Source organism: Ceratotherium simum, chromosome 11 (assembly GCF_057802395.1).
Source record: "Ceratotherium simum simum isolate JZ-2026a chromosome 11, ASM5780239v1, whole genome shotgun sequence".
NCBI lineage: Eukaryota > Metazoa > Chordata > Mammalia > Perissodactyla > Rhinocerotidae > Ceratotherium > Ceratotherium simum.
In genome coordinates, this window is record NC_141910.1 from 1,691,785 (window position 1) to 1,835,009 (window position 143,225).

The 143,225-nt window shown below is 45.1% G+C and overlaps 2 protein-coding genes and 1 non-coding gene across 7 annotated transcripts; 1 reads left to right on the forward strand and 2 right to left on the reverse strand.

The window, feature by feature from the left end:
- Window positions 1-3,973: 3,973 nt before the first annotated feature.
- Window positions 3,974-39,863, reverse strand: PTCD3 (pentatricopeptide repeat domain 3). 4 transcript variants are annotated; one of them, XM_087436473.1, is made up of 24 exons: window positions 39,728-39,863; window positions 37,762-37,814; window positions 37,615-37,651; window positions 33,570-33,615; window positions 29,491-29,559; window positions 28,902-29,006; window positions 27,174-27,297; window positions 25,175-25,290; window positions 23,589-23,659; window positions 22,330-22,417; window positions 15,019-15,079; window positions 14,649-14,734; window positions 13,785-13,929; window positions 13,059-13,109; window positions 11,026-11,115; window positions 10,705-10,733; window positions 9,721-9,827; window positions 8,874-8,952; window positions 8,683-8,773; window positions 7,694-7,779; window positions 7,036-7,214; window positions 5,514-5,555; window positions 4,922-5,080; window positions 3,974-4,626 (listed from the first exon to the last, which is right to left on the reverse strand). In XM_087436473.1, the coding sequence occupies exons 1-24, from the start codon at window positions 39,829-39,831 to the stop codon at window positions 4,560-4,562; spliced, it is 2,085 nt and encodes a 694-aa protein (XP_087292599.1). In that variant the 5' UTR covers window positions 39,832-39,863; the 3' UTR covers window positions 3,974-4,559. The 4 variants fall into 4 exon arrangements, with proteins under 4 accessions (XP_087292599.1, XP_004437307.2, XP_087292600.1 ...); XM_004437250.3 differs by having other exon boundaries at window positions 7,036-7,184; window positions 39,728-39,862; XM_087436474.1 differs by lacking the exon at window positions 13,059-13,109.
- LOC147915898 (small nucleolar RNA SNORD94) lies at window positions 5,986-6,121 on the reverse strand. The gene has a single exon (XR_015553721.1). It is a non-coding gene; the product is annotated as a small nucleolar RNA SNORD94 (small nucleolar RNA).
- Window positions 39,864-40,003: 140 nt separating the features above from the next.
- Window positions 40,004-118,257, forward strand: POLR1A (RNA polymerase I subunit A). 2 transcript variants are annotated; one of them, XM_004437224.2, is made up of 34 exons: window positions 40,004-40,389; window positions 47,521-47,725; window positions 48,722-48,871; window positions 53,637-53,744; window positions 54,721-54,806; window positions 54,930-55,033; window positions 59,644-59,730; window positions 60,936-61,041; window positions 61,334-61,496; window positions 64,189-64,359; window positions 64,491-64,613; window positions 66,942-67,172; window positions 71,198-71,452; window positions 76,057-76,248; window positions 88,074-88,223; window positions 89,325-89,508; window positions 92,183-92,265; window positions 92,384-92,542; window positions 94,203-94,301; window positions 95,314-95,466; window positions 96,868-96,950; window positions 99,416-99,581; window positions 100,474-100,695; window positions 101,596-101,810; window positions 103,806-103,973; window positions 104,866-105,001; window positions 105,483-105,640; window positions 110,803-110,929; window positions 112,339-112,449; window positions 113,088-113,393; window positions 114,526-114,726; window positions 115,787-115,904; window positions 116,398-116,562; window positions 117,174-118,257. In XM_004437224.2, the coding sequence occupies exons 1-34, from the start codon at window positions 40,313-40,315 to the stop codon at window positions 117,272-117,274; spliced, it is 5,163 nt and encodes a 1,720-aa protein (XP_004437281.2). In that variant the 5' UTR covers window positions 40,004-40,312; the 3' UTR covers window positions 117,275-118,257. The 2 variants fall into 2 exon arrangements, with proteins under 2 accessions (XP_004437281.2, XP_087292594.1); XM_087436468.1 differs by lacking the exons at window positions 40,004-40,389; window positions 47,521-47,725 and adding an exon at window positions 49,007-49,140 and having other exon boundaries at window positions 48,739-48,871.
- The last annotated feature ends 24,968 nt before the right edge of the window (window positions 118,258-143,225 follow it).

Below are 143,225 nucleotides of genomic sequence, written 5' to 3' on the forward strand. Positions count from 1 at the left end.
CATGAAATATGTAAAATATTAGTTTATAAGGAAATCTAAATTTCTCTAGGAGTCTGGAAATAATTTCCTTCAGATGTGATTATCTGAGCTCACAAGAAGCAAGCAATCCTGAGTGGTTTATTTTAGCTCTGTAAGTCGCTGGCTTTCAAATTGTAGTAGTTTCTTTAGCAAACCTCCCCACCCCCACTGCATATTGGAAAACAGGATGATGTTGAAAAGGGGACTCTGCTTGGCCAGGTCTTGATTTTCCTTCCTCGTGCCTAGTAAATGCAATCTTCCTGAGACGTCACTCAGCAACCCTTCAAGTGAAAAAGGCCTTTACTTGGGCCTAAAGAGCTTTCCCGTGGTTCTCAGTTCTCCTTCCAGGAGGTGGAATCCAACGGGGCAAGGTTGGGGAAAGGTGGGTATAGCCATGGGCAGTCAGGGCGGGGCAGCTTCACCAGCACATTTTCATGTAAACTGCAAGTGATAAGGTCCAGTTCTGTCACTTCCAACTTCATTGGTGAAGCCAAGTCATCATTTCTGTCTTGCTTTGTCTTAGCTGTTTCAGCCTTTTAATTGGGTTACCTTATTGCCTCCCTCCTGAGTGCTGTAGCACAGTATTCCTCAACATTTTAAACTCATACCTCCAGATTTATTCAAATTCTGACCTTTGCAAAATGTCGTTTCAAAATTAGTAATCTAACAAACTAAAACATAACTTTAGTCTTTTTTAAGGCATACTACTCTTATATTCCTTAGTATTAACTTAAATCCCCCGCTCTCTCTTAACAGGTTCTGGATAAAAGCAGTCTCCAAGTCCCAAATAAGTTGTCCCACCAGTTTTAAAGTAACTTGGCTGGTACTCAGTGCAGAACAGATAATTTGAGTTCAAAGGGAAATAAAAAGGATTAAATATCAGGCAAATCACTCTTCATCAGGTCCAGTGGTCACCATTTTCTCAAAACAAGGCTAAGCTTCCCTGGTTTCCTTCCCGTTGATGCATTTAGGGGCCTTAGGGGCCCTGAGGTTGGCAGGGGAGCATGAGAAAGGAAAGGAGGCAGGTGAGGAGGAGGAGGAAGGTTATCCAGGCACTCTGCCCTTTTCCATATGAAAAGGTGACATGGTTCCACTGGCTTGTTAGTTTGAGTTAGCTGTATGGACACTGCCCTGGGGATTTCAGGAAGAGGAAAGGGTTCTGGAAGGATGGAGGCAAGAACCAGAGAAGGTGCCCTTGTAGTGGGAACAGATTCGATTGGTACTGGTGGCAAAGTTTAGGTTCCTCTGGGAATAAATTCTATCATGACCTTGACTTCTCTTGGACATTCTTCATTTTCAAGTCTAAAATCTTGCTGAACTCTGTAAACTGTTCTTGGGCTTGATCTAAGCAGTCCTTCTGAGTCCTCTATAAAGTCCAGGGCTGTGCAGGTTGGCGGACAGCATCCTTTTATAGGATAGGCTCCTTCCTGAGCCAGGCTGGAGACTCCTTCACTGCCCAGACTTTGTGTACCTTACATTTGATCATCCCTTATCCTAGCACATTGCCTTCTATCAACCAGACCAAACAGACTCTCTTCTCTGGTAAATGCCACTCCACCTGTGACTCTATAAAACTTGCCCTGCCCGTCCATGCTCCTAGTGACTGCTATCTCATAGCATAGCCTATTTCAATGTTTCTCAAACTTTTTTGACCATGACTAGCAGTAAAATAGTTTACATCATGATCTGGTACTCTTATTTGTGTGTATCTATATACATTTATCTATGGCACCGTAAAAAAAATATATTACAAAACAACTTTACTGCATGTGATGTAGATTTTCTAATCCATTTCATTAAAATATTCTAGTAATCAATCACCCATAAAATTTGATTTCAAACCCTGCAGTTTGAAAGACATAACAGTCCATTTTATTGTTTGAGTCCTCATGCTGTTGAACCAAAAATGTGCTAGTTTCCAATTTCCACACATTGGTAATCTAACTCGGAGGCAACACTGAACAAGTTCATCCACATACATTAAGACTCCTCCGTTTACCCTTCCCATTCCATAAGGCCTGAGTCCCATTTGCTCTTCTGATGCTCCGGTCTCTTTTTTTTAATTTTTCTTTTCTTAAAATTTATTTTTTTCCCCCAAAGCCCCAGTAGATAGCTGTATGTCATAGTTGCACATCCTTCTAGCTGCTGCATGTGGGACGCGGCCTCAGCATGGCCGGAGAAGCAGTGCGTCAGTGCGCGCCCAGGATCCGAACCCAGGCCACCAGCAGCAGAGCGCTCGCACTTAACCGCTAAGCCGCAGGCCGGCCCTCTCCTGGTCCTTTTTGATAAGTTACTCAAATAGTTTCAGTACCCTCAGTCCCCAATTTCCAAAAAGCTGTTTTTGGATTTTTATTTTAACATATGGTTGCTTTACACAGTATTAATGCTGATGCCTCTCAGCTCTGGCATTAAAGCAGCACATCCCCTTTTAATGCGCCAAAGCTTTTCAAAAAAAAAAAAACTTGATTCTGCTCCTAATTGTATCTGAGTTATAACTCAAACCTTTTTCCTCATATCATTTTGTTTAAAATGTTAAATTGAGTTTTAGGTTGTAAATACAAATTTTTTCCTATATAAACATCAGCTGAGAAATGTTGAGACTGTTCCATAGCACAGCAGTGGTCTTAAAACTGAAACATTCTACTACATCACCAAGAAGCCACTCATTTAGTACATGCCTTTTAGGAATGCAATACCTGAGTTGTATTCAAGTGTAGAGACAGTAATAGAGGAAGTAGAGATAGCAAACTGAGGAAAGAGCCAGGACCAGAGGCAAAAATTGGGAGCTTATTAACTTTGGCATAGAAAAATAGAACATCTTTTATTATTAGAGGCTGATATTTCATTAGTCAGTGAAATAAACATTTAAAAATAAGAATGGAGACCAATCTGATAGCCCTTAATTTTTTTCCTCAAAAGTTCAAAGCACTGACTTGCCCCCAGTGGGGGTTTGGAATATCTGTAACAGAGTTAAAACCACTGAGCTACACGTTACCCGCTTTGCAAGTCCACTACAGACTCACATGACATCAGTCCGGGTGGACTTGCCCTGTCAACTCCATAGCAGCAAAGCATGATGAGGATTCAGCTAACACCTGGCAAGGGGAGAAGTTTCCACAATTATCAGGACTGCACTGAGTATTCGACAAAGAGATTCAGGCATCTGCAAATATTGATGAACCGGGGGAAGGAAGGGGCTGATTTAACAAGCTCCCAGGCAGCCACTGTTCTCCTTGGAAGTTGTAAACCAAGATCAAAGGCTAATCCACCGTTATCTAACCTTTTGCTCATTTGCTTCAATATGTCAAGAGGCTAATGGTGCAATGGACGTTGAGTGCTTAAGTAGCTGATTACTGTCATTTTCCCTTGTCTTTGGTCCCTCAGTTAGATGTCTTAAACTCTGACATTCTAGGAGAAAACATGAATACTTAGGTTTCTGAAGATGTATGACTGGGTCCTGGCCCAGAGAGGATGGTAAATGGAGATGGGAACAGACATCAATACAAGATACTAGCAGCCCATAAATGTCAATCCTGGCAGCGATGAAGTTGCTCCTCTGCAGAGAACTCACGAGGTGCCTCAGTAAATCTGGGAATCAGATATGAGCAAAGCAGCCTGTGGGAGAAGCCCTTGTGAAGACAATGCTTCTGCAAACCTCCCAAGTTCCTGTTAGCTTCCAATACTATTTGAACCTCATAGTGGTTAAGAGAGAAATGCTAGAAGCACAGGTTCTTGACCAACTTCATTACCAGCAACACAACACAATCATATCAAGAAGACATCCCAATCCTCACATCACCACTTGCCCTCATTTAGTACAGCACAACTACAGAAGGTGCCAGCACACACAAAATAGCGGGACAGAAAGGAGATGAAACACTCTTGTGCAAGCCCCAAGTCTAGTGGGAAGACTCTGGCGAACGCTATGTAAAAATAATGGAAATGCATACACATGTACATTAATTACATATTTATTTACAGTCTTCATTTTCCCAGCTTTGCAGCCTGAACTCCTGCCATTGTCATTTAATCAATTCTAAGATGCACAATTTTTCATATCTAAATATCCCTGAAATTGGGATACTACTGACCCAATATCAATTGTGATGTAATGGAAACTTCTTTTAGACACCTTCTCTAAGATCAAGGAAGTACCAGTATCACAGCATCAGCCAACGAAGGCTTAAGTCCACAACAGGGAAGGGCAAACCACACTGATGACAAGTGTGAAGGCAGCTGACAAACACTGCAGGTGTGCAGAGCTTATGCTGAAATCAGGAGCTCTGTACCGCAAAACGTGTGTCTAAAGAAATGAAAATGGTAATGCTGCTTCTGTTTAAACAGTAAACCCTGAATGGATGGTTTAGTCTCAAATTAAGAATTGAACCTAAATAAGTCAGTGTTGTATTCAACTCTACTTCAAAGTTCACCAAATGTGTATTACTGCCATGTTTTCTTCATATCATGGTTAGTAACATCTCAGTTCTCAGTGTCATTATAGCAGCTATGCTAGGCCACAGCTGCTCCTGATTCACCCTCTTCTATTTGCCTTCACTGATGTCACTGTCACTGTCACTGGTCAATGCGGTCAGGTTTCCCAGGGCTTCCCTGCAAGGAAAATGAACAGGAGTGTTACTCTGCAACTCATCTGGGGGATGGGGGACTCTGCAGCTGCACTGACCTATATTTACCAAGGGAAAGGTTCCAATAAGCCAAATCTACAGACCTCCTTGATTTGTATGACAAATGAAATAATTGTTAAATCAACACATCCTGACGTTTTGCAAAGAAAGAAGAAAATTCAGGGGGTAGAAAGCTATGCACATTTGAATGGGCAGATGAACAAAAGGTCTGCTCCATTTTTACAACTTTCCTTCATGGTGATGATACAGGACCCACTTACCTTTGCTCCTGGCTGACTGCGAAGTCAGCCATTACTCTCTGGGTGAGGCCCTCACAAATAGGTAAGCTGAAGGCACTCGCCAACTTCACTATCTCAATGGCCTGGGCAGGGCTACTGGATGCTTTTGCACTGTCCATAAACTCATTCAGCAACTCATTTCTGTAAAAGAAAGGCAAAATGTCAATATTCCCCAGCTAAACCCGCCAACCCCTTCAGTCCAAGATTTACATGCAAAATCTAGCATTTTATAAAGTTCAGTCATCAAATCCTCAATGGTAGCTTTGGAGGCGGTTACATGAAATCTGACTTTGAAGGGCCAAAGAGATAAGGAACATTGGTTCAATATGCCTTCATTGAGGATCTATTCAACATATCCCCAGTGTGCCGCAAACACTGAGCACAGATTAAAAAACAGTGCGTGCCTCAGGATGCCCTAGATGGCGGGAGCAATTGTCCATTTGCTTGCCTATCAGAAAAATGCCCAACCACTGTGGCTGAGGTATGTGAAGAAATTCCAATCACCCCACTAAGAGTTAAGCCCATGCGGCTAATTCTAGGATGTATGCAGGCAGGCCTGTTAACTGCCACTTACCTAGGGATCTTATTATGTTTCCTGAAAAGCCCCAACATTTTCCTGTTCAAGATGAGATAGGAGACAGATTATGAATACCAACAGAGCAGAAGGCAATCAGATGACTGTAGCTGTTCTCCTGGACTCAGAGACTAAGCCTCCTTCCTAACTCCAGTGGAAGCTCCTGGAGACACACATCTGTTAGCCCCACTGGCGCCCAGTCCTGTCCTTACAACACAATCACCCCAGGTGCCTCCACTCCCTCTTCCCAGACTTCATATACGGACACTACAAGTGTCACAGGCAAATCTGGTTTGCTGCTAGTGTGGAGAACTGGTGGGGTACATCCCCTTGTAGAGCACCACCTCAGTCCTCCCAGAGAGGGAATATATCCTGTGGGCAGTTGGAAAAGAGGGATGCAATCGAGTATGATCTCTTCCTCTCTTACCATCCACTATGAGCTCAGTGTGTCCTGAAGTTACGTTATGAGGGGCAGGCTCAGATTGAGGCATCAGTCTCATGTAAGTGCTTGCCATCATCCTGCCACATGCAGGACAAGGAGAAACACATACACTCAGCTCCCATGACTCAGCTGAGGTCCGTACCCCTGCGCCAATCATCACAGCCTGATTCATAACAAGTGTGTGGCAACCTGCCTGAGTTAAATTCAAGCATCAGATGGTTAGCAGGTCATGTGTGTGATTCACACTCCTAAGACCAGCAGAGGCAGCAAAGCCTTCACCCACTTTTCCTGGAGACGGTGACCAGCCATATTTTGGACTGACAATCGCATGTTCATATTAAGTTACTTTCTTGGGTTGAAGAAACCATGCACAAGTATCCCTCACTTACCAACTTTTACAACTAATACACATTTATATCCAACACAAAATATAGCAGAACCACTTAACTGTGACTACCCCTACAAAGTATTCTTCTGTCGGCTTCTCTGCTTTTGGAAAAATGAATACACATAAGGTTTCCATTCACAAAATTAGTATGCGAATGAAACGCTGACGAAAACATAACTAGAATACAGTGGCACAAACCAAAGATGGATTCTACTCAAGGTCATGTTTAGTAAATATTGGTGAATGCCAGTTTCCTTAAGTCCAAGTATACAATCCACCTTTTAAGCTGAGAAGTGAAAGGAGCACCCACAAATGAAATACTTGAAAACCAAATGCCCAAAACATTTTCAAAAATAAGATTCTTTGATCACTTTGTCTATTTAAGCGGACAGATAAGGGACTTACTTGCCCATGGATACAGAAAACAGAAAGGTCAGAAACGGAAAGAGAACTAGCCCACAGAATCATATCCTCTCTTAAATATATCACGTATACTGGTCTTGTTCTAAAAGTTTGCTTTTCAGTTAGTATTTGGAAGTTCCACAGAAAACTCATTATGCAGAAGACTCATTTGTCTCCCGATCAACTGTACATCATACAGCCAAATTAGAGAACCTCTACCGACCAGGGTAAATGTTCTCTGAGATCCAAGGACAAATGCTTCTAATTCACACATGGGGTACTGTACTCACCAGGCTTCCTGGGTTCTCCCAGCCCTTAAAAAGAGGACAGCTATACAGTTCAGAGAGTTGGCTGGCCAATCAGGAGCAGTCTGTCTAGCATCTTGGTTTTCGTAAGTAGATTTGATATCTGCAGCACAGTCAGCAAACGCCACCTGAAGCTGAGAGGCTCTAAGAGTCAGCAGAACTGCCTAAATGGTTTTGTAAGAATTTAAGTTCAGGAGACTCCATAAGACCGTTAAAATTTTTGAGCAAATGAATACATCACATGTATAGCACACAAGTAATTAATACAAAACAACACCCTTCTCTGGGGAAAATAATTTGATTAGCCACATCTCTCAAATCCAACTATAGGTTTATTTTTAGGTGGCAATTAAACAAAGAAAAAGAGAAAGAAACCAAGCTGCTATTGTCAGGAGAGAGAGAAGCTATTTTCATGTTGTTTGCTTTGGACTAGAGGAATGAGCGTGACTTTATAAATGGTATTCTGCTAATGGCTAGATCTGTTTAGTTGTATAATTCAAGTCTGGGCTTAGATGGCAGAATTCTCCACAATGATAGATGAAACCGGGGAAATTACCCTTACAGGGCCCTCAGTACTAGAGGATATACCGGTTAGCGTACATCTAACAACGGTAACAGAACCTGAGGGGCAATACAACCCTACCTCTGGTGGGTGCTGATCCCTTGCCATGAGCATCAGAATCTCTTCTTTCAGGTCATTGCGGTAAGTGTGACCATATTCTTTACTATCTTGAAACAAAAACGATCACAGTGAGAAGTGATGACCATCATGTAAAACCAACTCTCTTTGGCTGACCTTTGTCCATCGTCAGCTGTCACCCATATTTTTTGATGAGTCACAGTAAGTTGCTGACATTATCTATTCTAGGTTTATTCCAAGAATTCCAGAAAACCAGCTGGATGATTCACTGTAAGAATGGACAAAAGCAGTGAAAGCCAATGCAAGCAACCTGCTCTCGGTCCAGTGTTAAACACAGCACATGCGCTACATCTGAGCAGCCACCAGCTCCACGTAGTAGGACACTGTTGCTTGGGTATCATCAATGGTCTTTTAGACACACTCATTAGAACAGTCTTGTGAAATAGTAGGGCACAGCTATAGTCTCAGAGTCTGAGACATGGAAACCTGAGGCAGACAGAAACTGACTTGATCATAGTCACCTAGTGGAAGAGACAGCATCTTCTACAGCCAATTTATACACATAAGACACACATACACACAAACCAACAGTCAGGGCTATTTCTTAGAAACATCAAGTATCACTGACTGGTCAGCAACTGAACCACAGTGATGCAACATGGTACAGAGGAAAAACAGAGGCCTTGGAGTGAGGGACCTGCATTTAGATTTACAGTGTACCACGTAATTAGCACTGATCTTCCCTTTGTCATGTCACACAACAGGTGCACAAAACCCAGCCTTTTCTTGTCATGAAGGAACTAATTTCAGATCATTTTCACTCATGCAATCCAATAGGCAACATGAGCAAGTGACCTAGAAGTAGACCTCAACTAACGTATTCAATTTAGTCAAATATGAAAGTTTTCATCCCTAACAACGTTAACAGGTTTGTTAATCAAAATGGAGGACAATGAAGTGAGACAGACCTGAACACATAAGCTGAAACTAACCTTTCCAAATTTGAGGAATCACTTCTAGCCGGCTGGCCACATCCAATGCTTGGAGAAGATGAATCAATGTTTGAGAATGGGGAAAGAAGACCTGATTAAGAGAAATACAAATATATTTTTAAAGTATTAATCAGAAAAGACACCCACAAACACGTCTGCAATGATAAATGATTAGTAATGAGTCATCTTACTGAAGGTATCAGGTCCTTATACCACTTCAAAGTGACATCAATTTGTTCCATTAGACAAAGCAAACTGAAAAACTTGGAACTGCAACGGAGAGAAAAAGTATGTTTAGTATAAAATCCCTATTTAATAATAGGGGAATGATTAAATTACAGCATAGTTATATAATGACATGTTATATAGAATTTAAAAACAATTTACAAGTTATAAACAATTTGAAGTTACGCGGGCCAACGTTTGACCCAGAAGGTGCTAACTGTGCTTTCTGGATTTCCCAATACCTTTTTATCCTCAACTGATCATTCATGACTGCCTCCTCAGCATACTTGCAGTTTATGGGGAGCAGACAGTGAACATCATATTCATTTTAAAAGCATTCGATGTGAAGCAAGGATTTGGACATATAGAAGACAATCATCACACACCTATTAACAGGCTGCCTCCTTAAGTTGTTGTTTTTATCTGCCTAAAAGCAAACTCACTTAAGGAGTTTCTTTAGGCTCCAGTATATTCATCTTGAAAAACAAAAGAGGCTGTGACGAAATCTTTAGGGATGCACCCTACTATAAATTCAAAAATATAAAACAGAAGGGCGTAGAGGAAAAAGATACATGCATTTAAAGTGTTACAAACAAAACAGCTTAAAAGATATATGCTAGACATCTCAGTCTGGGAGATCAGTTTTACCACTGCTTGAATTTCCAAGCGCTCAATTAACATGTACTATTAAGTCAGAGGCATGCTGTCTGAGTCATCAGGGGTGAGACAGGAGGGCCACTAACAGCCTCCCACTTGCAAAATCAACTAATGGTTGCTTAAAGGTGCAAAAGGATACATTTCCAACACACTTACTAATAGAAATTACGCCGCTGCTCAGGTCCAATGAATTTCCAGTTGTCTCCGGTGCTTAAAAGCCCATGTACTTGGTAAGCAAGTTCTAGATCTCTGAGAGATGAGCACTGAAAATTTACAAGTAGTAAGCATCACTGTGAGATCCTTATCAGCCAAACAGTGGCTCATTACATAAAGAAAAAAAGTACAGTTTCTTGTGGAAATATTTATATGATGATTCAATGTATTACTGGTTGACAGCAAATGAGTTACAAGCAACAGGAGGGGGGATCACAACAAACCCCCAAGTTCTGTGAAATGTGAAACAACATGATTTTGATCTAGTAATTATACCTTTAGAAGTCAATCCTATAAAAATACTTGATCACATGCACAAAAGACAGAGTGCTTACTCCAGCATCACTGTACCAGCAAAAAACCCGATCAACTCCAAAACCAACCCATAAGAGAAGAGTTATAAGTTAAATTGTAGTCCTTCCCTCCTATGAAATACTTCATTGCTGTCAACAAACCAAACACCACAGAAATGCAGCTGGGTGTGCACGTCTGAATACCTAGAAGAAAAGCCCTGGAAGGATACACACTAAACTATAAAGCAATTATCCTTAGGCAAAAGGATACGCTAATTCATTCTGAAACTGCTTGAAATTTTTCCTATAATTAGCATGATAAAATGAAAAACCAAAATTAAAAACAACCATCTTCAATTTAAGAAGTTACCAATAGGCAAATACGAAATACTCTGAAACCTTATTTGAACAAAGGTATGAAAAAAGACAATGTATACAATAAACACAGGGAAGGGACGTTATGTGATTTAGTATGCATTTTAGAGGAAAAAAAAGTGAGAACCAAAGACATGAAAAAAAGTAAGAGTTAGGAAGTCAAAAAATCAAGAAGATATTCCCACAACCAGTTACAGATAAATTTAGGAAATGGATGAGGAAAAAGGAAAACAAAAGTTAAGCAAGAACCGGTACTTACAACTCTCATGGCTGACTGAAAAAATGCATCTGAAAAGCAAAGTTCACAAGAGCCTTGGTTACTACGGATAAAACATATTTTCAAGTCAGTAACATTAATTAAAATCCTGGCAACAAAAGCTGTAATGCGCAAGATAAACCTAAAGGAATGAAAACTCAAGAGGAGAGGAAGCATACAGCAAAGTGCCACAGACATTTTGGCTTTCTCGGAATAATGACCCAAAAGAAGACTAAGCTAAATTAAACCCTGTCCTCATACCAGGCCTCTGCTAACTGGCACTCGGAAAACAGGCTGTCTTACACAAGCCATTTTTGTACATACCGTCATCTGGGTCCTTTGGAGAGAATTTCTTTCCCATTACTTCATTCATGATATCATAGATGATGAGGGGTGCTTCTTTTGAAGAGCCTTCTACAGAATAAAGAAGCAAATGGTTTTTATCATGAGTCCACTTCCTGTACCACCAGCAAGCACACAGGACCTAGTACAAAAGGCCACATTTCTCCTCCCTCCACCTCCAGTGTAAGGCCCAGCACGGAGCTGGCCAGGGCACATGCTTGCTAAAGGAACAAATGCACCGACAGAGTGCGACTCTCCGTAAGATATGGGACAGTCACCGATCTTTGTCTATGTGCTCCCAACAGAGATTTTTCTCTTCCTTCTTAGTCTCTTCATACACCTGACTTTCACTGAAGTGGGAGACACACACACACACAAAAACGCACCCTCACCAAGCCTGCATACTTAGGAAAACAAACAGGTTTTTTTGCTAGTAATCATTTCCATTCCTCTTAAGTACAATGAAGATGAGGCCAAGAAAAAGAAAACTGTAGAATTAATGGACGTGGGCAGTCCTTTAAAACCACATGAACTGAGTTATCAACAGGTCAGAAAATGTACCTACTATATTCCCAAACATATCACATTATTGATCCACATTCCCTTCCCTACCTTATCTACACACAAGTGATAATATTTTATGATAGCACAGATGTATTTTGATAATTTCCTCAAGCCTGTTTCCATTTGCTGGCATTCCTAATTTTTTTATTAGTGACATAATCTATTTTATATGTAGCAATTCTTCATTATTTTAGGCTTTCTCCTTTGGGTAAATTCCTAGAAATTATTATTGCAGGCAGATAATTTATATACATAAGACAAACTGACACTTCTCCTCCCACTCTGCCCCCACGATCATGGGTGTTACTTAGGAAGCTTAAGTACCACTGACATTGGTTAGCAACTGAATCAAAGTGATCTGTGATAGTATCAAGGAATGGAATAAGCTTTGGGGCCTTCAACACTAGTTTCACTACAATCTCACCAAGGTTGAGCAAAATTTTAGGCGATACAATTATCATGGAAACTGCTTACCTGTTTCCAAGATAAAGTCAGTTACCTGCCCCCCCCACAAAAGATAAAATACCTCCCTAAACACGAAAATATGGATTTTGTAAAATTAGCCCTTCAAAACAGAGATAATCAAGTTCTTCTCTATAGTTTTTATATATAAAGTTTATCACGGGAGAGAAGGACTAGAGTTGTCATTTCTGAACCCAGGGGTTCTTGCTCAGGTTGGGGCAAATGGACAAGAACCCTAACAGACTATGAGTGTCTACTGTGCACCTTCCAAGCACAGGACGAGACACTGCGAAATTCATTCAATCATTACACTTTATGGCATTACTCCTCAGGTAAGGTTTCCAGTCCCTTTTGACACAGCTGATAAACGGTAGAGGTGACATTTCAACTCAGGTGTGACTCTCCAAAGTCCATTCAACAGAGCACAGCTCCAACAGGGACTGGCTGACCTAAAAGCAGGCGACAAATGGAGCCTCAAGTTCTCCCACAAGGCTTCAAAATAAGGTTAAGGTTACTGTGGAGCAGCACTCCTCAACAACTTCCTGCAAAGATGGAAATGTTTTATATCTGCATCACTGAATAGAGTAGCCAGCAGCCACATGTGGCTATTAAGCACTAATGCAATGAAGGAATTCAAAATTTTACTTCATTTTAACTAAATGTAGCCAGTGGCTGTCGTATTGGACAGCACAACACTGGAGAGCATAAGGAAGCCCAAACCAAAGCAACTTCTGACCATTTCTAACTGTACACCAACACTGCTAGTACACTTAATGGCCTCTCTCCCTTCCAGCTCAAGTTTCCCATCACAAACAAGGTTACTATCCACAAGAACAACTTTTTGCTCAGGCTATAGATAATGTTAATTTGTGAATTCTCTATTCTTAATTTATAGGCAGAGAAGGTAACATACAACAACTAATCACTTATAAGTAAGGGAGTTGAATCAACTTTGTACTGAAATTAATATAACACAATGTCATACATACCATGTTGATAAAACAGCTGAATAATATAGTGATATGTTGCAAGCGAGGGTTCTCAAATTACCAGGTGGACAGAAAAAATAAGAAATAAAATAAGTCAAATACAGCTATCCAAAATACAGCTTACTAAGACACGCCAAACTAAAAACATATTGATGCTGGTATTTAAGATGATGCACTTCTACTCCTTTGAACGAAGACATTTCCCAGCTCATCTGATTAATGTAAAGGTGAAAAGGTGTCATAAAGATTGAATCACTTACTACTAAAATGTTATAGCTAACGTACTGTACTATGATTCTTCACTTAAGAACACTAAAGCATACTGAACTGATTCCCAAAACAACTTTCAATAAAGTACTGAAAATATACAGTACACTAGCAAACACTTGGGTTCAAATACTAATTATGCTAGAAAATGTAATGGGATTTAAAACTGGCTAACTCTAAGTGAACAATTTTCCCCAGAAGCAAGAGATCCACAAAAAAGTACCTAAAATACTAGAACAAGGTTGTAATTTGCTATAAAGAACATGAAGATGAGACAGGAGCTCCCACCATAGTAAATACATGTAATTAAGTGTGCCAAACAGTGGAAAGGAAATTCCCAACACATTATGTAAATAGTAAAAAAAAGAGTTTACAGTCTCTTTTTTGCTTGTTTACACCTGAAACCTCTGGTCAGCACTGTCTGGGTCTTCAGTGAGGGGCTCTAGGACACATCCTCACCTATTCCGATGGCTTTCATTTCACGTAAGGTCTGTAAAGCTGGCAATCTTCCAAATGCATAAAATCTTCGGAGACATTTCAGAATGGTATTAAAAGTCTGTAGATTTGGTTTCACCTTCTGTGCAACCATTTGTTTCAGTAGCTCCTAGTTGAATCAAAAGCAGGAAGTACTTTTTATGCCTGGTAGATAATTTGTCCAATAAACTAATACTACATACTAAAAAAGAATTTGGCTCTGTGGCTATGTCTAAAGCAGTAATTTAAGAATTACTAATTCAAGAATTTAAGCATTATCCCTAATTTAAGAATTATCTATTAATTAGCAGCACCAGTGACTGCCTTTTAGAGAAGTTCCTCCATTCAGTCACTCCCTACTTGATAAAGGTATATAAACTGTCTTCAGCCCTCTGCCTAGGGAGTCTTCTGAGACTCAAACAAAAGAATGGACTAGAATGGATGATGTTTTTCCTTTATAAATAAGCAGTATGGTACAAAAACATGTTCCTACTCCTAAATTACTTCAATCCACTGATTTCAATTTTTTTAAACTTACCTGATAAAAATTTTGAATAAATATGCATATTTTTATAATGAACTATTATGAGAAATGAATGAATAAGGCAACTCAGGTCTTCCTGAATTCTAGCTGTATGCTCTGGGTCAAGTCATTTTTTCTTCTCACGTATCAGACATAGCTATTTAAACTAGAGGGCTGCTAGAAGGGCGGTAAACAGGTAACTGTATCTGAGTGCCCAGCATGGTGACTGCTGCATAGATGCTCAATGAATGCTGTCTCCATCCCATGTATTTCTAGCAAAAGATATTTTCGGCCTATTAGAAGGCAAAATGAGGGTTCCTCCTTACCAGTATGTTATTCCATTTTTCCTCAAATTTCTCATTTACCATCAATGCTTTTGCTTCAATCACTGCATTGAAGGTGTATACATCAGCTGTAAAAGGAGAAAATTAACAAAATTTGGAGTTGAAGATTTAACTCCTAAATTGCTCAGTTTAAGGCAAAGTGGTGATGCACGTGTGGCTCCTGGCTCATTACCACGTGTCCACAAAACTAGAAAACCACTCTCTTCTCTGGATCTACTTCTGCTTCAATCACCAATACCACACGAAAAGATTAACAAGTGAGCCAATGAGTGAGGCAAGATCCAAAGATTTCAGATTCTTGAGAGAAGGAAAGAAAAAGGAGAAGAGAGGGGAATTCTCCAAAGACACTTACCAGGAAGTCTGTTGTTTAATAATTCTGTATACAAATTTAATGCCTGCACAGGAGCTCGGTGCTGGAAGAGAGAAAGGATAAAAATTAAGTATCAGCCGATCTGTTCATTTATGAAATATTTGCACATCTACTGTACTAGGGTTCAGGAGGACAGTAGTAAACGAAACAGACAAGGTCCCAGTTCTCACGAAGCATATGCTCTAGTGTATACGAGGTTCTCTACTGCGGCAACTGTGCTTCCCAGGTGACATCTGGTAATGCCTGGAGACACGTTCAGTTGTCACAACTGGGGGTGGTGAGGATGTACTACCGGCGTGTAGGGGGTACAGGCCAGGGAGCTATTAAACATCCTAGAACGCACTGGGCAGCGCCTGCCACAACAAATTATCTGGCCCAAAATGTCAATAGTTTTGAGGTTGAGAAAACCTGAGTTACGGGAAATTATGGATAAAAATACAGATGGAGGAAGTTAAGATGGCGGTGTAGGCAGACTCTGAACTCACCTCCTCCCGCGAACACAGCCAATTTACAACTACTCGTGGAAAAATTACCCCTGAGACAGAACTAAAAACTGGATAAGAGGAACGCCTGCAACAACGGACAATCCTAACTGAGGTAGAAGAGGCAGAAACTCCCTACTGGAGAGGAAAAACGCCGCCTTCACAAGCCGCCAGCGTCATAGCCACCCGGGAGCAGCCCACAGGTACGCAGCCCTCCCTGGAGGCGCGGGGCGCTGAGCCGGGAGCGCCCCCGCTGTGGGCATTTTGTGGACCCAGCACAATCGAGACAAGGGCATAATATCTGACTTTGCCTGCTACTAAAACATCGGGGAGTACCCCCAGAAAAGCTGATTCACAAAGAAATTAAAACCGGTTCTTAAAGGGCCCACGCGCAAACTCACCTGTTTCAGAAAGCAACCTAAAATCACCTGAAAGAAAGGCGCACAGTGCTTTGGTGAAAAGAGACTCACCTAATAGGCCCTGAGCACATCTTGGTGAGAGGTGAGACCACTCCAGGGACTGGGACAATGGAGGCGGCCATTGCTGTGGCCTGGTGTGGGCGTGCTGACACAGACGCCATTGGAATTCTCCCTGAGGCCTGCTAGCCCAGGGTCTGCCCCACCCGCTAGAGCACCGATTTAATCCAGCTCAGCAAGGGGGGGCAGCCCACCCTAGAGACTGGCCCCCCACCAGCAACAAGCCCTCGGGCAACTTGTGGGGCTGCACAGATTGGTGACTGGATTCTTTGCAGCCTGGCAACTGAGCTGACTTCAGTGGGGCAGGGTGTGCACAAGGAGCGGGTGGAGAGCGTGGGGCAGTGGTGGAGTGTGTGGGGCTCCCGCCGTGGAGAGACTGGGTCCGCTTCGGGAGGTCGGGTCACAGAGAACTGAGGGAAGCACACGGCAGGCCTCCTAAGCCATCACTTACATAAGGTCACCTATCCAAGAGCAGGAGACGTAGCTGACCTACCTAATACGTAGTCACAAGCACAAGGAAAGAGGCAAAATGAGGAGGCAAAGGAATATATTCCAAGTAAGGGAACAGGACAAAACCCCAGAAAAGGAACTAAGTGAAACAGAAATGAGCAACCTACCCGACAGAGAGTTCAAACTAAGAGTGTTAAGGATGATCACTGATGTGGGGAGAAGAATAGATGAACTCAGTGAGAATGTCAACAAAGAAATGGAAGATATAAAAAAGAACCAATCAGAAATGAAGAATACAATACTGGAAATGAAAAATTCACTAGAGGGACTCAAAAGCAGAGTAGAGGATACAGAAGAACAGATCTGTGAGCTGGAAGAAAGACTAGAAGAAATTACCCAAGCTGAACACATAAAAGAGAAAAGAATTAAAAAGAGTGAGGACAGGGCCGGCCCTGTGGCTTGGTGGTTAAGTGCGCGCGCTGCAATGCTGGTGGCCCGGGTTCGGATCCCGGGTGCGCATCGAGGCACCACTTCTCCATCCATCCTGAGGCCGAGTCCCACATACAGCAACTAGAAGGATGTGGAGCTATGACATACAACTATCTACTAGGGCTTTGGGGGGAAAAAATAAAATAAATAAAATCTTTAAAAAAAAAAAAAAAAGAGTGAGGACAGTTTAAGGGACCTCTGGGACAACATCAAGCGAACTAACATCCGCGTTATAGGTGTCCCGGAAGGAGAAGAGCGAGACAAAGGGGCCGAGAATCTATTTCAAGAAATAATAGATGAAAACTTCCCTACCCTAAGGAAGGAAACAGACACCCAGGTACAGGAAGCACAGAGAGCCCCAAACAAGATAAACCCAAAGAGGCCCACACCAAGACACATCATAATCAAAATGTCCAGAATTAAAGATGAAGAGAGAATCCTAAAAGCCGCAAGAGAAAGTCAAGTTATATACAAAGGAAACCCCATAAGGCTATCAGCTGACTTCTCAGCAGAAACCTTACAGGCTAGAAGAGAATGGCATGATATATTTAAAGTGCTAAAAGGAAAAAACTTACAGCCAAGAATACTGTACCCAGCAAGGTTATCATTCAAAATGGAAGGAGAGATCAAAAATTTCCCAGACAAGCAAAAATTAAAGGAGTTTGTCACCAAGAAACCAGTGCTACAAGAAATGTTAAGGGGACTGATTTAAGGGGAAATGAGAAGACCACAAATAGACCATCAATTCTGTATAGAAGAAGAAAGGAACACAGAAGGACTACTAAAACACTGAGAAAAACAAAAGTTAAAAAATGGCAGTAAGCACATACTTATCAATAGCTACTTTAAATGTCAATGGACTAAATGCTCCAATTAAAAGGCATAGGGTGGCTGATTGGATTAAAAAACAAGACCCATATATATGCTACATACAAGAGACACACTTCAGACCTAAAGACACTCACAAACTGAAAGTGAAGGGATGGAAAAAGATACTCCACGCAAATGGCAATGAAAAGAAAGCTGGGGTAGCAGTACTCATATCAGACAAAATAGACTTTAACACAAAAACTGTAAAAAGAGACAAAGAAGGGCATTACATAATGATCAAGGGAACAATCCAACAAGAGGATATAACACTTGTAAATACCTACGCACCCAATATAGGTGCACCTAAATATATAAAGCAATTATTAACAGACATAAAAAGAGAAATAGACAGTAACACAATAATAGTAGGGGACTTTAACACTCCACTTACACCAACGGATAGATCATCCAAACAGAAGATTAATAAGGAAACAGTGGCCTTAAATGATACACTAGAACAGATGGACCTAGGATATATACAGAGCATTCCATCCAAAAACCGAAGAACACACATTCTTTTCAAATGCCCATGGAACATTCTCCAGGATTGATCACATATTAGGCCACAAAACAAGTCTCCATAAATTTAAGAAGACTGAAATAATACCAAGCATCTTTTCTGACCACAACGGTATGAAACTAGAAATCAACTATAGGAAGAAAATCGGAAAAGCCACAAATATGTGGAGATTAAACAAAATGCTACTGAACAACGACTGGGTCAACAAAGAAATCAAAGAAGAAATCAAAAAATACCTGGAGACAAATGAAAATACGACACGCCAGAATTTATGGGATACAGCAAAAGCGGTTCTAAGAGGGAAGTTTATAGCAATACAGGCCTATCTCAACAAACAAGAAAAATCTCAAATCAACAATCTAACAATGCACCTAAAGGAACTGAAAAAAGAAGAACAAACCAAGCCCCAAATCAGTAGAAGAAGGGAAATAATAAAAATCAGAGCAGAAATAAATGAAATAGAGACTAAAAAAACAATAGAAAAAATTAATAAAACCAAGAGCTGGTTCTTTGAAAAGATAAACAAAATTGACAAACCTTTAGCTAGACTCACCAAGAAAAAAAGAGAGAAGGCACAAATAAGTAAAATCAGAAATGAAAGAGGAGAAATTACAACAGACACCTCAGAAATACAAAAGATTCTAAGAGAATACTATGAAAAGCTATATGCCAACCAATTTGACAATCTGGAAGAAATGGATAAATTCTTAGAATCACACAACCTTCCAAAAGTGGATCAAGAAGAAGTAGAGAATTTGAATAGACCAATCACCAGTAAGGAGATCGAAACAGTAATCACAAACCTCCCCAAAAATAAAAGTCCAGGACCAGACGGCTTCCCTGGTGAATTCTACCAAACATTCAAAGAATACTTAATACCTATCCTTCTCAAACTCTTCCAAAAAATTGAGGAGGGGGGGGAAGCTCCCTAACTCATTCTATGAAGCCGACATTACCCTGATACCAAAACCAGACAAGGACAACACAAAAAAAGAAAACTACAGGCCAATATCACTGATGAACATCGATGCAAAAATCCTCAACAAAATACTAGCAAATCGCATACAACAATACGTTAAAAAGATTATACACCATGATCAAGTGGGATTTATTCCAGGGATGCAGGGATGGTTTAACATTCGCAAATCAATCAACGTGATACATCACGTTAATAAAATGAAGAATAAAAATCACATGATCATCTCAACAGAGGCAGAGAAAGCATTTGACAAGATACAGCATCCATTTATGATAAAAACTCTGAATAAAATGGGTATAGAAGGAAAGTACCTCAACATAATAAAGACTATATATGAGAAACCTACAACTAATATCATCCTCAATGGTGAAAAACTGAAAGCTATCCCTCTAAGAACAGGAACCAGACAAGGATGCCCACTGTCACCACTCCTATCTAACATAGTACTGGAAGTCCTAGCCAGAGCAATCAGGCAAGAGAAAGAAATAAAAGGGATCCAAATTGGAAGGGAAGAAGTGAAACTCTCACTATTTGCAGATGACATGATTTTATATATAGAAAACCCTAAAGAATCCGCCAGGAAACTTTTATTTTTTTTTATTTTTTTAATTTTTTTTAAGATTTTATTTATTTTTATTTTTTACCCCCAAAGCCCCATTGGATAGTTGTGTGTTGTAGCTGCACATCCTTCTAGTTGCTGTATGTGGGACTCAGCCTCAGGATGAACGGAGAAGTGGTGCCTCGATGTGCACCCGGGATCCGAACCCGGGCCACCAGCATCGCAGCGCGCGCACTTAACCACCAAGCCACAGGGCCGGCCCCCAGAAAACTTTTAGAAGTAATAAACGAATATGGTAAAGTTGCAGGATACAAAATCAACATACAAAAATCAGTTGCATTTCTATACACTAACAACGAAGCAGCAGAAAGAGAAATTAAGAATACCATCCCATTTACAATTGCAACAAAAAGAATAAAATACCTACAAATAAACTTAAAGAGGTGAAAGAGCTGTACACAGAAAACTATAAAACATTGCTGAAAGAAATTGAAGAAGACACAAAGAAATGGAAAGATATTCCGTGCTCTTGGATTGGAAGAATTAACATAGTTAAGATGTCCATACTTCCTACAGCCATCTATAGATTCAATGCAATCCCTATCAAAGTTCCAACAACATTTTTCACAGAAATAGAACAAAGAATCCTCAAATTTATTTGGAACAACAAAAGACCCCGAATAAGTAAAGGAATCCTGAGAAAAAAGAACAAAGCTGGAGGTATCACACTCCCTGATTTCAAAATATACTACAAAGCTATAGTAACCAAAACAGCATGGTACTGGCACAAAAACAGACACACAGATCAATGGAATAGAATCGAAAGCCCAGAAATAAACCCACACATCTATGGACAGCTAATCTTTGACAAAGGAGCCAAGAACATACAATGGAGAAAAGAAAGTCTCTTCAACAAATGGTGTTGGGAAAACTGGACGGCCACATGCAAAAAAATGAAAGTAGACCCTTACCTTACACCATATACAAAAATTAACTCCAAAGGGATTAAAGACTTGAATGTAAGACATGAAACTATGAAACTTCTAGAAGAAAACATAGGCAGTACACTCTTGGACATCGGTCTTAGCAACATATTTTCAAGCACCATGTCTGACCGGGCAAGAGAAACAATAGAAAAAATAAACAAATGGGACTACATCAAACTAAAAAGCTTCTGCACAGCAAAGGAAACCATCAACAAAACGAAAAGACAACCTAACAATTGGGAGAAGATATTTGCAAACCATACATCTGATAAGGGCTTAATCTCCAAAATATACAAAGATGGGCCGGCCCCGTGGCTTAGCGGTTAGGTGCGCGCGCTCCGCTGCTGGCGGCCCGGGTTCGGATCCCGGGCGTGCACCGACGTACCGCTTGTCTGGCCATGCTGAGGCCGCGTCCCACATACAGCAACTAGAAGGATGTGCAGCTATGACATACAACTATCTACTGGGGCTTTGGGGGAAAAAATAAATAAATAAAATTATAAAAAAAAAAAAACAAAAACAAAAACAAAATATACAAAGAACTGATGCATCTCAACAACAAAAAAACTAACAACCCAATTAAAAAATGGGCAAAAGACCTGAACAGACATGTCTCCAAAGAAGATATACAGATGGCCAACAGACACATGAAAAGATGTTCAAAATCATTAACTACGAGGGAAATGCAAATCAAAACTACAATGAGATATCACCTCACGCCCATCAGAATGGCTATAATTAACAAGACAGGAAACAACATGTGTTGGAGAGGATGTGGAGAGAAGGGAACTCTCATACACTGCTGGTGGGAGTGCAAACTGGTGCAGCCACTATGGAAAACAGTACGGAGATTCCTCAAAAAATCAAGCATAGAACTACCATATGATCCAGCTGTTCCACTGCTGGGTATTTATCCAAAGAACTTGAAAACATCAATGCATAAAGATACATGCACCCCTGTGTTCATGGCAGCGTTATTCACAATAGCCAAGACTTGGAAGCAACCTAAGTGCCCATCAAGGGACGAATGGATAAAGAAGATGTGGTATATATACACAATGGAATACTACTCAGCCATAAGAAACGATGAAATCCAGTCATTTGTGACAACACGGATGGGCACTGAGGGTATAATGCGAAGTGAAATAAGTCAGAGGGAGAAGGTCAAATACTGTATGATTTCCTTCATTAAGTAGTAGATAATAACAACAACAAACACATAGAGACAGAGATTGGATTGGTGGTTACCAGAGGGGAAGGGGGGAGGGGGGAGGGAGGAGGGCGAAATGGATAACTCGGCACATGTGTGTGGTGATGGGTTGTAATTAGTATTTTGGTGGTGAACATGATGTAATCTATGCAGAAATAGAAGTATAATGATGTACACCTGAAATTTTTACAATGTTATAAACCAATGTTACTGCAATAAAAAAAAAAATTAAAAAAAAAAAAAAGGATAAAAATACATAAAACAAATGTTACCTTTACCATTCCCCGGATCATTGTGCAGTAGGAATGTGCATTTTTCTCGGGCATTAGAGCAAAGATTCTCTCAGCATTGTTTTTTGCTCTGCACAAAAAGAGTAAATGTGAACCAGGGGAAACAGAAAAAAAACAGTAATAGCTACCAGAATTTACTGAGGGTTTACAATGTTCTAGGCACTATGCTAAACACTTTATGCACATAATTTCAAATAATTCTTGCCACCCAGAGAGAGATATGGTTATCACCACTTTGAAAATGGGAAAAACGGAGGCTCGAAGACCTTAAGTTGTCCAAGGCTTTGCAGCTAAGTGGCAGAACCAGGACTGAAAAGGAAAGTTTCATGAAAAAGTAATATATACTCAAGGCATTAAACAAAAAGCAAACGGTACAACAGGGTGAAATTTCCCCATCCTCCTTCAATCAGATACTATTCCCCAGAGGGAACTACAGACAAGTGGCGTCTCCTGAATCCCTTCTGTCATATTCTAACGTATCTATTTTCCCTCTTTCTTAAAAACAAAAACAACAAAGGTACCATGTTACATAAACTATGCTGCACACCTTGATTCTCTCTCTTACCAATAGGTCTCAAAAATCAGACAAAACCAGGATTTGAACCAGGATGATACCCCAAAGTCCACGCTCTTAACTACTTCGTGAAATTATTAAATCTATTGAAGAAATTTAATTTTTGATTCTATTCATTTTATCACTTTGAAAAAGACTTTAGATATCAGTGGTAGTTTCCTTCTCCAGACATCCATGTTAAATACCTTTCTTTTATTTAGACGCTTCTACTCAGTTAATTTAAATTCTCAAATGTTAGTTAAATATTATTCACCTTTTGTTCAGAAATGCTGACTACTTCTGCTCGCTGGCCAGCAGTCATAATTTAGAGCTACATTCTAGTATATGTGTATTCTTATGTAATTTAGAATATCGAATCTTTCAGAATTAAGAGATATACACTCCAAGGACTACCTGATGAAACTACCAAAGGAACCACAGCATGTGAAGGTTACACGGAGTTAAATGGAAAAAAAATCAAGAGTCAACCTTGTGCTGCTGGTTGGAGGCAAAGATCTTATGAAAAAAGGTCCAAACACATATGAATACCAACTGTGACATTTATATGGCATAATGAAAACAAACTGTATTTTAGAAAATTACAGGATCATATCTTTAGGGGGTTACGGGGAACATTACATGTACTGTAAGAAACCATAATACAAGGTTCTAATTACATATAACATACCTCCAAGTAACACCAAACTGAGGACCAGCCTTCTTCTTAGATTTCTCATTGTTTTCCTCTGTGGCCTCTTCCTGAAATGAACCATCAACAGAAATAAAGTAAAATATGACAAAGGAATGCATTCTCCTACTTAGATCCCTCAAAATCAGAATATCAAAGGAAACAGAATCCAGAAGAAGGTAAAGAGGAAACCCAGTAAATATTTATTAAGAAATGCTAATTTCTTAAGCATAAATCAGTTCATTTACTGATGAAAAGTAAAGTTGGCCCTTAAAGCAACAACTGACAGCCTGGAGACAGATAAAGCCAGGGCTCTCTATGGCCCGGCCCAGAGAAACTGGAAATCCAACCCATACAGCCTGTTTCCTCAGAGGCTATGTCTGCCTTGATCCATACAGAGATACCGTTTATTATCAGGGTGAAAGCAAGAGAAAACAAAATATCTGGGTACAGAATACACAGTTAATGTCTAACACTGACCCAACACAAGCTAAGATTTTGTTTTAAAGACTACATCTTGTCCTTTATTTATAAAGCAAGCTCTGGGGTGACGGTGATGTAGAGTGAGATTGGCTTGGGTGGCATCCCACAGGACAGTGCTGGCTCTATAGCTGGGGCTGCAGGGGCAGACGGCCAGCCAGGCCAGGGAATCTAGGAGAGGATAATCTGGAAGACAGGTGTGACCGCCACCCAGTGCCTTTGCACTATAAAAGACTTAGTTACTCTGTGTATAAATAATCCATGTTTAACGGAAAAAAATTAGAAAAGACATAAACTGGAAGAAAAACACCCACAATTTCATCACTCAGAGAGAAACACTTAATTTTTAATATAGCTTTTTCCTTATGCATATGAAAATTTTTTTTTACAAAAATGGAAGATGTATTGTCTAGCCTATTTTCCCACTTATCAAGAATGAGAATCTTTCCACACCCAAACAGAGCTACACTAGTACTCCTAGCCACCACACAACACTATCACCATAATCTAATCACCCCACTATTAGACATCTAATTTGTTTTCAACATTTTGCAATTGTAGGTATGAATATCATTTTACGAAAAACGTCATACATACATCTTTGTTCACTTGATCCAAAAGTTTCCTTGGGATCTATTTCTAGAAATAAAACTCTTGGGTTGAGAGATAGGCTACAACTCAGTATCAACAGGCCAGCCCTTGGCACAATACTGTTCTACAGCTCCAGTAGCGTGTGCTCACTCCTCTCTGCCTACCTATGTATGAAGTTTTGAGGGAGCTGGGGGCAGAAGGTCTTTCCGTGTCTATTACACATCATACTGTGACTGTAAGTAACAACAACAGAGGAGCCTGCCCAAACATTTCTGGTCAAAGCTTTGCCTGTATGTGGCAGGCAAGGCCAAAATATTTTTAAGAAGGGAACTAATGTTAAAATAATTGTTTAAATTCTTCTCTTGCTCTGCACCACTTTTTATCAAAGCTACTGTACGACATCACATCTCAGAACAAATCTCTACTATCCTTACTCATGGCACATGAACTTGCCTTACTTTGAGAAGGTATTACTATCAAAAGAAACTTTAAAAATCACTGCCAAAAGCCATTACCAACTCTTCTGATCGTTCACGTTGTTGAAAATGATAATCAGCTGAGGGCTCTTGGTCACCATAGTAACACAATAAATCTAAGAGACTATTAGTTGTTTCCAGAGATACAGTGGTTCCTGTGGGCAGGAGGGGAAAAAAGGGAAAGCAACCTTGAAACATCAAAGAATAAAACCCCATTAGATTAAACATTAGATTAAAATTTTTCACCTTTTCTATGAGCTGTGGCTTTCTTGGTTACATATTTATTGTCACCCATCACTTTAGCAATGGATGAGTATGCACGCCACCAACTTAAACACCTGCAGTTATGCAGACGTGGACACAATCCCTACCAACTATATTGTCTGACATAAAAGATTAAACTACAAGACAAAGTTTGACCTTGTGCTCGCAATAATATTTTATGTACTCGTATCCCCAGAGAAAACTATCTCATGGTGTTAACTAACATCTCCAAACTGAACATTCCGCAAATTATTGCCACTTAGTTCCCCTGGCCCAGTTCCATTTTTAAAAATGCAAGCAAAACCATTCCACTTGGATCCAGGCCCTCACTGAAATACTTGCCTAGAAACACCAGCATAACATCTAATTATAGTAGCCTTTTAAAAACTGTTGCTTAAAACATTATGCTCCCATCTTGACACTTATTTAGAGGGAGAAACGGGAACAGGAAGAAGTATGAGACACAATTCAGTGTTCTAAGGTAACTGCATTTTTCTAAAGAAAATATACTGATAATAAAAATGCCCAGCAGGAAATTTAAAAGCCCATTAAAGAAGGTATGGCAGAGAGGAGAGGACACAGGCGATGGAGTGTAATCTGATTGGGTCCCAGAGCTGTGTGACCCCTGAAAAATTACTTAATAGTTTTCCTTTATAAAATGACTAAAATACACCAACTCAAAAAGTGTTGTGGAATTAAATGTCTAGCAAAGTGTTTGGCACTTATTAGGGGCTTGATAATAAAATTTGCTATGATCCCTCCCCTGGAGTGTTGGCTCATTTGTTACTCTGAGCTATGGGTCTGACACACTGTCTTTAGAAAGGTTTACTCAATGTCTGCATGCGCCTACACCACACAGTGTGTAAAACAGAGGCAGACAAGTCTTAGCACCAAGAACTTTAATGAAAACTTATACAAGACATTTATCATATTGAAACAGCAGAGGGAAAAGCCTCCCTAAATTACAATCTGTGCTAGCAATTCATTTGTACATCCAATGCTGTAGTAGGCTACGTACCAAAATTCTCTCATCAAAACCAGCTTTCTGCAAATGTTTCTGGTGTTTAAGACTGTACTGAGTGATTCAGTTCAGTTTTGATCTCTTGTATGTTTGGTTGATTTTTATCCTAAATCACTGAACAGCACTCCAGATTCCATAAACTTAAATAATGCCACTGTCTTCCATGTTACTATAGGTACATTCTCATGGTAGCTTAAAGGCCATGCAATCTAGAGCTATACCCTGGAGGTTCACCCAGGGCAAACCCAGAGAGCCACAGGATTCTAGAGACAGAAGCTCTGAGGAATTAAGTGCCTTTTTCAAGGCCATAGAGCTAATTAGTGCCAGAACTAGAACCAGTATCCAAGCCTCTGATCCCACAGTTTAGTGCTCTTTCCATTTTAAATATTTCTTCTTGTCTGTTTTATGCCTTCCAAACATACTTCAGAGTATAGGAAATCTGAATACAGTATGTACACACCTAACGTTAAAAATGGAAGCTAAGGAAGAATGGTATAGTTCTCTACCTGTGACAGCACAAGAAGACAATACACTAACAAAGTTGCAACTCTATCACACCTATAATTTTAAAATGAAGCTAAAGTAGAACTTGAAATATTATTTATTAAGCTCTTAAAAATATAAACACAGCCATCAAGCAGAGTAAGTGCAGTAATGCCTGTAACTTTTACTCACAACTGTCGGGATCATCTAACTGGGGCCCACTTGCAAGTCCCCGTTCCTAAGGGTGCTTTAAATGATGATCTTAGTCACCTGCTTGCAAGAGTTGATCAAACATGTCCACCGAAGCTTTGACTTTTCTGAGCTTAATTCGTTCCTTCAGGGCGGCTTCGCTTATATCTTCAATCTGAGCTTCAAAGTACTCAGGCATTAAACACTAGGGAAATCAAGATGGCTCAAGTTACCACAAACAGGTAAAGGCGAAATGATAACCGAGCAGGACAAAACTTTTATCACCAACAAACCAAAAAAAACCTGCACTGTTCCAACTCACGTTTCATGCACCAGATACTTTTTACCATTTTAACAAGAATGTTTTTGTAGGGAATGTAACTTAAAAAATATATATCAAAAAACCTCTCAAGTCTCCAAAACAAGATTATTTAGCTAGCTCCTAGCTTGGAGAGAATTTAAAAGCACCCAAACACAGAATCCTATTTCCAACTAACTTTCCCAACTTCTAGTTGAAGTTACTATATTTTCCCCTGATAAGACCATCCTTTCTCCTTTCCTCCCAATCTTGGTTATAAGTGTCCGAGTACACTGGTTTCCAAAGGCAGAAACCTTTCATCTTTGATGCTTCTTTCTCTAAACATTTAGTATCACCAAGGTGTGCTGATTTTACCTCACTCACTCCTTAATTCATATACTTATTGAACACCTACTACTTGACACCAGGCACGAAGCTAGGCACTGGGGATGTAGAGATGAAAGTCATTCTCTACCTTCAAGGTGCTCAAAATCTAATAAGGAAAATAAGGAGATAATAATTACGATACAGTGTGAACGGTAAATGACAAGAGATCTCAGGGATGTGAGAGTGCTGCTGCCATGGAGGCAGGGGACTCACGGAAGGCTTCAAGCAAAAGTGAGCTAAGCACAGAAGAGTCATTGTTAGTCAAAGATATAAAGGGGAAAGGGTGGGCCAACAAATGATCATTCCATTGCTGCCACTGGTTTAGTTCAGGATATCAATATTTTCACCTAAACAACTGCACTGGCTTCCTAATTTGTCACTAGAAGTTGCTGCTTGAGAAGCAGGAGGGTGGGGTTTGGGTGTGTATGTTTTGGGAAGGAGGGTGATGTGAGAGGAAGTAATTTTGGACATGGCAAGTCTGAGGTTACCATTTCAATTAATGAACTCAGGAGGGCAGAGGCACATCTATTTTGTTCACCACAGTATTGACAGCACTAAGCACAATGCCCCACCATACAGCAGGCACTGCACAAACCCTCCTCATGACTATGAAACAGAGAGGCAGTTGGAAATACAACTTGGAGTTCAAAGGAAAAGGTGAAAGATTTATACAATCCGAAGAGAACCAGAGCACGAGAGTTCAAAGTAGAGGGATCTAGGCCAGATATACAAGAATGCCAAACGGAGTGTAACGGTTGTTGAAGCAGGAGTGTAGACAGGAAAAAAGAGAAAACAACTGAGCATGGAAACCCAAGAAAGACATCAACACTCGAGGAATTGAGAGAAAAGCTACTGAAAAGCAACAGTCTGAGGTAAAGATCTAAGAGTTTGCTTTCACAGAAGCCAAATGGGGGGGAAATAAGATGAGGAGCAAATACATTTAGGGGTTAAAAAAAAAAAACAGAAGGTTAGTATTGTGAGCAAAGATAACTATGTACATTAAACGACTTTTCACCCAAATACTGAGGGCATTCAAATGACTACTCAAATATTAGCCATGAAAGCTTGGTATAGTTTGTATTTATACATAGTACTATCTAAAAATCACAATTACCTCTCCTTACCGGTATATGTGGTTCAGCTATGTCCTTCTGAAAATATTTGGGATGTGAATTAATAATAAACTTTGCTGCATTCTCCCCAGACTTCTTTGCCAATAAAAATGAACGCTATATAAAGAAGATTTATACATAAATTAGTATTTACATGTAATTTAGACTCCAGAGATAAGTTATACCCTCAGCAAGAATTATCATTCTCCCTAAAAGAAAAAAAAAGAATGCAACAACACGTAGAAATCCAATTAGAAGTTAAATTCATAGTATTATACATCCACCTCTGCTACTAAGTGTGACATAACTTCAGGTCACATCTTATATACAGCTTGAGGTACATAAAAGCGATGCATTTAAACTGAGTGGACTGCTCCAGTGTGCAAGTGCCCTAAGTATTAAAAACCAAAACCTTTTCATAGCCTATCTCTAAAACGTTTTAATAAAAGTAATAAAGGATTCACAAAGTCTACCAATGTATCTATCAGCATCTGTAAACTTTTCAAAGGTTTTTACAACTAAGCTAAATTATATATGCATTCTTGTACCCAAACCAGCCAGAAAAAACACAATACTAGTATTGTTACATGAAAATACTCACTGATTCCACAGAAGATGTTGGTATGAGGTAAGGATCATCTTGAAATGCATACGGAGCAGCTGTGGTATCCTGTAAATACACAGAAGTCTCTTCAGCTAGATTCTTATTAAGAGGACCTTGTGAGTTTTGGTGATGACCAAAAACTCTGTAAAATAAGTTTTAATTATCTATGTAACACATATGCAGAAATATGTACGTATGTTTGTGTGTATGTGTGTGCATATGTGTGTGTGCCGAGACAGACAGACACTAATACCTACACTGTACTCTCGGCTCTATAAGACTTGGTTTTAATGATAGTGCTGATCTTCTGCACCACCCTTACTACATACCTGTTTAGGGCTCTAGCTTGGTGACATGCTGGACTTCTTTTAACTTAATAGACCTATTCTTCCTCTGTCTCCCGATTTTCCTCCCTCAATGACTTCCAAGTCCTTTATGGTCTCTGAGAAACAACTCTACTCTGGTCCTGTAGCTCAGATGCCTCAAACCAAATTTATCCCCAAACCGAAGTTCCCTGATAGCTACCCTGTCTCCTATCTTCCCTATCACAGTGAATGGTACTGACCACTCTGCAGTCCAACCCAAAGATCCTCCCCATTACTTCCATTTAACTAATCTGTCATCAGGTCCAGCCAACACTAGCTCCTTAGCATCCCCTACCTACTCCACTGTCCCTTATCCCAGTTGACACTGCCTTAGTTAGTGCTCTCCTTATTCATTCATGCAATATTGAATGAGCACCTCATATGCACCAAGCATTATTCTAGCTACCAGGGAGACAACAAAATCCCACCCCTAGCTTACGATCTGGTAGGAAAAAAAAAACTCCAGAAAACAAACAAAATAATGAAATATAAAGTAAATTAGGGGCCAGCCCCGAGGCTTGGTGGTTAAGTGCTTGCGCTCTGCTGCTGGCGGCCCGGGTTCGGATCCTGGGCGCACACCGACGCACCACTTCTCCAGCCATGCTGAGGCCGCATCCCACATACAGCAACTAGAAGAATGTGCAGCTATGACATACAACTAACTACCGTGGCTTTGGGGGAAAAAATAAAATAAATAAAATCTTAAAAAAAAAAAAAATAAATAAAGTAAATTAAAAGGAGATAACTGCTATGCAGAAAAATGAAATAGAGACAGGATAAGGGAATAAAATATCAGAAAAAGATATATACAATTCTAAATGGCGCAGTCAGGGAAGCCCTCAATGAAAAGCTGATGTATAATTAAAGACTTAAAGAGCTGAGGGAGCAAGTTATATGGATATCTCATAGAAAACTATTCCAGACAGAAGGAAGAGCAAACATCAAAGCCCTGAGACAGATGCAAGCCTGCTGAGAAACTGAGAATCAGCTTGGAGGCCAGTGCGGCTAGAGCAGAGTGAGCAAGGAAGACAGGAGGAGGTGTGGTCAGAGAAGTAATAGGGGGGATCACACAGGGCCTTAGAGGCCCAAGGATGGACTTCAGTTTTTATTTCAATTATGACAAATGAGAAGCAGTCTTGAATTCTGAGCAGAAGAGCGATGTGATCCAACATTTTAGCAGGGTCACTACAGTTGCTTACTTGAGAACAGTCTGTAGGGGGCTGAAGAAGTAGAGGGGACAAAGACTACTGTGATTAATCGAGGACAGTAAGAGACGATGGTGGTTTAGGTGACCAAGGTGATCATGGTGACGATGACAAGTGTTCAGACTCTGGATATTGCGAAGAAAAGAGTTACCAGGACTGAAACTGCTATCCTTACAAAGGTCTGTTTGCAAGTTTGGCCCTTGGCTGGCATCTGGGAACTTGGATTTCGGGAGGGTTCCCACCATTCCCAGTACTGATAAGAATGGTTCATTGTGCCTAAACTGTTTGTACAATGTGGTTTACCCTGAATATCTGCTTTCCTGCTGGGAGTCTGGAATTTTGGTATGTCCCAGGCAGAGGGGGCCTACGTAACCAGACTCCAAGAAAAACTCGGGGCACTGAGTCTCTAATGAGCTTTCCCTGCAGACATTTCACACTTGTTGTCACAACTCTGCTGGCGGAATTAAGTGTGTCCTGTGTGACTGCACTGGGAAAAGACTCCTGGAAGCTGTCTCCTGGGTTCCTCCGGACTCTGCCCCATGTGCCTCTTCCCTTTGCTGATATTGCTTTGTGTCCTTCCGCTGTAATAAACCATAGCTGTAGGACTATATGCTGAGTCCTATGAGTCCTCCTAGTGAATCACTGAACCTGGGAGTGGTCCTGGAGACCCCATGCACATGTATATCAAGGGAAGAAAACAAAGAATTTATTAATGTGCAGCATGAGAGAAAGAGGAGTCAAAGAAGACTCCCAGGATTTTGGCCTGAGGAACTAGAAGGATAGCAAAGAAAGATGTGAGGAGGCCTGGAGAGAACAGGGTTTGGTTTTAGATGTGTTAAGATCTTCATCATACATTCAAGCAGAGAGGTTTCCCATTTCCACATTGCTGTCTTTTCTAAAATGTCTTATTATGTCACACTACTGCTTAAAATTCTTTATGGATAAGAATCAGAAGTCCCTAGCATAGCATTCATGATCTTGCCCCATTTCTTATTACTCTACCCCTCAATTCCTTGATTCCCACCATACAAAATACTCATTCTATACCTGTGCGCCTCTGCTAGGAATGCTCCTTCCCCCGAGAATTTCCTTGTTTCTCACCTTCCACGCATCAATCCAACTATAAGCTCTTCTGGAAGTCCCTTCTCAGTTTAGGGTATGTACCCTCTTCTCAGTGCTCCTTCAGTCTCCCTCTCTAGGAACTATGAAAAAACTGCATCTTTATTCTACATCCAGCACAGTGACTGCTAAGCATCCTAAGTGTAGAATATGTGGTTACTGAAGGAATAAATGACACTCCCTTGGATGTTAAGGGCCCAAACCCAGACAAGTCAGACAACTGTACACACAATTCTACAACTTCTCTGACTTGAAGGCAGCCCTGGGCCATTCTCACTGAAAAACTGAGAACAATCACAGAGGCCCATTTCTCTAGTTCACATTTCAGGTGACTATTTATGGATAAGAGAGCTGCCAAAAATCTCAACATCTTGCTGGTGCAGAGATGCATTATTTTAAAACTTTTCCCCAGAAACTGCTAGGATATGTAAGTAATATTTGGCCCAACATCCCTGAAGTTTAACAGCTACAATAGAAAAATAATTCTGGAAATCCATGGTAACGGCCTCCAAGAAGATCAGTATTCACATAGATACTGTGGCAAAAGAAAACACTTAATTATTTTAGACATTTTCCCCACAGCTGAAAATAAAGGTATAGTATAGTTTCCAGCTAATGAAAAATACAATCAATCAGAAAGTTCCATTTCTGAGGCATTAATCAAGGTTTCAGTTTATCTATCAGGCTACAAATTCTATTCTTGAACTGTCAACAGAACAGATTCTTGACAAATAAATCACTAAAACAGTTGTAGTAATAAAATAGCTACTAGCATTTACTGAGCATTTCCTTTGTGCTAGGCACTGTCCTAAACTCTTTCATATGTACGAACATTTAATTCTCACCAAAACCTTGAGGTTTGGTGCTATAATTAATCCCCATTTTATACACAAGGGAACAGAAGCATCAAGAGAAAAAGCAACTTTGTGATAAAAGTCACAAAGCTAGTTGCTCAGCTATGAAACAAAACATTTGGCTCAAGGACCCACATTCTTAATCACTGCTTTATTTCCAGCAAGGTAGGTACACTACTTCTCAAAGCTAGTCTATGGATCACTTGCATTATAGTATCACACCCAACCCATTCCCCAGGAACACACATTTCAACAAGATCTTCAGGGATTAAGGTTAAAGATCACTGGTATAGTCTAAAAACACTGAATTTGGAGACAAAAGATATGGAACTACACTTTAACATCCTAACCAGCCCCAAGCCAGTTACTTTAAAAGCTTTAGTTTCTTCATTTGTCACATGCAGGGACTAGATTAGATAATTTCCAAGAAACCTTCTAGACCCACAACAGTTTAATCATGAATGATGAAGAGGTATGAACATTAAACGTATTATTAGCTGAGTTAGATATAAAAGTCTAAAATTCCTACTTACCCTGTTTACTGTGGATGCGAGTGCCTGAAGAACGGCCACTTTATCCCTAAGAAGGAGAATCACAAGTTAACCCTCATGAGGGCTTTTCACATCCACAAAGCGAACTCTCTGAAGGGACTGGCCAATAAATAAGTCCAAGTCTCAACTAAAGCCAGTTCTTCTCTCTCAAGATCACCAGAATAATAACAAATTAGAAAAGGAGAAACCTGTCTAGTTCTTTCGCCTAAAGGTGGTTAGCATGTGTTGCCTACCCTCTCTGGCCTGGTCTCTAACACTATCACCCAGAGCTAGCAATTTCCACCCTCATCTCATAAAACTGTATCTATCCTGAATCTTACGTCCTGCTGTCCATTTTCCTATCCATTCTTACCGCAGCTTTCTGGACCACTCTTGCCTTTATTATCTAAATTGATAGCTTTTAATTCAGCTATATATGAAGAATAAACCACTGCACTCTGGACTTATTGAATCAGAACCTCCAAGTTCTAGGCAGGACTGTTACATGCATTCTTACTAAATTCCCAGATGATTCTGACACCTTCCTGGTTTAGAATCTCTCAACTATATAACCTTCCTAAGAATTTCAGGCCAGCTGTCCACTGTGCCTATAGATAGAGACCTTCACTGAACTACTGGAAAAAGGGGGTTTCCTTGGAATAACTGACAAACAGGATAATTTGGTTTCAAATATATTTTTTACTCCTGTGCGGATTTTATGTTTTCACCAAAAGGGAAATAAGTAAATTTAATAAACCAAAAGTATTTTTCTAAACAAAGTTTAACATAATATTCATCAGAATATAAATCATCTGAAAAAGACAAAAGAACATACAGGAAATTCTGTATTATATCAAGACTGAGTAATTCCCTGATGTATATAATATCCACTGGATTTTCTATCATTTTTTAAAGTCACATTTATGTAATTTCAGGAAGAGACACAAAGAAATTCATCTCAGCATTCCCTAACTAAACCTTATATTAACATATTTAAGTCTTATCAAGTGAGCACATCTTCATAACAAACTGAACAAATGCCAGTGAAAAAACTATGACAGACTACTCACTAGTTCTCTTTTCTTAAAGGGTTATTTTTAAAAGCAATCTCAACAAATACATTATTTTTTAAGGATAAATTAGAACATTATAGGTTATGCTAAAGTGTCTGGTGTCATCTTGTGACCCTCTCCTACTTCACTGTGAGTCTGGTGTTTATATTTCCACAACTTTTTTTTTTGTGTGTGTGAAGAAGAACAGCCCTGAGCTAAGATCCGTGCCCATCTTCCTCCACTTTATATGGGGACGCCACCACAGCATGGCTTGACAAGGGGTGCGTCGGTGCGTGCCCGGGATCCGAACCTGTGAACCCTGGGCCACTGCAGTGGAGCGCAAGCACTTGAACTGCTGCGCCACCGGGCTGGCCCCTCCACAACTTTTTAAGGTACTTTCACATACGCATACCGCCATAAAAAACATATACTGTCATTCTGTATATGTGCTTATGTAACATATACTGTCATTCTGTATATGTGCTTATGTAAGTTTGTATTATCCATGTTACTACATATAAATCTAATTAATTCCTTTAAATGTTTTCTTGCATCATAACCATTTTTTACTATCCACTCATTTATCTATGGGCATTTAGGCTGTTTCAACTTGTTATTATTCCCAAGTTATAAAGAACGTTCTTATCCACGTCTCTTTAGGTATATATGCAAACGTTACTCCAGAACGGCTAACCAGTAAGGTATGCATGTTTTAAACCGTGATTCTACCAAATCTCCCTCCAAACTGTTGTTCCAATTGACTGCCCTATCAACAAATTTATTTGGGCACCCATTTCTCCACATCCTCTCCTTCCCAATCTGGTAAGTTTTAATATCCATTTCTTTTATGAGCCCAGTTATCTATGTGTTGATTATAATTGAGTTCCCTGCCCTCCCTGAAGTAACCACACAATTCAGATTAACCTGTTCAGAACACTGCCTTTATCACATTACATGCATATATGAAAACTCACAATGAATCTCTACCATTTGTTCAAGTCTTCTATGGCACCTGAATGATCTGGGAAATCACAGCCTTAAAAGATGCTTCATTTCTAACATAAGGCAACAGGAACTTGTAGTCCTTATGGCTTCTTCCAGGTCTAAAAACATAAATTCCTGAGCCTGGAAATCGTCACTTTTTCTGTAAAGAGACATAAATATTTTAGGCTTTACGGGCCATAGGGACTCTGTTGCAACTACTCAGTTCTGTCAGTGTAGTATAAAAGCAGCCACAGACAATTTGTTAACAAATGAGTGAGGCTGTGTTTCAAAAAAATTTTAGTTGACACTGAAATTTGAATTTCATATAACTTTCATGTGTCATAAAATAAGTCTTCTTTTGGCTTTTTTCAGCTATAAAAAATTTAAAAACCATTCCTTGCTCATGGGCTATAAATAAACAGGTCTCAGTATGCTGACCAACGTCCTTTATCAACTACTTTATTTCTCTTATTCTCACAGAGCATTTTCCATAGGCCAGCCTGCTTGGTCTCCCCCTACCACCAGATATATCATGACCACGTCCCACTCTACCTTACTGTTCTCTGTATCTGTGGGTCTCATACTTTAGGGTTCACAAGAATTTCCTACAGGAATATGCATTTTAAACAAAACTCCCATGTGATTCTGATGCCAATAAAATCACCTTACGCATTTAAGGTACCAGTAAATTCCCAAGTTTTCAATAAAACTCAACTTAATCAGTGTAATACAACAGCTCTTGATTACATCACATCCTGTGTTACCTCTAGTCAAGTGTATAAGATTACGTACACACACGGTATAAGGTATAAAGTATAAAATATGCACACGACTCAACTAGATCTTAAGTCATCTAAGCACACCCTCCAAATGCTCCCTCTTCTGTATTCCCTCTAGTACCTTCCTTGAAGACAGAGGCACAATGGGTTGGTAAACTGCTTTGGACTTGAATGCCATTCAGAAAAATGCCTCATTCATGGATATGTATATTCTTACTCTTATCTTGGTTCTGATTCTCTGTTAGGCCAGGGAAGACAGAAATAAACCTGAATATATCCATATAATAAAATACTATGCAGTCACTGAAAATTAAAAGTAGAGTGTAGAGCTATACATCTAACAAATCAATTCTATTAAACTAAATGTGTATGTATAATTTATATAAAAAATGTTATTCCCCAGAACTTTAAGATAATAACTATCACCTGTTGAGATCTGACTATGCAGCAGGCACCGTTCAAATGCTCATTTAACTTTTAGAGGTAGGTACCATCACTATCCACGTTTTACTACAGCACAGACAAAGTAACTTCCCTGAGTAGTGTTAGTGCTGGTAATTTTGTTTCCTTTTTGCATGTTCAATTTAGCTCACCCTGCTTTTGGCAATAACCATTAATTACTTTTGTAATTTAAGAAAATTTTTCTCTTTTTTAAATCAACCTGAGTCTTCAGGTTACACTCAGAAAAGACCTGGCTGTTTGAGGGGCCTTTAAATGCATTCAATAATATCATCACTGAAAGAACTTTGGTGAAGAAGTTTTAGTTCTTACATATTCAACAAATGTTGAATACATAAAGCAATTTATTCAAGGACCTATCTAGTGAGTTAAAAAACTAAATTTTGCAGTCCACACTATTTATTTTATTTTACCTCATTAAGACCATCAAGATAATACATTTATCTGGTCTCCCGACCATGTAAAAACTTCAAAAAAAAAAAGAAATTATTCTAATGATGATACTCATTATTAACCATTATTATGTAACTATTAACCCAAACTTATTTCAGAAGATCTTTTAACTCTCCAGTAAATCTCACTCCCCATTCACTCATTCTCTCCATCTTCACCTTTTATGTTCTTTTAAATTCCCAAACTTTTCTCCTCTCAGCTGTTCCCTCCCCCAAGAATGCTCTCCCACTGCTCTTCATATCACTGGCTCCTTACCTAACACTATTTCACTCGTAATAAGCGCTCAACTACTTACTGAATGAACATTGATTAAATACTCACCAAGTTTTCCTTTTTGGAATGACCACTTCTTCACTCCCTTAATGTGACAAATGAAACAAAATGAATCAGTTTCCCAATACCACTACTACAAAGAAATACAGTGTGTTAATATAAAAAATGGAATTATTTCAATGTATTTTTACATACCTGTTACATCAGCTCCTTCAACCTTTGGGAGGGCTGCACTTCCAGAATAAAATCTGCAAAAAATGAAAGCCCTAAAGCTAATACTCTTTTTTTTGTGAGAAAGATCGGCCCTGAGCTAACATCTGCCAATCCTCCTCTTTTTTTCACTGAGGAAGACTGGCCCTGGGCTAACATCCATGCCTATCTTCCTCCATAAAGCTAATACTCTTAATGAAGCTCCCACCTCACCTCCACCTATGTACATTTTGAGCCCAAATTTTCCAATTATCATGGATCAAACTACTGGATAATTCATGTCAATGTCCACTGAGAAGTCATGGCCTCAACAGCAAGTTCATAATAGATACTACAAAATAGATACATGATATGGACACATTATGGTCAAAAATCTTTTAATCAGGCAATTTCATTAAATAAGATCAAGGTAAAACAGGAAAATTTTAAGAGCATTTGAACAATTGGAGCAGCTGATTTGAAATATAAGGGACTTTCAACTTTGGGAACCTAAAACACTGAGGTTAAGAAGGACAATTTAACGAGTTCTTGATGTTATGTGGATAGTGCCCTAATGACAATAAAAGACTATCCCACTTAATGCAATTATGACGAATTATGAAGCTAAGATCACCATGGCCTCTTATTCCACTACCTTCAACAATCAGGAATGTACCAAATACATCCATCCTAATTTAAACTTGGAACTACTGATATTACTTTTGTTCCAAAATATAAAATCACTGACCCATGACTGAGTTTTTAAATGTTCTGATCACACTAAAAGATACAGTCCACATACCACAGATAATATGCACCATTACCTTGCGTATTTCTTTCCTAAATGGCATTAGTACCATTCATAAAATTATCAAGATATGATTATAAAAAAAATTACTTTCTCTACTGGTATTCTGGTCTCAGGCATCATTTTAAAACAATATTTCTATCAGGCGCCAACGCCAGAAAGGGATCAATTCTTTCAAATCATGCTGTTTCTTTTTCATGACATCAGAACACACAGACCACTTTTGTCTTGTGGGTGAATGGTGAGGGAAATGCTGCTGACAGGCAAAGGAAATGGGCAGAAAAATGTCAACACTGGGTACTACAGGGAAAAGAACTGGGATTGAACAGCAGTATTAAGGCTTCCAGAGTACCAGGCAGAGCATTTTTCTTTTTTGAGGCGAGGTGAGAGAAAATATTACATATAAAATGTACACTGTAAGTTACACATCTTACTTACTCCTCACAATTTTCCGGATAGTTATTACTAGGTCCAGTCTACAAATGAAGAAATTTGTCTACTATCAACAAGTAAGGAAATGGCAAACATCGAATCTAAAATGAGGTTTTTCTCAACTTTTTACTACAAATTACTGTCTCTCATATTGCCACAACATCAGTTTGTACATAGTGAGAAAAATTAGATAAATGATACGTTTCCAAGCTGTAACAATCACAGCAATCCAAAGGTGTGTTCAGATCTTTTAGACTTTGTTGTTTTATGAACACCTAAATAATCTCTCAGGCCTAACATCCCTACAACATCCAACACACAGTGGCGCTCATAAAACGCCTTTAATTTGGGAAAATGTTATGAGTTCTCTCCGTTTTTCCCGGTTGGGTGAAAATGAGTAACGGCAAATAATTTTCTTCTCTAAAAATCTGGGATGGAATTGCTAGTAGTCACATTAACTAGAATGCTGGCTCCACGAGAGCAGGTTTCTAGTCTCGCTGCCAGTTCTAAACTCCTGGGTACTCGAGCCAACCAATAACTCTCTCTCCAATAAACGCGTTTCGGTCCCTTTTTCAAGGACGCGGGTTCCTGGTGCCCGCATTCCTGAGCACGCGGCCGCGACAGCGCGCATGCGCATTCCACTCAACTAGTTCCGCAGCTCTCGAGAAAAGGGGATGCACAGAACTAAGTTGACCCTGTGTTTTCTTCATGGATTCCTCAACCTTCTCTTACCTGCAACTAGGGGCCCGTTCACATGGATCTGCCCGCCAACCCATCATCGGCAAGCAAAACCTGCAGCGAACCCTCAGCCAGCACACAGACGCTGCCGCCGCCATCTTTGGCTTTTTCGCATAGCATGTTGGGAAAGCACGCCCTCGACCTTCCGGGTCACCAAGGAAGGGAGGGGGTAAGTGGGCGGCGAATAGCTCGGCTATTGGCTGAGACGGAACAAGACGAAAGCAATCATAAAGTAGGAAGTAACAAGCTTATGGTTTGAAAGACTTTATTACGGAAGTTAAAGGCTCCCTACGCCTCGTTTGCCTCGAAGAAATTTTCTAAAACGATTATTATAATGTCTTACATATCTTCGGTTGTTTTAAATATAGAAGGGCGAATAAGAGTCGTGAAATTATTTTCCTTCCCCCCTCTATAGCAGAGGTGATCTCGTCCACGTAAATCGCATTCCAGCGAGCGTTTCTCTCGCGCAAGCGCAGCTGGAAATCACATGGAGGCTGCGGGGATGAAGCTGTGATAAGAATTTACTGGTGGTGACTGGAACTTTTTTCTGGGTATCGGAGCTCAAAACTGACGTGGAGGATGTTGGCCTCAAAGAACATGCCCTGGCGGCGGCTGCAGGGCATTTCATTTGGGATGTATTCGGCCGAAGAGCTCAAGTAAGGAGTTGGTGGGGAGCCATGCAGTTTGTCTCTTGAGGTCTGCGCCATAAACTGCTGTTCCCGAAAGGTTTTGCGCCCAGTTTATCCTCTGAGTCCGTGGTTGTCCGGTGCGTGGCCTGCTGGGACCCGTAGTTCCGGGAACGTCTTGTGTTAGTGTGCATTACCTAGAACCCGATGGGGCTGCGAAGGAGTTTGCGCCAGGGAGGCGGGGGTTGCCAAATTGCCACGTTGTCATTCTCCAATCTCCTCGTTAATTAGTGTTTGTAAAGTTACTGTAATGTCTCTGACGCTGTTAGTTAAGCACAAAATTAGTCTCTTATTGTCTGTAAAATGATTATCCTTGAAGACTCAGTTCGGGCGACAGCTTCTGTTTGCTAGGACTCTCTGTATTCTCTTCCTACTTACTAAAGCAAGGGGACTCTCTTAAGTCCCCATTTTGATTACCGTGGCGTTTGACACTCTACCATACTCTCGAAACTTGGCTGTCTTCCAGGTCCTTGTTGTCTTCAGGGTCTTCTATTTCTGTGACAAGGACTTCTTCCTTCCTCCTTACTCGATCATTTTATCAAGCCACAAGTATTTATTGATCATGTGGTTTTGTCTGGCACTAGGCTAGGCGTGAGTGACACGTTGGTGAAAAAGGTCTTTGCATTCATGGCTTCTATTCGAATTCACCTTAGGCTCCTCAACTGATTTCCTCTTATCCTTAAATCTTGGTGTTCCTCGAGGTTCTGGTTTGGTCATATTGCTTTTCTTGTCCTAAATGTCGTCCCTGGACAGTTTCACCACTTTCGTGATTGATATTCTCAAATTTAAATCTCCAGACCAAATTTCTTTGCCCAATTTTCAGACTCATTTATTCAGCTGTTTTCTGGACATCTCTACTTGATTTTCACGCAGAGGTCTTAAACTAGTATACCAAAAACTCTGCGTGCTCCCTCCGCCCCCCAAAGGGAGGGAGAACTTGCCCCTCCAAAATGGTGTACCTAGTCTAGTGCAAAATGGTCACTATTTTGTGATTGGGAAATAATTCTAGGCCTTTCTCTCCTTACATCTGATTTACTTATTGGGCTCCTACTGTGTGTCACTTACATATCTTTGTTCTGTAGTCTCCTTTTCATCACTACTGCTACTACCTTAGATCAGACCCTTGGATCTCTTGTTTGAATTGTCTATTCCTTCCACCTACCCCCCCCCTTACACTTGTCCAGTCCATCCTCCACATTGCTGTCAAAATTATTCTTCCAAAGTGCAAATGTAATCACGCTACCATCACCCTTAAAATCCTCCAGAGTCTCTTTATTTCCCTCAGGTAAGGGATACTTTCTTAGCTTAGCCTACAAGTTCTCCCATGATCAGGTCGTTGCTGATTTCAGCTATAACATCATCCCTTCCTCAACCCTGCTAAACCACTTTCACATTCCAGAAACTGCCATCAAGTTTCAATGTCTGGGCCTTTCTTCAAGCTGTTTCCTCTGCATGCAATGTCCTCTCTACTGAAACTGCCATCAAGTTTCAACGTCTGGGCCTTTCTTCAAGCTGTTTCCTCTGCATGCAATGTCCTCTCTACTGGAGGCACCTACTTCGCTCTGTCTCTCCCCCCACCTCCAACAGACACCAGGAAAGCATCTCTTCCACTCCTAAGGCTTAGGCCAACCTTTCTTATTTTCGGAGGTCTTTCCACACCTAGTACAGTCACCTGTCATGGTGCCTCAGTCACTTTTTATGCTTGTTTTATTTCTGTCTCCCCCCACTAGCCTTGAGCTTCTTGTATGTCTCATTCCTTTCTTTTATCTCAACTCTGGATGAAGGGATACATGAGTAAACTCATGAGGTACAACTCTGGTAACATTGGGAACAGTGTGCTAGCCCAGAAACTCCAATTATATTATCACCAGTCATAAATAGATACAATTTCATCCAAAAGCAAAAGTGTTTTAGGTTACTTGAGTTTTTTAAAAGATAATTGTGGAGTTTTCAAACAGGGAACAGCGTGAGCAAATTCATGCTCATTACGAACATTGTAGACCTGGTTGGGTCTAGGGTTGAGAAATTTCAATAATTATACTACCTTTTATTGTGCTAGGTTCTCATAGCTTTCCATCTCACTTGGAATAGAAGCCAGGTCCTTAAAATGGCCTGGAAGGGCTATTCTGGCCCCTGCTACTTCTCTGAACTCCCTTCTATTCCTGCAACCCTGGACTCCTTGCTGTTCCCAGAGCACCATGGGTGCACATCCACCTCAGGACCTTTGCACTCCCTGCTTCTTCCTCTTGTAGAGCTCTCTGCCCTGGTGACTGCGTGGCTTGGTCCCTCATCTCCTTCAGGCCTTTGCTCAAGTATATCCTTCTTAGTGTGGGCTTCCCTGACCACTGGCCCACCCTATCATCCTTCCCCTCTCCTGTTTTGTTCTTCTCCATAGCACTTTCTGCCATCTAACAGAGTATGTACTTTATATATTTTGGTATTTATCTGCCTTCCTTCCTCCAATAGAATGTAAAGCCCATGAGAATAGATTCTTGTCTATTTCCCAAGCATCTAAAACTATGTTTGGCACACAGTAAGCACTCAATAAATATTTCTTGAATGCTTGCATGAGTGGATGGGGGAGCTATCTGTTCAGCACCTGGCACTGTCAGTCCTTCTTACAGCCATTGGTAATGGTGTCTCTAGTTACAGGAGAGGAAATTCAGGGCCAGAGAATAAAGTGACTGTCTAGGAAGCAGCAAAGGTCGTCCTCAAACCCAAGCCTATAAGTCTCAAACTCTGTTCTCTCCAGTGGAATCCTTGCTGGTTGCCTCTCTTCTCCATCCCATTCCTGCAGTGGTTAGAGGGACTTTCTCAAACTCTTCCCCAACAAGAGAGAGGAACTTTGTTCCAAGCACTGTATTTTGTATACGTTATCTTCTGATCATAAAGGAGCTGCTGCAATACCCAATTTTTAGGTGAGAAAAAAAGCTAAATAGTTCGTCCAAGTTATGCAGTTCAAGGTTGCGGGTAGGCTCCAGGTTTGTGGGAGGAGACCCCACAGACAAGATGGAGTTAGATTAAATTTCTCATGTAATTTGCTCAGTGGTAGCAAAGTGACCATGTAGACAAGAACGACAGCAACAGGTGTCCATGTAGCCTCCCCTGGCTTTCATGAGTGACTCTGGCTATGCAAGAGAGGGTCTTCCACATCTGAGCACTTAGTTCTTGATGTGCCAGCATCCTTTTATACACAGTTCGCAAGTCACCATTCAGGAAGAACTTACCTGTTTTTAGGCTTCATGAAAAGGAATGTTTATGTTTACATCAGTAGGGGGCTCTTCTCCCCATTGGGGCCTACCCGCTGATGGATTAGAGAAGGAGATTGGAGTCAGGGCCCAGGTGTCCCTGAATGGTGACTCTCCTGCTGGCTTTCCAGTGTTCTGGAAAACCCATTTCCCTGTACTCTCTCCTACTTGGGAGCAGATTTAGAACTCAGATCTTTCTCACCCCAAAGCCATGTTCTTTCTAAGAGCTTCTTCTGGCCTGCCAGGCCCTCAGTTTTGGGAGGAGTGCTATATTGTAGCAGTGAGGGCAGCAAGAAGACGTAACAACAGCCTTTCTTACATCAGGGAGGTTGTTAGCTTGGGTGTTTATATCTTGGAGACTGCGCATATGAATCCTACACCGAGGTTATCTAGTGAGAGTCAAGATCTGCCTCATCCATAGAGAGACTGAGGATGAGGAAAAAAAAAATACATTCAATTTTGGATATGAGCTATTTGTGTTGCCTTTATAAGCACAGGACATAATTCTTCTGCCAGTTAGCACAGGTCTGTGCCGGCCCCACCTGTCTACTCTTTTTCCATCGTTGTAGCTCCAGGCAAGGGAAGTGAAGTACCAACTTACAGAAGGTGATAGGGAGCAGGTCTAGTGGCGAGAGACTTTGCACTGAGACTTACTTAGTGTTTGCCTTACACAGTAAATGTATTCCTTATTTATAGTTCCAGTTAAGTTTTGGAGCTCAGTGTAAAATCAACGAGAAGGATGGATGAATATATATCCACCCCTGAAGGAGAAGGACTTAGCCTAAAGGTAGTAGAAGGAAAGCACCTTGGGAAAGACCTGTGAATTTAACTCATTAAAAATTTTTATACTTTATGCAAATAATACCATTAAGAAAGTGAAAAGACATAATGGGAGAAAGTATTTGCAAATCATATGATTTTATACTCTGATAAAGGACTTGTATACAGTATATAAAGCATTCTTTGAACTCAATGATGAAAAGGCAAATAACCCAATTAAAAAATGGGTAAAGGATTTGAATAGACATTTCTCCAAAGAGCATATATAAATGGCCAATAGACACATGAAGAGATGCTCAGCATCATTAGTCATCAGGGAAATGCAAATCAAAACCACAGTGAGATACTTTGTCATACCCACTAGGATGGCTAGAATCAAGATGTCAGATAGCAAAAAGTGTTGCAAGAATGTGGAGAAGTTAGAGCCCTTGTGTATTGCTAGTAGGAATGTAAAATGGTGCCGCTACTTTGGAAAACAGTTTGGCACTTCCTCACAATGTTAAATATAGTGTTAACATATGACCCAGCACTTCCACTCCTGGGTATATATCCAAGAGAAATGAAAAAACACATCCACACAAAAACTTGTACGCGAATGTTACTATCAGCATTATTCATAATAGCCAAAAGTGTCCAAATGTCTGTCAACTCTTAAATGGATAAATATGGTATATCCATACAGTGGAATGTTATTTGGCAGTAAAAAGAAACGAAATACAGATACATGCTGCATCATAGATGAACCTTAAAAACATGCAAAGTAAAAGAAGCCAGTTATAAGAGACCACGTATTGTATGATTCTGTTTAGGTAAAATGTCCAGGACAGGCAAATCTCTAGAGACAAAAAGTAGATTAGTCATTGCCTAGGACTGATGAGGGAGGTGGAGAGCGATAAAGAGTGACTGCTAATGGGTACAAGATTTCTTTTACTGGGGATGAAAGTGTTCTAAAATTAGATTGTGGTGATGGTTACACAACTCTGTGATATACTAAAAAGCACTGAGTGTACACTTGAAATGGATGAATTTATCTAGTATGTGAGTTATAGCTCAACGAAGCTCTTAAAGAATTTATCAACTTTCACATATGAAAAATGACAACACACAAGTTATAAACTAGGAAAAATATTTGCCACCGTTATAGTAAAAGGTTGATGTCCTCATGTGTAAGGAGCTCAGGCAGAACAGGAATGAAAACATTAAGATTTTAATTAAAAAAATAAGGACCAAAATAGCTTTAAAAAAGAAAAAGAAACACATAATAAAAATTAACATGCCAGTGGGGTAGCATTTTTTTTTTTCACCTTAAATTTGGAAAGTTTTTTTTTTATAATGTGAGGAAGATCAGCCCTGAGCTAACATCCATGCCAATCCTCCTCTTTTTGCTGAGGACCAGCCCTGGGCTAACATCCGTGCCCACCTTCCTCCACTTTGTATGGGATGCCACCACAACATGGCCTGACAAGCGGTGTGTTGGCGCGTGCCTGGGATCCAAACCCGGGCCACCAGCAGCAGAGCGCGCACTTAACTGATACACCACGGGGCCGGCCCCCTGGAGAGATTTTTAAGTGCTAAGTCTCAGTGCTGGTTAGGACAGGGGGCAGGCTACTGTTGGCCCACCTTTTCTGGAATGCAAGGTGCAAGAATATATCAAGAGCTTCAAAACAGTTTGCACTCTTTGATTCAGGGATTCCACTCCGCTAAGGAAATAATATTTTTGGGAAATAGTTAGAAGTTTGAATTATTCTGTGTAAAAATCCTTACCCTGATAGGTATCATAAGCTTACTTGTAATAGAGTTTGGTTAAATGAATTATATTAATTGCCATATAATGAAAAATTTTGGAACTCTTAAGAATTATGTTTCCAGGGACTGGCCCGGTGGTGTAGCGGTTAAGTTCATGCATTCTGCTTCAGCGGCCCGGGGTTCACCGGTTTGAATCCTAGGCTCGGACCTACTCACCACTCATCAAGCCATGCTGAGGTGGTGTCCCGTATAGAAGAGCTACAACTCTACAACTATGATGCACAACTATGTACTTGGGCTTTGAGGAGAAAAAAGGAAAAGAGGAAGATTGGCAACAGATGTTAGCGCAGGGCCAATCTTCCTCAAAAAAAAAAAATTATGTTTCCAAAGAATTTTTAGTGACATAAAAACACTCATTTAATGCTAAATGAAAATGGACAAATGCAGTGCTAGAAATACCAAATGATCCCAGTTACGTTTTAAAAAAATGTATCCATAGAAAAAAGTCCATGAATGTTAACAGTGGTTTTCTCTAGGTTGTGAGGTTAGGATGATTTCTTTGTCTTTGTTTTTATTTTCTAAACCAGAAAAAAAAAGGTTTGAAAATCAAATGGCATGAATGTGATTTTGGTAAAAGTAGTTAGTTATGTGTCCTATGGGAGCCCATAAAATATAAAATAAAAATAAAACGTAAAATACTGTGATGAAACCTTTAGTAAAGCAGGTGATATTTCTCAAAAGTTTGCATATTTGTGTTTAATTTTCCTCAATTTACTATTCCTGCATCAGGGGTTATTGGGTCACCTTCCCGTTATTGAACTATGTGGGCTTTGGAGTCAGGTCTGGTCCATACTGTTCCCCCCGCCAGCCCCCCTTCTGGCAATGTGACCTGGATTAATTTACCTAACTACTCTGAGCCTCAGTTTCTTCCTCTGAAAAATGCATATAGTGATGCCCATGAGGGTTAAAGTCAGACTAAATGCTGCTTGTAAAGCATTTGGTGTGTAGTAGGTACCTCACTTTTTTTAGTAAACGGTCTTCCCATGTTCTCAGCACAAGATTTGCACTAAATCTGTTTTTTAAAGATTTTACCACTCTTATTCATTCAGCATACATTTATTGAGCAACTACTATGTGCAGGCTCTGTGCTAAGTGCTGAGCTGCATTGGTGAGCAAGGCAGACGCCGACTTTGCCCCCTGGAGCTGTTGGTTTGTCTGAGGAAACTGGATGTATTTTTTCACTTGAGCAGTTTTGTAAATGCCAAAGCAGAAACGTCTGAGAAGTCGGGTGACCTTCGTTTTCCCTTGGTCTTTTATATCTCCTTAGGAAATTAAGTGTTAAGTCCATTACGAACCCTCGGTACCTGGACAGCCTGGGGAACCCGTCGATGAACGGCCTGTACGATTTAGCTTTGGGCCCCGCGGATTCCAAAGAGGTGTGCTCCACCTGCGTGCAGGACTTCAACAACTGCGCCGGCCACCTGGGTCACATTGAGCTCCCACTCACGGTCTACAACCCTCTCCTCTTTGATGTACGTGCCGCCCTGGGCCGCCCTGGATGCGTGGGTCTCAGGGCTGCTGGTGGGATTTGTGAGTGCCTCCCCTCTCCCCGCAGGGGGTGTCTGAGGAGGTTAGTTCCAGATGCCATGGGTTAAAGTGCTCTTTACCATGAGATTTAAATCCTGAGGAGCCGAAGCCAGTAAGTTCAACTTGGCCTATAGCCCTAACAAACGAATTCCAGTTTGATTCCAGTTGGGAAGAGCCACAGGTTGGTTCTGTTCACATAGGAGGAGAAAAGCTTTCCGATTCGTCACCTCCACCTTATGTTTCAGGGGCTTCACGCCCTTCAGGAATCTAGGCAGAGCCTCCCTGGCAATAGAGGGACCTTTGGAGTTTTCCAAGCCTCTCTGAGTCCTTCAGGTGGATTTATAGGCTCTTGCTTGGTGGCAGGAGGAGCAGAACCCCAGAAGGCCTCACAGTGAGCTAAGAATGAAGCTCAACAAAGCTCTTAAAGAATTTATAAACTGGAGTCCTACTGTGCATTCCAGCACTTTTATATCAGTTAACCTAGCCTCCAGGATTTGTTTTAAACTACAGATGATAGTGTACATGATTTCTGTCTGTTAATCATATTAAGGAAAGAGAATGTATTTAAGTATTTAGAAAAGTATTTAGTTAAATACTAAATGTTTAAATTGTGCTTATTTTAATACAAAATATTTTAAATTAAGTATTTAAATAAATACTAAATTTAGTATTTAGTACTTAGTAAAATAAAGGTAGTCACTACCTCAGATCCAAAGTAAATTTAAAATTTTAATGGATTAAAATGAAACCATCAGAGAAAATATAGAGGGATATTTATCTAGTTCTAAGGGTCAGGAAGGCCTTTCTAGGTATAGAGGTGAAGGGGAATTTTGAAAGGGGTAAACTGACCACATAAAAACAAAAATCATAATTACATTGAAAATCACCTGACTACTACGTCTCTTTCTAACATCCTGCTTCTTTTTATTCCCTCTCTTCAGAAACTCTACCTGCTGCTCCGGGGCTCCTGTTTGAACTGCCACATGCTGACTTGCCCCCGGGCTGTCATTCACCTCTTAGTCTGCCAGCTGAGAGTTCTGGAAGTCGGGGCCCTACAGGCAGTGTACGAACTGGAGAGAATTCTGAACAGGGTAGGTGGTGGGTCATGGCTGTCGTGGAAATCAGGCAAGCCAAAGTGGTGGGAACAAAAGCTGTTTGCATGTTAGCCCTAAGAATTGCCATCCTAATAGTCACCAGAAAGTTTAATCTTTATGTCTTACCATTAGATACCAATAGCTAAGTGTGAGAACATGAAGCCATAAAAAATAATTGAAGAAATGTTAATGAAAACGACATTGAAAAACCATTTACCCATCAGTGAGCTTGTTTTTCCCCCGCCCGGACCCAAGATCTAATCAAGGTGCATGCATTGTTTTCAATTGTTACATCTCTTTTGTTTGTTTTAATGTAGAATATTCTTTTTCATGATATTGACTGTTTTGAAGACTCAAGGGCAGTTGTCCTGTAGGATTTCTCACATTCTGGATTTGTCTGATTGTTTCCTCATAAGATTCACATTTTGGTAAGAATAGAACCTATGCTACAGGATGCTTCGTATTGCAACATTTTAGGAGGCACGTGCTGTCAGGTTGTCCTCCTGTTGGTAACACTGAGCTTGACAACTTGGGTAAGATGGTCACTGCCAGATCTCTGTTGTGAAGAGACAGTTTTCTCTTTGTGATTAATAATTGCTTCAGATTTTCTGGTGGTATTATAAGTATCTTACTTAAAATTCATTTTCTGTCTGTAGATCAAAATATTACTCATTTTTGTGTATTGAGTTTTGTACGAAGCAACCTGGCAGCAGTGTCACACAATTCTAATACTTTATCTGTAGGTTCTTTTAGATTTTCAACACAATCATATCACCTGTGAATGATAGCAGTTTTATGTCTTTCTAATCTTTATATGTTTTATTTCTTTTTCTTACCTTATTTTGGTGGCTAGGATCTACATTACTATGTTGAAGGGGTAGCGTGCATCTTTGTCTTATTTCTTGTCACAAAGGGAAACCTTTCACCTTTCCTCTTTCTCTTTCCTGAATAATGCCATCTTAAAGACATTAGGTGGGCAGAGCAGATAAGATTCTACACAGAGGTGTGGCCTGGTGTGGGTTGTCAGAACCCAAGCAAGGTGAGTAAAGCATTGAAGGGGAAGGCGTCCCAGCCTGAGCAGAGTAAGGAGGGTATCCCTGTGTGTGCGGGCAGCCCAGTGTGGAATGTCAGAGCTGCGATAGGGTGAGGAGGCTGTTCATTTGGGGATAAAGGCTCAGCATGGGATGTGGGCACCTGAGTCAGGTGAGAAGGTGCCCATGCTGGGTGGCCCAGTGTGGGATGCCAGAGCCCAAATAGGGTGAGGGGGGGATTCACAAGGAGGGTGGCCTGGAGTGCAGTGTGAACCCAAGTCAGGTGAGAGGGATCCATGCCTGGGAGGTTGTGGCAGCAGTGATGGGAGAGTGATTACATACAGGGAGGGGGATTGATTGAATAAGTACATATATTAAGGATAATGTGGGCTAGATTTCACACTATCAGACAAGGGAGTTAGAATTAAAGAAAGAAGACCCAGAATTAATCCTGTAGTGTCAGAATGGAATTAGAAGTATCAATGTGAAGTGTGTGTGCACATGTGGGTGTACTCCACGTGCACGTATATTCCCTAGTTCGCCCCTGAGAAGGTCTTGGAGCAGTGGTAGCATGAGCACACCTAGTGCCTACATCTGGGCTTCTAAATACCATTCTCCACTAAAAGGTCGTCTTGGGTAAATGGCTGATTCTAGGGCCGAGACAGAAGAGTACAAGATGAACCTGGAACATCACGCCAGAGAGCAAGGAGGTGCTCAAAGAATGATGGGGACATGTCAGGAGGAGACAGGAGCTAGCTTGAAGGGCTCATACCGGCCAAATCTGGGACAATTTGAGCATCAAAATAAATGATGGTAGTGAACTATTACAACCCATTGAATAAAGTAGGAATCCATGAAATCCGTGAGTTCATACTGATATAAGTGAATGAATGAACTGAAAGTTTAAGTAATAGGCTACACAGTTTCAAAATAACCTGCCCCCGCCCTGCCCCCCCCACATAATCTTTGTTAATTACAAAGTCGGGGGAAAAAGAGTAACCTTACAGTGAAGAAGTCTGGCAGTCAACCCTTTACTTAAGTGGTCAAAATGAACATCACTTAATGCAACAGATTGAATCCTGCACCACCTGATAGGATGCAGTGAGAAGAGCAGAGCATCACCTCTGGATTTTCCTGCCAAAGATTCACTAGCTGAATCTGATCATGAGGAAACATCAGACACAGTCAGATGGAGGGCTATTCTATTTAACGCGCCTTTAATCTTCAAAGTGTTAGTGTTCTTCAAAGTTAAAGACTAAGGAACTTTTCTAGACTGAAGGAGACTAAAGAGACATGACAAGTAAATGCAACAGATGGCTCTGAACTAGATACTTTTGCTATAAAGGACGTTATTGGAGAATTGGCAAAACTTGAATGCTATTTGAGGATTAGATGGTAGTAAGTTATTAATGTTAATTTACTGTTTTTGATTATTGCATTGTGGTCATATTAGAAAATGTTCACCAAAGTGTCTGGGGACAATGAGACATCACCTTAGCAACTTACTCTCAAATGATTCAAGAAAAAGCTTTTTTGTTTTTACTTGCAACTTTTCCATGAGTCTGAGATTGTGTCAATATAAAAATAAATTATACCAAAAAAACCCGAAAACAAAAACCCCAGGGAAACATTTCAACATTTTACCGGTAAGTATGATATGTGCTGAACTTTCTTTATAGAGTCTTTTTATCAGATTAAGAAAACACTATTTTGCTAAGAAGGCTGAATGTTGAATTTTATTGAACACTTTTTCTGAACCTATTGAAAGTTTCAGATGTTTTCTCCCTTAACCAGGCCACATGGTGAATGACACAGTTCCTTTTCTAATGTTACACTCACCTTGGCTTCCTGAGATCCCTTGTTCTTGATAGTTTACCTTTTTAATATGTTGCTAGATTTGATTTCCTAATATTTTTCTTAGGATTTTGATCATGAGTGACATTGGTTTGTAAATTTCCTTTCTCATATTGTCCTTTTTGGGTTTGGTTATCTAGATTATGTTGGCCTCATGAAATGAGTTAGAGAATTCTCTCATTCTCTTTCTCTCTCTTTAAAATGCTCTGAAGGAATCCGTGTAAGATTGGAGACACAGTACATCAGCAGAGCAATGCCAGATGGTTCTCTTCAGTGAGTGTCCCTCACAGCTGGCCAGAGGCTAGTGTTCTTTGGCTCTGTAAGTGACTGTTCGAGAGCAAAAGAACAAGATCACAGCTGGATATGGGAGCCACCCTGGCCTCAAAGCCCCGTGCCCCAAATAGGAATCAGTATCTTTTGTGACAGTTCTGTGGGCCTGGCTTCCAGAGACCCTCAAGGATGTGCCTAATTAGCACCAGGGAAGCTTAGAGCTGTAGTTTCCCAGTAGGTGTTTATAATTCATTCATAGTCTTCCTAGTTCAGATGGAGTCTAACCAGTCGAGGTCATTTTTACCATCAGCAGTGCTGCCTAATAACACAGTTGACATTTCCACTTTTATCACGTTTCCAGGGAACAGAGCTAAAAAGTTAACCCAAGGTCAAATTTGTCCAAAAGAGAGATTGAGAAAAAGAGAAGGGGAGAGAGAGCGGATATTCTTAAACTTTTACTCAGAGTAGATTACGTTTTTCTCAGAATTTGTCTGTTTCATCTAAAGTTTCAAATTTATTGGCATAAAATTATTTGTGATGCCTACTACCTTAAATTTTGGTTTTTTTTGTAAAATATACGCACAGAAGTGCATTAATCGTACATACAACCTAACAAATAGTTACAATGTAACCATCACCCATAAGGTTACCATCAGTGTCAGGATATTGTCCACATCCTCAGAAACTCTCTCTCTTTCCCCTCCTTGCGTGCTTATTTTTGACAATTTGTTATTGTACTTAAAAAATTCTTTTTAGGAATAATTTGAGGCCTAGGATGCTGCTGGCTTACTCCAGAGAGGATTCTTACTGCTGCCGCCATGTGCTTAGTGACTTGGAACCATCGTAGTCCAGGTTCAAAGCTTAAGGCTCCCTGGACTGCCCGGGGGATTAGAATCCAGGCTGCAGTTCTGTACGAGGGTTGGTCTAGTTCCCCAGGGAGTAGCCCTTTGGGGTCCCAGCTTCTGTGTTTGTGTGTTGGGATGGGAGGGAAGGTATGCCATTTGATTCCTGTCCTTGCACTAACTCTGGGCTTTGATTTCTGTCCCTGTCATCGTTTGAGGCCTTCAAAGTAAAAAGTTCAAAATCCCTGAATTGGAAAATGCACCCAAGGCCAGGGCTGCCATGTTGCGCAGCTCCAGGGAGCATCACGGCAGTCTGTGGAGCATCTTCCCTGGAGGGACATAACTACACGGAGGGTTGGCCTGGGCCGTGCAGTGCGGAGCCCTGCATCAGAGCAGACGTGGCCCCTGCCCTCTCTCACCTCTTAGATTCCCATTTCTTTTCACGTTGGCCGACTTATTGCTCACTGTCCTGTCAGCTCTTCAGTGCTTTAATATTTTAAACATATTTTATCCTGTCTTTTCAGTTCTTTTCAGTTTTAGCTTTGGTCTGAATAACTAGCCCACCATTTTTGAAAGCAGGATATTCTCTTGTTCGTTTTTTTTTTTTTTAGCAGCCTCACTGTTTTGAAAATGCAACACAGCATGAGGTTTCTTTCTGTCCCCTCAAACTAAATTCTCCCTCCCTTGGAGAGACTCTTCCCTGTGGTGCTGTTCATCATACACTTGCTTAACTGCAACAGTACGATTTTCTTCTTTGTTTGTCAGTTTTTGGAAGAAAACTCTGATCCTACTGCGTTTGAAATTCAGGAAGAGTTAGAACAGTATACAACCAAAATTGTACAGAACAACCTCCTGGGATCCCATGGTGCACATGTGAGTTATCTTGTCTCTCTTTTCCTGGAACACTTGGTTTTTGGCATAATTATCACAGTTCCCTTTGCGCTGTCACTTGCATATACTTTTGGCTTCCTGATATAGACTGGGGTTCGAGTCCCAGCTCTGCCTCTTTTGAGGCAGACCTTGAAATTATGTAATTATGAGCCTCCGTTTCCTCGTCTTTGATCCCTGCCTGCAGGACTAAGGAGAGGATTAGATGAAATTGGGTGGTTTGGGTCCGGCATCCAGCAAGGTTGTGGCATACAGTCTCACTCTGAGAATGGTGTCCATGCCCTTTGATTCTCTCTCCCCAACGCTGTAAACCATTGCTACCTCCCCGTGCCCCCACATTGCACCTGTGTATCAGTTTGTTCAGTGGATAAATGAATGGCATAGGAAATCAACCTGTAGTACTAAACTTGAAGTCCAGTTTACCTCATGCCCATGTTTCACACCAGAGATTCTGATGTAATTGGTCTGGGGTAGGGCCCAAATAGATGTTACAGAAGCTCCCTGGTGGGTCTCATTTGCAGCCAGGCTCAGAACCACTCATGTAGCTTAACTGTGGATGTGCCTTTCTCAGACCCTGAGGTCCATCTGAGGGAGGCAGCAGGGAGGGTACACCAGCTCCATCCAGGGAGGTTTGTTTTAAATTAAAGTAACTAGCATTTATTGAGTATTTACTGTATTCCAAGCCCCCCACTGTGTTCATGATCTCTTTATCTTAGTAACAACTTTGTGTGGTGGTTACTGTTCTTATTCCTATATCCTGAGTGAGGAAACTTACGGTGTAAGGAAGTCAATAATTGGCAGAGCTTGGCTGTATTAGGGTTCTGTGGAAAACTGTGTTTAAGAAACGGGGTAGGGTGGCTTCCCCTGGTTTTAAAAAAAAAAGATGAAAACCACATAATGAATACACACTAGATTCTTTTCAAAATGGCACTCTGAGGTTCTTTGACTTTTTTCTAAACAGGTGAAAAATGTCTGTGAGAGCAGGAGCAAACTCATCGCTTATTTCTGGAAGGCACATATGACTGCTAAGCGGTGTCCCCACTGCAAGTGAGTGTCAGGCTGTTGCCTTTCCCTCTTCCCGGTGAGAAGCCTCTGGCCAGTCACTCAGCTGTTACTAAATGTCTTGTTCGTTTTTTTTCTCTCCTTAATCACAACCGTCCTCGCGTGTAGGACTGGGCGGTCAGTCGTCCGAAAGGAGCACAACAGCAAACTGACAATCACGTATCCAGCCATGGTGCACAGGAAAGCTGACCAGAAGGACACAGAGCCCCTAGGTAAGCAGGCCGGGCCCTGGGAGGTGCTCAGCCATGTTTCTCATGCGTGGCCATCACATGTGTCCTGAGCCTTGGGAATACCTGGTCCTCTCCACCACATGTTTCTCAGTGGCGTGTTTGTGGAGGGACAGTGTCTGGGCCTCTTAGGACTGGAGGGGATCCTGGTGAGTGCCCAGCCCCAGCCTCTCACACAGAATTGATGGGCTGGGCTCCATTATGAGGCATTGCCCCGTGGGCTGAATGAGGCGCCTCTTGCCTCAGGTAGTCATTTTTCTGAGAGATTTTTGAGGAAGAACTTAAGAAATTTACTTGGCAAATATTTAGAACCACATTATTGTTGAACGAGTGTGGATTTATTTTGAAGTAAAACATAGGTGAATTTTAAAGAAAAACTGTAAGTGTTCAAAGAACATTAGCACCTCCTGCAGGCTGCTCCTGGCTGTCCACTCAGATCTCTGGAGTGGAGTGTCTCATCCTCAGCTCTGCTCTGCCCTTTGGGGTACATGGGAAAATATTTGAGAGACTGACTTAGTACTCCTACTTTTTTATTTTTGTGGTAGGTTCGTCTAAACATGTTTTTTTTAAATTTTGAAGTGAAGTTTAAATAAATAAGGTATTCCATTTGAAGTACTGAGACCAGTACATGCTATGTAGTGTGTGCTCTGTAGATGTTAACTGTTTCTTTTTTGTTATACAGTCAGTGTGCGGGTGGAAAAAGCATAGTCTGGCATTGACACCTCACTCTGCTACTTATTCTGAGTGTCTTAGAGAAGATTACTTCTTGGACCTTCAGTTTTCAGCTCTATGTAGTGGCAACAACAGAGCTTCTTGCCCAGAGTTGAGGAAATTTCATGCTTGAAAGTCTATAGCGTAATGTTACTAAACCTTATACCAGAGCTCAAGAATGTGGAATAGACTGGGAAATAAGTTCTCTTCCTAGGGTTGTATATTCTGTTACATTGAGGACTCTGGCAAGGCCTGGAGTAAATAACTGTCTTAGTCTATTTGGTCTGCTGCAACAAAAATACCATAAATTGGATGGCTTATAAACGACAAGCATTTATTTCTCACAGTTCTGGAGGCTGGGAGGTCCAAGGTTGTGGTGCCGGCACGTTCAGTGTGTGGTGAGGGCCTGCTTCCTCACTGATGGCAACTTCTCCCTGCAACCTCACATGACTGATGGCCAACTTCTCCCTGCAACCTCACATGGCGGAAAGGGGCAAAGGAGCTCTCTGGGGTCTTTTTATGAGAGCCCCAGTCCCAATCGTGAGAGTTCTGCCCACACCTAATGACCTCCCAAAGGCCCCACCTCCCAGCACCATTGCCTTAGGGGTTAGCATTTCAACACATGAAACTTGAGGGGACACATTCAGACCATAGCATTCACAAACCTGTTTATTATTTCTTTTTTAATAAACCTTTTATTTTAGACTAATTTTAGACTTACAGAAGGGTTGCAAAAATAGTACAGAGAGTTCCTGTATGCTCTTTACTTAGCCTGCCGTAATGTAACATCAGATCACCATGGTGCATTTGTCAAAACTAAGAAATTAACGTTGGTACACTACTCAGACTTCATTTGAATTTCTTCAGTTTTTCCAGTAATACCCTTTTTATGTTCCAGGATCCAATCCAGGATGCCACACTACATTTAGAAAGCCTGTTTAATTTTGTTTAATGGTTAACAGTTAACAACCACAAGGGTAGGTTTTCCTACACTTACGATAGCCCTTAAACAATTTTTGAGGTTGGGAATTGCTGCTCTAGCCCTTAGGGCACCTTAGAAAATGTTCACAGATTGAGAACAAAGATGGTCAGGATTCTAGAAGATAACTGTTTCTTTGGGGGCAAATGTCTGGCAGTTAAGGAGCCTTTCAGTGCCTTTGCCAAGTCCATTCTTTGAAGTAGTCTTTCACTGCAGCTATGAGAGTAGTTACTGATGGTTCCAGGATTTGATATTTAGTATTTAGCAACATGTACTTGTTGGGCACTCAGCCTTGTGCCAAGGACCATGCCTGTGGCTGAGCCCAGTGCCAAGGTAGAGACCAGGGCACATGGCCTCTGCTCTCAGAAGAGGCTACAGGGGACATGAGTCAGTAACTCTAGGGAGCAGGTGGTGTGGAGGCAGGTGAGCATTCTGAGCAAGGATCTAGCCACGTTCCTGGTACCAAAGGGAGCCAAGCAATGAGGCCTGTGCCTCTGTGTTCCCCACATCCTGGTGATCCCACAAGGAGCGCCATAAGCTTGTGAAATGCTACATATGCTCCAGGGTGCTCCTTGAGCCCCACAGTACACATTAGCATTTTAAAATGAGAATTCTCTTGGGGCCAGCCCAGTGGTTAAGTTCAGCATGCTCCGCTTCGGCAGGCTGGGATTCGAAGGTTTGAATCCCAGGCATGGACCTACACCACTCATCAAGCTATGCTGTGGCAGGTGTCCCACATATAAGATGGAGGAAGATGGGCACAAATGTTAGCTCAGGGCCAATCTTCCTCACCAAAAAATAAAGAGAATTTTTACAGCCAAGACACTCCACCTCGTGTGATCCAGTCTTCCCCAAGTTATTTGACCTCCGGAGCCCTTTTTCACATGGGAGCTCTTACAGCTGTATGAAACTCATGTTAGAGATGTTCTGAAGTCCCATCTAGGCAGATTTCATTTTTACAGGCTGCAGCCTGTAAAAAGGAGGGGTGCAGCCCATATGAGGAGGTAGCATCCCACAGGTTTCTTCTGACTATAAGTCCTGTGATTAAACAACTCCAGTCTGCCCCTTCATGGTGATTAGACTGTGTTGGGGGCACTTCATGTACTGGCAGCTCTGGGACAGGAGCTGGGGAGCACTGCCAGATCCAGCTGATCTTCCTCAGCCCTTCCAGCCTTTTTAGTAGGAGTGAAAGTTCAGTTAGTTGTTTCCAGCAATGCCCATAAAATTGTTCTTTAGGTTAATGGGTTTTTTTCCTACTGAACATACATAGCTTCCTAATGCTGTGGTTTCCCTGAAGGTCGAAGCCTCTCTTCATTGCATACCCACACTTCCTTCAATTGCATTAACTAGTTGAGATATTCTGCTTTTATAGGAATCAAAATTTTAAGTGTGTGGACTCCTTGACCTAGCAATTCCACTTTTATGACTTTACCCTAAGAATTAGGCATGCCCACAGTATTGTTCAATTAGTTTAAAATTGGAAATATCTTAATTGCCTATTAATAGAGACTAGTTAAGTAAGTTATGGTACATCAATTAATTGTTATCCAAGTTACAGATTTCTCTTAAAAACTTGTCATGACATAGCCTCTGCAGATGATAAAGAAACTAATTGGACACTTGGAGGTGGAATGAAACTGGATTTTACAAGTATAGAAAAAGGCAAGAGTGGGGTTTTTAAGTATAGATTATCTTCGTAGACAGCATCAGGTGCCAGGAACACACACAAGACAGAGTTCCTGCCCTGATAAGTCCATAAAAGGGGAATATTGAGCGACATTTCATTTCAGTGAATGTATCCTAGAAGAGGTTGATAAGTTTGAACCTAGAGGATCACATTACTTGATTATCTTTATCAATCACTGAGTGCCTTAGAGTCCCACCTCCTGAATGGCAGCCCTGAGTCTGATTTTCTGACTTACTCTGGGCATAGCTGATAGATAGTATCCCAGAATCTTGCTTAATCTGAGAAACCAAAATCAGTCTACTCCACACACACCAGCATAATACTTTTAAGAAGAACTCAAATATACGTTTACCCATAAAAAATGTTCATTATCCTTTATCCATGATTCTACTTCTGTGCACCTTTCTGGTAAAAGCCATGTGCATAAAGTTATTAATCATAGTGTAACTTATTTTTTTTTATTTTTATTTTTTATAATTTTATTTATTTATTTTTCCCCCAAAGCCCCAGCAGATAGTTGTATGTCATAGTTGCACAGACTTCTAGTTGCTGTACGTGGGACGCGGCCTCAGCATGTCCGGAGAAGCGGTACGTCGGTGCGCACCCGGGATCCGAACCCCGGGCCGCCAGCAGCGGAGCGCGCGCACTTAACCGCTAAGCCACCAGGCCGGCCCCATAGTGTAACTTAGAATAGTAAAAAATTGGGATCAACCCAGATGTCCAACTATGAGAGTGTTGTTAAGTCACTTAGGAAACATCCTCTCAGCGGAATATCGTCCTAGCTATTAAAAATGATGATCAGTCAAAAGCTATGTGGCAACATGCTGAAATGCTCACAAGATGACATGAAATGAGCAAAGTAGTGTGCAAAATAAATCCACACTTAAGATGACAATTATCTAAAACACTCTGTAAACCAAAGGACTGGAAAAGAATATATAAAAAAAGTGATGATAGTGGTAATGTGATGGCATGGTGGGTGATTTTTTTTCCTTTTGCTCTCTTGATTTTATACAATAGTTATATGTTGTTTTCGTTACCTTAGAAATTAGATTAAGGGGGAAAAAATCCAGAGCTGAGAATACACTGTGCTGGAGATCGATTTTTGTGGTTAAATTGCAGGCTTGGCAGGGTTTGGAGAAAGAGTTGATAAATCCCATTACAGAACGAGTGCCTGTAATTGACTTACTGTGCTTTGATTTCCCTCTTTGGCTCCAGGAATTGAGGAAGCTCAGATGGGGAAACGAGGGTACTTGACACCCACCAGTGCCCGAGAACATCTTATCGCCCTTTGGAAGAATGAAGGTGCTGTACCATCCTGAAAAAATAGCCCTTTATCTTCTCCTGGCTTTAATTTCCTGGACTCATTTACACTGCCTTATTATTTTTATGTTTTCTAAGTTGCAATTATTGTAGATCTCTCCTGAAATGGATCCATAGGTTTGGGGCAGGCTTCTGGTCACATAGTCAGTGATGTGTTAATCCAGTGGGGAAGGTCATTGTACCTCAAACCGTGAACTTGACAGTGATTGTAAGTGAGTCTGGTCATTAAATGACAGCTGCAGGTGGGCGTCACTTAATATAATTTGACATGTTTCTGGAAGGTTCATTGTAACTCGCCTTATTTTAAATGCCCATAAATAAAAGGCTTTTTTAAAGGTTCTATGGGAATTCCTTCTGTGAATCAAAAAATGAACTCTAATGTGTCTTTTTTTTAAATTAGGATTTTTACACATTTTAATTCCCTACAAAAAGGAAAATTCTCCATTCCCTTTTGAGTGTATAACAAAAGCTATGCAGTATATTTAAGCCCTCATGTCACCCAGCCTCTGAGGGTGTGTTCTGGATCACTAAATATAACTGCTATGTAATGATAAACCCTTAAAAATGAAAATTTTGCTAAAGGGGTAAATGATGTCAGGGAAAAAAGAGCACTCAAATTCGTATGATTGTTTCTGTGGCAGGCCCTAACACATTTTATTCGTTCTCTCTGTACCTTTTATTTTAAGGTTGCCAGAAACTTAAAATATACCTTTGATCCACAGAAGATCCCCTCTTGGTAGCATCTATGTGGAGGGTTTTTTGTTTTGTTGTTAAGAAGGCTAATTTTTTTTTAGTTTGATGTTTCTTTATTTCAAATACATTTTTTATAAATACCAAAGTAATAAGTGTGTGTGTCTGTGTGTGAGTGTAAGTCTAAGAGACCAGGAGGGTAACAAGAAACAAGTGAAAGAAAGTTTTTATTCCCCATCTTTGCCCATCTCAGCCCCTGGGCTGATAAGCTCTGTTGTCCCTGTGGTACCATCCTTAAACCATCAGCTCACCTGTGTGTAGGCTCTCAACACCCAGAGGCCATCTTTTGCTCATTAGTTTTTATAAAGAAAAATGTGATCCCGCTCTATATATTGTCCTATATTCTGTTTTTTTTTTCCACTCAGAATTTTTGTCGTCCTCCATCTCTTCCCTTACATAGAGATTTAAATGTTCTTTTCGGTTTATTGCAAACACAGGATTCTTTCTGAATTACCTTTTTTTGGGACTGGAAGATGTTGGCATGGAGTCCAGATTCAATCCCAGTATGTTCTTTCTGGATTTCTTGGTGGTGCCACCCTCAAGGTAATGCCCTTTAATTGTCTTTATTTCACCTGAAAGGGATTTATGGAGTAACTGAATAATGACCTCTGGGAGGCAATGGAATGGTCAAGGGCACTGAGAAATAAATAGTAATTCTGCTCCCAGCTTGCGGGTAGTAGGAGTATTTTCCTCTCTGTTTGTCCTGGATGTGATAGGAATGTTGGTTTTGTGAGTGTGGTGGGCTGTGAGTTGCTTATGGTAGGGATGGGTGAGAGGCTGAAGAACATGACCCTTCCTCCATGCTAAACATTCCCTGATTCCCTGTGTCCTGCAGGTATCGCCCTGTCAGTCGCCTGGGGGACCAGATGTTTACCAATGGCCAGACGGTGAACTTGCAGGCTGTCATGAAGGACATGGTTCTAATCCGAAAGCTTCTGGCGTTGATGGCCCAAGAACAGGAGCTGCCATGTAATGTGGCAGCAGCTGCTACAGATGAGGTCAGGGCTGCCTTGGAGCTGAAGTCATAAGCGCACACACTTTGTTCTAACTCCATACAGTGTGGGTGCAGAATGCTGTGGGAGTCGGGGGATGGTGGTTGGGAGTTCTGTACAGCTGTGTGTGAGCTGTGCGTTGGGGGAACCTAGATAATGTCGGGAAGCATGAATATGGCCCCAGTAGCCATGCCAGCTGACCTCAATTGAGTCACTTTAATTTCTTTGTCTCATCTCTTCTATAAAATGTGTAGTTTGTGGTGAGATTTTACACGTAGTTATGTTCTGGGCCACCTGCCCTCACTGGCAGTTATTGCAGTTCTCTCGGGCTCTAAGAATGTTCCTCGTGGGTTACGGTTCTAGAGCCCATGGCACCCAGCTCTGTTTTTGGCTCATTACGGTCTCCAGCGTTGGAGTCAGAAGGCAGCGTTGTAGATTCTAGGAGATTCCCAGAATAGGACTGTCAGATGTGGGGCCTCAGCTTTCATCCTCAGTGAACGGGGGAGCTGAATTCAGTTTTTTCATTTCAGCAAACATTTCCTGAGCCCCTTCACGTGCCAGGTCTTCAGTGGGTGTACAGATGAATCGGATGCTCAGAAAGCTTCCTGAGATCACAGACTCTTCTCAGTTCTCAGACGCTCTCTGGATGCGAGTAGGAAGGGCTGTCTCAGCCTTGAGTGTACAGTCAGGCTCTCAGGGTCCCTTCCAGCTGCTGGGAGGGTCCTGTTATGAACCAGGCCCATCACCAGGTGGCACCACTGTCTGTTCTGGATACTCGTGCCCTGTGTTACCCAGCCTTTCTGCTGGGGCTTTCTTTGGTTTTGCTTTCCTGATCTGCCAGGGTAGATATGCTTTCAAAAATCCTCAGTATAAGAGAAATCTGCCATCTTCAGGCCCTTGTCCAGTTTGAGGGAGAAGGGCATAACTAGGTCCAATGACCAGGGCCAAGAATTTTATTTTGATGTCCCTTGAAAATAAGCCAGCCCTTGCCAGAAAAAAAGCTGAGTCTCTGCAGAAATAAGCAGTATTCTCTCTGATTCCTGAGGTCCCTGCTACCTGAAGTTGCAGTGCCCTCCTTCCATCTGATTAACAGGACATGTTCTTATTTCTTCCCCTGCTTGTTCCCCACGTTCCATTCCCATGGCAGCCCTCTCACGAATTGTGAATGCCTGACGTGGGCCAGGTGCTATTCTAGGCCCTGAGGATACCCCAATGAGACAGGGTCTCACTTATTTCACAAGTAATCACGTGGCCCTGAGCCTGGTAATGCCATAAGCAGTGAATTAGACTGACAGGGCTCCTATCATCATTCAGTGACCGTCTCTCCCTGTGAGGCTCCTTCAGCCAGAGCAGAAAATACGTCTGTCCTCCCTATAACTAAGAAGACCCCTCTGTTCCTCAGGGTTGAGAACAAGACACTTCATCACTAATGGGTTCCATGACATTCTCATTTACTGGATCTTCACCTACCCTCCCTCTACCCTCCCTCACCACACTGACAGGTTTCTTCTCTCATCTGACTCACACTGGGGGACATGGGACCATCTATCTCCTGTGTCATACCCAGCCCGACGGGGCTAGTATGTGGTGCTCTTAAGGCCTCAGGGCCTGTCTCCTGGGCAAGTAGGGGGAGAAGAAGAGGCAGAGCCAGGGACAGAAATATTAAAAAGGATTGGTTAAATATTTCATTGAGGCTTTGAGATCACCCAGTGACTTAACATATCCCAGTTGAGGATGCACATTTTAATTGAAGACATAGAAAATCACATGACAAACATTTTTTCCTTTTAAGAAATTGTTCTACGTGCATTTTTGTCAGTGCTTTGGATCGGATTTTTCCAAAACCATAAATAAAGCTGAAACTCCATATGAGAATCAGTTATTTGGCAGGATACCAGAGCTTCATAAAAAGAGTATTGATGTGGGAGGAATTTCTAGGGTTGCCTTAAGAATTAGATGTTACGGGACTTCAGCAACTGCTGCTAGCAGACTCTTCCATTACCTTCTTGGCTTGCACACTTTGATGAAACAAGCTACCATGTTGGAGAAGCCCACATGGCAAATAATTGAAAGTGGTCTCTGGCCAGCAGCCAACTAGGAATGAGGCCCTCAGTCCAGCAGCCCTCAAGGAACTGAGTCCTGTAAACAATCATGTCAGCTTAGAAGTAGATCCTGCCCCAGTGAGACCTTCAGATGAGACCCTAGCTAGCTCTGGCTGGCTCCTTTATTGTAGCCTGGGAGAGACTCTGAAGCAGAGAACCCAGTTAAGCTGTGCTCAGATTCCAGACTCACCGAAACTGCAAGATAATAAATGTGTGTTGGTTTAAAAGAAAAGAAAGCAGCCTGCTAATAAATTTGAGTTCTTTTTACTACCAGAAAGATAATTTTATTTATTTATTTATTTATTTTTCCCCCAAAGCCCCAGTAGATGGTTGTACGTCACAGTTGCACATCCTTCTAGTTGCATACTACCAGAAAGAGATGGCTAGTAAATATGTCATGGGGCTGATGTTTTGTTGATGGTACTGACAAGATTGATTTTTTAGCACTTGTGCCACTGATCTGTCGGGTTCAGAGGACTTAAAGACAAACTCCAGAGCTCATCATTTATCAGAACTAGGGTAGGAAAGAAAAATAAAACCAAGTCTGGCCTCTGAGCGTTTCCCATCATGCCTGTTTTTTGGTTGTGTCTTGCCAGGAAAAAGACTCTTCAGTGGCTATGGACCGATCCTTTTTGAGTATGCTTCCAGGCCAGTCCCTCACAGACAAACTTTACAACATTTGGATTCGCCTTCAGAGCCATGTCAATATTGTGTTTGATAGCGAGATGGATAAATTAATGATGGAAAAGTACCCTGGCATTAGACAGGTGAGCACTAAGTTGGATCCCCATTGCTAGCTGAAGGGGTTAAATAATAAACATGTTGGAGTTGAAATAAGAAAATAATAAACATACTTGATTTTTTTTAATGGTTTCTGTGGACTTTTTTCCCCATAAAGATCCTGGAGAAGAAGGATGGCTTATTCCGAAAGCACATGATGGGAAAGCGAGTAGACTACGCGGCCCGCTCAGTCATCTGCCCTGACATGTACATCAACACTAACGAAATTGGAATTCCCATGGTGAGTGAGTGGAGGGCCTCATTTGCTGCTGTCACATGGTAGATGGGAGTGTCGAAGGGGGCTAGGGAGAAGCTGTGCAGCAGGTTGTGGTGGCTTGGGTGGGGACAGCTTTTGCCTCTTCCTGGACAAGCTATCTGGAGGGGATATGAGGCTCTGTGACAGTGTTGTTTTCACCCCTTGTCAGGTCTCTACACACCTCTACCCACAAGGAAGACCCACTTCCTGGGCCACCAGGGAGCCTGCTGCAGGGCGTTCCACATCTCACTTGCATATCTTTCTCCTGCCTGCCTTGGCCTAGACTTTAAACCCTCCTAGTCAAATTGAACACATGAAAGAGATGAGGAAGAAGGACAGGGGGATTTCCATTCCATGTACTTGCCTGGCAGCAGGAGTTAGGAAAGTGTACCCTTGGTTGTCTGGAGGAGGAAGGAGAGAGAGCCCCCAGAGAGGCAGCGTGTGCTTATCGCCCATCCTCCCAGCTTCTTGGGCAAGCGGTTTGCCCCATCTGCCCATTAGTGTTTCCTCGGGGAGCCAGCCTCCTCTTCTCACTTCCCCACAGTTCAAGCTGTGGTGCTCATTAGCAGCAGCGCTTTAATTGGCTTCCTCCTTAATGGGCCTTGAGGTCAGTAATAGGAAGATGGTTTAATTCCCTCTGTGGAGAGTTTCATTTCCTTGCACAGTGCCCCCTCTGCTGCTCTCGGGGGAGTGCTGGTAAGGAGCAGAGCTCCAGTGTTCTGATGGCCTCCTGTGTGCTTCCTGCCTCATCTCTCTTGGGCACACTTAGCCTTCCTGGGCAAGGGCATGAGATGCAAGAGGACGAGTCAGAGAACGCTCAGTCCTATGCCCACTGCCTCCCAGGAGCCATGGGTCTTTGCATCCAACACCTGGATCGAGTGGCAAGGAAAGGCATTGTGAAGCCCAGTGGTGTCCTTCCTGAGTCTGAGGCCCTGAGAGGAGAGGCCCATGGCCTATTCATTGCTTTCTCCGGACAGGGGGCAGGGGCTGCCCCTGTTGACCTCACAGTGCCTAGAGTGTCCCCGGCTTTGGCAGAGACCTTTCGTGCTGCCTCCTTGATCTGTTTTCAGAGGTGCCAGGCCTCTCTTTCTTGGATCTGGGTTCATTTGGTAATGGCTTGTCTGCTAAGAAGGGGATCTGAAGTTACCCATCTGCCCACCTCCAACCTGCCCCAGGTCTCAGGGTTTTGGTAGCCTGGAGGTGTTACTCGAAGGAGGGCCTTGAAGAGCAGGGTGTGTAACTGCCTCTTGGTCTCTTGTGGCACACCCTTCCCATAGAACACTGAGAAGTATTATGGGAGCAAAGGAGGGGAAGTAGTTTGGGGAATAAGCTAGAGACGCAGCGGTAAACTAGAAAGACTAGCATGTCCTCTTGAAGCTTACGTTCCAGTGGTGGAGACGCATAAATAGATACACAGAAACATAAACACTCTGTCAGGCCGTGGTCAGTGCATGGGCAAAAGGGAACAGGCTACGAGGTAGGGAGTGCAGGGTGTGGTGGCAGGGAAGGCCTCCCAAAGTACTGTTCCAGCAGAGGCCCGGGCAGAGTTCAACAAGGTCCTTCACCTAGGACTTCTCAGAGTCTCTGAGGTAGTTGTGTGCACTTAGAAGCATCAAAGTGTTTATAATATTCAGTAGCTCAGAAACTCCCTTAACCAGGGAACTCATTTTTCTTGGAGTGCATTTTAGGTCTGGCATTAAGTGGAGCACTGCGTTTTCTAGTGTATCAGGAGACTGAGTCGGTTTCATCTCAGGCTGCACCCTGATTGTAGTGTTTGCCAGAACTGCCAAGTAGAGAGATCTGATGCCATCTCTCGGCTCAGGGCAAGGGCCACAATCAGTGAGTGATGTCTGCTGGGGTGGAGGTGCGTGTGGGGGTACTTGAGGCTAGATATTTGTCACCTCTCTCAAGCTAGTGTTCCATTTTGTGTTCCCTTTGGGGACTGTGAATTTAATGACAGATGAGGAAATGATGAAGTTTTAGAATGGGTAAAAAAATTCTAATTTGTAAGCTGCAACACTTAGATTATCTCTTCAGACAGACTCTGCTAGGAAAGGAAGCCCAATCTCTATTCCTTTAAGGCCTGAGTCTGGAAAAATGGCTCTGTGGAGAAGACAGGCAGGACATTGCTTTACTCCCTGAAGGACCTTGGTTAAGGCAGTGCCTCCATGTCTTGGGGAAGAAGTCACGTAGCCTGTTGAGTCAGATTTTGGGTCTGTGTAACTTTCTTCTTCTCACCCTGAATTTTCACATCCACTCTGTGTAACTTTCTTCTTCTCACCCTGAATTTTCACATCCACTCCTTGTTTCCAGGTGTTTGCCACAAAACTGACCTACCCGCAGCCAGTTACCCCCTGGAATGTTCAGGAACTGAGGCAAGCAGTCATCAACGGCCCCAATGTGCACCCGGGAGCCTCCATGGTCATCAACGAGGATGGCAGTCGCACAGCCCTAAGCGCCGTGGACCTAACCCAGCGGGAAGCCGTGGCCAAACAGCTTCTTACACCAGCCACAGGGGCGCCTAAGCCCCAGGGGACAAAAATTGTGAGTAGTTGCCAGATTTGACTGGAGGCTTGGCCAGCTCCTATCTGGCTCCCCCGGGACTGCCGGCTGTCATGGGTAGGGGAGGACCAAGGCAGCTAAGCCTTGAGAAGCTGAGAGGGAAGAGAGCGAGGGGCTGGGCTTGCTCATTTGGTGTCTGTATCTATCTCCCACCTGTGATCGTGGGGTTCTTCAAGGTCAAGAACAGCCCCTGGGTATCTTCATATCTCCCAGGGGCACTTAATAGATTTTTGTAGAGTTAAGTATGAAGTTTAAGAAGAGTGAGGAAGCCGAGGGAAGATGTGTCAGATTTGTCCAAATGAAGGTCACCTGTGGCCCAGGAGAGCCGTTTGAGCCAAGTGGAAGGAGCCAGGTATCAGAGCCTTTGTGAGGCAGCAAAAGCCATAGCTAAGGGCATTTGGAAGAAAAAGCAGAAGGACGTGGGGGTTTCTGACATTGAGGTGTGAGGATGAGGCAGATGCACAAGGGAACTTCTTCACATGGCCTCAGTTACATCTGTAGAGTCGGAGGTGAGCGGGATTGGGAGCTTAGGAGAGGGAAGGTTGGCCTCGCTGCCACGTGCTGGTCGGTTCATGGGAAGTGGCTGGAATGAGTTCTGAGCAGCCATCAGGTTGAATGAAGTTGGCCCAGTCGCTTGTCTTCCAGCTCAAGTTCAAATCCCGAGCACATTGTCCCTGTTTTCTCTTCCAGCTTCAGCTCGCACTTCACTCTTCAGCCGGTCCCCGTTGATGCAGGGCCCTTTCTCCCCTTCAGGCCTTGTGCTGCTATCCCCTGCCTGAACACTTTGCCTCCCCCCAACTCCCCAGCTAACTCCTGCTGATCCTTCAGGTCTCAGCAAAGCCCTCATTCCTCTAGGGCAGGGGTCCACAAACTTTCTCACCTAAGGGCCAGAGAGTAAATATTATAGGATTTGTGGATCATATGGTCTCTGTTGCACCTACTCAAGCCTGCCGCTATAGTGTGAAAGCAGCCACAGGCAGTCCATTAAGCTAATGGGCATGGCTGTGTTCCCAAAAGACTATTTACAAAAACAGGTGACCAGCCTGTGGACTGCAGGTTGCCACTCTCGAAACTTACATGAGGTCCCCCCATTGTGTTCCCACCACACCCTCATCTCCCACCCTCACCCCTTGTGGCTCTCATTGCGTTGTGTGTTACTGTGTGTGCACCCATCTGTCCACCCTTGCATTCCTAAATCCCATGAGGACAAGGGCGGGGTGTTCTGTTCCCCACTGTCCCCAGCACCCAGTGTGTAGGAGGCATTCGGGAAGCCCTTGTGGAGTGGACGAATCCAGGTTAAGGTGTGGGAGCCCCTGAGGCATAGGGCCATTTTGGATCCAGGGGGAAAGACAGGAACTTGAAAGAACAGTGGTTCTTACATCAGGACCTGGGGACCAAGGATGATTATCTTTATTTTCCAAAATCGCACTAATGTTATATATCACACTTATACATATGATCAAATACATGTGCGCTTATAATTTATTTATAATTTTTAAAGACTCTGGTTAATGCATTGCATATAGATCAAGACAGAGCTAAAGGGCTGGGTGACGTGACTGGGAAGGAGAGATCCAGGTCCAGGTAAGGACAAACCACAGGTTGGGTGTAAAGAGGAAAGGGTGACTGAAAGGACCCATTTCTCTTGGGAGGTGTGAAATCTCTGCCCCTTCCCCTGGGCCTTGTAAATCGAAGGGGAAGTGCCCAGCACATCCGAGTCTCATTTCCTGGCCCAGCACTCTGCCAGAAGCTGATCTTTGGCTCCAGGTCTGCCTCTGAAAACTCTGACCCGGGCACTGGAGCACGCTAATTTTCCCTGGATATTTATTTAGAGACGAGAAAAAGGAAGGGCCTCAGGTCTGGGTTGGCGAGGGGAGCGCCCCGTGCTCCAGGGCTTCTGTTGGATTGGCTGGTGCCTGCCAGACTGGCCTGCGTGCCTCCCCAGCTGTTGCGTATGCTGGAGGGTGTCTCGAATTTGCCAGACTCAGATCTGAGGCCCATCCTGGGGTTTTGGGTCTGAGCCACAGGGCCCAGCAGTTTCTCCCTTGAGAGGCTAAAGAAATAAGACCTTGAAAGTCAGCTCAGGCTCCATCACGTGCCGTGGATAGACGCTCATGGGAATCCTCAGAGTTCAGGTCTCCTTGGAAACATGAATGTGGGGGTGGAGAGGGGAAGGTTTAAATTCCTCGGGGAGCAGAAAGACTGACTCCATGCTAGGTGCTTTTGGGACTGCCTTTTAGAATGTAAGGGTTTGTTCCCTTCTTCCCTGAGCTGGAGGAAGCTTTCAGCCCAGCTGAATGGGGGAGGGAGGTGGGAGCATCTCTGTTCACCTCTAGCCTCGCTCTGTAACCACCTTTCTGATGCAGTGTCATAAGGGTAGACAACATAGAAGGAACTAGACTTGGAGTAATTTGTTGCTCCCAGACTGTTGTTTGCTGTGATTAGAGGAGATGGGGTGGGAGAAGGTTTGACCGAGTCTCCATAATCCCTCTGGGCCACTGGGGGCGCTGCAGGATTGTTGGGGTAGCAGTTGCCTTCGTGCATTTGCTTTGTAAAGTAGCATTTCCGTTCGCCATTTAGGAAGCTCGGTAGTTAATATAGTGTAAGATAAAGGGCAGTAAAAGGCTTAACAAGCCTTTTACTAAAGTCGGCTTTGCAGGAGGAGGTGTTCTGTCAGGAGGACACGACCAAGGGCGTGTTGGTGAGGAACAAAAGTGTGACCAAGGGCATGTTGGTGAGGAACAAAAGTGTGAATGGTGGTTATCTTCAAGGAGTAAGATTACTTGCGGTTTTCATTCTCTTCTTTAAGTTTGTCTGTGTTTTCTGTTTTTTCCCCCACAGTGAGCATATCACTTGTGCAGTAGTTCTTGCTTTCTTTAAAAATAGTTGAAGATCTTTTTTTAGAATTGTACGAAGTAGTACACACTCGTTGAAACATGAACAGTACTAAGATGGATAAAGGTAAAGGTGACAGTCTGTGCCTTATTCTCTTTCCCCATGTGCCCCTGACCCTGAGGAGACCATAGTGACAGCTTGGTGAGGATCCGAGCACCTTTTCCCTTTGTATGTATAAACACGTACAGCGTTGGGTTGAGTTTTAAATTGCCTCATCCTATCACCTTAAATGGCACCTGTTTTTTTTTTTTTTTACTGGAATACGTTAGTGCCATCACTTCAGGGCTAGTATAGATTTAACTCATCCTTTTTCATCATTGCATAATATTCCACAGTGTAACCATGATCATTCATCCATGCCCCTTCCCTGGGGCAGCCAGGTGATTTCCGGTTTTTGCCACTGTAAACACTGCTGCATAAACATACAAGTTCATATAACCTTGCACTGGCACTCTTTTCTTCTGAAAAGCCAAAGGAAATGAGTTTTAAATGTTCAAAAATTTGTTGACAAATTGCTTTCCCAAAAGACTATGGCAATTTAAACTTCTTCTAAATTTTTTAAGTGCAATAAAATGTTTTCAGAGGACATTGAACTGGGAATCAAGAAACTTGTGTTCCAGTCCTGGCTCTGCTGTATAAGGTTGGGCAAGGACTTTCTAAAATGCGGAATTCTTACTTAGAATAATGTACTCATGTGTGACTATGGGGGGGTTCTAGAGGTCCATCAAGTCCTTTCAAGCCCAGGGGTTTTACGGTTCCATGAAGATATGCTGTCTTCATTTGTGTGCATTTCTGTGTTCAGATTAGTTCTCAGAGGAATTCAAGACCCTGGAAAAGCCAGGCCTCTCTGAAAAAGAGATTACTGGACAGGGCCCTGTAGCCTTGTCTGTTGCTCGTACCTCTAAGCCCAGAGGTATCGTGCTGGGCTAGTAGCTATTTCTCTAAGATTTTTAGAGTTTCACTCCAGACTAAAAATTCCCCTTTTATTTAGTTGAATAAAACATTAGATAGACAGAAGCCACACATGGGTCAGGCTGAGAGGAGCCCTTGGAATAGTAGCAATTATACTGAAGTTGTGCTGATCACCCACCTGTTCCCCACTCTGCCCCAAGGTGTGCCGGCATGTGAAGAATGGGGACATTCTCCTACTGAACCGACAGCCCACCCTGCACAGACCCTCCATCCAGGCTCACCACGCCCGCATCTTGCCGGAAGAGAAAGTCCTTCGGCTCCACTATGCCAACTGCAAGGCCTATAATGCCGACTTTGATGGAGACGAGATGAACGCCCACTTCCCCCAGAGTGAACTGGGCCGGGCCGAGGCCTACGTCCTGGCCTGCACGGATCAGCAGTACCTTGTTCCCAAGGTAGGTCTGGCCTAGAGGCCATTCCACGGTCATCGCCAGCACAACTTGGCGCTTCAGGTCTGGGCCCTCACCTGTTCCTGGAGTCAGTGGGTGGCTCCAGGGCAGGGGCATGTGGAACAGGGGGTCCTGGCTTCTTCCAGGTGGTGGTTTCAGCCCTCTGGTTGCTTAGAGGCAGGGAAAAGTTTCTCTCTGCTGCCTCTTAAAGTGTAAGTCAGACGAGAAATTCTAACAGTCATCCCAGAAAGCCAAGCTTAGCAGCTACATAATAGGTCTTGTCTTCTAGACTTATGTTTGCATTCTGCAACTTACTAGCCTCTGGCAAGCATTAGCATCCCAACTATGATGGTCCCCATGGTCCATAGATGACTGATCCTTTGAGTTCTGTTTTAAGAAACAACATGGCCCCAGGGGCCCAGATGAGATCCCCTCTAGCCTATGAAGGCATCTCCTTTTTGCACCCCTTCCTTTCTAAGCCGTTTGCATCCCAGCAATTCACAGTTATGCATCATTCCCTTGGGTCCTGGTGGAGTATGAAAGAGCTAGTAGTAATAATGGTATAGACCTATGGCTGCCAATTGCCAGGCACTATTTCAGCGCCAGACAGTGTGTAAAGCACTATGGAGGCCTCTCCTTTCACTCTCCCATAGTCCTTGGAGTAGGTGCTGTTAGTGTCCACATTTACACATGAGGAAGTGGTGTAGCTTGCTCAGGGACATGCAGCTGAGGAGGAGAAAGGACAAGGAGCTCCCAGATCTCATAGGTCTTGTTGTTTTCCCCTGTGTGGGCCCTGCCGCCCTTCTCCGGAGGAGATGGAGACCTCTTTCTCCAGGGAAGCACTGGAGGCTGCTCGGAGATGGCCAGTATCGATTAGTGCCTTCTCCTCCTGGGAACTTCTCTTTCCCTGTCAGTCATCTGCCTCCCAGGGAATCAGGCAGGTGGCCAGGGACCTAGCATACCAGCCCCTTTGCCCGCCAGACACACCACTGTGGCTTCATACTGGACCCAGTTGTTTGAGTTTACCTTTCTTTCCCTTTTCTGCCCAACTTAACTGGCTGTTGATTAGTGAAGAGGCTGAAAGTAGGAAGGAGGGGTTAAGGGTCCACTCAAGTCACTCAGAAAGTAAAAGAAATAATTTTACTAATAATTTTTAGTAATAATTAGAAGAAAATAATTTTACTAATTTGAAAGTTGGCTTTTTGTCTTTTCATGTAACTAATACCAGTCATAGCTGGAGTGGTGGTGGCAATAAAAGCCCCCATCTAGTGAGCACTCCCTGTGCATCAGGCACTGCTTTAAGCGATTTGCAAACCTTCTCTTTAGTTCTCACAACAGCCTTATGAGGCAGGTGCGGTTTTCAGATGACGAAACACAAGTGAGTAACTTGCCAGCCAGTGATGAGGTCAGGACTCGAACCCTGCACCTTTGACCCGCAAGCCCGTGTGCTCAGCCTCATGTATTGTTAGCCCCCTTGACAGGTGAGGCTGGGGCTGGGTGAGGGCACGTGGCAGTAACTGGCTCCCAGGACTGAACTGGCTTTCTGACCCTCTAGAGGCAGCGTCACATTTTACCACAGGGGACACTACCAGGGAGCAGCAGATGTTTTTTGCTGGCCGTGTGACCTCTGGACATGAGCTGCATGGGAAGTTGGGGTGGTCTGAAGTTCTCAGACCAATGAACTTGAATGTTCTATTCTTGATTTTGATCAAAAAAGGTAGCATGGGGGCTTTATGCTTACATTGTGTTCTGCAAAGGGCTGGCCTGTTGAAATCCCGATGTGCCTCAAGCTTGCATGCCTGCGAGTTTTAGGTTGGGAGACAGGCAGAACACAGGTAAATAAACTCAGATTAATAAATTAATTTCTTTAGAATTTAAAAACTTCTAGGGGATGACCTGAGGGTTCATTTCACTTTTAGTCCATTTCTTTTGTCGGAGGTAGGAGAGCTTTTGGTTCTTGATACATTTCATTTAGTGCTTAGTGTAAATGCCAAGGGATGGAATCCATGTTTTTACTAATGGTTATATAAATACAACGTATCTTGAAGTACTTTGGTGGCAGAGTCCTAAGAAGACAAGACCTGGTTTTGTTAAACTAGGAAAGCCATTTTTTGGTACTTTTTCTTGGTGTATTTTGATTTCACTTTGTTTCCATCTCTTTTGTTCATTTTTCCATTTATTCTCTATTTCCCGTTGAGATGCTCTTCCTTAATTCACCATAGTATGGGATTAAAGCACATTTTATTGTTGTATATATTTAATAGAATTGTGTGTTGTCATCTTACTTAAAATAGGAGATGAATGGAACTTTAGCTGTTTTATTTTCTGCGAAAAGTTAAACTTCTCATTTATATGTCACTTTGTGGATTAATTTTTTTTCCTTCTGTTTGTTATATTTATTGAGGGCCAGTGCTCTGTGGAGTTTTTTTAACAAGGCTTGAGACATAGTTTCCTGACTTTGATTTAGTCAGCTAGAAAGTTCAAGTCACAGAATACCCTAATTCTCTAAGCGTCCTGACCAACGATATTAATTCTAATGTCATTTTGCTGTGATATTAAGTAGAATGGGATAGCTGACAATTATCTGGGTTTTTTTTTTGTGAGGAGGACTAGTCCTGAGCTAACATCCGATGCCAATCCTCCCCTTTTTTTCTTGACGAAGAGTGGCCCTGAGCTAACATCTGTGCCCATCTTCCACTACTTTATATGGGACGCCGCCACAGCGTGGCTTACCAAGTGGTGCGTTGGTGTGCGCCCGGGATCTGAACCGGTGAACCCTGGGCCGCCGCAGCGAAGCGCGTGCACTTAACCGCTTGCACCACCAGGCCGGCCCCTTATCTGGGTTTTTGACTCAGAGATGGTCTTTCTGATCCTAAGCAGGATTTAGGAAATTGAGAATTATAAGTAGACCCTCAGTAAATTGCTTTAATCAGCATTCTTTCCTAGAATTCATGATTATTGCATTGAAAGCAATTTAGCCATTAAGGTAATTTTCTAGTCATGAAAAAATCTGGATGGAAAGAGGAGAAGGCACTGAATAGATCACATAACTTGTTATTATGTTCTTTAAGGAAGAAAACAAAAGGAAAAATCTGTATCTGTCCCCAAAGACCATGGGATGAGTCAAATGAGTAATACTGGTTTGGCTTTCTCCCCTGAGCAAAATAAGCCCTTGTCTTTGGAACAAGATGCAGAGTGTAATTTTTCATTGACGTCCATAACTCAAAACCTTCCTAAGAAGGGCCGTGTGCTCCATCTGATCCTGCCTTACATCTACAGCACCTATTTAGCCCATCTATAACGATAAGTTTTGAGTTTACGTAGAGCCCATTGCCACAGTATTTAGATTCTTTGACAAGCATCCTTTTTAGCCTTTGAATTAGTATGTGTGATTAAATTCCTGGCACTTCTCCATGGCTGCATTTGTGAGCTCTTTTAGCCTTAGTTATGAAATATGTCCATAATATTGGATGCTGTTTAACAAATAGTCAAATGATGATAATCTTTAGATCCAAGACACAGATTTCTCTCAAGTTCCCATAAACATTGAAAAGTTTGCAAAAACTGCATCTTAAAGAATGTCAGTGAGCACAGCTATTTTTACTTTGGTGTGCCTTGTGTTGCCATGAACACAGACCTACAGATAAGATTCAGGAGACCGGGGATCAGAAAGGCTGTGAAAAGTATCAAATGAGATGAATGTACCCACCCAAACTGGGGCTTTTGTAAGAGCCTTGTTTTGGGCATCTGGTACATAACAGCCTTTATTAAGGGCCCACCATGAACATATTGAAGAGACACTAATAGTGGACATTCTCTCCTTGTACAGTGATGCACATCAAGGCCCTCTCATGACCTTTCAGGGGAACCTCTGCCTAAACTCCTACCTCCCTGCTCTGGCCGACTCCAAGTCACTCCTCAGGCCCAGCTGTAATACTGCCCCTCAGAGAGACCAGTCCTGATCACCCTCCCCCGCCCCCACAATCTATATGATGACCCATTCTGTTATTTTCTTCCATGGCATTTAAAACTCTTTGTGATCGTGTATTTATCCAACCATTTGTTTATTGTCTAGCTCTTCCTCATCATAAATTGTGTGTGTTTGGTCCACTGGAGTAGATTGAAGGTCTAACCCAGTGCTTAGGCATATAGTAGGCTCTCAATAAATATTTGTTGAATGGATGACTGATTAAGAGGAGAACCAGGCCAGAAGTGTGTGAAAAATACTAAAGCATAAAACCAAAATGTAAAAACAAGAACACAGCTAACAGTGCCAGAACAAATTTATGCATAAATGCCAAAAATATGCTGGAGTAACTAGAACCAGATGGGATTATGGAGAGAAGGCTTGGGGAACTGGATTAGTTTGAAGCAGATTTGAATATAGAACAGTGTGCAAATGGCAAAGGTGGAAGCCAGTCAGGGAGCCCTGGTCATATGCTTTGGGAGACAGTTTGCTCTCAACATGGGAGGCCCAAGCACCGGCCTAGTGAGGCTGTGGGGCAGGACAATATGGGGTTATAAGGGAGGGCAGCCTCTAGCCAGATGATTAGGAATTAGAATGTGACAAAATTCGTCTTGGTTCTTCTCTTGTCTGTTTTGGTTTGTAGGATGGCCAACCATTGGCAGGGCTGATCCAAGATCACATGGTTTCAGGTGCAAACATGACCATTCGAGGTTGCTTTTTCACCCGGGAGCAGTATATGGAGCTGGTGTACCGAGGACTCACAGACAAAGTGGGGCGTGTGAAGCTCTTTCCTCCTGCCATCCTGAAGCCCTTTCCACTGTGGACAGGAAAGCAGGTAATTGGAAGCAAACAACCAGTGTACATGTGAAAAAGAAACAGGTCAGTCATATAAAAGGTTTCATTCCCAGGAGATCCCAGGCCAGAGACAGAGAAATGGCAAATCAAACAAGAGTCTGACTTTATGGTGCCGGCCCGGTGGCGGAGTGGTTAAGTGCGTGTGCTCCGCTGCGGCGGCCTGGGGTTTGCAGGTTCAGATCCCGGGCGCGCACCAACGCACCACTTGTCAAGCCATGCTGTGGTGGCGTCCCATATGAAGTAGAGGAAGATGGGCATGGATGTTAGCCCAGGGCCAATCTTCCTCGGCAAAAAGAGGAGGATTGGTATCAGATGTTAGCTCAGGGCTGGTCTTCCTCACAAAAAAAGCCCTAAGAGTCTGACTTTCTCTTTGATGGGGTTCCTGGGTCTGGGTGGTCTTAAGGGAGTGTCTACTGAAAGTAGGCTGCGTGGTTTCTGTCCTTTGTGTCTAACTTAAACTCCATGTCCTCATAATCCCAATTTGGTGGTAATCAGCAGTGATGTGGGGTAGTAGTAGTAATATTTGTTGGGAGGGACCAAGTACTTTGCTGAGCGCATTAGGTATTATCTTATTTAATTCTCACAACCAACCTGCGATGCAGAGACCGTTATTATCACCATTTAGCAGATGAGGATACGAGGCTTAGAGAAGTTAAATTACATGCCCAAGTCTACAGGAGACAGAGTTGGGATTTAAATCCAGGACTTTCTAACTCCCAAAGCATCATTATACTTCCCCTCAAAGTAATAAAATAATAGTATATTTGGTGATCAAATATTGAAATACAGTAAAATATGTGCTTCTGCTATTGGCTGGCTCTCCAGGTTCAGCCTTAAGGCCTAACTACTAATCAGCAGTGTGATCGTGGGTCTCTGGGCCTCATTTCTTCACCTGTGAAACAAAGGCGTTCCAATTGGTGATCTCTAAGGTCTCTTCCAGCTCTGCAGTTCTTGAAGTCTGTGGACCCAGGACTTGTTTTTAGCTGTTAACCAACCTTGCATTCCTAGGATAAACCTTACTTGGTCTTGAGGTGTTACTCTGTCTTTATATGATTGAATTCAATTTGCTAACATTTTCTTTAGAATTTTTTTGCGTTTGTGTTCATAAGGGATATTGATCTGTAGTTTTCTGTTCTTATAATATCTTTGCTTGGTTTTGGTATCAGGGTAGCATTGGCTTCATAGAGTAAGTTGGGAACTGTGTCCTCTTCTTCAATTTTCTGTAAGAGTTTGTGTAGTATTGGTATTATTTTTTTCTTAAATGTTTGATAGAATTCACCAGTGAAGCCATTTGGACCTGGAGTTTTCTTTATAGGAAGGTTTCTTAACTAAAATTTCTGTTTCTCTAATACTTATAGGGCCATTCTGGTTATCTATTTCTTCTTGAATGAGCTTTAGTACTTTGTTTTTTCAAGGAATTTGTCCATCTCATCTAAGTTGTTGAATCTATAGACATAAAGTTGTTCACAATATTCCTCTACCCTCCTTTTCTGTCTGTAGAATCTGTGGATGGGTCGTGTCTCTCATTCCTAATATTGGTAATTGGCCTCTTCTCTCTTTTTTCCCCCCGATCCGTTTCCCTAGAGGTTTATTGGTTTTATTGGCTATCAAAGAACCAGCTTTCATAGACTTTCTCTTTTTTTCTATTTTCTGTTTCACTAATTTCACTTTGATCTTTATTATTTCCTTTCTTTTGTTTTACTTTGGGTTTGATTTGCTCTTCTTTTTCTAGTTGCTTAAGGTTGAAGCTGAAGTCATTGATTTGAGACTTTTCTTTTTTTATGCAGGCATTTTATGTATAAATTTCTCCCCTAAGTTCTGCTTAAGTAGCATCCACAAATTATGATGTGTTGTGTTTTCATTTTCATTCACTTCAAAATATTTTCTAATTTCCTTTTTGATTTCTTTTTTGACCCACAAGTTATTTAGAAGTCCCTTATTTACTTTCCAAATATTCAGGGATTTTCCAAATATCTTTGTTAACAAATTTCCAATTTAATTCTATTGTGGCCAGAGAATATACCTTGGATGACTTGAATCCTTTTAAATTTATTGAGATTTGTTTTGTGGCTTCAATTGTGGTCTATCTTGGCAAATTTTCTATGTGCCCTTAAAAATAATGTGTAACCTGCTGTTGGATGAAGTGCTCTATAAATGTCAGTTGGGTCCAGTTGATAGACAGTTCAAGTCTGTTATATGTTTGCTGATCACTGCCCTTCAGTGCCTGATGTCCATGGTCTTGAAAACCATTGTTTCATATTCACGTCTGCTTTTGTTGGTTTTGGTGGGAGGGTAAGTCAGGTCACTGTTGCTCTATCCTGGCCAGAAACCAAAATCGATTTAATGGAATAGATGGGGAATTTTGCAGTTTAAGATTAAAATCTATAAGTATGGATAGTTTAGTTAAAGGAGTGGGAAGCTTTTTCTGTAAAAGCCAGAGAGTAAATATTCTAAGCTTTGCTGGCCATACAGTCTGTCGCACCTACTCAGCTCTGCCCTTGTGACATGAAAGCAGCCACAGACAGCACATAAATGAGTGAGCATGGCTATGATCCAGTGTAACATAAAGTTACACAAGCAGGTGGTGGGCCAGGTTTGGCCTACAGGTTATGGTTTGCCAGCCCCTGATTTAGTTGGCTGTATGTATTTGCCCACCTTATTATTCCTATTTATATTGCTTTTATTGTTCTTATAGATCTTTATTTTATAAGCCATCTCAAGTTATCTTGGAAGTGAATGGATTTAAATCTTATAGAATCTATTAGAATTTTGTTTAAACAGTGTGTTCAAAAGAGAACCAAATGGTGGACAAAGAGTGTATATCTAGAGCCACAGATGTGTTCATTCCCTTCGATCTGGGAATCTAGCCTGAGGAAATAATCTGAAATGTAGAAAAAGCTACTTGAAAAAAGCAGTCTATTACACCATGGTTTATAGTGGTGGAAAATTAGAAAAACCTAGATACTCAGCATTGGAGCTAAGTAAATTGTGGAACGTCCATTTGTTAAGATATTATGTGGTTGTTAAAAATAGTGGTTTTAAAAGACTATGTAGCAATCTGGAAAATTCTCTGACATAATGTTGAAAGGAGAAATAGACTACACTTCTATGTACAATCACAATTGCAACTGTGTTAAAAATGTATATGAGAAAAAGTTTGGCATGGCAAAGATCAAAATGGTAGAATAATTTGGTTCATGTTAGGAATAATTTCTTTCTCATTTTATAATCTTTCTGGGCTGTGATTATTACTTTATAACTAAATAAAAATAGAAAATAGGCCCGGGTTTTACTTCTGTCACAGTTCTGATTTTTCAGTATTTCTTGAGAGGTTGGTACAGGCTGTTATTTCTTTGCAAATAGCTGAAAAGGGGAAGAGTGACTGACCTGCACAAGAATTTGTTAGTGGCTCAGTCTGATTCTGCAGAGAAAAGCCATGTTTAGAAACAGGAGATAAGAAACTTGAGCAATTTGTTTGTACTGCCCCAGAAAACGAAGTCTTAGGCTGTTTCTCCAGGGTGTTTCATATAGCCTCTTGAGTGCTTTTCTTTCCACTTAAGAATCTGAGGTCTCATCATTTGTTGAAAGAGCATGTAAAAGAAGATTTGCCTGTCAAAGCAAATCTCTGGTGTACAGCTCAGTGAATGTTCACAAAGTGAATAAATACACCTTTGTAAACTGTCACCCAAGTCAGAAAGTAGAATATCATCAGCACTTCCAGAAGACCCCTCCAGACCACTGTCAATTTCTGCCAGTCCCCAAAGGTAGCCACTCACCTGACTTCTAACACTGTAGATTAGTTTTGTCTTTTCTTGGACTTTATATAAGTGGAATCATACAGTAAATCATATCTTTGTGTGAGTCACTCATGTCATCACATATAGCAGTAGTTTATTGGCTTTTCATTGCTGTATAGTATTCCATTATATGAATATACCATCGTATATTTATCCATTTTACTATTGATGGGCATTTGGGTTGTCTTCCGTTGGCTATTACAAATAAGGCTCCTATGAACAGTCTTGTATATGTCTTTTGTTGAACACATATTTTGATGGGTAAATACCAAGGAATCAAATTGCTAGGTCATCAGATCTATGCTCAACTTTAATAGATAGTTTAATAAACAGTTTTCCAAAGTGCTTGTAGCAGTTTAATTTACACTTCCATCAGCAGGGCATGAGAGTTCTGGTTGCTTCTTATCCTCAACAGAACTTGATATTGTTGTCCCATTGGTTTGTTTACTTGTTTGTGTTTGTTTAATTTTAGCCATTCACATGGATATATAGTGGCATCTTATGGTGATTTTAATTTGCATTTCCTTAATAAGTGAAGTTGAGTACCTCTTCATATGCCTATTAGCCATTTGCATATCATCTTTTGTGAAGTGTCTGTTCAAGTCTTTTGCCTATTTTGTTTTCTACAACCTTTTCTTATTGATAGGTCAAGGTTTTTAATAATATTCTGGTATATGTATTGCAAATACCTTTTACTTGGGGAGTAGGCTTTTTGTCCTTTTACCTAATGCTATTTTCTAATGATCAGAAGTTCTTTGTTTTATGTAATACAGTTTACCAGTCTTTGCCTTTTATGGCTAGTCCTATATAAGAACTATTTGCCTGCCCTGAGGTCATAAAGGTAGATATTCCTCTGTGTTATTGTCTAGTAGCTTTATTGTTTTACCTTTCACACTTAGGTCTGCTGTCTCTCTGGAGTTGATTTTTGTGGGTGTATATGATGTGAGGTAGGGGTCAGTGTTCCCTTTTTTCCCATATGGATATCTAGTTGATATAGTGTCATTTGTTGAAAGGACCATTTTCCAATTCCTCATTAGTATCTGCTGTGTCATAAATCAACTAGTCATACGTGTGTGGATCTGTTCCTGGACTCTGTTCAGTTCCATTGGTCTATTTGATTACATTGCACAAATACCACACGTGTTAAGTATTGTAGCTTTATAATAAATCTGATTTCTGATAGTAAAAGTCTCCAGCTTTTTCTTCTTCAAGATTGTCTTGAATATTCTTGGCTCTGTATATTTTCATATAAATTTAAAGTCAGCTTGTAAATGTCCACAAAAAATACCTGCTAGGATTTTTATTGGGATTATGTTGCATCTGTAGATCACTTTAGGGAGAATCAGTATATTTACAGGGTTGAATCTTCCAAATTATGAACATAGTGTGTCCTTCACTTATGTGGAAGTCTTCTACATCTTTCATTAGCTTCATTCCTAGGTATTGCTATTGTAGATGGTATTGTTTATTAAATTTTCTCATTGTTCACCGTTGGTATGTAGAAATATAATTGGTTTCTGTATATAGTCCTTGTATTCAGTAGCCTTGCTGAATTCAGTTATTAGATCTCTGCCCTTTGAATTCTTTTTAACTACAGAAGTAACACAAGTTTGTTGTTAAACAAAAATAGAGTAAAGTGAAAGGAAAAAGGAAAAATTCCCTCCTTCCTCAACCCCACTCTCCGTGTCCATGCGTACTCTCATAGAAGATAAATAAGAGTGGGATCATATTATATCTCCTTAGGAGAGGCATGAACCATGATTAAATCTGACATTTGATTTTGAGCTTGTATTTGAAACCACCTCTTTATCCATGGCATTCTGGTGCCTGAGGCATGCATTTTTCTGACGGCCAGGCACGTGGACCTCAGTTTTTACTGGTCTATAAGATGGCTTACTTTGAGTGAGCCACCAGGCCCTCCAAAGGGAGTTCCATTATTGCAAGCAGTCTGTATTTTTAATTTGGACCACCCTAAAACACTCCAAATATGGCAAGAAGTTCATTTAACTGTTTTCATGTGCTAGGTTGACATACAGAACCTTTTTTGTAATTGCTTTGTGACATGTAGTTCACTTACTAATGTATTGCAGGGCTCATTCTGTGTCTGTACATGTAGATCCACCTCATTCTTTTTAACCCATTTTGTGTTGTATCCAGTGATATGAATATATCATAGTTGATTTAACTAACTCTCTGTTGGCAGACATTTAGATTGTTACCTGGTTTTCACTATTCTATCTAGTGCTATGGCGAGCACCCACTTACATTTATACTAGTGTACTTTCATTGGTATATATTTTAGACAGATTCCTAGAGGTGTGATTGCTGGGTCAAAGGGTATACACGTTTCAAAACTTTTTTTGTACGTGTGAGGAAGATCAGCCCTGGGCTAACATCCGATACCAATCCTCCGCTTTTTTGCTGAGGAAGATTGGCCCTGGGCTAACATCCGTGCCCATCTTCCTCTACTTTATATGGGATGCTACCACAGCATGGCTTGACAAGCAGTGTGTCAGTCTGCACCCGGGATTCGAACCTGTGAACCGTGGACCACCAAAGCAGAGCATGTGAACTTAACCACTACGCCACTGGGCCAGCCCATCAAAACTTTTTTTTAAAGAAATCCATTTCATTTTTAAAATATTTTTTAAAGTTTAATACAGGCCTAATATAAAAAATTTTAATAATAATTCTCTTAGATACTGCTTCCCTTCACAATTTGAGAGAATGTTGCGGATGGTATTTTCTCCTTAGCTGGATAGTTTAGGACCAGAAAGTAAATTATACACTTCTAGAATGTTAGTGCTGGAAGAGACCTCAAATGATCTTATCTGACTCCCTTGTTTTTTTAATTGAGATATAATTCATATTTAACATAAAATTTGCCATTTTTAAAAAGTGTATAAGTGATTTTTAGTATATTCACTATGTTGTACAACAATCACCACTAGTTAATTCCAGAACATTTCCATCACCCCTAAAAGAAACCATGTATCTATTAGCAGTCAGTCTCAATTCTTCCTTCCCTCATCCCCTAGCAATCATTTTCTGTCTCTATGGGTTTGCCCATTTTGGGCATTTCATATAAATGGTATCACACAATGTGTGGCCTTTTCTGACTTGCTTCTTTTACTTAATATAATGTTTTCAAGATTCATTTGTGTTGTAGCATGAACAGTACAGGCAGTCCCCAACTTACGATGGTTCGACTTTACAATAGTGTGAGAATGAACGCGTTCAGTAGAAACTGTACTTCGAATTTTGAATTCTGGTCTTTTCCGGGGCTAGCTATATGCAGTACAATACTCTGTTGTGATGCTCGGCAGCAGCCGCAAACCGCAGCTCCCAGTCAGCCACGTGATCATGAGGGTAAACAACTGATTAACTTACAACCATTCTGTTTTTCACTTTCAGTACAGTAGTCAATAAATTACATGAGACATTCAACACTTTCTTATAAAATAGGCTTTCTATTAGGTGATTTTGCCCAAGTATAGGCCAATGTAAGTGTTCTGAGCAAGTTTAAGGTAAGCTAGGCTAAGCTATGATGATATTTGGTAGGTTAGTTGTATTAGATGCATTTTTGACTGACAATACTTTCAACTTAAGATAGGTTTATTGGGACGTAACCCCATGGAACATAACCCCCTCCTAAATTGAGGAAGATCTGTACTCCATTTCTTTTTATGGCTGAATAATATTCCACTGTGTGGATATACCACATTTTGTTTATCCGTTTGTCAGTTGATAAATGGATAATTTGGGTTGTTTCCCCTTTTTGGCTATTACAAATAAAGCTACAGTGAATATTCATGTGTTTGTGAACATGTGTTTTTAATTCTCTGGGATATATAGCTAAGAGTGGAATTGCTGGGTCATATGGTAATACTATGTTTAACTTTTTTGAGGAACTACCAAACTCTTTTCCAAAACAGCTGTACCATTTTACATTCCCACCAGCAATCTATAAGGGTTCCAATTTCTCCACATTCACACCAACACTTTTCTTTCTTTTTTGGTGAGGAAGATTGGCACTGAGCTAATATCTGTTGCCAGTCTTCCTCTTTTTGCTTGAGGAAAATTGTCGCTGAGCTAACATCTGTGCCAGTCTTCCTGTATTTTGTTATGTGGGACACCACCACAGTAGGGCTTAATGAGCAGTATGTAGGTCCATGCCCGGGCTCCAAACCCACGAACCCCGGGCCGCCAAAGCAGAGCACGTGACCTTAACTACTATGCCACCGGGCCCTCTTTCTTTCTTTTTAAAGCTATGTTAGTGGATGTGAAGTGGTATCTCATTGTGGTTTTGATTTGCATTCCCCTAAAGGCTAATGATATTGAGCATCTTTTCATGTACTTATTGGTCATATGTAATACCTTCTTTGGAGAAATGTATATTCAAGCCCTTTGCCCATTTATTAATTAGGTTGTCTTTTTATTGTTGAGTTCTAAGAGTTCCTTATATATTCCTATTAGACCTGTATCACTTATATGATTTGCAAATATTTTCTCCCATTCTGTGGGTTGTCTTTTTCACTTTCTTGATAGTGCCCTTTGACACACAAATATTTTTAATTCTGATGAAGTTCAGTTTATCTACGTTTTCTTTTGTTGCTTGTGCTTTTGGTGTCATATCTAAGAAACTGTTGCCTAATCCAAGGTCTCAGAGATTTACAGCAATTTTTGCTATTTTTCCATCTAAGAGTTTTATGGTTTTAGCCATTATATTTTGGTCTTTGATCCGTTTTGAGTTAATTTTTTGTATATGGTGTGAGGTAGGAGTTCAGCTTCATTCTTTTGCATGTGGATGTGCAGTTGTCTCGGCACCATTTTTTGTCAACAAGACTATTCTTTTCCCATTTAATATTCTTAGCACCCTTGTTGAAAATCAATTAACCATGATGTATAGGTTTATTTCTGGACATTCATTTTTATTCCATTGATCAATATGTCTATCTTTATGCCACTATCATGTCCTAATAACTGTAGTAAGTTTTAAAATCTGGAAGTGTGAGTCCTCCAGCTTTGTTCTTCTTTTTCAGGATTGTTTCAGCCATTCAGAGTCCATCGCATTTCCATATGAATTTTAGGATCAGCTTGTTCGTTTATGCAAAACTGGCAGTTGGAATTTCAATAGGGATCGCATTGACTCTGTAGATCAGTTTGGGGAATGTTACCATCTTAACAATATTAAGTCTTTGAATCCGTGATGTCTTTCTATTTATTTAGATTTTCTTTAATTTCTTTCAACACTGTGTTACAGTTTTCAGCATACATGTTTACACTTCTTTGGTTAAATTTATTCCTGAGTATCTTATTCTTTTTGAAGCTATTGGAAATGGAATTGTTTTTTTAATTTCATTTTCAGGTTGTTCATTGTTAATGTATAGAAATACAATTGATTTTTATATGTTGATCTTGTATCCTTCAGCTTTGCTGAAGTCATTTACTAGCTCTAATAATTTTTTGTGGATTCTTTAGGGTTTTCTGTATATAAGATCATGTCATCTGCAAACAGAGGTAGTTTTACTTCTTACTGTTCAATCTGAATGCCTTTTATTTCTTTTCTTGCCTAATTGCCCTGGCTAGACCCTCTAGTACATTGTTGAATAGAAGTGGCGAGAACAGATATCCTTGTCTTGTTCTTGATCTTAGGTGGAAAGCATCCAGTCTTTGATCATTTGAGTATGTTAACTGTGGATTTTTCAGTAGATGCCTCCCCTTTGTTAGGTCGATGACATTCCCTTCTGTTCCCATTCTGTTGAATGTTTTTATCATGAAAGGGTGCTGGAGTTTGTCAGTTCTGCCTCCTTGATTGTATAGATGAGGTGGCAGGTCCTGTTTCCTTGTCCTCGGGTGGTTGGATACATGTGTCTCTGTTACCTTTCACACAGACTTCCCATCCCGGCTGTACCCGGCCTGACAGTCACCACTGTACGTGTGGCACTTTGGTTGAGGTGCAGCTTGTGGTCGGCATCCCGGGGAAGTCTCACTCTCCTGCCTTTACTCCCCCACCCCCTCGCCTGGCAGTGCCAGCCGTGTGGAGAGCGTGTGTCACGACCTTTCTGGTCATCTTCTGCTGGGGATAACGAGCAGTATTGTCTGCTTTCTTTAAAGAGGCTATTGCCAATTGTCCCCCTGCTCCTGGTGCACATGTGTGAAAAGGCAGCTGCCCTCATAGCTGCCCTGACCCCACTGGGAGCATATAAAGATGCTACTTTGTGGGGCCTGGTACAGCCACACAAAGAGCTATTGATGCCAGCTGACGGCTCCCAGCCCCTCCTCAGCCCTGGTGCCTGTTACACCAGCCTGTCTGTTTCCTGCCTGCTACATCTCTGGGAGTGTGTGCCTTTGGCTCCTCTGGAGATGACTCACGGTTATCCCCAGGGACAGCTGCCCCCACTTGGGTTTTCTGTGAGCAGCTGCTTGAGAAATTGCCTCTCCTGGCCTCCTGTTAGCAGCCACTTGTTGAGTGGGTGGCCACAGCGATGGGCCCAGTTGGAGCAGAGGGTGGACTCCCTGGCCTTTCAGTAGTCATAATTAATCCCAGTCAAGTAAATTTATTTCTGGTCTTAGCTCTGTAAAAGCTGATTGTGTGGGAGCCACCCGGTTGCCGATTAGTCACACACTCAGTGCATCCTGTGATGTGCCTCGCACAGAGACTCCGTCACATGGTGCCCCCCCTCAGGTGACTTCAATAACCACTTCTGAAGGGCTGGTCCTTCTTGTCAGTGTCACTAAGGAGGCTTATTCTCTACTGCATTTATTTAGCCTCCAGGTCTAGACCATGAATGTCTTTGCAACAAGTAATCCTGTTAGAAGTAAAATCAGAGCATGTCACTCCTGTGATCAAAACCTACTGAATAGCGTTCCTTCTCACTCAGACTAAAAGCCTTCTGCCTGAAATGCATGATCTGATCTCTGCATGGCTCCCTTCCTCACTGCCTTCTTGGTGAGGCCTTCCCTGCCTGTCTTATTTAAAATCTCGAATACTCCCCCCGCCCCACTCTACTCTGGGTCCTTCTTCCCTGCTTTATTTTCCTCCGAAGCGTGGATCCCCCTTGCGAATGCAGACTCCACGGAAGACAGAGACTATATTATTCACAACCCTTCCCAGTGCCCGGCTCATAGTAAGCACTTGATATGTAATTGCTGAATGAGTGAATGGGTCTTTTCTGTATTCTACAAGTGAGCAGTGCTCAGGCTCAGAGAGCTTAATCAGTTGCCCCACAACACACGACGAGTCAGTGATGGAGTAGACATTGGAACAAAGCATCACTGCAGCCTGCTTCTCAGTTGGATGCCTTGGGCATCCTCTGTGAAGCTCTTCAGAGGGAACACTCTCAGTTCTTAGTGTTTGCATCCTTTCCTTCCTTGGCGCCCACCAGAAAGTCAGAGCTGTTCTGTGGGAGGACGTTACTGACTGTATATGATAATTGTCATCTATTTTGCCGTGGCCTGAAAACAGGGAAAGAGCCCTCAGAGGAGCATTCTTTGAGCTTTGCCCAAGTCCTGCGACTGAGGTCGTGTCGGGGCGGACTTCTCCTGGGAGAGGGCAGGAGTGTGAGCCCCACCATCTCTCTCAGCCCTGCTATCTTTGTTTTTGTTTTTCTACCACATACTCAAATCTTTCTTTACTATGACCCCATAGCAATTTACTTTTTCCCTCTCCTTCCTTTGGTCTATTCAGGAACTTAATTTTCAGACCTAGGGGACTGTTCACTTTAAGAATTATTATTTTAGGGAATAAAAATCCTGGTGAAGTTCTTAATGATATGTATTTGTTTCCACTGCTAAGCTCCTTCCTAAGTCATGTGAGTAGAAAAGTAAGGACTGAGATCAACTTGTCCCTCAGAGGCAGAACTCTTTCTTCTTGCTTTACCTACAGATCATCCCAATGGAGTTGTCTGGCTTTTCAGGATGAACAGGGACAGGAGGTCCTGAAAGGGAACGTCTAGAGAATCTTTTCATCCTGCCATCAACTTTGTCTTCTTTTTTTTTTTTCCAGGTTGTATCAACACTGCTCATAAACATAATCCCAGAGGACTACATCCCACTGAACTTATCGGGAAAGGCCAAGATCAGCGGGAAGGCCTGGGTGAAGGAGTCTCCTCGGCCTGTTCCTGGCTTTAACCCCGACTCGATGTGCGAGTCCCAGGTATGGCTGCCCAGCTGTATGGGTTGGAGACTTCTAGTCCCAGGTTTACACAAATTGATTTAAAACAGAGACCGGGAAATGGAGGCACACGCACAGAGGCAGGTGTCGTGGCTCCTAAGAGGAGGGGTTGTGCCTGAGTTGGTATCGACTTTTGGGTTTAGAAAGGGTCAGAGTTGATTGCTAGCATTTGACCCTCAGTATAAAACTTAGAACCAGCTTGGGAAGGCTCCTGCAGCAGAAGCCTCTGGACTTGACTCTGCAATGCTTGGAAATGCAGACTATGTCTTCCCTTGAGACCCCTGAGTGGCTCAAGATCGTGGAACTGCCATGAGGTTCTACACTTCCCAGTTACGCACCTTAGGAACCAGGCTTCATGGGGGCAGGCCCAGGGCAGTCAAACTCAGGCACAGTGCTGCTGCGGGAGAGCCAGACTGGCCCCACACTAAGGATTTCCAGGGTCTCTGGGTGTTCTCGGTGAGGAAGATCCTCAAGGCCCCAGCTCAGAAATGCTTTGTCACAGGGTCTAACAGATGTTCCATTTAGAACCGAAGCTGCCACTTTTCTTTCCCTTTCTAGATCATATGCTTAATGCATGCTACGTTATGCAACTAGAAATCCTTCTTTTAATTAGCTTCTAATGCTTTAACTCAACTTTGTGAAAGTACAAATCCAGGCCTTCAAGGATGTTAGAAAGGTTCTGTTGTTCTTACTCCCAGGGTACAGGGGAGGGAGTACCTAGGCCAAGGTCACGGGTATGAAGCTTAGACTAGATGTTCTCGTTTCTAGTCACAAGGTCTTTGTCAAGGATACTTGACCTCAGGTTGGGGTCATATGTACACACTGGTGTGTGTGTGTGTGTGTGTGTGTGTGTGTGTGTGTGTGTGTGTCGTCCCTGAAACAAATATTTGTTCTTACATGTGCTCACCTCCTTTATTAGAAAAAAAATGGTTCCATTTATACCCAACTTTCCGTCAGGGACTTGAGGCAGGTTACAGTGGAGGGACGTACGCAATACGGTTAATAAAACGCGGAGCATGGGGCGGGGGGCTCACACAGGAGGCGTCACCTCCAGCCCAGCCTTGGTGGCCATCCCCTCCGCAGGTGATCATCAGGGAAGGGGAGCTGCTCTGCGGGGTGCTGGACAAAGCACACTACGGGAGCTCCGCCTACGGCCTTGTCCACTGCTGCTACGAGATTTACGGCGGGGAGACCAGCGGCAAGGTTCTCACCTGCCTGGCCCGCCTCTTCACCGCCTACCTGCAGCTCTACAGAGGCTTCACCTTGGGTGAGTGGCCCCGGGGCCCCCTCTCCTGGCCAGCACACCCTCCAGGATGTCTCCCCAGCTCTACTGGCAGCCTCCAGGGGAACAGCCAGGCTCCTTCTACAGGGACATCCTCACTTCATTCCTTGAGGCTTTCCACCCCTCCCCCACAGCCAATGTTTCTTCACCTGCAGCAGTGTAGAGTGATCCCCTCTGTTCCCATTTCCATTCTGTTCCTTTCTCGACCCCACCCTTTATGGTTTTCTGTCCCTGAGACTGATTTTTCACACTCCATTTTCCTGCAAGCACCCTTCCAGAATTCCCTGGGTACTCTGTGCTCCACAAAGGGTCTTCCCTGTTGTCAGAACTGCCTGTGCCTCCCAACCCAGCAGGGCGTCAGTGCTGTTGGAAACACCGTGTTGGGGCAGACTCGTAGGGATGATCCTAAGATAGGAAGGGGAACTACTTTGTTTCCTCCCTGGAAATGAGTGTGCACTGTATTAGAAGTTGGCTTTGAGAAGAAAGTCAAGTGTCTGCTACTTTTCTGTGCCCTGAGCTTATTCAGGGCAGTGCGTCTCTCAGTACACAGGGCAGAGTCTGAGCCCTTCTGCCTTGTTCCTCTGAGGGGTAAGTGACATGCTGCATGTTGAGCAAAAGCCACAGGGAGCGTGGGAACTGTCTAGTCTATGATACCATTAGTGTTGAAAGGGAGACCGTGCTTCTTCATGGACATGCTCATGTGCTGACATGGTGGGAATCCCACCGTAGGTCCGGTGGACTCGCCACAGCTGGAGTTTGTTCACTGGCCTGCAGTGGGGCTTGTATAATTATATATTAATTGTGGGAAAGTTCAAAATAAGTACAGACATGAAAATAATTTAAAATCACCCAGCATTCAACTGCCTGAGATAACCACTAATATTGATTTCATGTGTGTCTTTCTAGACTTTCCAAGTGCAAACATATTCAGAAAAAATGGGATATTATATTATGTATTGTCTTGTAATCTGCTTCCCCTTCCGCCCGATTTCCAAAATATTTATAAATGTTCTTTTGGGTGAGCTAATGTAAATCTGTGCCATCAAGTCTGTGGCTCCAGATTATTCTAGTTTTGTGGACATGCCATAGTTTATTTAACCAGTTCCTGTTATTAAATGTTTAGGCTCTTTCCTGGTTTTCATTTTATTGCTGGGATGAATACCCTTGAACAAACATCTTTAAAAATGAAAAGTTGGGGCGGCCCGGAGGCATAGTGGCTAAGTTCACGTGCTCCACTTCAGCGGCCTGGGGTTTGCAGGTTCAGATCCCTGGTGTGGACCTATGCACGGCTCATCAAGCCATGCTGTGGCGGCATCCCATATACAAAATAGAGGAGGATGGGCACAGATGTTAGCTCAGGGCCAATCTTCCTCAGCAAGAAGAGAAAGATTCTCAACAGACGTTAGCTCAGAGCCAGTCTTCCTCACAAAAAAAAAAAAAAAGAAGAAAAGTCGATGAAGAACCCGTACCCGAGTCATCATGAGGACCAAACCTAATAAACCATTCTTGCAGCTCTGCTTGGCACATGGCAGAAAGGAAAATTGGCCACAAGTGCAAAGACCATGTGGATGCCAACCAAGAGAGGGAGCAGGGCCAAGCTGGGTGGAGCTCTGAGGAAAGGGCTGGCTTGAGATGGTGCCTTTGCTCCAGCCAAGGTCAGTCGAGGGACAGCAAGGTGGCCTGGAGCTGACCCCATGGAAGGACCCACTTTCGTGGTGATAGCTTCCTCACAGAGGGACTGTTTCTTTCCCTCCCTGCTCACTTTCGTGATTATGGCTTCCTCACAGGAATGTTTCTTTTCCTTCGCACTCTCACATGTTCTTTAGAGGCTCCCAAGCTTCCAGGACATTGCATTGGGAATTCCAGGACATTGCATTGGGAATTCCAGAAATTTCAGCCCAGCTTTTGAACAGTGCAGCCATTGTCTCCCTTCTCATGCAGACCTCAGCTGAGGGACTTTTGTCCGGTAGCACTCACAGATATGGTCGAGTTGGCAGAAAATAGTTGATTGAAAATTGAAGTAGAAAGACATCCTGCCTAAGGTGAGGAATTCCTCAACCCTGTGGAGCCAGAAGGACAGGCTTAACTGAAGTGACCCAGGCTTTCATCCTGGGGAGGAATCTGCAGTGGCAGTCCCTTCACCAGGCTTGAGTGAGTCTGTGTATGTGCCTGCACAACATATCACAACCATATAGGGCGATCCCTGGGACATGTGACTTCTGGGAATCAAAACTGGGACGTTCTCTCTCTCCGTCTCTTCTTTCCCTAAATTCAGTTTTTCATCCGAAACCCCTTCTTCACCCTTATTCCAGTCATCCACCATGTATTAATGAGTGGAGAAAGTATAGCTGGTGGCTAAGAGCATAAGTTTGGAATTCAGCCCTGGGTTTACTTTCTACCTGTGTGACCCTGGGCAAGTAGCTCGAGTTTGAGCCTTAGTTTCCTTGTTTGTAAAATGGGGGTTCTAGTGCTTGGCCTCTGGGAAGCACTTAAGAGATGGTAGCAGTCTCTTAATAATGATCATCATTCGTGTCATCATCATTATTCGGGTGCTTCCTGTGTTTGTGGCACTGTGCTCCGTGCCCTGACCTCACCAAGTTTACAGCCTGGTGAGGAGTCAGGCCTGGTCCCATCTGAGCTTATCTATTTCACTTCACAGGCGTGGAAGATATTTTGGTTAAGCCGAAGGCGGATGTCAAGAGACACAGGATTGTTGAAGAGTCCACCCACTGCGGGCCCCGGGTGAGGAGGGCCTGGGAGGCTATACAGCCTGCTGCAGAGGGTTGGGTCTCCTCTGGAATAAAACCCACACCCTCCTCACTTGGCTGCTGCCTCCAACGTGTTCCTTTTCTCATTCTAGGCTGTCAGGGCTGCCTTAAACCTGCCAGAAGCCGCATCATGTGACGAGGTCCAAGAGAAATGGCAGGATGCCCATCTGGGCAAAGACCAGAGGGACTTTAACATGATTGATCTGAAGTTCAAGGAGGAAGTGAACCATTACAGCAATGAGATTAACAAGGTTAGTTCAGCAGCGTGTGCACTTATCGCCACCATTTTGAATGCTGGTTTTTTTAAAAATTACGTTTTGATTCTCACTTGCGTCTCTTTGGAGCACTTTGGCTGTTTAGCAGCTGACTAGGTGAGACGCGAGGTGGGACGTGTAGAATTCATCATTTTGAAGAGCCAAGGGCTTCATTTCCTCACCTAGTTCGGGTCTAGAAAGGTCTTTGATTAATGCTGAGAGGGAATGCTTTGCACTTTTTTCTGTTTAAATGTCTGTGTTTGGGGTGAATGCGTTAAAGGGCGCCGAGGAAAGAAGATCTTCCCTGTGGGCGGCTGCAGGGTGGAGGAGCGGCAGTGAAGGACCAGAACGTCACTGCCTCTCGTCCAGCACCGCCGGAGGGGAGGGCTGGCTTCAGACTCGGGCTCTGCCACGTCCTTGCTCTGTGCCCTCACGCAAGTGATACAACCTGTCTGTGCCTTGGTTTCCTCACCTGGAGGTAGGGATATGAGGAACACCTACCTCAGAATTGCTGAAAGAATTAGGGAGCTAATTTACACAGTGCTCTTGGTGTGGCGGGAACGCTGTGCAAGTCCCCCAGAGTCCCCGTCTGCTTTTCCCCCAAGCCAGTTCCTGTGCAGTTGAGAAAGGAGAGGGAAATCCCTGCATGAGCTGAGACCACAGCCTGCCTCTCTCCACCTTCTTGCCCCGAAGCCGGGGCTCCCAGTCCTGTGGCTTAAAGGAGCCAGCCTGGCCCTCTCCCTGCCTCCTGGGCCTGGAGGCCCAGCCTGAGCAAGAGAGGAGGAGGCAAGGCCAACGCTCAACAAAAGTCAGCATTTGCCTGTGGTGTCCTCTTGACTAGTGTTCAGCGTCCCTTAGGCTGCCAAGAACACACACCTCTCGGTACAATCCGTCCTTGAGAGGTTTTGTTCAAAGGAGCCTTCCCAGCTCCTCCCCAAACACCGGGAGGCTCAGCTTCCCGAGTTGATCAAGTGTACTGGGGGTGGGGCCATTGTCCAGGAGAATCTCAGGATTGCTTCTTGTCCCTCTAGCTCTCCTCTTCCCGCCACCTCTTCCCACCCAGTCTGCCCCTCCTGTGCTGGGTCTCTGCAACCCTAGGCAGAGGATTAAATGGACTCAGAGCCCCTGCCAGTGTCTCCCCAGGCTCCACCTGCAGGGCTTTGCTCACTTCCGCTGGCCCCGGAGCTGAGGCAAGGCTCCCACGTGATGCTCGGGCAGCATGTTGGTAAATGTGGATGTGACACGGACGTTGGTCATTATTGCCAGGTGTGCGGGAACCGAGGCCGTGCTCTGCTGGGCAAATTCGCAAGGGCATCGCCTTAAGTTTTATTTTTAACCAGCTCCTATTTAGAATCACAAACTGGATATGCTGGTCCCTCTGCTTCTCCCTTTCTGCTGCCATCTGCCAGTGACAGGAACCTCGGGCTTCCTGGCAGAGCATGTCGAGAGAGCACATGGGGCTGTCGGTTAGACTAATCTCAAGGGGTTCTGGCGAAAGGGTTGATGCCAAATGAGACTTCTTACCTCGAGTGGGATTTGGCACTTATCTCTGGATAAATAGTCTGAGTTTGTTGCTTCCACATCCTGGGTTTACTTTCTGATACTGGGATTTCAGAGGGGGTGAAGTCACTGACCGATGTGTTTATTTAATCCGCAGGCATGCATGCCTTTTGGCCTGCACAGACAGTTCCCAGAGAACAACTTGCAAATGATGGTGCAGTCTGGAGCCAAAGGTTCGACTGTGAACACCATGCAGGTGTGAGCAAAGGCGGGCTGGCCAGTTTGCCAGAAGGATGGGGTGATTGTGGGAGGCAGTGTTCAGATTTGTTTCTGATTTTAAAAGGATCTGCATTCGTATAAAATGTGGCAGGTACAGAAAAACATAAAAGCATTTAGAAATCAGTACAGGAGCTAAACACTGCTAACATGTCAATGTTACAGACAAACACAGATGTAGATATCCAGATATTGATAGGTATAATACAGATATATATTGTAAATTTACATACTGTATTATCTATCATATTACATATATTCGTGTTATATGTAAACACTGTATGTGTATATATGTAATGTTAGCTGAGATCCTGCAATTTTGGGTGATCTGCTTGTTTCATTTAGTATTACACTATAAGCGTTGTCCTAGAAGTTTCCTAACCTTTAATTTGAGGCCCATTGTCTCCTCAGATTACTGCAGTGCTATGGCAGCATTTTCACAAATCTTAGCAACTTTTTTTTTTTTCAGTCTTGATGACTTTAGGGTTTTAAGGACCATCTCATTGTTCGGTGAGTGTAGAGCAATAGCAATGGGCTTAAAAGGCTGCAGGCCATCAGGAAGCCCTCTTCACTGAAGTGAAACCCAGACACACTGCTCTTTTCCCCCCAAGAATATTAATAGGTGGCTTTATTCTCTTTGGCCTTAGAATTTAAGCATCACAATAAGTTACTTTTTCCTGCGGGCCTTGGTTTCCCCATTAGGACCCTCAGGTCCCTTCCAGGTGTAACGTGTGCTGATTCTGAAACATGGCTTCTTTTACAAACATAGACGATTTACAACTGACCCCAAATGTGAAAAATCTCAGTCAGTCAACAAAAGGAAAATGCAGTTATTTTCTCAAAACGCAAGCTTGCATGGTTTGTATAAAAGTCTGGGTTGGCCTTCAAGAACTCAGTTTCCATGCAGCTTTTCTTGAAGAGCAGGCCCTCCCTCCCCTTTGAGGACAACACACGTGTGGGTCTTGAGTTTCCTTTGGGTTTCCTTCCCCCAGATCTCGTGCCTACTGGGCCAGATTGAATTGGAAGGTCGGAGACCACCACTGATGGCGTCTGGCAAGTCACTGCCCTGCTTTGAGCCTTATGAATTCACCCCCAGAGCTGGCGGCTTCGTCACTGGCAGATTCCTCACTGGCATCAAGCCTCCTGTATGTATTTTGGGTTTTCCTTTTGGCTTTTTTCCTCATTTCTAGGCTCAATAGTAGGAGGCCTGTGATCTTCACCAACAACTTTGAGCAAAGAGGATCAAGTAATAAATGCTGAGCCGTTTGCTGCTTACCCACTAGACCCTATGGCCTGTGAGGACCATAAGGACGCGACCATGTCATGTCCACCTTTGTAACACCAGAGCCTAGCACAGTGCCTGGCACATGTGGGTGCTCAGAAAGGGTCTGCTGGTCAATCAAAAGATGAGTAAGACCAGTGCCAGCTCCACTTTTTCCTGCTGTGTGCCCTCTCAGCACTTGCAGGCAGCTGGAGAAGGGGATGCCACTCACCAGGGTGCTCTCCATTGCCAAAAGGAGCATCACAGAGATTTATTTCATGATGCTCCTGCTCAAGAGAACCTCCCATGGCTCCTTCACAGTGGGAAAATTAACTGGCTTTAGCAAATGTCTAGTTTTCCCTTGGTCAACAACAGAATTCTCCCCTAAAAGGAAGAGTTTTCTCCTCACACTTGTCAGAAATGGCTTTTTGAATGTTGGTAACTTTTGTTCCCTGGCCCCACGCATCTCTGCAAGGACGACCCTTGTGGTCAGACACCTAAGTCCAGGTTGTGAACGGGACCGACCCTTTGTTTCAAGGCCACCAACTGCTCCAAGGGCTCCTCCATCGATCCCACACGGACTCTCCAGTGGTCATCCATGGCCTCTGGCAAAGGATGGTGGAGAGCTGACATAGACCAGAATTTTTTAAACTGTGGTTGCAACCCCTTAGTGAATCATGAAATCATTGTAATAGGTAGTGACCGTCATTTCTTTATGTAATGACACAAAACAGGGTGGTAAAGAAAGCATCAGAGTAAAGATGGGATAGTTTCATAAAATTCTAGTTTGAGTTATATATCTTTATATGCATGTGTGTATATATGTATATGTTTGCTGATTACTGTTGTAAATTATTTCTTACCGTGGTTTGCAGTCAGAAAGTTTGGAAAATACCAAGTACCTCTGTTAACACTGTTGGAAGCAGAATTCAGACGTGTGGGCTGAACCCAACAGTGATGAGGCACCAGTGCCGCTTCTGTTTGGAACATGGGCCGTGGGGTGTGGGGTATGATACTGAGATTGAGAATGCATGAATGCAGCTAGAGCACCTGGTCTCTGTAAACAGGAGCTGTTACTTCTCATCCACTTGTCCCTCTGTGCTCGGGCAGGATAAGACAAAGGTACCCACGGGAGGGCAGAAGTCACTGGGGGCCATGGGAACCGTCAAAGCCAAGGCCCTAGGAGATCGGGCAGGGCCAGTGGATGCGTGGGCCTGAGCTGCCGTGCAGGAAGCATACCAACCTCACTGCCACCTCTGGGACCTGGGTCCCACTTCTCCCACAGGAGTTCTTCTTTCACTGCATGGCAGGGCGAGAAGGTCTGGTCGACACCGCTGTGAAAACCAGCCGCTCCGGCTATCTCCAAAGGTAAAGAGCGCCCGGGTGGCTCAGTGCCCCAGGACCCTTCACCTCCATCATCCTTCACATTTTCCCTGACAGTTCACCTAGGATTCCCTTGGATGAAAACAATTCTTTAAAACATCCATGGTTGGCCTGAGACAGAAAATAGCAGATATTCTTCCCCTTCTCAAGGATTTGTAGCGCATGGGCTCAGAGGTTGGTACAAAAGCCCCCTGTGTTCTGCAGCGTGCCCTTCCCTGGGGCAGGTTGTGGATACAGAGAAAGGTCTTGTCCTTGGCCCTGGGAGGGCTCAGCAGTTTGGGACGGTGTAGAGAGGATTCTAGGCCTGACCCCTGCCTGTGAGTCTGTAATTGGAGTTACTGTCCTTCTGAATGCAGGTGTCACATCGGGGTTCCTCAGCCCAGACCTGCTTGTTTTCTCTCCTTTCTAGGAGAAAAGGGAACAAGTAGCCACTGTCACTGGCCTGTTTGGGCAAGTGGGGTAATGAAGCTTAAAACTGAACAAGGCCTGACTCCAGGGTGCCCCAGCAGGATGGGGCAGCAGATTCCTATGCTCCAGCCCCCCTCCCTTGGGGTACAGCATGGGGAGGCTCTGCTGTGGGGATTTTTTGGTAATGGTTCTTTCTGAGCCCAGAGGGCCTGTGCTGGTAGAAAAGGTGGTGGGAAATGGAGGAGACAGCAAAAATAAATCCCCTCGCCTCCCAGGCCTGGTTTTAGGTCACGTTCTCAGGGAACCCAGCTGACTGCTGGCAGGGAGGCAGAGCCCCTTTCTTTCTCCCCCTCACAGTTCTGCCTGTCTGCTCCTGCTCTGTCCTCTCGCCTGCTTCTCAGCTCCTGACTTCCCCTAGCTGCGTCCCTTGTTTTGGTCCCTTCCCCTTGACGCCCAAGGCTGCAGCCCATGGGGGCGAGTGGGAAGGGGAAGTGTGGGCTTGGGGTGGAGACATACCCGGGTGGCCTGTCAGTGAGGAGCCTGTCTGCAGGGCTGGCAGTGCCAGGTTGGGGAGCTCTCCTTTCAGGGGCATGGATCACACGGCCAGTTCCTTCCATGAGCAGGGGTTATACCCCACCTCTATCCTTTGAAATCATTCAAGAACACGTGTGTAGTGTAGAAAAAGCTAGCAAACAAATGATCAAATAAGTCTAGAGGGAAGCGGGGGCTCTGTGTGAGGCGGGAGTCCCTGAGGCCATTTGAATGCAGGAGGGGAAGGAGAGCGTTAGGGATCCTGACGGGAACAGAAGAGTAGCAGCCATTAGGGCAGAGGGCACAAGCACCTGGGATCCATCCTCCAGTGGAGGTTCGTGGTGGACAGGGCGAGTGCAATGCTTCAGACAGGATGGGCGAGAGGAGGCCGGCACGGCTGTGGCAGAGGCCCAGGCCTGGTTGGAAGGCTGCTTCCAGAGGGTGGCAGTGGAGAAGAGGAAGCAGACGTGGAGCAACTGGCTGAATAGCAGGGATGGGGGGCGGCGGGGCGTCAGACCCTGCTCAGTTTTCAGACCTGCGTGGCAGCACAGTGGCGTGGTTGACAGAAAGCCAGACGCCCCAGAGAGGAGAGTGTGGGTGGCGTGAGGTGGCAGCGCTAGGACGGATATTTGGATCATCACTGCCAGTGGAGCCTTAGAGACGAGGCATGGAGATGCAGGCTTGCTGCTGCCGAGAGCTGGAGCCCTGTGAGGTGAGGCAGGCAGAGCGGAGGGCTGACGACCATCAAGTCAGCATTTTCAGCAGAGTGGGTGCTCAGCACCTACCTTGCCAGGCCCTGGGCTGGGTGCTAAGAAGACAGTGGTGACCAACGCTGAGCTCTGTTCTTGGAACTTGAGGGAACAGTGGCTCCTAGGAAACCTCCTCTTTAAGGTGGCAGGCGGGGAAACCGAGGCAGAGTGGCCAGAGGTAAGCTAAGGAGCCAGCACCAGGGCAGCAGAGGGAGAGAGGCTGAGGGAGGCAGCTGACCACTGAGAGGCCTGAGGAAAAAGGACACTGGGTTAGGGTGATCGCATTAGCATTTAGTTCCTAATGTCCCCTCAGCATCCCTGACAACCTCTGGATGGACAGTGTTGGGGAAGCATTGGGTGGGGAGACAGCCCCGCTGCCTTCCCTGCCTTGTGGGTGTAAGGACGCTGGTCCCTGGGGAGCTCTTCGATGCAGGAGAGTGAAAGGGCAGGCAGTAGTCCCAGCTGCTGGGGCTGGAGACGGGAGCCAAGGTCGAGCAGTGGCAGCCAACCTCCCAAGTCACACAACTGTAGCCTCTTCCCCCCGGAAGACCATTAGGAAGTGCAGCCACTGGCCAGGAGATGCTGCAGCTCAGAGCCTGGGGCGCCGGAGCCAGCCTGTTGTGGAGTCTTGGCTGCAGAACGGCAGTCCACCTTCCACCATCCACCCCTCCCCTCCCCTGTCCCCAGGCCCCAGCAGAGGCTGCCCTGGGAGGTGGGGAGCCTGGGGAGCCCTGAGCGGCCCTGAGCCAGGTCTCCGTACAGGTGCATCATCAAACATCTGGAGGGGCTGGTCGTCCAGTACGACCTGACAGTCCGCGACAGCGACGGCAGCGTGGTTCAGTTCCTGTACGGGGAGGATGGCCTGGACATCCCCAAGACACAGTTCCTCCAGCCCAAGCAGTTCCCCTTCCTCGCCAGCAACTATGAGGTAGTGTGACAGGCCCTCGGAGCCTGGGGTGGGGTGCTGGGAGTTGTGTGGGCCCCTCACCTTGAGCTTTGCCACCCGGTCAGAGCAGCTGGTGAAGAGTAGAGTGGAGAGAGTTGATAAAGCACCAACCGATGCCTTGAAACCCTTGACATTTTCATAGCTCCCCTGTGGACTTGACTCACGTGAGGTGGCGGAAAGGCACACACTTGTGGAACAGCCAGCATTTGGGGCCATGTGCCATGTGCCAGGCCCTAGACTGAAAGGCACTGTGGGTACCGTCTGGTTTCGTCCTGACCGCAACCTGGGGGAGGAGGCATTCCTCTGCCCATGTCACAGCTGGCAACTGAGTCTCAGAGCTGAAGTGACTAGCTGCTGAGTGGCAGAGCCAGGGGTTGAACCAGGCCTCTCTGACACACGACTTGTGGTCTTCATGCCTTACCTTACTGCCCCAGGAGTGACCATCACCACTGACGGAGCAGTCAGCCCATTTTGCAGATTGAGTGACTAAAACCATCGTGACCTGTACATGGTCATACCGCAGATGGCAGAATTGAAGGTTGCATTCCAATGCTGGCTCCTTTCCATCTTGGCACCTGTCCTAAAGCCTTGGCCATCACTTCCCCTCCTCCTTTCTTCCCAGAAACTCCTGGTGTTCTGGAGGGGCTCTGTATGTGCCGGTCTCTCCTCCGTGAGCCCCTCAGCTCCTGAGACCACCAGCTCCCAAGTCTGGTTCACACAAAGCGAGGGCTCTGGTTAGCAGTGGGTGCTCAGCCCCTCTGAGAGGCATCGTGAGGGTTCCACACAGACTGTCTTGGTCCCGTGAAGCTGTGTGACATGGCCCTTGTGTCACACCCTCACCTCTTGGGTCTGTGTATGTGTTTTGTTTGTTTAGGTGATAATGAAATCGAAGCATCTCCATGAAGTTTTGTCTAGAGCAGATCCGCAAAAAGCTCTCCGCCACTTCAGAGCCATCAAAAAATGGCAGAGCAAGCATCCCAACACCCTGCTGAGACGAGGCGCCTTCTTGAATTATTCCCAGAAAATTCAGGCAGCCGTGACAGCCTTGAACCTCAAGGGTGGGAACCAGAACGGCCGCAGCCCTGGGACTCAGCAGGTGACGCGGGGAGCGGCTGTGTCCCCAGTGCCTGTGCATACAGGCCTCTGTCGGGGGTTGAGGAAATGAGGGGTTGTTTTCCTAATAGAAGGTATAACGATATGAGCCGACTTCATTCCCGCTCAGTCAGGAGACAAGTGGCACCCAAATAGGAATTTAAGGAGAAGACTCTACAGAGATCTGGGCAGAGTTTGGAGAAGCTCACGGGCTGGTAACCTGGGCTCCTCACCACTCCAGGCGGCAAGGAACAGGGAGAGCAGTCACCGGGAGTGGAGAGGGTGGCTGTGGGCAGAGGCCACTTGACGGGAGCCCTCAGTAGAGGGGCGTGGCCTCCTCACAGACCCCTCAGAGAGGGCTGAGGATAAATGCCTGGCTTCTCTCTCCTCCCGCCTTTCCCTCTGCTGCTGGGACCTGGGAGGCGGGAGCACTTGAAGCAGTCAATGTGGGACAGCTTTGGGGCATCGAGTGTGTGAAAGCCTGGATGAGGGACAAACAGGGATCCAGCACAGCCACCTGGCTCGTGGTGACTGTGTCCTGGTTGGCCTAGGACAGTCCTGGCAATGCCTCTCATCCTAGCATTGTTATTAATAGAGAGCCATTTTACTGTAAAAGAATCCCAGTTTGGACAGTAACTCACATGGTCGCCCTACCTGTGCTTGAATGGACGGGTCAGGACGAAGAGCCCAGAGTCATGGTCAGGCAGTGTGCCTGGGATGGATTTGGTTTCTCCCTGTTTTAACTATTGAGAGGGTTTTCTCATTGCAGTCAGGTCTCTGTCTCTTGCCCCTCCTCTTATTTGAAGCCAGTGTCTTTCATCTTCCTTATCCTACTGGATGGCCCAGGAAGAGAAGCCCAGTCCTGGTGTCCTCCAGCACAGCTGAGGCCTCTCCTTCCTTTCAGATGTTGAGGATGTGGGCTGAGTTAGATGAGCAGAGCCGAAGGAAATACCAGAAGAAGGCGGCTCCTTGTCCTGACCCCAGTTTGTCTGTCTGGCGCCCGGACATCTACTTTTCATCGGTGTCGGAAACATTTGAAAAAAAGGTGGATGACTACAGTTGTGAGTGGGCATCTCAAGCAGAGAAGAGTTACGAGAAAACAGAGCTTTCTCTCAACAGGTAATGACGTTGATTTGTTGCACATCATGCGCAGAAGGAGAATCTGCCTCTCAGGCCCTTCCCTACCCACTCCGGAAAAGGAGGGCAGTCTCCTGGGTTTGAGACTCCAGCAGGAGAGAGGGAAGTGAAACAGAAGGGGCACCTTACAAGCCCTGAGGGCTCCAGGACAGGCAAAAGCAGCTAGGCAGGAGGGGACCCCCCGTTTGGGCCAAGACAGAGAAAAGTGCTCTGCTGGGACAGAGCCTTGCAGAAGATCTCTCTCTTGAGTTTGGTGTGGTGGACATGGCTAATTGAGAGTCAGGGAATCTGTTCGCCGTTCACTGGCTGCTGACTCTGACCCAGGGTACATCATTCACTGCCCTGTGACACCAGGTCTCAGCCTTTCATGAGGGGTTGGATCTGATTACTCCATGATCCTTTGAGCTTTGGGTTTCAAAGTCTAAAGGAAGAAGGACCACATGGAGTCCTCAGCTTGGACTTATTCACAAAAAATAAAAGTAAAAAACTAAACAGGAAAAAAATCCTGTAGTGTATGCGGACGGGAAGCCAGGCATTAACCAGAGCCAAGTTACACCAAGTAAAACATCAAAGTGCCTGCTGTGGGGCTGGTCTTGGGGCAGTTGTCAGGGGATCCTTCCTGTTTAGCTCTCTAAGCCTGCCTGCAGAGCTGGAAGATCTCCGAGATAACCACCCTAGCCTGGCTGCTCACCAGGTGAAACTCGTGGATGTGTGTGGAGAGGCTGGCGGGGTCCAGGGCATGGGACTGAGCAAAGAGATGGGAATCAGTAAAGGCAAGTGAGCAAAGGTGTCACTCGAGTGGAGGACCTGGAGGTGGGGACAGGGCTCTCTTTGCCCCTTAAAGCGGTCTCTCCAGCCAGGCCTCAGAGGTTCCCAGATAGATTGAATCATGCCAGGTTATCACAGCTGCCAGCAGGGCTTTCCTGCAAGAGCAAGACCCTGATCCCCCTGCGCCCTTCACCCGCTCCCTGCAGCTCAGATGCTGGCGTTTACCTTCAGGAGGACCACATCAGGCCTCCCTCCAGCTGTGCTACATGAGAAGAGGAGGAGGTTAGCTTAGGGAAGCATCGTGTGGGTTCAGAGGGCCAAGAGGAGGAGGCAGTTCTGCCTCAGTGGCTCTTGCAGGGAAGCTCTTAGCAAGCAACAAGCTCTGAGTGCAACTCCCGAGTTCTGGAAGTATTTGAAGGTTTTCCTGTCGGGAATACTGACGTGCACTCAAACCTCACTGGTTTGAAGTAATTGGGAGAGAAGACCCATCAGGTTAGTGAAAAGTCTGACTTTTAAGAACTTGCGTGGAAATGTAGTTTTATTCCTTTCCCCTGCATTTACACGTGTGTCCATTTAGTCTCCATTTGTTGAGTCCCCTCCTTGTTCCGTGTGGTGGGTCGTACAGTGTTGCTGTGGCTGTCCTAAAAGGGCCAGCTTTCATAGGAAGGATGGCTAGTAAATTACAGAATCGTGTAGCTGCGTATTTCCACTTGGCCTTTTGTACTAATTAAGAAAATGAACACCCTCTTCCCTCCTCCCCCACATCCCCATAACTGCTCAGCGAATGTCTTCCTGGTTTGTACAGTGGGAGCTTTAAGCCCTCTCCAAACTGTCAAATCTAGAAGGGAAAAAAGAATTAACACAGGAAAATGTGAACAGCGAGCTCAGAAATCCTCATTGCTTAGGGGGCTTGTGGTAGCTGGCGCAGAGTGGACACGTGACATTCTCAGGACGAACGTGAACAGTCCGAGCATGGACATCCAGAGCTTCAGCCCCCAGCTGGGGTCTGTGCCATGTGATTTAGGATGTCCCAGGGTCACCAGTGGGAATTTAAGGATTAGAAGGATCACTCGCCTAGGAAAAACAAGCCCAGAAAGAGGGAGAGGTAATAGTTCCATCACCCTGGTTTTGGGTGGCATCCACAGCTCCTGACAGATGGACAGGTGGTGTCTGTCTCCTGACTGCTGCCGTCCCCTGCCCTGTCTCCAGGTTGAGGACCCTGCTGCAGCTGAAGTGGCAGCGCTCCCTGTGTGACCCAGGTGAGGCCGTGGGGCTGCTGGCTGCCCAGAGCATCGGGGAGCCCTCCACACAGATGACCCTGAACACCTTCCACTTTGCCGGCAGAGGCGAGATGAACGTCACCCTGGGCATTCCAAGGTGCAGGGCCACAAGGGTGCATGGGGTGGGGTCTGTCCTAGCCCCCTCCTGGGGATCAGGGTTGGAATTTCTGGAGCCTGACTGGTTTCTGTGGCTGGATCAGTGCCCAGGCCTCTTAGAATCTCCATGTATCCCTCTGCCAGCTCCTACATCAGAGTTACCAAGGATGCTTGTGAAACTGCACACTCCTGGGGCCAGGACCCAGGAATGGATGTTGTTAACAAGCTCCATGCAGGGCCACCTAGTGGCCCAATTCCGGGGGCATTATTCACCTACAGTGTGACCCACAGTGGTCCTGGCCCTTCAGGTAAATGTACACTCCCTGCAGGATGATGGCCGCTGGGCAAGAGGAAAGTGTGTGGTGGTCAGGCCCACTTGCATTCGATGCCTGGCCCTGCCACTTTCTAGCAGAGTGACTCAGACAGGTTCCTCAGCTCCCCAAACCTCAGCGTCTTCGCCTGTGGTAAGGAGGCCAGGGCCAACCATGCAGTGGAGCTGTGCGGGCTCACTGAGCTTATGGGTAAGGCCTGGAGCACAGTGCCTGCACCCAGTCGGAGCACTGCAGATGCTAGTTACCTTCCCCACGTCTCTCATTCATTCAGTAAGCTCTTAGTAAGCACCTGCTGTATGTAAGACACATATGATAGGAAACAAGAATAAGACTCAGCCCCGTCCTTGAAGAGCCCACGCCCAGTGGAGGAAACTGACAGGAGAGTTGCCCGCTGTCACACGTGGGGCCAGAGCTGGGACGCTGATCCAGCATATTTCCCTGCGAGATCCCAGGGTCTCGCTCAGAGCCCAGAACATCTCTGACATCTTTACAAGAAAGGCCTCCCACAAATAGGGAATCTGAGTACCTCTCATGATCAGATGTGTCCTGGTTCTATGACAGGTTGAGGGAGATCCTCATGGTGGCCAGCGCCAACATCAAGACACCCATGATGAGCGTGCCTGTGCTCAACACCAAGAAAGCACTGAAGAGAGTGAAAAGCCTGAAGAAGCAGCTCACCAGAGTGTGCCTAGGGGAGGTAACTGTCTCTCTGGGACCCAGCTGCAGACTGGGTGGAGGCATTTTCCTGCATCCTCCCATCAGTGAAGAACAGACTTTGCTGACTGTTCAGGCCCTGGGACCAGACTTCCACTCATGAGAGGGAAGCTTTCTCTGCCAGATGCCAAGCAGGGATGGATCAGGAAGCTTTAAAAGTAATCATTAGCTCCACAGCATTCTCACGTGCCTTAAAAATAAAAACGCTTCCTGGGTCAGCTTACCAGCCCCACTGGAACTCATTCCTTGCAGCCTCGGGCCATTTTCTTGAGGTGACCTGCCAGCTGTGGGCCCCTGTCCCCGCAAGGGATCCACACCTGCAAAGCTCACTGGAGTTTCTTTGGGGTTTTGGCCGGTGGCCTCAGCCCTGGTCCCTGCAAACCCTTGAGTTTCCCATAACCTACTTGTTATGTACAGTCCCCTGGGACCTGGGCAAGTTGGATTCTCTCTCTGTCTGGTTCTAGGTGTTGCAGAAAATTGATGTCGAGGAGTCCTTCTCTATGGGAGAAAAGCAGAATAAGTTCCAGGTGTACCAGCTGCGATTTCAGTTTCTGCCATATGCATATTACCAGCAGGAGAAGTGCCTGAGACCTGAGGACATCCTGCACTTCATGGAAACAAGGTCAGGACACAAGCTACGTTGTCATTTGGCTTTGTTGTTGACCTGGAGCACTCCAGGCCACAGGACTCCTGGAGAAAGGGTGCATTTGTCCAAACGGGTGCTCCTTCAAGGGAAGTGTTTAGGAAAACAGCAGGTCTTGCAGCCCGATCTGGAAATATCACCCCTAATCCAGCTTGTGAGTGTGACTGCATCAACCACCCACCACTCCCTGAACCTTTTCTTGTCTCTGGTTGATGATTCTTGTCTTCTTGGGTTTGTATGCCTTAAGGCATGGAAGTATGTGAACCTAAAGAGAATGGAGCCCCATCCTAGTGGTGCTGCTGTGTGTCATACCAGCATGTGGTGTTAATTTTTGACATGATGGTTCCAGGCAGCATAATGTCGTTCCTGATACATTTATATCTCTTCATAATGAGTAGTATACTAGTGGCATGCTGCTCCTAAACCCCAGTTCTATAACTGGGGTTACCTCCAGCTTCTTACAGAGAAATTCTGATTCCCTTCTGTTAGGGATTATGAGCTTCCTTTTTCTCTCAAGTTCAAGTTACTCTTGGACATTTGAAAACCACAGGCCACAATGCTGAGTGCACAGGAGTAGGAGGGTGGGCTTATTGGGGCTGGAGTAAGCCAGAAAGAGCCAATGAAGCACTTTTGACTATCAGCTGACCCTAGATGGTGGATTGTAAACTCAAATGGTTGCGGGCCCGGCAGGTAACAGTGACCAGTGAGGCAGGTTGGGAGGCTCCGGGCAGGCGGAGCGTGCAGAACCTGCCTGAAGGGGCAGGAATGTGGGCTAGGGGCGCCAGATCTTCTGATTGGGAAGAAAAAAGAAAGCCCCCCAACCCTTGTTTTTTCCTGCCTTTTTGTTGTTTGGTTGCTTATTTTTGTTATTATAAGAAGTCTCCTAATTTTTAAACATCAGCAACTAATTCATATGTTTTTAAAAGCCTGGTAAGGCCCAAATAGATCCCATCTGTCAGCAGGGTTAAGCCACAGACCACTAACCACTGCCTCTAATCTAGACCAGCTCTCAGGTCTTTCCAGAGCTGCTCAGAAGTAGAGAACCGATGGCAGGGTAGAGGCGGAAGGTCCACTGCGTTCAGTCATCTCACAAACACTTACTGAATGATGCCCACTCATAGTCATGTCACGGAGGCAGCGTGGCCAGGAGAAAGTGACTGTTCTGCCATTGGCCCTCTTCTTGCCTCTCAGCTGAAGATGTGAACTGGCTGCAGGCCGGCCCTCTAAGCAGGTGGCGTTTAGGATGGTGGGTATTGTGGTGAATGAGCTTGGATGTGACTCAGCTCTTTGGACAGGGGTCATTGACCAGGCAGACCCTGCCCCGGTTTACGTGAGCCCAGGGTGAAGTTGTCGCTGGCTGGGCCTTGTGAACACCTGTATCACCATCCGCCTGGGTGGAGAAGGTTCGTTCTATCAGGCAGGCTTAGTGCTCGTGGTGCTGGGCCATGTCACAGGAGACCTGTCTGTGCACCAGCCTGCTGGCTCATTAATTAACCGGGAGGAACATAACTCCCAAGTGCCCAAGTGTTTGTGCTAGCCAGGCAGCCCTTCTCTGAGAAATGGGATTAGGATCATGTGGCCTCTTGAGAATTTTCACAAGCAGGTGGAGTTGGAGGGTCTGCCCATTTCTGTGCACCTGAGGCTTAGGACTGCCTGCAGGTAGGTCAGCATGAGGCGTGTGCCAGGCTGTGCTTTGAGTTCTTGTTACTTACATTATCTTGGGGAATTGAAAATCCATCACTTTTTAAAAATTTCTTCTTGGTGTGGGACAGCCCTGGCTTCTTCCCAGCAGTGAAGTACTTTATCAACTCCTGGTTTGTATTTTGCTTGTGCACTTGAAAAGCTGTGATAAACAAGGCACGTGCAGTAGCTCTTGGTGGAGCCACTCTGTGACTTCAGCAGAATGGGCCAAAGATGAGAGCAGGAGCAGTTTGTGAACTGGGGTGTGGTTTGCACTACCTTTGTCAGGCCTGGGTAGCGATGCAGCCACAAGAAGGCCTCTTACAGACCACGAGGAAATGTGAGTGGCTTTCCAAAGAGCAACCCTCCCCCGAAGAGGCTGCTTCTCCTTCCTTTCTCCCTTCCCTTCCTTTCTCCCTCCTCTCTCTCCCACCCCCTCTTCTCTGTCTTCCCCCCTTCCCTCCCTTTCTTCCCTTCTTCTGTCCCAGCTATGGAATCATGAGACTGTTTTGACATAGATAGGAAACAAAAAAAATAGATACACAGAGGCATTTCCCCAGATGGAGACATAAGCATTGAAGGTCCCATAAATATGTGTACTGGCACCTGTTACTTTCGATATTTGTGTAAATTATCTGGAGGGTGGGCTGGGCGTGGTGAAGTGGAAAGAGCACTGAGCTAGGAGTCAAGGGGTGTAAGTTCTGGCCTCCGGTCCCCAGCTGTGCAGTGACCAAGCTGGCAGTCTGCAGACACAGCTTCTGTGAGTCTGACTTTGCAAACAGCGGGTGGTGGAGCTATTGCCAGGCACTTTCGGAAACAGCCAAGGGTCATATTCTCTGTTTGTAATTATTTATGTGGGATGGAAGGTTTCTCTGCAGCCTACCCCTCCTGTTCCCTTTCAGTTGCCACAGTCAGACGAATAGCAGAATCCTCACAGAGCAGTCACTGTGGGCCTTTGGTTCCCTTGCTCTTGGCAAAATCACAGAAGGGCAAACTGTTTGCACCCCCAGGAGAACTCAGCACGCTGGTAACATGTCTCCCACTTACTGGTCCTGTGTTTATTCTGCTTTCTCACCTTCTCCCATGTTCTTCACCAGTCCTGTTCACGAAGATGATTCCCAACTGGGAGCATTAGGGAAGGTCTCTCGGGGGAGTTACAACTGCAGTTACCCAGCTGGTGGATAAAGGGCTGGGGAAATTGCTGACAGAGTGAATGGATGAGAGCAAGAGCCCAAAGGATGCACAGGGGTTGATGGGAGCAGATGGATAATTGGAGTTGAGGCACATTGTGGAGAGCTTGAAATGCTGGGAGAGGAGCTTCTGATGAGTGACAGGTCAGGGGAACCTGGTGAGTTGAGCAGCAGCCCCCGGCAGAGAGAGCTCCTGTGTGCGGGCAGCAGGCTGACGCTTCTGCACCCCTGTTCTGTCTCATTTCTGTCCTCCACTTAGCACAGTAGGCTCAGCGTGCAGTGGGAGTGGTCCCACTGTACAGATGAGATCAAGGCCCTCCTCTGGCAGAACGGGGGCGTAAAACCTGAGCCCATTCTTTCAGAAACATCTCTTCCGCTCCCTCCTCCCAGTGGGATTGTATCTAAAGTCAAGCCTGCCCTCCCCCCATTTGGTCCTCTTGTCCCTGTCGCCAGTGCCTGGTGACCAAGCCCTGCCCTGGATTAGTAAGTGAGGAGCCTGAGCAAAACCATGTAGTGTGTAAAGTTAAAAATAATAATAGGGAGAGTGATAACCCTTTGTTTTTAGTGAGCAAAATAGTAAACATTTGCCCTGCCTGCTTCTCCAGTTAAGGCTTTAAGCTCCTGTCTTTTCATCCCTGCTTTGCCCCCAGGGCACATGGTGGGCACATTAGAGACACTCAGAGAATACAGGATGGCTGGCTAGATGATGACACTTTATATAGTTAAAGCAGTCCATTTTGGTGTGCTGTTACGGCCTGAGGAAGAAGACAGGCAAGAAGTTACAGTAGTCTCCCCTTCTCTTTGGTGATACGTTCCAGGACCCCCAGTGGATGCCTGAAACCGCAGATAGTACCAACCCTATATATACCGTGTTTTTTCCTATACATACATATGTATGATAAAGTTTAATTTATAAATTATGCACAGTAAGAGATTAACAACTAATAATAAAATAGAACAATTATAACAATATACGGTAAAAAAGTTACCGTCGATCTTAGCAACCTCAGCACGATTTTTTTTTCTTAGTTGAAAACTTTTACCTTTTCACTAAAGGAAGCACTTTACAGCTTCTCTTTGGCATATCCAAATTGCCAGCATCAGTGCTCTTGCACTTTGGGGTTATTGTTAAGTAAAATAAGGGTTAATTGAACACAAGCACTGCGGTACCGCAACAGTCAATCTGATAACTGTGACAGCTACTAAGTGACTATTGGTTGGTAGCGTATAGAGTGTGGATCCACTGGACAAAGGGATGATTCACGTCCTGAGCAGGACAGAACAGGGAGGCATAAGATTTTATCACACTACTCAGAATGGCGTGCAATTTGAAATTTATGAATTGTTTATTTCTGGAATTTTCCATTTAATTTTTTCAGACCATGGTGACCGCCAGTAACTAAAACCGTGGAAAACTAAACCATGAAAAAGGGGAGACTACTGTATATGAAAAAAGGAGCAGAGGGGCGGGGGATGGGTGAGACCCTAAAGTAGCATAAAAATAGTTAATTTAAGAGGAAGGGGCCAGAGGCCAGGAAAGGGCCCCCCAGGCTCTGCTTCAAGTTGGTTCTTTTAAATTGGTTTGATTCTAACCTGTCAACATGATTTATTGCCACAAAGTAAGTTATCACTGTCTTTGAAATTCTGGTGAACTCTTAGGCATCTTAATTCTTTCATCAAATTGTTGGGGCTCCCACACCTGGGAGACAGGAGTTGTCAGGCCCAAGCAGTGCCATTTTCCGGAAATGCAGCGGGCAGGGGAAGGTTCCAGTCCTGGCCTGGACTCCCCTCTCCTACTGTAGATTCTGCCATTCTTGTTAGACGACAGCCACACAGCACCAACGACTGTCCCTGACTGAGCACGCACTCTGCCAGGCCCTTGTGACAGGTATCAGATGTAGGGTTGTTTCTAATCCTTAAAACAAGATTGCATGATACATATTAACACCCACATTTTACAGACAAGGGAGTTAAAGCTCGGGAGACTGTAGTACTCGAAGCCACGCACCCTAGGAGTGGCAGAGCTCGTATTCAGACCAGGCCTGATGGGGTGTGGAGCAGTGTTCTTACTGACATGCTATGCTGTTCAGAAACAGCAAGAGGGAAAAAAAGTGAGCTGATAGGAGAGGCTGGGTCTCCGTCTCATGTATAAACCCCCAACATCACCTTAGATGGGTGAGAGATCTTGGACAGAACATCCTGCCCCCGCAGTGAGGGGAGAGTGGAGCTGCTGGTACTGAATAGGGCTGCATGGCTTTCTTCTCATTTTAGATTCTTTAAAATTCTGATGGAATCCATCAGAAAGAAGAATAATAAAGCATCAGCTTTCAGAAGCGTAAACACTCGGAGAGCTACCCAGCGGGATCTAGACAACGCTGGGGAGTCAGAGAGGAGTCGGGTGAGTGAGTCCCCCAGGGGCCCCTCGGGCCTGGCACAGAGAGGGTCCCAGGGCTGGGAAGTGCATAGGGTGGATGCTAACTTATTCTTCTCTCCTGGGAAAGCTCTGTGACTGTTCTCAGTGCTCCTCAAGCCCCTTCCTGGTGTGGGCCCATCTCTCCACCTACCTTAGCATTTATCTGCTGTTCGGAGAGAGCCGAGAAGCAACATTTACTTCTTGGGTGTGGTGGGCCACACGGGGGAAGCCGCCAGAGAGCATGGTCTGGTTGGCCCTGGGTGAGGGCCCCAGGTCATCTATCTGCCTGCTCTCAAGGACCCCTCTGTAAGTGATTTTTTATCCTGAGGATAGACTCAAAGTAATGGCACCTTGGGCTTTTGGAAGTTCTTTTTCTGGTTTCATTTTGCTCTGCCTTTGACTTACCTAGGCCAGATGAACCAAGGCCCACGGGGTACTGGCAGGGACCAGAAAGACATTTTGAAGTAGGGATGTTGGGCTGCAGTGACAAAAAAGGAGGGAGCCAGGGAAAAGCCATTGTAGGCAAAATAGTTCAGGAATGATAATACCTCATCTGCCAAGAGACCCAGGGGCAGTGTGGGGCAGGTCCCTGAGTGTCGTCTGAGCCAGCAGTTTGTGGGGCTGTGCAGCAGTGGGCTGTGCCGAGGCGATGAGCCTGCTTCGGTGGAGGCTGCAATGAAGACCGATACTGCCCCTGCCCAGCTCTGTGATCTCAGCTGTGTCACCTCCTCTGTCTCAGCCTGTTTCCTCTTCCCTAAAATGAGGGTCTCCTGCCCTGGGGGTCTACCAGTTGGCTGACTCAAGCACAGATGGGCATGGACTGTCTTCAAAAGGCTGCCCTGTCTTAATTCTTAAATCCCCCAGAAGGAGACTATAAGAAACTAGGAGCCAAGGTCAGAAGGAGAAAGATGTAAATATTTGGTTTTTAAAGTACTTAATATTCCACCAAGACAACCCTTTCTCTTCCACTTCACCTGCAACAGAAATATTTGGAACAATATTTTGTACCGTCGTCTTTTAATGACTTGGAAAGCTTTGGCATTTTTTAAAAAATTTTTCAAAAATGCAAGATTTTGCTGGTGGCTCATGTAAAGATGAAGACTGAAGAGGAGGAGGCCTGGAATCCAGGACCAGCTCAGAGTAGATACTGGAGGGACAGGTTGGGTGGGCAGGGGGGTAGATGGAGAACAGATGGCAGGATAGGTAGATGGATAGTTGGAAGGTGGTAGGTGGATATGTGATGAATGGACGGGTAGCTAGGCAGGTGGGTGGCTGGATGGGTGAGTGAGTAGAAGAGTAGTTGGGTGGATGGGTGGATAGGCTGTGGGTGGATAGATGGATTCACCAAGCACTGGCTATTGCAGCTAATCTTCCTCCTTGTCTGCAAACCACAGGGAGAGCAGGAAGGGGATGAGGAAGAGGAGGGGCACATTGTGGACGCTGAAGCTGAGGAGGGAGACGCTGATGCCTCTGACGCCAAACGCAAGGAGAAGCAAGAAGAGGAAGTAAGCGGACTCTGGCAGGGCTGAAGGGCTTGTAGCCACGTCCCTCCGTCTCTGTCACACCTGAGGGGTCATCCCCTGGGGCATAGGGCCGCACCTTTGTCTCGTGCTGGGACCCATCAGGAACCTTGAAGCAAGACCAGCCTTCCCAGTACACCTCTTGATTGGGAAGATGGTGTTCACAGGGCAAGAATTGGGCAGGGGCCATCCCAGGGCTGCCCTTTGGGTCTGGCTGTCCCTGGATTTGAATCAGATTTGAGGACCTAGAGGCCTTTGGCAAGGAGACGAAGTCAGGCTGCCTCCTGTTTTTACCATGAAAGTATAATACCTCCCCCCCTCCCCCAAACCAGTCCTCTACTGTCATGATTGCTGCAAGGAAAGAGGGCAGTTTAGAGGGGCTGAGGGAATTCACAGGGAAGAGAGCTCGAAGTGAGAGCATGAGCTCTGAGGAGGGGGCTTGGGGACCGAGGGGGCTTGGGGACCCAGGGGAAGGGCCAACGGGAGAAAGGAGGACGGCAGCCCAGGCCATTGAGGCAGGTGGGCCCGTCAGGTAAGGCCTTTGCAGGGGGAGCTGGTTCCACAGGCAAAGGTCAGATAGACTGTGGGCCCTAGTGACACAGCCTGTGCTCGTCCCCTGCAAGGTGGATTATGAGAGCGAGGAAGAGGAGGAGAAAGAGGGGGAGGAAAACGACGATGACGACATGCAGGAGGAAGGCCCCATCCGTGGAGAGGACCCCCACAAGGCCCAGGAGCAGGAAAAAGAGATGGGCTTAGGCCCCGAGGAAGACTCGCCTCCTGCTGACCCCCTGACACAGCCCCGGAAACCCACCCGCAGCCGGGATCCCCCGGGAGCCGAGGCCATGGAGCGCAGGGTGCAGGCCGTGCGTGAGTCCCACTCGTTCATAGAGGACTACCAGTACGACGCGGAGGAGAGCCTGTGGTGCCAGGTCAGTGTGGTGTGCAGCCGGGGCAGGGCAGTGGGTTCCTCCCTGCACGGGCCGCGGCTGTTTGGGGTCTGTGAGAGTAGGTGGTTCTCTTTTTTTTTTTTTAGTGAGGAAGAATCACCCTGAGCTAACATCCGTTGCCAGTCTTCCTTTTTTTTTTTGGCTTGAGGAAGATTAGCCCTAAGCTAACATCTGTGCCAATATTCCTCCATTTTGTATTTGGGATGCCTCCATAGCATGGCTGATAAGTGGAGTAGGCCTGGGCCCAGGATCTGAGCCCGCTAACCCAGGCCGCCAAAGCAGAGTGCGTGGCACTTTAACCACTCAGCCACAGGGCTGGCCCCTGGTTGCTCTCTTTTTAATCCCAGATCCCTCAAAGAATCTGGTGACAGCTGTGGACCCTCTGCCCCAAGTCACCGCCCCACACATTTGACTTTCAAACCCCTAGGGGGCCAGTTCTCCCTGATTTTTCAAGAATGGTGTGTGTGTGTGTCTGACCTGCCAGGCCCTATAGGCACTTTCAAATACATCGCCTCATGTAATCTTCAGTATAGCAGGTGTGTCAACATATATCAGAGTTGTTGTAGAAGCAAGTGGAATACGTCATTCCTTACACACACAGCCCCTGGTCACCAACTCGCTATTGCACAGTTCCCTTAAAGGCTGGTGGTTTGGATGCCTGGACGTCTACACACAGACTGGCTTTTTTGTCCTTTCCTTTGATCCAGTTCAGTGGTTCCCAAGTGGTAGTTTAGATAAGAATCACTGACCAGGATCACACACATGAAACAACGCCTGTGACACTTGGTGGTGATTGAAAGGGTATCAAGGGCAGTGTTGGGCAGACAGGATCGTCACCATTCTCGCCAACATCTATGAAAATGTTGCTCCACTATCTTCACCCTGGTCTGGGAAATGTCTGCTCTGTGTGGTGGGTTAAGCCCCACAGTGTTCACATGTGCAGACCCACCCGCCCGGCTCCCCCCGCAGGGCCACCTGCCCCCGCCTAGGTGTTTCCTCAGAGGGCTTTGAAGGAGTCTCCCGGGGAACTGACTCAGTGGGGCCTCTGCACCCTTCGAGTGGCTGGGGGCGGCTGTCTCCCCTGGCCCAGGCCCAGCTCTGCTTCCTCTTGCAGGTGACGGTGAAGCTCCCTCTAATGAAGATTAACTTTGACATGAGCTCCCTGGTGGTATCCTTGGCCCATGATGCCGTCGTCTACACGACCAAGGGCATCACAAGGTGCCTTCTGAATGAAACCACCACCAACAAGAAGGAGAAGGAGCTTTTCTTAAACACAGAAGGCATCAATCTCCCAGAGCTGTTCAAGTACGCCGAGGTGTGTGTCCCCTTTCCGGGTGTCTGCTGGCCTGGAACAGTATCCTCAGGCTTGCCCTGCCTGAGCCATTCGTTCTTCTTGCCCAGTGTCCCCAAACCCAGTTTGTGTGCCTTCGCCAGCTCCTGGGATCCATGGTGCATGTGAGCCTAGTTAAGGCCTGTAGTACAGAAACCTGCTTAACTTTAACCCAGAGTTTCCCAAACTAATTTAAGTATAATTTCTTTTCCTTGAAATTAAACCCTCCCCAAAGTAGAGTTGTGAGAAGTAGTTTGCTGAGTCACCGGCCTGGGGGCTGCTTACTTTATCTGGTAAAGGAGGCCCTGGGCGCAGAGGTGGCCTAGGCCCAGCCCCCGACGCAGAGGCCTGTATGCTCCTGTCCCACCTGCTCCCCCAGCATGGTCTGTCCTTTCCTCTGAGCTGTTTCTCCTGGTCCCTCCCCCACTTCACTGAGTCTCCCAGAACCTTCTGAGAAGCTCTCAGCCCCTGGGTATAAGTGTTTTCCCCACAGAACACTGAGGAGCTGGGACTCCCACTCTCCCCTCGTCTGCACCAAGCTGACAAAGTTCTCCCACCTCGTATACTTCTCCCCCCATCAAGGCCCATTCTGCCTTGGAGCCTTGCACCGAATGCTTCTCCAGAGGACAGAGCAGGAAGGGCTCGTACCTCCTGAGTCAGGCACTGACGGGGCGAGCTCCGTGTTGTGCTCCTGGGGTTTGTTTAAACAAGGCCAGGCAAGCTGCCAGGGTCTCCGCTGTCTCCCGTGAGTGTGACCTGCCATAGTGCGGAGCCAAACAAAAAAATACCTTTCTTCCTGTTGACTCTAAAGTGGGCACCAAGTCATCTCGGCTCTGGTAATGACAAGACAGACCTGGGGCCCGGCCAGCATGCTGTCAGCAGCTCTGCCTACACTGTTTCCTTTCGCTAATCCTGGGCCACCTCGCGACCACTTTGTCATCAGCTGTACTTGACTGCCAGACAGAGAGCGCAGCCCGGTGGGACATGCCTGCAGGAGGGAGCAGAAGGCCAGGCCCTCCAAATCAGTCCCTCCTTCCTCCCTCAGGTTCTGGATTTGCGCCGCCTCTATTCCAATGACATCCACGCAATGGCCAGCACGTACGGCATCGAGGCTGCGCTGCGGGTGATCGAGAAGGAGATCAAGGACGTGTTTGCTGTGTACGGTAAGAGGAGCTGCTGACCGCACTTTGAAGAGCCCAGTGTGATGGTTCGGTGCCACAGGGGGACTGAAATACGTGCGCGGAGAGCGTGTAGCCTGTAGGAGACCCTGAGAGGGGGTGACTTCTGTTGCAGTCTTGTGCAGTGAGTCCTGTCCCCAAGGCCCCCTGACTTGTTTGTTATCTGCTGGCCACTGAGGAAGCCCCTGTTTGTTGACATGGCCCCATCCTCCCAAGTGAAAACAGTGCTGTTAGGTTCTTGTGTCCTGGAAGCCTGGAATCTGTTTCCTGTGCTGTTAGATGGAAGCACAGAGCAAGATGTAGTGATAGTGACCATGGATAAGGGACGGGCTGCGCAACCGAGGTTAGGGGTTAAGTAGCTGGGAGTGGAGCCTGGCGTCTGACATCTGAGCACATGCGCTGACTTGTGTCAGGTGACGCTGCCCCAGCTGCCCCTTGTTACTGCTTAATCCTTCCTGATGTCCTGCCTATGTGACAGGCATTGCAGTCGACCCCCGCCACCTCTCCCTGGTTGCTGACTATATGTGCTTCGAGGGCGTTTACAAGCCGCTGAATCGCTTTGGGATCCGGTCGAACTCCTCCCCTCTGCAGCAGATGACATTTGAGACCAGCTTCCAGTTTCTGAAGCAGGCCACCATGATGGGTCAGTGCACGGGCAGGTGCCCTCTATCTTCCTGTCCTGAATCTGCTCTGGGCCAACAGGCTTGTCCCTCGGGCGCCTTTGCATACACCTTCCACGCGAGTAAGATCTTGGAATCTCGCTGCACAGGGCAGCTGGGGAGGGGTGGGCAGACGAGAAAGCTGCTTCTCCGTTTTTTTTTTTATATAATTTTATTTATTTATTTATTTATTTTCCCCAAAGCCCCAGTGGACAGTTGCATGTCATAGCTGCACGTCCTTCTAGTTGCTGTATGTGGGACGCGGCCTCAGCATGGCCAGAGAAGCGGTGCGTTGGTGCGCGCCCGGGATCCGAACCCCGGGCCGCCAGCAGCGGAGCGCACGGACTTAACCGCTAAGCCACGGGGCTGGCCCTGCTTCTGCGTTTTGAAGGAAAGGGAAGAGGACCTTCCTCTTTTTCAAATGTGGAAGCAATGCTGCCTTACATGATCTTGTCAGCCTCCAAGACTCGGGACCACCCCTCGTGGCCTCCGAGGTGCCCCATCCACCCAGCCTCAGTGTTGAGCCCTCGCAACCCGTTACACCTCCCCCAACTTCTCCCTCAACCACCTAACAGTGCTCTTGTGTCTCTCCTAGGATCCCACGATGAGCTGAGGTCCCCTTCAGCCTGCCTCGTGGTTGGGAAGGTTGTCAAGGGTGGGACGGGCCTGTTCGAGCTCAAGCAGCCCCTGAGATAGCAGCCACCTGGGCACCGTCTGCCCGGCCTGGAGGACGGTCTGGAGGACCTGGGGGAGGGCCTGGCCTGGCCTGCCCTTCACATGAGAGGACTGGGAGAACAGAGTCACCAGCACTTCACAGGGACAGTGCAGAGCACAGCAGTGATCTTTGGGGGTCCAAAAAGCAGCTGGCCTCTGGGCTGGGCCAACTTCACCTGGAGAGTGGCAGCATTGCTCATCCTTGCCCCTCCCCATGTCAGATATGAACAAGGTTCACCAAGTCCCTGAGTCCCTCCAAAGTGGCCGGGCCTTCCCCTGTGCTGCAGGAGGTCCCTCCAAAGTGGCCGGGCCTTCCCCTGTGCTGCAGGAGGCCTCAGAGGCGAAATCCTGGTCCCTCCAGGGTAGGAGGCGGGGTCCCGTTGCTGTGAGCAGTGGCAGCAACTGCAGGCAGGATTCTGGGGGGCTCACGACAAGCAGGGACATGCAGCCTACTGCCCCATAGCCTGCTCGCCTGGCTGCACCAGCCCCCAGGGACAAAGTTCCCAAAGGGTCTCTGTTCAAAGCTCTCTCCCTGGGCCAAGCACAGGATGGCACAGACCTGCCCACCCAACTTCTGTGCCTGGGGCAGGGCCCTGGCCCTGCTGGCAGCCATGTGACCACATGTGCTTCTAGACCAGCTCAGCCCTGAGTCTGAGGCTGGTTTCCCCGGGGCCCCAGCAGCTCACCCCGCAACATAAAACCCCGAGTCACCGGTGGGCTGCACTGTTTGAATGAGTTGTCTGGCTGTCTCTCCCCAGCTCTGCTCAGTCCAGCATTGAGGCCTGTGTCCGTCTCTGCAGGGTCATCTGGCCTCCCTTGACCTCTGGCACCAACAGCAGGGGCCCCTGGCATGAACGGAAAAGTCAGAGGATGTGTACAAAGGCTTTGTAAAACCAGAGGCTGTTTCTATTTTTGTCTAATGTTATTCCAACTCAAACTGAATAATAAATGTCACTGGAACTAGCTGTTGTGAGGAAAAAAATTTTGAAGACTTGGGGTTTTTTTTTTTTCCCTTGGTTTGTGGTTTCTGCTTTTGTGATTTGAGAGTCCAGGACTGCGATTTCTCAGCACAGTCACATTTCAGGTTCCTCTTCCTCTTCTTGGTAGAGGACGTGGGGGGAGAGGTCAGCCTCCCTGTCAGATCCCAGTCTGCCCCTGAGGTGTCCCCCTTCCAGAGCCAGCTGCTGCCAGGAGAGCAGAAGCCAGTGGGATGGAGCTGTGTATGTCTGGGGTGGGAAAGAGGCCTTGCCTGGGGAGAGTGACCACACTGCTCCCTCCATATATGTAATGGGACCCAGCCTGTGCCTGCTCTGGGGAAAACGTGGCAGAAACAGGGTTTGCCAGGGCTTGGGTACAGAGGAATAGGGACAGCTTCTGAGGGGCACAGATAGAAGGTTCAGGATGAAACCCTGCACCACAGGCTAAGGCGTGCATTCTTGGCGTTAAAGAGCCACTTCACTACTTGCTGATCTCTCACACTAGAACTGTGGGAGAGGGTCCTCAGAGATCACAAGGTAACCCGGTGTATGAATGAGCATAAAGTTGTGTGGCCCCAAGGCTTGGCAGAAGCACTGAGTTCTGTGGCTCAGCCCCACTGAGAGCACAAAGGTGAAGGAGCAAGCCCAGAATTAGGCAGGTGGAGCAAGCACGTTGAAGTCAGCCCTCTGACCTGTGTTGGGAGGTGAGGTGATGGCTCCCTGCCCTTCCTTCCCGATCGTCCACGCATTTCCTGGGCAAGCTCTGTTTTCCGCGTGTTTCTCTCCCAGGATACACCTGGTTTGTAAACAGACATTTCAGAGCTTGCGCATCTTGATGGGCCAGGAATCTCACGTTGCTCCCCGGACAGGATTTACACACTCCGGTGGTTCTCCTTGTTCAGAAGCCTCCGGGCTGGCCTTCTCTGCCGTTTAAGATGGCATATTCTTTGGAATATCCTCAGTATTGTAAATGCTCTTTCTCTGAAGGAACATTTGGTTTTTGGAAAGAGCCACAAGTAGGTTTAAGTCAAATCCGATGAAGAGGGTAGATCAAGCTGCATAATTATTTTTTAATCAAAGTGGAATGGGGAGTGATTGTCAGGTGGGGTTCACACACCTCATGGGAGCTGTGGGCTCTCTCGGAACCTGAGGTGCCATAGCAGGCCACAGTTCCTGGATGTCCTCCCTGCCTTGCAGCTTCATGTGACAACGTCCTACCTACTTGCTTGCTTATAACAGTTAACTTTTTTTTAATCTCCCCTTTCTGCGTTCTCATCAAAAACACTGCCAGCAATCCCACAGGTACCCCCGTGAGTCTTTGAGACATTTTCTGTCTGATTCAGAAAACTGAGGAATGGATGAAGCACCTTGTCCCATTCCCAGGCTGGAACTTAAACTGTCCTTTCGCTCCAATGTCCGTTACCCCCAAATATGTGTACAGAATATCTGTAGGTTCCTCCCAGGCCTCACTGGTCCTTTCAGGGCTCCCACAGACCATTACTCTGATAAACCACTTTCTATGAAAGTGCTGGCTCCTTCATGTGCACCCATCCCAGACTAGGCTGTGGGGTTTTGGGTTTTAATTTTGGTAAAATAACAAAATTTACCATCTTAACCGTTTTTGAGTGTGGGTTCAGCATTGTGAACTACACACAGTAAGTAGTTACACTATTGTGTAACCATCACCACCATCCATTCACAGAACTCTTCATCTCACAAAACTGAAACTCTATTCATTCAACAATAACTCCCCATTCCTCCCTCCCACCAGTCCCTGGCAACCACCATTCTAATTTGTCTCTGAATTTGACTATTACCTCATGTAACTGGCATGATATAGTGTTTGTCCTTCTGTGATTGGCTTATTTTGCTTAACATGATATCCTCAGTGTTCATTCATGTTGTGGCATGTGTCAGAATTTCCTTCCTTTTTGAGGCTGAATAATATTCTATTGTATGTAGTGTATTTCATTTATCCATTCATCTGTTGAATTGCTTCCACCTTCGGGATCTTGTGACTAAGGCTGCTGTGAACATGAGTGTACAAATATCTCTTTAAGTCCCTGCTTCCAATTCTTTTCAGTTTAGACCCGAAAGTGGAATTTTTGGGTCATAGAGCAATTCTATTTTTAATGTTTTGAGGAACTGCCATACTGTTTTCCACAGTGGCTATACCATTTTACTTTCCCACCAACAGCTCACAGGGGTTCTGATTTCTCCACACCCTTGCCAGTACTTGGTATTTCCTGTTTTATTATATATATGTGGATGGTTGTTGTGTATATATAGGTTATCCTGACGGTGTGAGGTGGCTTGTCACTGTGGATTTGATTTGGGTTGTGTTTTCATCAGATGTTGGGGCCCTTAGGTGGTCTGCACCTACAGAGAGTTAGGAACCACTTAAGTGTTTCTCTGTTGCTTGCAAGTCTTAAAATTTTGAGTTTACAATTGAACTGGGGGCTGTAGTAGTCTAGAAAATGCTCGTGAAATAGGAAAGACTGGTCCTTGAAGGCTGGTTAGGTGACAAGTTGTCCATCAGCGACTTCACTCTGCAGACCCTGAGTGGGGCGGCCCTGGACTGCAGGGAGGGTGAGGCAGTCACCGCCTGTGCTTGAGGTGATGCTGGTCAGATGATGGATGTGCCGGGCCCTCCGCAGGTCTCCCAATCCTGGTGCAATTTTCTCTCTCCTGCCTCACTTACGTAGGGCTCCTACTTCAATCACAGCCACCAAAATAGCTACTGTCAAAATTTCAAAATTCCTACACCATCAAGCCCCCAAGTCCACTTAGAACAGAGGTTCTCAGCCCTGTGCATTGGAACCACCGGGGCAGCTTTTAAAAAGACTGATTCCAGGGCCCCTCTCCCCGAGGTGCTGATTTAATTGGCCCGGGGTGTGGCCTGGGCGTTAGAAGATCTGCGGAGAGTCTGATGTGCGGCAAGGTTGAGAAGCACTGACTTAGAATAAGCCCTAAACTGTGCCAAGTCACCATCACCTGCTGTTGGTGTGATGACTTCTCAAGGAGTGAGTTGCTGGTGCCAGGTTTCCCCACTAAGATCTTAAGATCTGATCCCTGCCCTCAAAAGTAGGCGACTGTGTGTGTGATAAAGCATTCGTGGTGCCATGGTAGATGTCTGCGAGGACAGAGTGGGGTTCAAAGGAGGCCTTGATCAGCTCTACCTGGGGGTTCAGCAAAGAAAAAGGTGTGATGCTTCCAGCCAGAAAGCAGGAGGCTGCCTCCCAGCCCAGCACATTAGGGAGGCTGCTTGTTCCACTTAGAAGTTCCTGCCAGCAGAGCACCTGTAGCAGCAGGAGGGGCACTTTACCAGCAAGTATTTCTAAGTTGCAGCTCTGTGAGGAGTTTCCATTGAAAAGTTAAGCCTTAATTATTTCATGAGGATTGTACCTCAAGTTCTTGAAGCAGCACCTCTCTCCTCCCGTGACTGGTAATCGGGGAGCTCTATTCTGTCCAGAACTCCTGACAGCTCTGGTTTGTTCCCAGGTCCAGGGAGAGACCAGACCCTGGTTGCAGAGAACAGGGCTGAGGACCTCAGTTCACCTTGGCTGGGCTCAGGTGTCACTGGAGCTGCTCAGGTGACTGCCCTTGAGCAAGTCCAGGAACCAAGGGATTTGGGCTCAGGGGCCTGGAAGGCACGTTCCGGCCTAAATACGGTCACGCATCACTTAACGACAGATATGTTCTGAGAAATGTGTCGCTAGGCGATTTCATCCTTGTGTGAACATCATAGAGTGTACCGAAGGGGAACAAAATTTGCCATCCAAGAATATATCTCTTTAACATGAGGATTATTTTAGGCTGATTATTTTTAAGAAACAAAAGACTCAGGAAGTTTTTCTTGTTGCCTCTCCCTTAACTCCCTAAAAGAATTCAGATAAAAAACCCGTCTCAGGAAGCGAGCCATCACCAGAGCATAACATGAACTAGGTGGTACACAGCGAGGAACCTAGAAAAGCCTGTTTGTTGGGCTCCCCTCTGTGTTCTGTTTCCGTGTGCCCAAACAAACACTTATTTTCCAGACGTTTGCTCCTTTTCACCCACCTGTGAATTGCCTTCCTTTGCTCTGAAGTCCTTGACTTTCCCCACCTCCAACATCTCTTGTCTTGAGCCAAGGAAGGTATTGAAGGTGAGGGCTTCAGCCATTTTGGTGAGTTACTCAGTTTTCCTGGGTTTCTCCCATGTATACATGTCATTAAACTTTTGTTTGTTTTTCTCCTGTTAATCTGTATCATGTCAATTAATTTCTTAGACTAGCTAGAGGAATCTAGAAGGGTAGCGGAAAACTCCTTCCTTCCTGCAATACTTAGACAAAACCTAGATGTGTATAGCCTAGGCTCTATGATACTAATCTTATGGGACCACCATCATATATGTGGTCCATCATTGACCAAAACTCTGTTATATAGCACATGACTGTATCCTGACTGTGTCCCGCCTCCCCTCCCTCCCCCATCCTGCACCCACCCAACCTTGCCCACGGCACCAGGCACCCAAAGATGCAGAAACTACACAGGCCCTGCCCTCACAGAACTCATAGTCTAGTGCCCCAAACAGGCAAGCCAGCAGGAAATTCAGCCTCATTGTGACCAGGTGGAAGATTGAGGAACCTGCTAGGCATCACGTGAACATGCACACCCCCTACCCCCGCCACTCCAGGTAGCACCATGGCCCGCCCAGCTGGCTGTAGCAAGGCTTTAGGGAGGGCGCAGAGTGAGGAGGAAAGTGAGGAAACACTTGGGTGCTCAGAGACCAGAAGGGAGGGAAATTGAGAGAGAATCAAGAGTCCACTCATCACCGCCCCTCCTCATGCGCCCACTCCTACCCCTCCCGTGCACTCAACCTTCCCCCTTAAGTGTAGAAGAGGCCGCTCCGTGGTTCAGCCACAGTGCTGCTGCCTCTAGATCTTTCTTTGCAAGTTGTGGTCAGCCTTGCTCAGGAGGTCTGGCAGCCCTGCTGGATGCTGCTTTCTGGACTGCCTGCTCAGTAATGTCATCTCGGGGCCAAGCCAGCCCTGGGGCTGTGGCCTTATATGTGACAGTCTCAGACACCATAGGCCTCGGCTAGATCACAGTAAACACTTCCCTTCCCTAAAGCATGATTCTTGCCTTGCCAGGAAACATGAACCTGAAGTTTCACGTGCGTTCAACCAGTCAAACCTCAAGAATGTGGTCGAGCAGTGTGGCTGCCTTTCAGGCAAGAAACTGAGCTCTGAAATCAGACTCCTCTTAGAATCACAGGTCCTCAACTAACAGTATGACCCTAAGAAAGTTATTTGGCCTCTTTGTGCCTGAGTTTTCTTATCTGTAAAAAGGTGATTAAAATTAAATAAGTTCATAAAATCATATACAACTATAAATGTTTACCTATATACCAAGTGGTTCTCAACTGGGGGCCATTTTGCCCCATGGACGTTTGGCAGTATCTGGAGACATCTTTGGTTGTCACAACTGGAGGGAGTGCTACTGTCATCTAGCAGGTAGAGGCCAGGGATGCTGCTACACATTCTACAACACACAGGACAGACCCCTGCAATAAAGAATTATCTGGCCCCAAATGTCAGTGGTGAAGTTGAGAAACCCCGCTACACACGTATGTGGGGGGTTAACATTATTTCTTTTACAAAACAGAGTAATTTAAATTTTAGCCACTCTGATGGGTAAACAATGGCACCTCATTGTTACTTTAATTTGCAATTCCCTATTAATAATTCTGAGCATCTTTTCATATGTTTATTGGTTATTCTGATTTGCGCTTTTGAGAATTGTATATTTGTATCCTTTGCCTATTTTTCTATTGGTTTGTTTTTATTGACCTTTACTGTCAATGTTAAAGAACTCTTATTTGTTATAGATATAGATAACTTTTTGTCATCTGCATTAAATACTTTCCCCCAAAATTAAATGAATGAGATAACACAGGCCACAAATTTAGTGCAGAACCCACACTGTAGTTAAGGGGCCAGCTGCTGGCCACGCTGGGCCGTGCTCACCCCTAGACTTTAGTTAGGGCAGCTGGAGCGTCTTCTGAGCTACATAGATTGGTTGGAAAAGCAAATTCCCTGTTGTGAGGGGTTGACAAGATGACTACACCCATGACAGTGTCTCCATGGTGCTAGAGGGACCATGGTAACAGCAGAAAGTTAGCGGAAGTCAGGAGCAGAACGCAGAGAGCGCTGCGCTCCTGCATGGCTTCTCTTAGCTCAGTTACAGGTGTGGACGCCCACCCTCACTTGGAGCTCACCAAGCCCAGGTGCTGGCCAAGTCCCTTACACATGTTAATTCACTAAATCCTCCTGACAGCCCGGTGAGGGGTTGCAGTTATGCTCCTCCTTTCACAGTCAGTTGCCCACAGACACAGTCAAGAAGTGAAGATGCAAGGATTTGAAGCCAGGCTGCTGGCTCTAGAATCTGGCTTCCCAGTATCCTCACTGTGCCCACCCGCTCTACTCAGACAGACCCCGAGGAAGAGATTTTTACATCAGAGGCTGCCTATGTGGAGTATGGCAGGTAGACCTGAAGGCACCAAATGCCTCCCCAGGGCGAGGAGCACCTCTTCTGAATATGCCTCCGGGAGTTACAGATGGGACTGCTTGGGGAGGGAGGGGGCGGTCGTGCACTTTGCCTTCTTGGGTAGCTGGCAGCTCACAAGAGGTGAAACTGGAACAAAGAAGTGACCAGCAACCACCTTAAGGAACTAAGAACCCCAATCTTTGGCCCAAATCAAAGTAGAGGTAAGTTTTGAAGAGTTTGAGAGAAATGTCATGAGGGCCTGACCAGTAATACTGTGCATTACCAGAAGGAATCTCAGAGCCTGGGGGCCTGCCCTTCACTGCGGAGAAGACCGTACCAGTTACAAAGGATTTCCATGACATTATCTCATATAATCCCCTCCGCTCTGTGGTGCACATCCTATCGGCCCTATTTCATGGTTGAAGAAATAGATCTAGAGAAGGTGAAAGCAACACCCTGGAGCGAGATCAAATCCTGTGAAGACGCCCGGATCTGGTGTCTCTTGGATCTGTGCCTTCGCGGGGTGCGTCTCCTGGCATTTTCTTCGGGTTCTGACGACACAGGGTGATAAGTCTTAGATTCCATTGATCAGATTGATTAGTGATCTCCTTTGAAAATAGAAAAGGGGGGACCCTGAGGAATGAGACACAGGCCAGTAGGGGAGAGGAGGAAAGGTCCACAGAAGTCTGGTGGATGAGTCTATTGGAAGGTGGACTTCGGGGTTCATCATTTGGTCACAGGTGGGATACAAGGACACTGGAACATTCAAAGGGGAAATTTAACAACTTGGCCATCTAAGGGTTGGCTGCCCCCAGTGCCACAGGACTCCTGCCCCTACTCACTGTGCTTCTCAGTCTGCTTTCCAGCCCTGCCTCTGAAGGCCTGGCTTGGGCCAATGCCTGAGGGTGGGCTTGTGGGCCTGGCACAGCGCTGTATCAGGTGCCTCTCCCACAGACCAGCTCTTCATCCAACGTCCTGCTGCCTGGGGACCAACCTACGCCAGGGGGAAGGCTGCCCCAGCTTTGCACAGTGCCCTGGGCTCTTGCAGGGCCTGGAAGGCTGCCCTGGCCGCTTGCTTGGAACACAGTATTTTCCCTCCACCCACAGTCTGACTCACTCAGACTCCTCCGCATCCGGTCACACCAGAGACCCGGGGTCCTCAGCAGCCAACGACCAACTGGTTGGCCCAGCCCAGACTCTGCCCTTTAATAATAAATGTTGGACAAAGAAGGAAGGAAAGAAGCAAGAAAGGGAGGGAAAGAGTGAGCGGAGAGGAAGGGAGGAATGGTGGGAATGCATGAGTCCATGGTTCTCAAAATGAGCATCTGTTTCTCCTCCATTTTCTAGAGCGGTAGTTCTCAAAGTTCGGTCCCCAGACCAGCAGCATCAGCATCACCCAAGAACTTGTAGAGATGCAAATTCTCGGGCCCACCCTAGACTTCCTGAATCACAGAGTCTGCAGTGGGCCCGTTCTCCATGTCTTAACAAGCCCTCTGGGGGATTCTCAGTCATGCTCCAGTTTGAGAACCACTGCCCTAGAACTGTCATTAGGAAGTGTTCTTACTCCGCTGTCCTCTTTTTAGTTATTTTAGCCCCAGGGCTCTTCTGGCCTTGTGGAAATAGCCCCAGAGGCCCCTCAGCCTTCCCAGACTGCAGCTCCTGCGATGCCCCTGTTTGACCCACCAAGACAGGAACATGGAGGGCAGCCTGGGTCAGGGATGGTGGGTCTACAGCAGGCAGCGGCATCTCCACGTACTTCAATTCGTTCGTCCATCTGAACCCCTCAACGATCTGTGAGGTAGGCAGGCGAATGACAGCACCTCAGTTTTACAGATGAGGAAAAGGAGGCTCAGAGGGGTTAAGGGCTATTCTCTCTTGAGATCTTCCCAGCTCCCTGGGGCCAAGATCTGTGCCTGTGAAACGGGTAAATAACAAGGCAGAGAGCCTTTCTGCACCCGGATGGTGCTTTGGGGCTCCCGCAGGTGAGAGGCAAGTAACTAGGACATCCTGTGGGACCGCGGTGAGGAGGCTGGGGGTGGCTTGTGGGGCTTGGCATCCTCCTACAGTGCTGGTGTGCAGCATTTTTCCCTGGACCCCAACAAAGCCCACCAGCACCTCTGACTCATAAAAATCCTTTATGTTAAAAATTCCTCTGGATCCAATAGTCCCACTTCTGGGTATATACACAAAAGAATTCAAAGCAGAGACTTGAAGAGCTATTTGCACACCCATATTTATAGCAGCATTATTCACAATAACCAAAAGGTAGAAACAACCCAAATATCTATCAACGGATGGATGGATTAAAAAATGGGGTACATACATACAATGTAATATTATTCAGCCATATAAAGGAATGATGTTTCAATACTTGCTACAACATGGATGAACATTGAAGACATTATGCTAAGTGAGATGAGCCAGACACAAAAGGACAAATACTGTATGATTCCACTAATGTAAGTTTCCTAGAGTAGTCAAATTCATAGAGGGAGAAAGTAGAATGGTGGTTGCCAGGAGCAGGGGGAAGAGGGAGTGAGGAGTTAGTGTTTTATGGGTACAGAGCTTCAGTTTTGCAAGGTAAGTTTTGGAGATGGATGGTGGGGACAGTTGCAGAACAATATAAATGTACTTAATGCTACTGAAACGTGCACTTAAAAATGTTAAAATAGTAAGTTTTATGTTATGTATTTTTTTACCACAGTAAAAATTGCAATCCGTTAATGATTCCCACCCCCCAAAAAATCCTTTGGATGTTGGGACCATTTCCAGGGAAAAAGCAGCACACAGACCATTCTGCAAACGCCCTGCATGGGAAAGAAAGCCCTGGACATTGGGTTTGATTTCCTGGGCTACCACTTTCTGGGCCTGTGACCTTCAGCAAGTGGCTCAACTGATCTCAGACCCTCAGTCTCGCCTTTTATAAAATGAACTAATAATATCTTGGGGTTGTTGTCAGGGCCAATAGGAAACAATCTGAAAGCCTCTGGCACATAACAGGTATTCAATCAATGGTAGTTATTTACTACTTACGGTGTTCCCTCAGCCTCGAATGTTCTCCCTGCTGCTTATAAGGTAAGCTCCTCTTCTACCTTCAAAGCTCAGCCAGCTCAAATCCCATTTCTGCCATGGAGCCTATGGTAATCTGCAGCATGGTTCACCAACACCAGATTCCCCGCCGCCTGATGTCGGGCACAGCCATTTGACTTGAATGCCTGTAAGAGCCAGTGGTGCTTTGCCATGACTTCTTTCCCTCTGGCCTGGTCACTGGCACTGCTCCAGGTGGTAGCTGCTCTGGCTGCCTGGCTCCTGGGAGCAAAGCCCCAGCAACTCACGGTGGACACGTAGCGTGAGCAAGAAACAGCCCTTTGTCACGTAAGCCTCTGAGGTTTGGGGATTGCCTGTTTCCTCAGTGTAACCCACCTCAGGGCCACTCAAAGAGTGGTTTTTCCTTCCGCAGCCTCAGCATCCTCTGGCCACTTGTTGCAGACGCACGTTCTCAGGTCCCACCCTTGATCTACTGAACCAGATTCTCCATTTTCTCACGAGGTGACATGTGCAGAGTGTTGAGCGTGGTTTTTCTCCAATAAAGATGCTCAGTGGCCGTTATTTCCTCCCCGCCCTCCGAGGCTTCTGCAGAAGACTATTCTAGTGGCCTACTGAAGACTCAGTCTTCCCTTCTTCCTTACTGAGAATTCAGATTTTGTGGGGGATTGGCAATGTGCTCAAGTTAAAATATTCAGTTTCCCAGACTCCTTTGCAGCTAGGGCATTGATGTGACCCAGTTCTTTTCTGGCCCAAAGGAAGTGAGTGGGGCTGCAGGGAAAGCTTGTGAAAGGTGATAGGCCCAGTAGCAGGTGCATCTGGCTTTGGGCCTTGCCCTTCCCCTTTCTTCCTGCCTGTTATTTGGCTGTCGTGGTGAATTGTGACAAAGTGGCCCTAATGACTCACGCCTTCTTGTATCCATGCCCTTGCGTGGTCCCCACTCACGATGAATCCAGGCATCCCTGTGCCTAGCTCTGGTCAGCAGACTGTGACTGCAGTGTGGTTCTGGGACTTCTGCTCTGCTTGGAACCTGGGGCCTGCCCAGCTGAGAAGGTGACCTACAGAAGATCACATTCCTGGCAAAGGGAGGGCCATCTAGCCAACCCATCGTCCAGGCCAGAAACTGGGGAACACCTCAGCTCCTCTTCTTCATCTGCAGCCAATTGGTCACCAGGCCCATCCCCTCACATGACCCAAACTCACCCCAGGATTGATCTATGCGTCAGCCACCTACCAATCTCCCACTTCCCTATTCTGCCTGCTCCCCATCAAGCCTGCACAGAGCTGTCAGACTGATCTTTCTAAAAGCAGATTTGAAGGTTCTTCCCCCATGCTTTTAGGGTAAGTCCCAGGGCCCTGGCATGGCCTACACATCCATATGTGATATGGTGGTTGCCTTGCTGTCCAACCCCATCTCTGTGCACTCCCCTTTCTAAATACCATGGGCCCTGGGCATACCATGCTGCTCCCTGTTTCTGATACAAACTATGCCTGTTAATACCTCCATGCCTTTGCCCCGGGATGACAAACTTCATCCTTCATGCTGACTCAATGTCTAAGTCTGCTTGGGCTGCTGTAACAGAATCCTACAAACTAGGTGGTTTAAACAACAGAAATTTATGTCTCATAGGTCTGGAGGCTGGAAGTTCAAGATCAAGGTGCCAGCAAGGTAGTTTCATTCTGAAGCTTCTTTTCTTGGCTTGTAGGCAGGCGCCATCTCCCTGTGTGCTCACATGATGTGTGTGCACAGGGAGAGAGACAGCGAGCTCTCTGATGTCTCTTCTTATAAGGACACTAATTCTATTGGATCAAGGCCCCACCTTTATGACTGTCTTTAAGCACAGTTGCTTTCTGTGTTGAGAAGCTGGAGCTGGTGTATTGAGTTAAGAATATGCAGATTATGATTTGCTGAATGAGGAAGCACAAGCCATCTACACGGGGCGGCAGGGAGCTCCCTCAGCATCCTAGCTCCCACTTTGGGGAAGTAAAACCCATAGGGTGGTTTTGATAGAAGGCGCAGTTTTAATACATGCATACAAAGGAAGGAGAGTCACAAGATTCATTACTTACAGATCCCAGAATTGGGGGTTGGGGGGCCAGGGGAAGGGCAGTCCTCTGTCCTAGGCCACAAGTGAGCAGGAGATAGACAGCAGGGCAGCAAGCACCTATGACTTATAAGATGGTTGGGGCAGAGATCTCTACCGTTTCGCCAGCTTAACTCTAAGTGGTTATTTTAAAAGGCACCCCGGGAAAAGCAAAGCAGGAACTTCTGGAGGAAATCCTAAGCTCAGGCCCTTATCTAAACGTCCAGATTCTGGGTGTGAGCAAGGGTGTCGTACTGTAAAATGCCTAGGCAGCAACTCAGAAAAACAAAAGTTGTTTTTCTCATCACACTTCCTCAGAGGCCCCATCTCCAAATACAGCCACACTTGAGGTTGGGGCTTCAACATATAAATTGGGGGGAGACACACACACACATAATACTTGATTAGGAGTGACTGCCTAGAGAAAGAACTGTGTTGAGAAGAATTCTGAGGTCCTTCCAGGCTCCATGATAAAGAGAGCTATGCTTGATTAGTGACGTCTGCCTTGGGCTTAGAAATGAGAGATTGTGGTGGCTCATGTACCGTATACTTTCTTTCCCCATGTTATGTGTTCATCTCTGCCACCCCTCTCTCTTGGCCCCAGCAAAATGCCTGACACATCCTAGGCCCTCAACCCATTTTTGATGAATGACTCAACAAGTCATAATGGCCTCAATGCACATTTCACATCCATGATCTCATTTAAGCTTCACAGCAGGCTGTGAGGTGGGACTGAATGATCAAAGATGGTTGGAAATCTCTTTTAAAGTGTTCATCCTTCTCTTCCCTCAGTCTGTGCTAGAGATACTGCGTCTGTCTTACAGACTCTATGCAGATGCCTGGACTAGGGTCTGTCTGGATCACTGGTGGCTCTTGCTGCCACTGTCCCCTAGAGCAGCTGAGGACTTTGCCCTTCCTGCTGCCCCTCCATCCCCATGCTCCCGCTCATCCCAGTGCTGCCACCCCCACCCTCTGGCTGCCATCACTTTGAATGAGAAGCAAATAGGTTCTGTGGTCCCCAAGCCTGGTTGAGCAGGGGAGGAATTGATTTGCCTTCTGATGGGAGACATGTTAACCATCGCTACTGAGAGGACATGAGGGTGCGTGTGATGGGGGAGGTGGCGCCGTGGGTAAAGGGGCAATGTATTCCAGTCTCAAGTGTACCTGTCAGAACGCAGCTCGTGTGAATGTGAGGGTGTGTCTGAGGGTGCCCTCTTGGGCTTGCTTCTCCCTCTGCCTGTCACCCTGTTCCCGTGCTCAGTCATGCTTTTGTTTCCAATTTGTATTCTAAGCGATCACAATCTAATGGTTAGCTAATCACTCTGGAATCCTCTCAGGGATAAAAAGAAACTTACAAATCTATGGTTTCTTATGGCATGCGTAATCAATTGCCAAAAAAGTAATTGCATGATATTCATTGTTACGTGTTATAAAGGGCTTTGTTATATAGTCAAGGCAACTGCAAACTCTGGATTGAATGATCAAAAGTATAATGAATACTCAAAGCTCTGTGTGCGCGCGTGTGTGTGTGTGTGTGTGTAACCAAGATGGTTGAAACCAACTGAAGCAGCAGAAGACTGGGTTTTCTATGTGGGCAAAAGACAAGAGGACACGAGGTCTCCTGAAATTCATAATGCCTGGTCAGGACTCCCCATGGGAAGATATGCAGATTGTGCCAAGGACGCACCTCCTGGGGGAAGCCCTTCCTGGTGCTTGCTTAAGATTCCCCATGAACTAAGATCAGCCCAGTCTCCAGGAATGCACAAGACTTTGACTTAACCTTTGACCCAAGCATTCAGATGAGACAACAAGGGGCCCCAGGTTTGTCTGTGAAGGGAGAGGCATCATCATGTGGTGAAATCAGAGAATGAAACCAGATAACGGAGAGGCCTGAAGAGGAGATGACACCGCCTAGAGCTGCAGGGTCTCCCCTAAGCTCCTCTGGGAGGGAGTTAGCTATTAGCGACACACTTCTGCAGGGAGGCACACAGGAGGTCCTCTGTGACCATGAGTGATATCCAAGTGGGCAAGCACAGACACATCAACTGGTGTCTGAACTCAGCTCTCCTTCCCTCAACTCTTCTTCCTTGATCTCTGAGTATTCCTCTTCTGAATGGTAGGACTTCAGTGTGAGAAGTCACCTCTGGCTGAGAGGCTGAAGGCCTTACTTGGGAGGTGGGACTGCATACTGAAGAATAGACGGAGAGGGTAGAGAGCGAGGATTGGCAGGTAAGTAAGGAATTTGATTTGTCAGGAATGGAAAGTTTCTGGAATGGGGGTAGGCTAGAAAATTGAGATGGGGACCAACCGCAGAGGCCTTAAATGTCAGGCTGAAGCATTCGGACACTTCAACAGGAAGCCATGAAACACTTTTGATCTGGGACTTGATATGCATAGGCCTGCGTTAAGCTAAGACAAATTTGATAGTGAGCTGTAGAACAGACTTATCAAGAGAGATCAGAGACAGGGAGTCTGTCCTAGGCTATTGTCACGATCAAACCCAAGGTGAGACCAAACTGGAAAAGGAAAGGAAAAGACAGAGATTCTGGTGACCAATCCAATGAACTTGGGAGTGAAAAATACAAAGTTGACAGTTTAAAAATACTCTCTGTTCACAAGCTTTATGATGCTCACTTTTAGGCAGCTGCATCCTAAGAAAGCAAGAGGGCCCTAGCTGAATTGGTAGCATATTTCCAACTCTTTTATTTAGGTCACATTCTCCCAGGAAAATGGAGAGTTTCTTACAAAAGAAGTAATTCCACCCAGTGCACATGTATTATTTTTCACTCCTAGCAGAATTCTGGGTATCTTCTCAGTTCTGGATATCTTATCTATAATGTTTGTCTCAAAGAGCTTCTAGTTCTCCATCCACTTCCTACAGGAACCAGAGTGGGAGGTGAGACAAGGAGACAAAGCTGTCTTCCCCCTCCATCTTATTGTATCATCAGAGTCCCAGCAGGAGAAGGATGGCAACTCTAAGTTGCAGCTCCATAATTGGAGAGAATATAATGAATGGACTATTTATAAACATGTGGGTGAGATGAAAGGAAACTAACAAGGAATGGTGCAGCATCTCCAGGATAGTAACCATGGAGAGCCACCATAGCAAGCTTGACGGGACAAGGAGAGGAAGTGGTTACAAGAACCCAGAGAAGGCTAACGCCGAAGGAGGGGGCTGCTGTGGCCTTCTGTAGAGGAACCAGCCACACCGCTGCCAATCCATCCCCCACAGGCAAGGAGCTAGAACATTAAATGCCCTGCTGGCTCTTTCCTCCCACCCTCCTATTTCCTACGATGTCCACTATGGACTGAACTCAACGAGAACCCAGAAGGTGAGAGGGCTCAGCTGACACAGTTCATACAGGTCAGCCCCCAGGGACAGAGCAAAGTGTAGAAGAAAGAGGAGTAGACCTGCCAGCTAAGTGGAATATTCGGCATGCTAACATTGACATACAAACCAAAGCAACACAACAGAACCTGGCTATCATTTACTGAGCACTAACTATGGACCTAGCATGAGGGAATGACATAAAGCCAAGGCTGGGCTTTGAGTAAATGGGAAAGAGAAAGCCAGTCTTCAGGGAGAGGAGACTGGCACCGAGGCGCCGAGAGAAGCAGGCACCCCAGGACATGTGGAGACAGAGCAGGAGGAGAGAAGCTGCAAACCCCTTTTCTGGTTTCTGGTTCCAGTTCTCTGAGGTGTGGTGACCTGTTTTCATGCAAGTCCCTTGAGTTCCATACAAAATATTTCCCTTTTATGTAAGGCAGCTTGATGAAGTTTCTATTTCTCACAACCAAAGAAATTTGGGTATACTCTATTTGAAACAAAAGAACCTTGAGCACACCTAATTTCATTTAGTCCACAGAACAACCCTGAAAGGCAGCATCCTTACTCCCATTTTAAAGATGAGGATATTCAAGGTCCAAGTAAGATTAGGTACTCTTCACTGAGGGAGGTGGGACTCACACTTGGGTCCTGACTCCAACACTCTGGAATTCTCCAGGACTCCACAAACTGGCAAACCTGGCCAAAAGCAATTTCCAAAACCAGAAGGGAACTCTGCACTTGACCGAGACATCCGTGTGGGGAAACTGGCCTCTCCTCTCAGCTTGCCAGCTAAGGCACGTTGGAGTTCTGCTGGCAGGCATGGCCACCCAGCACCTAAGTGTTTGACCTGGGCAAGAAAGGGACCAGCCGTGGACTTGTAAAAGTGCAGCCAAGTTTTTTTCAAGTAGGAAAGCAGTGTATTTGCCAATGTAGGAATTCCTCAGCTGAATACCAAGGACGGGGCACACGGGAGCACCCCCGCATCCCTGAATACCCAGTACCCCAGCCCCAGTGGGAGACTGAGTCGTTGGAGGAGGAGGCTGCTCACCTCAGGCCCCCAGGAGCCCAAGGTGGGGGTCTCAGGCCCCCCCATCTCATCCTATCCCCAGGCCCACACCCTGTCAGTATCCCCACCTCAGAGCAGGAAGGTGAGGTGAGGTAATGTCTCTGCTAACCCGCAGAAGCCAGGAGATGAAAAGAATCTCAGATATGCCGTGTTTAATTTAAAGCAGACCCAGCCTGCCCTAGCCAGGCTGCAATTTCACTCAGAATAACCGGTTTGTTTTCCTTGGACATTCCAGGAACTAACTGGCCACCCCCTGTTAAATCCCAACAGGAATGTTAGGGGGCCTCTTGCTGGGGGCCACACGCTGCCTGCAACTCAACCATGTACTTGTCTTGTTCTCCCTCAGGCCAGGGACTCCTGCTTCCCGGTGGGGTCAGGGCCTCTCTGGGGGTCACTTGAGGGCCCTCCCTTTGCTCCTGTGGCTGCTTTATCCTCCTGCACCTAAGTCGGTGCCCAGAGTTTTGGGGCTAAAAGGCTGTTAGAGATATCATTAAAGATAATAATAGCAACGTGATCTCTCATCTACCCACATGATCTGTCTATTGTGTGGTCTCTGTGTGCCCTGCCAAACACTTTCCATTTACTCTCTTGTCAGGTCCTTACAACATCCCAGTAAGGTGTGTAGAAGTTTTTTGTTGCTCTCTTTTTACAGACAGTAAAAAGCTGAGGCTCAGAGAGGTTACATGACTTGTCCCAGGTCACCCCTCAGCTCTGGGTCCAAAGCCCAGGCTGCGCTCCACCTCCCGTCCAGACCGGCCCCTCCCTCCGGGAGCCTGAGGAGCTGCAGGTGCTTTGCTTCAAGGAGCCTCCTTGGCCATATTCACGTCTGTGAAGAGAGAGCTCTGGGGACACCTGGGTGGTGGGAGAGGGTGCTGTAATCACAAGTCCTTCCTTCTAGTTGTTGACAACCCTACTTTGGATTGGGTTGGGTTGGGTTGATTTGGGGGCTTCCACCCCTGTGGCTTTTGCTGCTTCCAGGGGTCTGTTGGACTCCTGGCTTGTGACTATCAGGTCCCGGCTCAAAGCAGGGCAGAGCAGCCCACGTGGTGGAACAGCGCTGGGGCTGAGGCTCCTGGGCTCTGGGCCCCCTCTGCGGCCTCAGCGTCTTCTCTGTGAGATTTACCTGGGGATAGGAGGGGAGTGGCCCAGGGCTCAGATTTCTCAGGCGTCTTCTGGCCCTAATATGCTCTGATTTTACTCTGCATCAGGGTTTGTGTAGTTCGCCCTGGCTCAAGGAGACATGGGGGGGGGGGGGACAGAAGGGAGTGGCATCTGGGGACATTTCCAGGACTTGGGAGAGTGGAAAAGAATGGGCGGGGCCTGCAGCAGAACCGGGGACTGGGAAGTCCAAATGGATTTATTCTGGCGCCCTCAGGCCAATTCCAGAGCCATTTCCCGGAGCCTGGCCTTCCTCCTCTGGGCTGGAAGGGCACAGCAGAGGGCACACCCAGGGTGTAAGGCTGCCCAACCAGAAAGCAGATTTTATTCTTTCCACCTTCATAGGGGAGACTGCAGTGCTGTGAACTGACTTCAGTGCCTCTCTGCCCAGTGGCCCCTCCACTCTCAGGGCCCAGGGCAGCTGAGAAAGGAAGTCTCTGGCCTCACTACCTGGGTGCCTTTGATTTCACGGGGAGTGGGGAGGGAAGGCTGGGTGGTGGATCCTTAGGCAGGTAAGACCCCTTTGGTTCCCTGGGCTGGGCCAGCAAGAGAAAGCTGGTGCTGCCGGTGGGGTGGGGAGCCAGAAGCTGCATGCCTGGGAGGGGGTGATAAGGGGCCTCTCAGGGAGGAGCCGGCTCAGGGGACAATGGGCTTAGTGTGAGAGGCCTGGGCTGTTGCTCTCCCTCTCTGCTCCCAAGAGAGGCTTCCATGGCACCCAGACGCTGACTTGGCCACAAGCGTCAATGGAGACATTGTGTGGGAGTCCTTGAGTCCCAGTCTCTCCCTTGGGGGTGGAGGAACCATCCTCTCTGGCCCTGCAAATGCCCCCCTAGCACTGTGCTATGGGACGTTCTCTAGGGGCCTCTGAAGCCCTGCCCCTCCAGGAAAGGGTGGAGATGGGGGCGGTTTCCTGGGTGGGCGCTGTATGAGGTCCTCATTTAGGCCTGCATTCTTTATGAGTTGCTCATCTGGTGGAAGGGGAGCTGACAGGTGACACATACCCTTATTGTGCATTTTTCCCAAACCTAAGCCAATAAATTAACTTTCCCCTCTACTGACTCATCCGCAGGAATGATAACTTTTGGTGCCAAGTTTGGAGAAATGGGAGACATTTCACAAGTTACCAGCCATGAGGACATGCCCCTCACTTTTTTTGTTTTTAACCCAAGAAGCATTGTCGCTAGATAACCTAGTTAACCCTTAACGCAAGGCAGCTGATGGCAAATGCTATCATCAGTGTGCAAACAAAACGCTCTGGCGGTGACCTGGGGGTTCTCGGCAGGCTTTGTGGAAGAGATGGTGTGTGCGCTGGGCCTCAGCAGGCAGGATCAGTATGAGCAAAGGTGTAGAGGTGGGAATGTCTAGGGAATGTGGGGTGTGGTTGCACGGTACCATGTAATGGGAGATGAGCTTCTGACAGCTCACAGGACCCAGGATCAGGCTTACAGAAAGCCCACTCTGGCTAAAGTGCTCTGACCAGCAGCAATGCTCTCACACAATTGTCATGAAATGGCTAATTGTGAACACAGTTTATCCTATTTTCCCCAGTAAAATGTCTACCCTCTATGAATCACAGTGCTGGTGAATGCTGTTGGGTGAAGTGTGGAGGGTGACTGCGGAGGGGAGACCAGATAAGGGATGGTGGAAGTAGGGGCCAAGGAGGGCAATGGAGGGTGGTGGGAAAGACACAGGGGGTGGAGTGGCCTTGGCAAAGCCCACCTTACAGATGAAGAAACTAAGGCTCAGATTGGTGATGCTGGATCTGGCCTTGCCTCCCTGTATAACTTTCTTTTTCCTTTGGAGATTCTGAGTGCCGGGCAAACAATTCTCCAAGAGGACAGAAGTGTAGGAACATGGGGCAGGGCGGGGGGTAAGGGTAGGTTTCTTCTCCTCCCACCCCAGAAGAAGGTGCAGGACTCAACTAGTCAGAAGAGAAGGACCCGCGCTAGGCACACCTGATTCTTCTGTGTCACCTTCCTTAACACCGTGTGGCAGGTTGGTCGCCCAGGAAACAGACTCTGAGATGGCGATTGGTGAGCAGGAAGTTTAGTGTGGGGTGCCCTGGGGTTAATGCCTCTGCGGGGTGGGGGTGAAGGAAGAAGCAGGAGTGGGCAGATAGAGAAACTGGGCTGCAATAGTCTCAACACAGGCCTTGGCCAACCTCACAAGGAGCTCTGGGGCTGGGCTGGCCTCTGAGAGCTGTTCTGAGTCGGGGCAAGAAGGCTGGCTACTGGGTCTGGAGTCAGTTCTGGGTCAGGCCTGGGACAGTCCTGGAGGAGGGTCAAGGCTGCACCACACACAGTTCAAGGGGGACCAGTACCTCCGCCAAATGCAAATTTCCTCTGGGTCTTAGAGGCCACATTCCTGAGAAGGAGAATGTGACTGACTCAATTCATTTTTCTGAGCCAGGCTACACAAAGGCCACTGGCCAGCCCATGGCTTGGCTGTGTTTGGGTGAGCCAGGCAAGATTCCCTAAGCTAGAATTTCTTCTTAAACGAGCACATGTAACTTTTGTACACAGGAAAAAAATACGTTCAAATTTTAAAAAACTATGACTTTCATTTGTCCATTTATACAATTGTGTGTTGTGAGGGAAGAGGCTGAGAGACAATAATTGCATGATGTGGAAAAGACCACGAGACAAGCCATAACACATGTGTCTGGCTGTGTGAGCATCTTTCATTTTGAACACCCGAAAAGGCTGTTTCCACTTTCAGTAACAGGGATGAAGCTCACAGATACAATGTGAGAAAAAGATGCCAGGCACAAAAGAGTACGTCCTGTATGACTCCATTTATACGAAGTTCAAAAATAGGCAAAACTCATCTATCGCAATGGTGGTTACCTTGGAGGGGAGGACTTTATCTGGGAAGAAGCAGAGGCAGCCTTCTGTGGGCATGGGAGTATTCTCTGTGTTGATCTGGATGGTGCTGATCTGGGGGTCTACATATGTAAAACGTCATCAGGCCATACTCTGAACATGTGTGCTCTGTATGATACATGTTACACTTCAATTCTTTTTTTAAAGGAAGGAAAAAAGAGCAATTTTCTCCTGAAGTTACTTGCATTTCCATGGGGATCTAGGCCAATAAAGGCATTGGCTTGCATGATAGAATTTTACATTTTTCTGGAGGCCCAAGGGAGCCTTGAAGACACCTTTGAGGCTGTGGGTTTCCATTTTTGTCAGCTCTCTAAATTCTGCCTTTGATTCTCCTCGTTCCCAGACCACTACTACCCTGCCCCATGTGCTAGGGATTATTTTTAGAGATTTTTCAACAAGAACTTCCTCTTGACTCAGCATGGCTCCTATCTCATGCCTGCAGAAGGGGATCCTGGCTGAGCACAGGGCTCCTTGGGGTGATCCTGGCCTCCTGAAGACCTGGGCGGCCCCTGGGCCCTCTTCTTACTTTTAAAGACTCTGTTCCAATAACACATCAAACACGTTAAATACAACATACTCATGTATATGTGTGTGTATATGTATTTTATTGCAAAATATTTTTTAATGGTTTTAATAATTTTGCTTGTTAAAATAACAGGATACAAGCAACACATGTTGCTTATTTCTTGGCAATCTCCATGCACGCCTCAAGAATTCTTGCAAAGGAAGAAATGTTACTTTCAATTCATTTTTCAAATGTAATGAAATTTTTATAAATACTAAATCTATCAATTAATGAAGTTGACATAAATGTGCCACTTTGTAGGCATTTAACTAAACATGTATTTATTTTGATTATGCAGTTTTCCTTTGTGTTTTTTGGAATAAATTAAATTTTTCCCTAGAACTCAGACTTTTCCTGGGAGGACAATGGCCAGTCAATAAGCTGGATCTGCCTGAGAAGTCACCTTTTGGGCCAGGTGGGTGGGCCTGGCCAGGACCGTGGGGATGGACAGCAGACCCCACAGTGGGGGTGTGCAGGACAGGCTGTGGACTGTGGGCAATGAGCGTGGGATGGTCTAGAAGGGCCAGCCATTTCCCAAGAGTTGGTGGATGTCATCTTTTGTGGCTCATAATGATGGGGAGAAAGTCGAGTTTAGCCAATCCTTGGAATCATGACGATCTAATGAATCTGACCAAAAATATGAGTCTAATAAGTCATTTTTAAAAGTCCTCTCACATGGTAGATCTTTATGAACTGACATGAAAAGATTTCCAAAGTAGCGTCAAGTGAAAGAGGCAAATCTTATAGCACCACGAATAGTAGCATCCTACATTGTGTGTGTGTGTACACACACAAGCACAGACAAAATCTGGAAGAATGTACCAAGGCCTAGAAACACTGATTATATCTGGAAAGCAGAATTATGGGGAACTTTCACCTTCTAAGTCACCCGTGTCTGCAATGTTTGAATATTTACAATGAGCATGTACACCTGTCTCTTGATTTACGGGATGGGTAAGTCCTGAAATGTGTCAGTCCACTCCAAATGCTTACCTGAAAACTTCAAAATAAAGTTTCTCATAAAAAAATAAAGAAAACACTGATGATACATTCCAGTAGATTGAAAACAGCATGCCAGGAATGTCCTTTTTCATCATCTATTAAATATGGACAGTAAATGACCCATGTAAATATATATACTGATGGTTATTCAAGAAACGAACAAAAGGCCACTGGGTAAAGACCAGTGAAGCTTCAGGTGGCTTTGACCTATGACCATTAAATATGAGTTTCTCCTTTTTATCCATTTTAGGAAGCCTTTCTTCCAAAATGTTTGTCATGTGTGACATTTCAGTCTTTATCCTTTTAAATATTTTGTGGCTCTGCTGTTTGAGAAGATGAAATTTGACTGAAAAGTGAAGCGGGAAACCATTTCTCTAAGGGCTGACAGCTTTTTGATGATAAAGCTTTGGCCACTTGTTCATCTGGGACCTCCCAAGGGTATCAGCTGGTATTTTCTAGTCATGATATTCCTACAAGGTCAACCCCCCAGAGAAATACATGTCACTAAGTGTCATCTCAGACCACCTGCAGGACATAGCCTCCAGCTAAGTGGGAGCCCAAGGCTGGACAGAGGACACTTTGCATCATGCTGTGAATTTGCTCCATCACCAGGCAACTTGGTGGTCAGGGAAGGGCCCCGAAAAAGGGAGGCAGGCAGATTATTCCAAAACAAGCTCTGTATATTTTAAAGGAATTAATTTCTTTAGCAATTTTTTCTAAAATGTGTAGAAATTAATCCTGAGTAAATCTACTAATCAGAAAAAGTAGTACAAATGAAATTTTCAAAGGAGAGTCTCAGGCTCTGGGTGTCTGAGTTTTTATTGGTTGATTTGCTTATTCATTCCTTCAGCACTGGCTGCCCCTAATGGTGGGTTGATGGAGCAAGTAGAGGGGACATGTAAACACAATCTGTAATGACTTTAAAGAATGCACAATCTCGTTTTTCCCAAACTCTGAACACCATATCCTCATTTTTTGCCATATCTCAGTACCACATGTACTATCATTTACTTAATACTTTTCTTTAGAGAAACTGATTTATTTTTCATCAATAAATTTGTTTCTAAGGGAGTCTATGTATCTATTATAGACTGAATGTTTGTGTCCCTCCAAAATTCACATGTTGAACTTAAGCCCCAACATGATGGTATTCGGAGATGGGGCCTTTGGGAGGTGATTAGGTCATAAGGGTGAAGCCCCCATCAATAGGATTTGTGCCCTCATAAAAGGAACCCCAGAGAGCCCTCTTGCTCTCTCTGCCCCATGTGAGGATACAACGAGAAGTTGGCCATCTGTGACCTGGAAGAAGGCCCTCACCAGAACCCAATCCTGCTGGCACCTGATATTGAACTTCCAGCCTCCAGGACAGTGAGAAATAAATTTATGCTGTTGATAAGCCACCCAGTTTATGGTATTTTTTTTTTATAATTTTATTTATTTTTCCCCCAAAGCCCCAGTAGACAGCTGCACTTCACAGTTGCACATCCCTCCAGTTGCTGTACCTGGGACGCGGTGTCAGCATGGCTGGAGAACCGGCGCGTCAGTGCGCGCCCGGGATCTGAACCCGGGCCGCCAGCAGCGGAGCACGCGCACTTAACCACTAAGCCACGGGGCCGGCCCTATGGTATTTTATTATAGCAGCCCAACCTGACCAAGAGAGTATCACTGTGAAATTATAGATTGAATGTGATAGTCATATATTTTTCTAACACACATTAAAATAAATACTAAACTATTAAAATGTTTAAAATGCCTGTCCACACATCACCTACCGGCATCTTGTGTGCCACCCGAGGTGCAAGTGGCACTTGGGGCAACATTGATGTTGTAGAAGAGATTCGACATACATGACATGCGTTAATAATCATAATCTAAAGCAGGGCAGGACTCATGGAGTGAGACCAGTGCAGCCACACAGGCCCTGTGGTCAGAAGGGCCCTGCATTTGGGGTTTAATTCTCTGTGTGCATTGTCTTAAAGTTTTTAATAATTTTATCTTTGAGTTGGTATTTTGTAAGTGAAATCAAATGGGACAATGAAGCATTTACTGGTGGCATAGAGCCTCGGCTCGTGCACCACTCTGTCTTCTGCCACCTCCCCAGGATATGGTCTTGGCTGCCCACTGCCCTGCCCCGTGGTGTCCCGGGCTCTCCCAGCTTCCCCTCCATGTCCCTGCCCAGCAACCACTGCTGCTCGCCACCCTGGCTGGAGGGGCCTGAGCACATAGACCCTGCTGTGTCTGAGGATGGGGCATGGTGGCAGCCCCGTCTCTGTCTTGGTCAGGCATTGTGGGCCACTCAGCAGGGGCAAACCTCTTGCCACCCCGGATCCACGTACCTAGCACAACCCAGTGCACACGTTGCAATCCTCTTGGGGATTGTCCATCCACCGTGGGTTGGGGCACAGGCCCATGGGAAGGGGACACATGCTGATAAGGTAGCTGTGATGGGAGGGGAACCCAGCAGCCAGTGATGTGTGAGGGCCAAGTTGTGGAGGGTAGGGGTGGCCGGGTGCCTATGAGGATCTGCCATCAGCATCCCCATGCCTGAGGGAGCACACCAAATAGAAAACAACATACACCAAGACAGATCAAGAGAGGGATTATGGAAGAAAGGAGAAGCTTTATATTTTATTACCTTTAATGGCTCTTTTTCTTCTTTTTTGAATAGAGGGCCCTGTGTTTTCATTTGGTACCGAGCCCACAAATTACATATCCAGTCTTGACCAAAAGCAGCACCTGGGAGGTCTCACTGAGCCGCTCAGGCACAGTTTCCGGGAGTCTCCTGGTGGCCCAAGGCTCCGAGGAAGCTTCATGGTACGTGCGGCCTCTGTGGTGGGCCCTGGAGTCAGACAGGATTTAAACCTGGAGGGCCGGGGCAAGGCACACCTTGAGGAAAGGCACAGAGGTGGGAACTTGGGGTCTGCCCCAGACACTGCAAAGGTGTCGTCTGGCTGGGGCCCAGGTGGGGGAACAGGAACTCTGGGACATGGCTTAGGAAGTGGGTGGGCTCAGGCTAAACGACACAGGAAATTGAACTTAGTCTGTCGCCGCCACAAGAAGACCCTGACAGCCTCTGATTCAGGAAGCAACAGGTGTTGGAGATGGCGGTGGCAGCGGCGGCGAGTGAGGCCCAGGAAGGGGAATCCAAGGCTGAGAAGGTGCCAGGTTGGGCCTCTCGTGGTGATTATACGAGTGGCGCTTCATAAACTCTGACAGGCCAGGGATGGAACTGCAGTAAGCTGTAACTCTATGAGGAAAGAGTGAGACTAAAGGCAGGGCGGGGTGTGGGGAGAGTCCTG

Excerpts from the sequence above, each read along its gene's own strand:
- POLR1A (XM_004437224.2), top strand. The coding sequence starts at position 40,313 with ATGTTGGCCTCAAAGAACATGCCCTGGCGGCGGCTGCAGGGCATTTCA. Across the intron at positions 61,042-61,333 it reads TTGGTGGTGCCACCCTCAAG|GTATCGCCCTGTCAGTCGCC; the intron begins GTAATGCCCTTT and ends TGTGTCCTGCAG. Across the intron at positions 94,302-95,313 it reads CGACTGTGAACACCATGCAG|ATCTCGTGCCTACTGGGCCA; the intron begins GTGTGAGCAAAG and ends TCCTTCCCCCAG.
- PTCD3 (XM_087436473.1), bottom strand. The coding sequence starts at position 39,831 with ATGGCGGCGGCAGCGTCTGTGTGCTGGCTGAGGGTTCGCTGCAGGTTT. Across the intron at positions 25,291-27,173 it reads TGATCAACTCTTGCAAGCAG|GAACCACTGTATCTCTGGAA; the intron begins GTGACTAAGATC and ends TCCTGCCCACAG. Across the intron at positions 11,116-13,058 it reads TCAGCTGTTTTATCAACATG|AAGGCTCTTCAAAAGAAGCA; the intron begins GTATGTATGACA and ends TTTATTCTGTAG.